At 36.3% G+C, this 121,896-nt stretch overlaps 5 protein-coding genes across 5 annotated transcripts in view; 4 read left to right on the top strand and 1 right to left on the bottom strand.

Annotated features, from left to right (window-relative positions):
• The window catches only part of LOC129277894 (kinesin-associated protein 3), a 38,747-nt gene extending 30,695 nt beyond the window's left edge, over window positions 1–8,052 (top strand). Inside the window, exons 17-19 of the mRNA XM_054914075.2 lie at window positions 1–109; window positions 431–548; window positions 1,412–8,052. The exon at window positions 1–109 is cut by the window's left edge and continues 84 nt beyond it. Coding sequence (XP_054770050.2) covers window positions 1–109; window positions 431–548; window positions 1,412–1,604 — 420 coding nt within the window. The 3' untranslated portion in view covers window positions 1,605–8,052. The remainder of the gene's footprint in view (window positions 110–430; window positions 549–1,411) is intronic.
• A 39,966-nt stretch (window positions 8,053–48,018) lies between these two features.
• On the top strand, window positions 48,019–52,564 carry LOC129277895 (actin, cytoskeletal 1A). The gene is made up of 4 exons (XM_054914076.2): window positions 48,019–48,578; window positions 50,200–50,591; window positions 50,810–51,056; window positions 51,321–52,564. The coding sequence occupies exons 2-4, from the start codon at window positions 50,226–50,228 to the stop codon at window positions 51,836–51,838; spliced, it is 1,131 nt and encodes a 376-aa protein (XP_054770051.2). The 5' UTR covers window positions 48,019–48,578; window positions 50,200–50,225; the 3' UTR covers window positions 51,839–52,564.
• Window positions 52,565–60,904: 8,340 nt separating this feature from the next.
• LOC129277896 (actin, cytoskeletal 1A) lies at window positions 60,905–64,375 on the top strand. The gene is made up of 4 exons (XM_054914077.2): window positions 60,905–61,268; window positions 61,800–62,197; window positions 62,415–62,661; window positions 63,301–64,375. The coding sequence occupies exons 2-4, from the start codon at window positions 61,832–61,834 to the stop codon at window positions 63,816–63,818; spliced, it is 1,131 nt and encodes a 376-aa protein (XP_054770052.1). The 5' UTR covers window positions 60,905–61,268; window positions 61,800–61,831; the 3' UTR covers window positions 63,819–64,375.
• A 12,520-nt stretch (window positions 64,376–76,895) lies between these two features.
• LOC129277897 (actin CyI, cytoplasmic) lies at window positions 76,896–82,922 on the top strand. The gene is made up of 4 exons (XM_054914078.2): window positions 76,896–77,326; window positions 80,614–80,999; window positions 81,170–81,416; window positions 81,875–82,922. Exons 2-4 carry the CDS (start codon window positions 80,634–80,636, stop codon window positions 82,390–82,392), a joined length of 1,131 nt encoding a protein of 376 aa, XP_054770053.1. The 5' UTR covers window positions 76,896–77,326; window positions 80,614–80,633; the 3' UTR covers window positions 82,393–82,922.
• A 9,384-nt stretch (window positions 82,923–92,306) lies between these two features.
• Window positions 92,307–99,221, bottom strand: LOC129277429 (zinc finger protein 354B-like). Its single transcript, XM_054913608.2, has 2 exons — window positions 98,979–99,221; window positions 92,307–97,029 (listed from the first exon to the last, which is right to left on the bottom strand). Exons 1-2 carry the CDS (start codon window positions 99,048–99,050, stop codon window positions 94,804–94,806), a joined length of 2,298 nt encoding a protein of 765 aa, XP_054769583.2. The 5' UTR covers window positions 99,051–99,221; the 3' UTR covers window positions 92,307–94,803.
• Window positions 99,222–121,896: the final 22,675 nt, after the last annotated feature.

The following is a 121,896-nucleotide window of genomic DNA, read 5'->3' on the forward strand; positions in this document are numbered from 1 at the left end:
CAGCAGATAGATGATGGTGAAGGGCTCATGTATGGAGATGAGAGTTACAGTCCTTATATCCAGGAATCAGACATCTTGGATAGACCGGATCTCTTCTACGGACAGCCAGGTGAGGGACTCCATATGCTCTTGTTCTTTGACATTTAAGGTTGCTAGTGACTGGCACATATTCCTATATCCTCTGAGAGAGGGCGCTATCAGATTATGACATCATGTGCGTAAGGTCTATTGGACTGGATAGCCGTAGACCAAGTCATGGTGGGACAAACAGTAATTGGAATTTGTATTAAATCATTACAAGAAGTAGGTATTGCCATGATGGTGTTAGATGATCTGAGAATTAGACCAAGCGGATACAAACCTTTGCATTGTATATCTATATATTATTACCTCATGTTTCAATTTTTTGTTTGTTCCGCGCTTCTTACAGGATATGAAGATGGAGAGATGTATGATGGTGTGGTAACTCCGGAGTATGTAGATGAATATGGCAATGTACAGAATGGAGAGTACATGGGTAGACCTCCTAGTGCCATGTATGGTAACAGGTAAGCTTTGATAAGATCCTTAGGGCCCTGTTTCATGAAACTTGTTATAATAACAAATTTGCAATAACAGTTTAAAGCTACTGAAATCCTTCAATGTGATTGGCTGATAGTAAACATGTTCAATTGTGCATATGTTATTGTAAGTCTTTATGAAGTGGGACCCCGATTTTTTTTTTTTTTCATTTCACAAGTTTCATGGAGTAACGGTTCTGACTCTCGCCTTGTAATCAGATGGTCCTGTGTTCAAGTCCAATAGTGGCATAGTATCCTTTGGCAAGGCATTAGTCCACACTTTGTCACTCTCCACCCAGGGGCTATATTGGTACCTGGTAGGATGCATAACCAGATGTAGTATTCCCTGCAATTGAGTTTGAAAACTCTTGTTAGAATGCTCCCCAGGGAGTGGAGAACATGACTTGTGTGTGGGCAAGCCAGGAGCTGATAACCAGGGTAATGATACATGTGTAAAGTGCTTACAGACGTTTTGATGCATTTACATAAAAGCGGAATAAAATGTCAAATGTATAATAGAGGATTATTTAATAGTTAGTTGCATACAACCAATGTTTGCTTGTTGAAATGAAAGTCCGGTGGACATGTTTCATCAATCTTTATATTTTAGAATTAGATAACTGATGAAGCCCCCCCCCTGAAAATGTGATACCATCACTATTATTGTAAAAAAAAAAAAAGTATTCAATTCCTCTTGGGGAGTGTTTCATCAATCTGCAATTGATTTTAAAATGATTTTAGGTTGATAAAACACTCCCTGGTTAAATTTGTGGTCAAATCATTGGTCATAGGTCACAGTGTGAAATAATGTTTGCAATAACAAATTCCTTTCTCTCTCTCTCTCTTTGCAGATATCAATCCGAGTACGAGTCCTTCAGGCCTGGTTCAAGGGTAGCATACCTTACAGAAGATGGCCAACCCTTAGATGAATATGGCAATCCCATCGATGTCTACGCAGAATCGGTAGATCAGTATGGACGGCCTGTAACACCCACATACCAATATGGCTCGCAGGCCCAGCAAGCGCCTGGATACCCGTACTGATGATGTTCGATTTCTACTCTCACCATTGATGCATAACAAATGGACATGTCTTTTGCTTTCAATGGGCCAATATGGCTGCAGATAGTACACTGTCGGTAGTATGCTTATGTTGTCATGACTGATTTTGATGTTTGATATTGGTCAGACTGCTCTGACGACCAAAGAGCTTTTCCCATCAGGTTTAGAAATAAAGCTGCATGTGAGTATACCAACATGGCTGCACAAAAGATATGGTCCAGAAAAACTCTATGAAGAGCAGCTGTCGTGATACACATTCTTGGATTTGGCAAAATTTTCTGCTGTAGGTGTAAAAACATGGCCACCTATTCTGCCGTACTTGGGGAAAAAGGAAGCAAGTTACAAAAGTATAATATGCTGTAAACGAGCAATGTGTGTTTGTCATTTACATAGGCGTCAATGCAGTTTAACAGCATATTTTCTTCAATATCTTTCCATAGAATGATAATTTCTTCCCTAAATTTTGCCTGAACGGGCAAGATACAAAGGGTGTTTCAGAAACGACAATATCTCAAATTTGACTGATGTGTCACTTGCTTCCTTTTGCCAAAGTTGGGCAGTATTGGTGTACCAAGTTAGATGGACATCTCCAATTTTAAGAAGTGGTATGGCAATGGACACCTGTGATTCCCATAATTGGATGGACTTCCTATTATCACCAGGGAACCTTGATAAAAGTCTAAGCCAAGTTTAGCTGAAGTGTTTTAGGGATAATCCTGCTTGGTATGTTCACCATCCTATCGTCTTAATTTCTGCATGGAGCAAGCAGAAGGAGATCAGGGCGACCGCTGTTAAATCCTGCTTGATATGAAGCGGTAGTTTTGATAAGTTTCCTGATATTCTTACCAACATGGCTGCTCCTGGGTAATGAGTGTGCCAACTGGAATGGACAGCTGCAATTATCATTAATGTCATATAATTTTGTGATTAACACAGGTCTGTTTATCTTAGCAACTTGACACACTTCCCGCTCCAAGAGCAATTATGATTGGCCTTGCTAACATGGATGCCAGTAAGTATACCAATATGGCTGCTAATGGATGTACCAAAATGGCTGCCAATGGGTGTATGGCCTCACAAATTCTGTAGGCAATTAACATATATCCTGTAGTAATCTACCTCTGGTGATAACAAAAACTGACAAGGATCTGGGCAGCAGCAATAAAGTGCATGTCCAGTGCCTTGTATTCTGATTTCCAGTTTAATTTCAACTCCGGTGTAAAGTTTATAGTTGACCTACACTACAGATAGCAAATTGTGACACAAATCTCTAACAGTACAGATTCAGTTTTATCAGGTCATTTCAGGTCACTTGAATCATTCATAACTGTCTGGGAATGATAATTTGAAAATAGTTTTCTTCACCATTAAAGCAAGGGCAAAGAACACTGGAAACATACAAGGTAAACAAAATTTTGACATTTTCAGGTTCTCAATTTTCGCCCACACAATTAGGACATGGTCTAAATTCAACTGGAGTTCAGAATTAAGACCAGTGAGTTAGACCCTGTTCTCATTACCTTCCTAAAACTAGTTTACTGGAAACTAGTTTAGTGGAAACTAGTTTAACGTGTAATGAGAATGGTTGAAGCGGTCTTGGAAGCAATCTTCTAAACCAGTTCGGAAAACCACCTTGCGATGTGGTTTTCAAGATCGCTTTGCCTCGTTAAACTGCTTTCAGCGTAAGTGAGGACACAACCGTTCTTGGGGAAGCAATCTTCGCACATTTGGAGCGCGCTATTCCACACATTGTGTGTAGAATGTCTGCGCTGTGGTTTCGAATTTCGCGCAAAACATGTCACCCTCACTGAGAGTGTTCCCATAGCAACAAGGCCACCTTATGTGAAGTGGTTTTGAAAACCAGCTGATCAAATGGGAACGCTAGCAAAGTGATCTTCCAAACTGGTTTCCTGAACCGATGTCCAGTAAACTAGTTTTAGAAAGTATGAGAACACTGTCATTAACACTTGCATAATTGGTTTGCAAAATTCCTTGATATCTGTAGACCATATTAATAATATTACTGCTGAATTTTGTAATTCCTATAGGCTTTGTACAGGGACTACTGGTTTTCCAGTAACCAACAGGTTAATGAGATAAATCCCTAGATATCCCCTTTGGATCCCCGCAGATATAGTTGAGAATATACTCTGATTGAGGCGCTGTTGGGAAGCAATTATTTTACCTTGGAATGCACACTCCCCTACATTTCATATGTGCTTATGTCTCTTTCCCTGTATAATCGCTATGATTCATATCGTTGTGAACTTGACAGGTTACACGCTTGTTACTTAAGGGGACAGTTCAGACCTCACGGTTATAGAAGTAGGTGTCATAAGACACTTATTTGGAATCAATTGCAATTGATAATCACAAATTTTCATTTGATGGATCAATTTGAACTAATGTAACGGAAAATAATTTTTTTTATATATAGTTTCAAGGCATTTATTTTCATTTGCCACTCTCTACCCAGTTGTAAATGGATTAGGAAAGGAAGCATTGAAAGTTAGCTGAGCTATGTCAGGAAAGGCCTTTTTGCCAAAAGCCAGAGCATTTTCTTTCACCTCGGAATCCTGCAAGCGCCTTTTTATTTCTAATCCTTGCTCAGACTCTTGGTAAGATATCGAGTGTCCAAAGCAACGCATTTGGTGAATATACAATACAAATATCCAATATGATTATTGTTATTTAGTAGCCGACCAGCAAACATTTTAAAATCTACAATTAATTGCAAAACTTGTGATCAATCTGGGGACCTAAAATTGACATGTCATTGATTGTAAGTCTGTGACAACACCGACATTGTCTTTGTCATTGGCTATAAAGAGCCCTTTGAGCTCCGTAGGACAGGCTGCATGTCGGTCAAAGATGGGATTATAATGGTGCACAACAGCTGCCAACTGTTCTGAGATTATCTGATTGTACAGATTTTTCCTGACAAGACTTAAAGACTCAAATTCACAAAAGTGGTGTAAACTAGGATGGGGTACAAACTATCAACTATGTGAATTTTGCTCATATATTGCTTTTACTTCAGCTTCTACACTGAGACATGTCCAATGATAAATGCCTGCTTTTGGCAAAGGATGCTGAATTGATGCTTGAAAGAAGTATGATTAGACAAGAAATATCCATAGTCCATGGTTTTGTACCCCCTCCTATGTTAAACTCCCTTTGTGGATTCAGGCCAAAGAGCAATATGATTGATATTTTGAGAACATGCAGTTTCGTTTATATAGGTTTCCCTATTATTCTGATGGTTATTACCATTTATTTGGTGTTCAATGTACTTTGTATTCAACCTGATTCAATAGGAGTTATAAAAAATTCTGAAAATATAGAATGTGACTATTTCCCCTATTCATTAGCAATGGACATCTTATTACTGCCAAAAATGACAAGTATTCTTGCGTCCTAAATTATTTTAATGTTGTTTGACCCCCTTGCAAATCCTTCAAATTGGCAATGCAATGAAGGGCTCAAAAACTGGTTATACATGTATGTTAGGTTCAGATTAAATATTGTTTTTTTTTATTTTGTACAAGCAACTTCACCTTGACATATTTAAAATCTTCATCACTGCATGTGATACAAGAACCTGCAAGTAAAATGACAAAATAAAATTAAAAAGTAAAAAAGGGGCCTAAGCTTTCGATCCTAGCAGAATCTTCGTCGGAGGCAAAATGACAAACATATAAAGTGGAACAACCATAATATAGACCACAAACAAGCTACAGCAACACTAGAAACAAGGAGACAAAAGGGGCATTAGTGAGTAGAGAAGACCAATCAGGTTAGTGAAGGGGATGAAAGAAAAGGAGTAGGCAGACACAAAGGGAAGTTAGTGTAAGTAAGGCCAAGAGGGATTAAGATAATGAGGCAGGCAACATCAAACAGGATCTAAAATTAAGATGAAAAATTAAGATGAAAAACATATTTCAGCTATATGTTTACAGAATGTTATTTGTCAGGTGCAATAAAATGAGACACACGGTACAATTATGTGTCATTTCCTTTTGCGAGAATAATCTCCCTTGTATTTCAGCCTTGGAAGAGGTGTCATTTATCAGTTAATGTGTTAATTGGTTGTAATAGTTTCTATACCATGTATTAATGGGGCATAATAGTTACCTATACTCTGTGTTAATGGGGAGTAACAGTGGGAGATGAACTTGAAGAAGTTAATTGGTTATCCCGCGATGGATCAAATCGATTAACTTCTTCAACTTCGTCCTTCTCCACATCATCGATAGTGTGAGATATTACATTGTAAGGCACACTGCTCAGCGAAGAGTCGTCACATAACGAGTTTATTCCCTTGACAGTTCTATCAGATTGACGCAGTGCAGTTCAGTCCACCTGTGGTAGGAAATGGGTATTAACCCCTGAAATGACTTAAAGCAAAAGTAGAATTATGAATATATGGATGTGGAATTACTGATGTTTCTTCTTCAGGTTTCTTCTTCGAGGTTACCGATTTAAAATTCGGAATCCAGATGCTAGCCACTCCATTTTTGTCCCATATTGTAATTCAAAGTTGGCCACTACAGTTCTTTCGTAGTGCTTATCAGTGGTAAGTCACCTGCTACTGTAATTATGAATCTCTGCTGAAATTCTGCAATATGATTGGCTATAAGAGCATTTTTCACTATTTCAGCATATTTTATTGATAACATATTTTATGAAACTTGCTCCAAATGACATATGTAATCGTGAGTTTTGTGTCTAAAAGGATCTGGCGCATTTATTCACGAATTATCCCGACAAATAAAAAAGAATGATTAATTTCTTAACTATTCTATGCCTGTTTCAAAGAGTATCAAAGTATAAATCAACAAAAATAATCTAAAAGTATCATTTCTGCAATATTATTTGACCATTGCTATGCAGTTAAGCAGGTACACATCTTTTATTCTTCATTAAAGGAGAATGAAACCCTTGAAACCAGCTGAATCCATATCAAAGAGAAAAATCAAAGAAACATATTGTTGAAAGTTTGAGGAAGATTGAATGAATAATAAGAAAGTTATGAGCATTTGAATATTGAGATCACTAATGCCATGTAGTTCCTACCATTGGCAATGCGACCAAGATCTGTGATGTCACACACGTACAACTCCCTCATTACTTTAGTACTTATTTCACTTACATTCTCACTTTTATAGAGTCTATCACAAGGTGAGGTGTTCTCTTTATGAGAGGACAAGTACAGAGGTTTCACAACATTATATCATTGATGAATCGTTTGTCATATGATTAGAATGAGCAAAAAGATATGTTTTGGGTTATATTTTCAGTGTCCAAAAGGGGAGAGTTGTTCATCTGTGATATAGATCTTGGTTGCATTGCCAATGGGAGGATCTCCATAGCATTAGTGATCTCGACATTCAAATGCTCATAACTCTTCTATTGCTAGTCCTATTTTACTCAAACTTTTGTTGATCTTATTTTTTGATTTTTACTGCTTTCACAAAAGCTAACTTGCTCCAAGAGTTTCATTCTCCTTTAATATATTCTTCATTAATTTTAAGAAAAAATAGTAAGAAATCATGAAATATCTCTAGCTGATATAGTCTAACACTTGCCTTCATAAAAGGATAAATCTGGCAAGAAAACTTGAAATTAGAAGACAAAATACCTGCACCTTGTCATGGAGAAAATGTGATATACCTACTTGATCTTATATTTCATTGGTACTCATACTGATTTTCTTCTTTTAAATTAGATCTCTTTCATCTCAAAATGCAATCATTATCATCAAGTACCAGGTATGTTTTACTTACAGATTTGTGGTCATGGTCGTTCATTCCGGTCTTTATTTTTTACTCTTTAACCCCTACCTTGCATTGGATTGCAAATCCCACCCAAATATAGTGATGAACATTTGTTTTGGCTCACAGTGATCTGAAATTTCTTCTACAGTCATAGAATCCTGCGTGTTGAATTTCATGTTTACTCCTTATTAGTATGTCTGCCCATTTCTTTGTTCTTCATGTCAATCTGTACAAGAATGGGAGACCTATCCAAATCTCCCTATGAAACTACTACTTTAAAAAAGAATTGAAGAAATGTATTTTTTATGTTTTGTAGGAATTGTGGACGTAAGCGGTTATTCAATCAATTCAAATTTACTCTACTAAATGGACGGTATGTCGTCTTTTCTTTATATCAGACCAATACGCGTCATTCTGATTCTGTCAAGTAAGAATAACTTTTTTTTCAGAACAGGTTAACATCCAGTACTAGAAAGATTTGTGGGGAAAGATACTGATAATTTCAGCTGATTGCAAATCATAATTATTATTATGTACTTAGTATTTTATATTCTATTTATGAGATTGAGTATGTACATATCTATCTGTGTATATTTGTATATTTATATCAAGTGGAATGTTGTGTGTTGCAATAAATGTACAGCATATGATAACATTGCTTTCGAATTTCTTGCTGAATAAGCTTGCTTACGGAGATGTAAAATTGTGAGTTAGATGCTTAATAAGCTTGGAGCTTGTTGGTAGATCATAGGAACTGCACTTGATTGTTTTGAATGAAGTGATTGTTTTGTTAATTTGTCATATTGACATTCTTGTGATGATCATGGTGGTGAAGATAACGATGGTGATAATGATAGTTATGCTGCTGATGCTGATGGCGATGATGGTGATAATGATGATGATGATGGTGGTGATGATGATGGTGAAGATGATGGTGAAGATGATGATGATGATGGTGAAGATGATGGTGAAGATGATGGTGATGATGATGATGAAGATGATGGTAAAGATGATGGTGATGGTGATGATGATGGCAATGATGGCGATGATGATGATGGTGGTGATGATGATAATGATGATGGTGATGATGATGATGATAATGATGATGGTGATGATGATGATGAAGATGATGGTGATGATGGAGGGGTGGTAGTGGTGACGATGGTGGTGGTGACGATGATGGTGGTGATGGTGATGATGATAATGATGGTGATGAGGATGATGATGGTGATGAGGATGGTGATGATGATGATGATGATGATGACGGTGGTGATAATAATATCGATGACGACAACAACAACCATGATGACAATAATAATAATGATATTTTACGTACATGTAGAACTACCGAAGGTTAATTTGACTGAACATTCACTGTCAGAGTCAGATGAACATTTCTCAATTTTCTCCCGCATTGAACACTCCCCTTATTCCCCACATTAAGGAACTCGAAGAAAAATCAAAATGACGTTAGAGATCGAGCAGCTAGACGGGCAATTTTGACATTTCATTTTGTCTCGCCGCGGCAGGAATGGTTCATTTGGATGTCTTATTAGCTTACGCACTTCCGTTTAGCATGGGTTAGGTTTTACCCATTTTTTGTATTTTCTTTTCCGTTTCACAGTTTGCAGCTAGTCTTATTGATTTTATTTTTATTTTTTTCCTAGCGAATATTTCCGTACAATTTGTATTTCCTGTGCCTTGATATTTTTATGGAAATTGCCCATTTATTTAGCAGTTTATTGTAGGCCTAGAGAAGGTGATTTTTATGCAGGTCGAAGAGTTTGACGAAGGTAATGGGAGACAGTCTCCTACCATGGATCTACTACTCAGAGTTGTAGGTCCATGCTCCTACCAACGAACGAACTCAACGAAGCGAGCAACAAAATCGTTACAACTGTATATCTTGGCCCATTTCATAAAGCAGTTCGCAAGTTAAGAGCTACTTTAAGAACGACTGGTGAACCTTTCATATGCGCTAAACCATCGCCAGTGAACATTTTCGTGCATACCATTTACCACAAGAAAGGATCACCAGTCGTTTTAAAAGTCCTTACGAACAGCTTTATGAAACGCCCACCTGGACATTATGCAAGAATAAGCGTTAGCGTTGAAGCCTGAAACAACATTTTTGTCAACCCATACCTCTCTCGCGACGCCCCTACCCCCTCCCGTCTCTCCATCTCCTCTCTCCACCACAATCCCATCTTTATTAATTTTCTCTTCGCCTATTTTTTTTTTCAAAAGGTATCGGTAGCTTTGATTCCTATTTGAAATTTGACCCCCCCCAAAAAAAAAAAAATCAGCAAAAGGGAAATGAAGTGGCTTTTTAAAAACGAACGACTGCATAATATCGAGGGGAACACAAGAAAGGGAAGGATGAAACTATAATTGAAGAGAAATAGATCACAGAAAAGAATAGAAAGAGAGAGATCGAGAGGGGGAGAGCATTAGAGAGGATGGGGGGGGGGGACAGAGAGTTGGAATACAAACACACCGTTTACTTTGCACGGTTTATTCACTCTTTATTATTAGAGAGGAGAGGGGTGAAGTTCACGGGCGGAAAATCCGAGCGGAAAATACAATATCCCGAGATTATAATCATTGGTTTGCTCTTAATTCCCTTATCTAGAGTACACAGAGCAATGAAAAGAGACGTGAAAGTCTATAGGGGATGGGGGTCGATTGATTAAGGTGCATGGTGGGTATACATCCCTTGTATAAGACAGTATAATCTTACTGATAGGAGAATGAATTAATCTAATTAAACATTAACTTTTTGTGTAATTACGTGTGTCATTTCATTACTATCGTATTGTATGGTATTGCATTCATTTTCCGTCAATCAAAAACAATAACAATGATATATACCGTAGGCCCTATTTCTATATTACTATTGGTTAATAAGTTTATGCATGGTTTTAATCAACTTGTTCATTGACTGATTTAATCACTTATCTTTTTTGTTACTCATTGTTCATTTATTTTTTATTTATTTACTTACCGCTTTCGAACAATACGAACAATTATGATTTCATACAATTATATCAAAGCAATTCCACGCATGAAAATAATGTGCGGCCCATGATTACCCCCTCCTTCACCTCCTCCTTATTTCTCACATCCTCCTCCCCTACCCCCCCCCTCCAAGAAAGAACCACTGGATAAAATTTATACACTAATGGTATTACCAATCAAGTCAGGAAAATAATTATACACCCACACCCTCAAGTTGTTCAAAGTCATCACACTGTAGTTAATCTATTGAGAATCATTGCATCCTCTTTAGAAGCAAAAATCGGTTCATGTTTAAGTAAAACTGATATATTACCCCACTGTGGCAAAATTCCATCATAAAATGGAAGGACTCTCAACCGGTTATATCAAATAACCCAGAGGCAAGTGGCTTATGATGAGTATAATTTTAGGGCAATATATGGTTTCTATAGATATTCGCAAGCAAAATAATAAATATGAATATAGAGAGAAAAAAAGGGTCGATTTATTTTAATTTATTTATTTATTCATTTTTTTTTTTTTTTTTTTTTTTGGGGGGGGGGGGGGGTTGGTAACTTCCCAAGCCCCCTCCCTATCTGTACCCCAATGTCACAACTAAAGGTAAACGTAGGCCTATATTTAAGCATATTAACACAGTAAATTAAATTTTATGACATAACTCACAGCTTTTTCTTTGCCTATGTTTAGCAAAATAATGATCAACAGGTGTAACAGAGGAAAGCATATCGGATACAGAGGGAGACGGATTGCGAATATAGAAACCAGTTAGCAATATTCCACAGGGGGAAAGGAGGGGTGGAAGTTAACTTTGATTTTGATATAGAGGAGAAGTGCCAGACAGAGATCGAGGCCAAATATAACCTTTTGATATTCCGTCGATGTAGGTTTAGAGATAACACATGAAACAATTAAAAAAAATAAGTGCGATTTATGATATACATGCACATACGTTTGGGATAAACTTATTTTCATCTTAGTGATCGGCATTCCTATAACTTTATAATCATTCATTTCATCGATAAAAGACATGATATATGTTCTATCTAAGATTTGAGTTGAGAGCGAATCAAACTTGAACAACTATACGATCTAGTCTAGTCGAAATATTCAATCACCCGATGATAGACAATCGTACATATAGCATATAGTTTTTCGTGAAACATGAGTTGTCATTTTCAAGGGATTACTTCAGGTCGTTCTGATCTGACTGATAAACATTCTTAAGTCTTTCGTCAAAACAATACCCAACACTTTCATCGATGATGAAGACGATAACCCAGTTAGTAAAGACAATCAATTGCTCAAATTTTGTCCCTGTAATCTCGGAAGATGATCTGAAGGGATTGTCGTCTCTTTCCTCCATATATCCCTTTTTTGTTGCTCACAAAACTATTAAAAAGCAGATTGAAAATTATGATCAAAGATGGTTTGATATCACACATGTCTTTCGTTATATGTCTTGAGAAGCTTATAGGAGAAAATTGTTCTGTTAAAAAATCTATTCAACTGTATCTTTAAAGATGTAAAATTGATGAAGGCTCTCAGCCTTCCCACAAAACTTTCAGTCCTCCATTTATATTGCAAAATCTGCACAAAAATCAATCCACATTGGGCACTTTTGAATTTTGATTTAAAATATAAAAAGGAAAAGCGAATTGAAATAAATGCACATTGCAAACAAGTTTGGCATTTATCTCATAAATAAATTTGTAATGGCTTGGCAAACTGGTAAAGTCCAGCCAAATAATAAATAAAACTTAATTTTTATCAACTATTGGTATGAATTTTGACCATCAATTGGTGTTTTGACCAACCACTGTTCGTCAAAATTTAGATCCGCAATTGGTCACGATGTTTTTGCCCGACTCTTTTTGGTAAATTTTCGACCAATTACTATTTCAAAAGTCTATGAATCAGCAACATTCGTAAAAAAAAAAAAGTTTGTCATTTTCGACCAACAATTTTTTGCAGTGTAATGAACAAAAACTCAATCGATTTAAACTTGGTCCTCTCTTACATATTTCTTGAACATTATTTTGTTTATATTCTTACACCCCTCCCCTTGAAAAAACAGTCTTGCATTTGCGGTCGTGGTAAAAACTTTTAAATAAATTAAGAATTTCTTCCCGATTTTTAACAGTATAATTGCAATTCTCTATCATCTGTCATATTTTAATCGGTTAATTTAAGATCTCTTTTCAGCATGTTCAGTTTAAAAAATCAATATCTTCTAAACTTATCTAACAGATTCGATTTTGACAAAATTCTCAGTCGGTCAACGGACATGATAGGCCTAAGCTAGAGGCCGGCCCATTATATGAAATGTAAATTTACAACAATGAGTGGCCCCTGCGATATTCAGAAATGGTATAAATAAATACTGTGTGGATTATACACAGCATATGGATGAATCTAGATATGAAAAAACAGTGTTGTAGATTAAATCATATATACCAACTGCAAGACTAAAATACATGAAAAGAAATTGTGGGGGCTATTCTGTAATACCGTTCTTCCTGCATGCGTGCAGTTGCGTCTGAGCTGGACAAATTGAATAACGAAATCATAAATGAATTCATTACGAACCCCTCACCCATCGGGATTAAATTTAGCCCATGGGCAGTCATTTTCAAGTCAATCATTCCAATTCCATATTTTCCATTTTTAGGAGATCATGACTTCGCGCTTTGAACGTTATTAGGCTATTCAGTTAAATCCTTATCAATTACCGTTTGACGATCTCCATCAAACCCAGTCGATTAGACCTTTTACCGGTTTTCACAGGGTTTATATACGAAATATGGAAAATTTGATATGTGGATGCGTTGATTGAGTTAGAAACCTGCATGCTTTGCTTTGAGAGAGAGAGAGAGAGAGAGATGGGGAGATCGAGGGGGGGGGGGGGGGGAGAGGGAACAGAAAGGAGATCTCGGAAGAGAAGTTTGGGATTCATGATTTGATCCTCACTTTGAACTGAGCCTTACCACGAAATCTTAGAACTTACATTTTTACATTGCAGTTTCTTCATAAAAATATACTAGAAGTAAAACAAAACTACCACTCAAAACAACTAAACGTATACTGAAAATAAATTAGCTATATATAGTTGGGCAAAATCTTTTCCAAACTTATGGGCAAGTTCAGCTCAATAATTGGGCAAGATCTCAATTTCGACCTACAGTGGTCGGAAAATTGATTACTATATGAGTGCCATCTTAATTACTGTGAACATGGTGAAGCCCTCCCTATATTTGACAAGATAAAGTAAATAAAACAAAAGTATAAAATTCAAGATTTTATTTATTAAAAAAATCGGATAGAAAATATTACGGCATATTTAGGTTAAACTAACCTTTCTGATTCTCTCTTTTTCAAATACCCACCGCCATCTCCATATCTCCCTTGCTATAAACATTTCTCTTTCTAATAAACACTCTTTCTTTTCGCTATTTTACTAAATTTTCTGAAAAGAAATAATGATTTTTATCAGAATGCCCTTAAAAAATGACAATAATCCCAATTACGCTGGCTGATATGTGGCAACATATTTATTCAACTTTTATTTATTATTATTTTTTTTTTACAAACTTTCCTTTGTATAGCTTTATCAGGTAACTGGCCAAAGATCTGAACTATATACACCCATTAAAAACGAAGAACATCCATACTAGTATACAAAATATACAAAACACGATGTTTCAATGTCACTTGATAAAATATTACTATAATCTTCACAGTCACTTGATAGAAATTTCATAACCATTTCAGTTTTATCATTTCATCTACTTAATTATTGCACCCAATATAGTGAAAAAATAGTGAATACCGCGCTTAGTGGATCAAAAGAAACCATCATCACATTTAATTTTGAAAGAATGTGAAATCTTTCAAAATAACATGTCTATTTTTACTCCTAAAAGAAAGTGAGGTGAATCGGAGGGGTTTCTTTTACAGTAAAATAAAACGAAAATGAAATAAATAAACTTGAACCATTGTGGTTATGATATAATATGGAAAACATAGCTGGTGAAATGAACACAGACCGCTACATATAAAATATATATCACTTTGTTACAAAATGCAGTTAAAGCAAATTTTTTTTAAAGAAATAAAAAAGAAGAAGTTTGTCATCAGAATTCACACCACCTGTCCAACTCTAGGCAATTAGGTCCCTATATCCTGATAACTATACTTGTCTTGCGTCACTTGTAGGCCTACTTGTTTTTCTTCTCAACACCCGCTAAAAGATGCTTGATTCAACGCTCAAGTCACGGCTGTCTAATCAATGAGGCCACAATGGCATTCAAAAATGGTGCATGTGAATATAGAAATGAAATATCAGCGGTACCTTACAAAAATATGCATGTATACAGAGACATATAAAATTAACTCGATCAGGGATCGGAACAAGACAACAACAAATTCAAGATGAAAGATATTAGATTTAAACATACTTAAAGGAAAAGTCCACCCCCAAAAAGTTGCTATGAATAAAAAGAGAAAAATCCAACAAGCATAGCACTGAAAATTTCATCAAAATCGGATGAAAAATAAGAAAGTTATGACATTTTTAAGTTTCGCTTAATTTCACAAAATAATTATATGCACATCCCGGTCGGGGTGCAAATGAGGGAACTGATGACATCACTCACTCACTATTTATTTTGTATTTTATTTTAAGGAATATGGAAAATTTTAATTTTTTCCTCATTGTCCTGTGAAACAAAGTTTTATTTCTCCCTAAACATATGGAATTACCATTGCTTAACATTTTATGGTGGCAGTCAAGTTGGTCCTTATTGTCAAAACTGTAAAAATTGAAATAATGTATAATTCAAACAATAAAAACAAAACAAAATAAATAGTGATTGAGGGACATCATCGATTCTTTCATTTGCATATACACATAACTATTTTGTGAAAAATAAGCAAAACTTTAAAATGTCATAACTTTCTTATCTTACATCCGATTTTGATGATTTTTTTAGCATTATGCTTAATGTCTGATTTTTCTCTATCGATTCAAATCACAATTTTTCTGAGATGGACTTGACCTTTAAGGGACAATGTCAAAGGATTATTTAACACCACAAAGTAAAACAAGGAAAGCAGAACTTCATTAGAAAAAAAGGTTGGAATAATACGACCACTCTCTTTCATTTCCATTTCCATTATTGACAAGGCCATCAGATGACTATTTTTTAAAATATATAATTGCATCATCCGAACAGTAAAAATAGAATCATACCATGAGCAATATTTACAAAGTCACGTCACAAAGTTTATAAAAACGTTTTGAATTATGTTATGGTTCCAACACTCATAATGGCTTGGTCTGCATTGATGAAAGCAAATGAAAATGTGTCAAAATAATGCTCAATTATCAGATATATACAGATATGTACTGTTGTTCTCGTGAATTTCGCGGTTTTCAAACTATCGAACAGAGTCAAGACTCCTTAATTTCCATCGGATGATCACAGAATATAGATGAAAAGGGACCACATCAACCTATAAGTCACATCGTAAAACGTCAAGACCTCACGCTACCGCTTACTATTCCGACCACAAAATGTGACTTGAGTTAACATGAATCTTAAAAGTTTTTTTTTAATTGAATCATGAAGAAAAAAAAACTAAACCGAAGCTTGCAAAACAACATCAAATTCTCTTAAAATTCTTAAAAGTTGGTTTATTGCACTGTATGATTCATAGAGTATCATTATTGCACCAGTTTCTTTTGCAAGAACACTTTAAAAAGTTCGATTGATCCATCAATTTCAAGGTGGTTCAAGGAAATCCAATTCCTGTCATGATACCTAAATCAACCGCTTTCTTCTTTGCCTTGCTCTTCTTGATGACAGCCGGGGGCTCATGGCACCACGCCAGGACAAGCCCAAGGATCATAAGGATGTTCTTGGTGATGAACACCGACGCAGAGACACCATGGACCAGCCATAGGTGGAAGCGAATAGCAAGGTAGGGAACATCCATCAGCGCCACCAAGGTCGAGTTCCTGAAGAGGATGGTATTGAAGAGGAGGCTTTTCGAATGCCTCATTGCTTCATGTACGACGTGGTCGATCTTGCCCTCGTTGTGGTGGCTCACATGGTTTTCGACCTTGGTGTGGACGAAGCTATTACTCTTTTCTTTCTTGTCTTCACCCTGTCGATGTTGCTTGTCCAAAGTCAGAGGCTCGACCTTGCAGTTCTGGTTGTAATTCCAGTAGCTGAAGTTCAAGCTCTGGCTCAACTTCGACTGAGAAATAGGTGTCACCGTCGCCGTATCCGAGCATAAATTATCATAGCTCTTGCAACGTTGGCCTTTATCCTTACAGCTTTTGCTCAATTCACTTACGAACATGTCGTTTCTGAGTTGTATCACCTTCCTCTCAAAGTGTGGATGATTCAGTTGGTCCACGGATTTTGCAGTCTTTATTTCTGGACGCTGGATGTCCGATTTCTGTATCTTGACCCTGACATCCGGTTGTTTACTTGATGAAGGTTTCTCCTCGGCACTGCGTCGCTTCTTGTTGGGTTTGGGATCTTTCGGAGGTGGTTGTTTGTGGCCTTTCCCTGAAGCCATGATTCGCAGGCTGATCATAGGAAGCAACGGAAGCACAAACCAAGCACAGCCAAAGATCAGAATGACATTCCTCAAGATAGGTGGGTAATCATCACTCGCTCCTCGGACGTGAAGCATCCCAAGAATATCACACCCATCAAGGATAGAGAACCCAACAACCTTACCAATCATGGGAAGACGCAGTTTATACTTCAAGTTGTTGACGTCGTTGTCGTGACAATGTGTAAGAAGCACGAAGGTGATGCCAGTCAATGAGATGGATATTTGAAGCATGTTTGGTGTGAAGATCCAGTGCTTCTCGCTCGGACGTTGCACCGTGTTGTAAAGCCGGACGACCTTGGCTATCAACAGAGGTACATAGACCATCCACGACATGTAAGCGTATAGGAACTCTCTGAGGATGTTCCCTCGTGTTTGCTGCGGAAGGTCCGAGCTCGGGCCAACCCCAAGATGGGGAAGAACGAGACCGACGAGCCAGAAGATGACGACGAGGGCATCGACGACGACCCAAATGTAACCACGAGCGAACCCCGTGCCTTCGGTGTGGTGGATGAGGAAGAGATCGAGGAAAGCATTCTGAGAACATAGCATCAGGATACAGAAGATCCCAAGAATTATCCGATTGATCCGCTGACATCGGGTCAATCTCTTAACAAAAGCCATCGGGAAAAAAGTTCTTAATCGTTCTTTCAGAATACAATCCAGGTAAAATGTAACATTCAAACAGTATATTGTTACCTAGTCATATTCACCAGGGGTATGTCCATGCTCGTCTCAAGAAAAGTGAATTTGAAGTTATATTAAACATTCAAACATTCCAGATGTAAACAGTCTTCAGTTGTATCTAAAAACAGCTCCGCTGAAAAATAATCCTCAGGTATAAGGGTTAAAAATGTGAGAAAAAAACCCACACCTTTATGATCCGACCAACGCTAAGCGGTCCTCAAACCCAAAGAAGTTAGTCAAATACATAAAATATATTAAACTTTTTATAAAGAATTTATGAAGTTTAATTCCGTCAGTTATTCCATGGCCAAGATGAAAGCTTTAAATACAAAATCATCAATCCACAAGTGACATTCCGCCTAATACAAGTACCTCCATAATCAATTAGAATGATAAGCCTCTACTAGCTTTAGCTATATGTCCAGTCTTAATGGTCATCAGCATGTTACTGTAAAATATGACGGTCAAGTTCCCATCAAGGCTGAGTCACTTAATGACCACTTCGACTTGACTTGCGCTACTCAAGGTTCTCAACTTTGGAAAGAGCTTTTATTGGAGCGGTTTATTGAAGAGAAGACGCGGTGCGTCACAACTCACTCCACTCTGTGGAACGTATGTCCTGCCAACTTTGTCGTAGAAAGGCACAGTGTGCTTAAAGTGAGGAAGGGGGTTGCAACAGGCAATGGGGCGAGCACTGGGCAATAGGTCTGCCTGATTGAGATTATGACTAGTTATTTCCACAAACTTACCTACATTTACTTATCTCAGCCAAACCCATGACCAAGCCCAACCATTTGTTGGTTTAAACATTCGGATCTAATCTTAACCGATATCTTATCTCAGCATGCTCAATGGAATAATCAATGCTAATATTTAATGTTCGTGAAGCATCTTTTTATCATTATGTTAATTTATTACTGAATGAATTGATTAACGAATCTATATACATGTATGTAATAAATTCCACCATTTTGTGAGCCATGGCCTTAATGAGCAAAGGGGATGGAATGTCTGTCAAAGATCGTTCCCCAAGAATCTGATATATCAATTAATCATTTTATCCATCCGATTGATAGGTATATCTTAATCCCGAATTTAATCAACGTAACATTAAAGTCGGTGAAATAGAGATAGCGGGACACTGAAAGTGTATTCAAATGTCATTTATGCATTTTATTCTTGCTGCAGTGCATGCCGATTTTCATAATGTTGTTAAGTCATATCCTACTTATTGCATGTATTGGGGAAAGAAAAGCAAATCAAAACAAGAACTGTCATCCTCTTTGAAAACCCGTTTTCAATTTACCTATCTCCTAAGAATTAAGTGTTATAATGCAAAATGGCAGGGGGCGGATAGGAGGGACTCGATATGATAATTAAAGGATTTCTGGTACGATGCACGGGTATATACCCCTAAGATTCTAAGTTTAATGAAATAATTCTAAAGCTTGGCCAAAGATTACGTCTTAAATGAACACAGGTAGGGTACTTTCATAAACGGTGAAGGTGTTTTACTTTGATAATATGGACTTTTCAATTAACCGGCTAAATGCCCCTAACACACTGATTAGGGTCCGAGTGAATTTCATTTGGGGGCGGGGGTCAGGGGTTACGCCCCTGTGCATGTGGCGTAAACCATTCAAAAATAGCTCTGAAACTCCTCGGTATTCTTCAATTGACACTTTATTATGTTGAAAACATACATCGAACTAATATAAAGCAAGTAATGAAAATTAACCGTGGAGGGGTGACGAATAGATTAGAGATTCTTGATGATCCAATAAGTCAGTGTCGAGTCCGATTTACCCTCTTTTCCGGTTACCATGGTTACGTAATTCACTATTATGCTCGTCATAACGACTGCAAACGCTACTGAAATTAAACACAGCTGACGTTTTTTTTAAAGTCTGTGTAGACAATTATTTTGGTCGATCTTGTATTACGAAGGATAAAACAAAAGCGATATTAATCGAAGCCATTTTAGAACCCACAAACAAACATTTGCAAAATTCAGTTAGCACTTGAATTATTGAAAAAATGAAAAAAAGAAAAGAAACAATTTTCTCTGAAATTAAAAGGGCCTAGGCAAGAAAATGGCATCCTACCATAAAATACAAATTTTTATTCCATCGCCATTGCTCACTCACATAAAATTCCTCTATAAAACTGATGCTGCACCGTTGGGTATACCCCCCCACCACCACCACCACTGCAACCTCTAGGGGGAAATAACATAGTCAAAGGGCAATGTATTTAGGGCATGAGACAAGAATGCAATGCTCAATGGCTTTGTGATAATGAGTAAGAGATCCGGACCAAATTTCCCTTTTAATTAGCAGTGCCAGACTCCATTCGAGATAATACAATTTAGCTCAGACAAGTTTTATTTTTGTCAAGGGCCATTGTGATAGAAATATTTCTAATGACCAATGTCAGTGCATATAAACATCACAGGTTGTTTTTTGTAGTGGCATTGCGACGATATAAATATATTTGGGAGCAAAATTGGAAAAGGGAAACTTGTGTTGACGATATTATGTATGACAGGTTGGTTAAACCTACCCCCGCCTCCCCCAACTATACGGGGCTAGATCATAATTTTTTTTCTTTCAAAGGGGGTACCCCAAAATAAATATTATCTATGATACTAGAAAAAAATCTGATTACCGTGTTTCATGTGGGAAATTATCCTTATCCCGAAAGTCAATAATTCATAATGGTCCTGTATTCTGGAACAGTCTCCCTGAAGATGTAAAAAGTTCACTATCCCTTAATGTATTTAAATATATAAACTTAAAACGTTTCTTCTACAAAAACTTTAATTTCCTAGACTAAGTTACCTCAATAACATTTTTTTTTCTAGTCTCTCTCTGCAAAACTCAAACTTTTTTTGACAAAATTGGGATTATGTTATAAGTTTTTAACTTTTGAAATGATCCCCCATATTACATATACTGTTTCTCTTCTTGTCTGATTTAAGTATTGTTCAGATTTTGGTTTATTGTTTTGTGTAGTGTATGTTTTCTTTATGCATTGGAATATATTGTACTGTATTCTGTAATAATCATCTTTACACTGTATTGTTCTTTTTATGAAGTGTGGAAATAAATGAATCAATCAAAATCAATCATTCATCACAAACACCACCAAAAATCGTAGTTACATTATGGGGGCATCAGCAATGTACAGGTTAAAATTATCTGCTTTTAACTATTTATTTATTCAGCCATTCATCTAGTCGTTTTCTTATTTCTACATAAATCTCCAAGTATTTCATTAAATTCCATTTGTCCCCCAGGGTACTCAAAATGTCTAAGAATTCAAGCAAATGAATGAGCAAAGCAACCGAATTAAAAATGAAGGCAATTTTACATAGTCAAGCTGATAATATTTATTTATCTTTTAATGTATTCATTTAATTATTTATTTATTTATTGTTAATTCATTAATGTATTCATTTATTTATTCATTCTTTCATTCATTCATTCATTCATTCATTCATTTATTCATTCATTCATTCATTAGTACTTAGTATATTTTTTTAAGGGAGTTGACTTCCTTTGCTGCGTACGGCCATCATGGCCATGGTCAACTAGAGCTGAAAAGTTGGAATGATAACAAAAAACGGTATATCTTGAGATGTACCAGTATAATCTCGAGCTGTACCAGTATACCATAACATAGATGGATTATAAGTTCTAAAAAAGATGATTAAAGATCATAAACGTGAAAAGTTAAGGGTCTAACCCTACTCGTGTATGCATTCATCACCTTACTCTATGACTAGCAATGAACTTAAAGGACAAGTCCACCCCAACAAAAAGCCGATTTGAATAGAAAGAGAAAAATCAAACAAGCATAACACTGAAAATTTCATCAACATCGGATGTTAAATAAGAAAGTTATGACATTTTAAAGTTTTGCTTAATTTCACAAAACAGTTATATGCACATCCTGTTCGGTATGCAAATGAGGGAACTGATGACATCACTCGCTCACTATTTCTTTTGTATTTTATTATATGAAATATTAAATATTTTGATTTTCTCGTCATTGTCATGTGAAACTAAGTTTCATTCCTCCCTGAACACATGGAATTCCATTATTTTAACTTTTTGTGGTTCAAGCAAGGGGATCCTAATTGTCAAATTCGTAAAAATTTAAATATTGTATGATTCGAACAATAAAATACAAAGGAAATAGTGAGTGAGTGACATCATCGACTCTCTCATTTGCATATCACTGAGTTGAGCATAGAACTATTTTGTGAAAAATAAGCAAAACTTTAAAATGTCATAACTTTAATATTTTACATCCGATTTTGATGAAGTTTTCAGCGTTATTCATGTTTAATTTTTCTCTATTTATTCAAATCAACTATTTTCTTGGGTGGACTTGACCTTTAATGGTCTGTTAATCATCACTTGTGGTAACAACCGCAGCAATCATAAAATTAATTAACCTTTTGTCTTAAGTTGACAGGTTAATATTACACACGATCTGTTTTCAAACTATTTCATGCAAAAATTACGAATGTAAAGCAAATTTATACACAAATGTTATTGAATTATGATATTACAGTTTTGATTTAAATATTCGTAATGCTTGCAGCACCCTCCCTTCAATGTCCACATTAATATAGTAGTGACTGTATACAGACCTTCGTTTCCATAAGTGATGACTACTCAAGTAAAAAAAAAAAAAGGGGGGGGTGCTCTTCATTACATGTATATTAAATCAAAGTTGATAAATAGTAGATAAAAAGTGATAATTTAAGAAAGCAAAATGGTGAAATTAAAGTTGTAGAGACATTCGACAGGGGGCGCGGAATTAAACGAGGGGGGGGGTGAGTGGGCTTCAAACCTCACTTTTTTTCCGAAACAATGTACAATTACGTAAAAATCACCATCTGATTGTGATTTTTTGCTTGGTCAGCCCCCCCCCCCCCCACTTTCAAAACCGTTCCGCGGTCCCTGTTAAAAAGAGAATAAACAGTTCTATGGCACATCGAAATTTGTACTATGTATTAAACAAAGAAGAAGGAAAAGATAAATGAGGTTGAATCCACCTGAGAGAGGTGATGATATCACGAACCAATTTCTTTGGCATTTTCATTAGAAAAAATGAACAACTAATTATTTTGATTTTCTGTACCATTATACAACATGAATTTGTTTATCATGCAAAATTAGCATTACTTCTTATTTTGTATAAAAAAGAAGATATTCTTTATGTATTAATTCTTAGTAAGCATAAACAAATTATATATCGCAGATTAGTTAGGAAAGATTGCATTTGCAATATGGTCACCAATTCGTCAACGATATACAAATTTTTTACCAATCTGATGATTTTTTTTTTTTTTTCATGTTTAATATTCGAATAGCTCTTAGATGTTATATTTACACCAATGATAGTCTCATGCCAAGGGGCGGATCCAGGATGTTCCAAGGGTTGGAAAATTTGACAACCAATGAAAGAAAAAAAAAATCACCAGTAATTTGACAAGCAGGAAAAAGGGTTTTCACCAAAAATTGAAGGTCATTTCGTCCACCAAAAATTTGACAAGCAAAAAAAAAAAAAAAAGGGGGGGGGGGATCACTTATGTCTGAACGACATATTGCCATTAAAAATAAATGCTGTAACTTTCAAAAGGGGGCACACTTGTGTAAGAACGGCATATTTACATTAAAAATATTGACTATGACTTTCAGGGGGGGGGGAACAGGTCGGATGTATCCCCCCGGATCCGCCACTGCTTATGACTATTTCGAAGGCATATCATCATGTTCATCGGTACGTTTGGCGTGTGTCGATTAGATTAATGAGGTGGTGCCACGGACAGTTTTCTTTATCATTAATGAGTTCCTCCCCTCCCTTCTCCCATGTTGATCATCTTGTTTTAGGGGGAAAGGGACACATTGAGGGGTGCTCACTATGACGTTGTAGGGAGAGATTAGGGGCGTCGTTGGAGGGGCGACACCCTCACTCATTTTTGTCCCTAGCGAATTAGCAAATGCTGTCGGAAAAGAGGGAGAATCAAAGCCCGGGAATCAAAGAAAGGAAGGAAAGAAAAGAAAATGAAAGGAAAATAAGAAAGGCGAAAGCAAGAGGAAAACAAAAGAATAAAAGATTGGTGACACCTTTCCTCTTCTTTCCTGTCTCCATCTTTTGGTTCTTACTTTCTTTCCTGTATACTTCTTCCTTCCACGTTCATATCCTCTCCTTTCATGTTCACTCTCCCTTCTTACAAATTTGCCGACAACAATTTACATTTAAGGAACAGCCCTTGCCAGCGCTTGTTCTCTTCACTATATTCTGACCAATGGAGGTTATAGTAATTTTCGAGTATTGAAATTGCGTTTTCATTAAATGATGATCCCCCCTCCGGACTACATTGTTCACTTAGGTCACTTAGGGGGTGTTGCAAGAAAATGTTTGCAAATATTCTGTTGCAATTTTACAATTGATAGATCAATGTTAGCTGTAGCATATCAGATTGAACTTCTTGTTTCAAGGAGCAAATTAGTAATCAATCACTAATTTGAAACAAATTGCAAGACTTATGATTGATTTAGGGACTGAAAATAGACGTGGAATTGATCGCAAGTTTCTTGCAACACCCCATTAGCCTGAACAATTGCTCGTACTATCTTCGCCAATTAAACGCACACGTACAAGGTACTTAGTACATAATAACTGCGAGAGAGAAAGATGAGATGGCGCTGTTGATGTTGGCTGATCATTGTCATATTGGGTGAACAGCAAAATTAATATGCACCATCTCCATAATCTCCTGATGTTTGCAAATTCGTTAATTCAATATGCCATGATATGTGATTGTCTTTTCTTGAAGCAGGGAAGTGGGAGTTATCGGTTTAATGATAGGATACATTGATCGGTAGGATTTTTGTTACACCACAATCGAAATAAAGTGATGGAAAATTAAATGAAAACAACCCTGAGTTGAGGATGAAAAGAAGATGATGAAGAAGAAATGATGCAACAGAAAAGTGCCTGAAAGAGAACGTAGGCCTATAAAAATGAATTATTCACGTTTTCCCCTACAAATCAAGTTAAGAGAAATGGCCTGGTGAAGTGAAAACACGAAAAAAATATAGAGTTGAGAAGGGAAAAACCAATAAAAAATAACAAAGTAGTAGAAATAATAGAAAGAAATATAAAGAAGACCGAGTGTGTGGGTAGGCCTATATTATTTGGAATTTCTTAAGTATTTTGCAGGTTGGACTACACATATTTAATATATATCCTGATTAAAAAAATGATCTTGGAAATTGTCTACTTAAAATTCTAGTTATGTACAAGTATTTTTGTTTGACTATGATAGTTGCATCCTTAAATAAAATAGGCGTTGCTGTAATCCTGCTATGAATATCTATATTTGAAAGTGTTTTTACCCCTTTCTTCTGAAAATAAATAATTTATCTCCTTTATTCTCTTGTCTTTCGAAGTATGATTGATCTGGGGAGCTGACGAAAAAACGGGGAAAAGAAAACAATGGAAAATAAAAGAAACATAAAAATTACACCAAAATAGCATCCATCAGTCATTCTTAGTTGCTTGTAATAATTTGAACACGTTGCCAAAGACCGTATGAAGAAAATGTATGAAATTGGGATGATAAAATATGATGATTAACGATGAATAACCACCGTCGTCTGGGCGAGCGAGGGCTATTCCCAACATTCCTCAGACGATGACTCACTTTTTCTCATTACATGTATTTGTCTTTTATGAATACAGAGCTCGCGCTGTCCTTGCGTTGATGACGTATAGAATGGACCGTCACCGATAGTCTTGACATTGCAGTCCCGGGAGGTATTCATGATGACGGAAAGAGCAAAGTTGTGGTTCTTTCTTGCTTTCTTTCTTCATTTCTTTCTTTCCTTTCTTTCTATCTTTCATTTTGTTCCTTTTCTTTTTAATGCTCTTCTTTCTCTTCTTTGCCGTCTCCTTACTTTCCTCTTTTTCTTCGTCTTCTCTTATCTTTTTTTGATTCTTCTTTCTTCCTTAGCTCTTCTTCTCTGATGAAGAACTCTCTCTCGAAGAAGAAGTCTTGATGATCTTCTTTTCTGTAGATTTAAGCATATCATCCATATTAATATTTTGTTCAATCACCCAAACTTTTTTTCAGAAGAGGTACATTGTTATACATATAGCAAATCTGAAGATATTTTTCATCACTGAGTGCAAGCATGGAGCTACTACTCAGAGCAGTAGGTCCATGGTCCAAGTAACTTCCTTCCGTTCTAGTACTATCACAGACCAAAAATCGTCAGATGGTGATAACAATATCATGACTCGTGCTCATTTTGTCAGAGGAAAGGGGGAAAATGAAATATAAATATTTTATGTAAATACTTTCAGAGCAGAGAAGAACAAAATAAAAATAGGCGTAATTGACAAATTATATATTGATTTCTGGATTTTCTTGTTGTGTTTCTTTGGTTGATTTTGAGGCCGGATGCTTGGCTAACTCATGGCTACATTGAATCTCTTTCGATTTTTTTTCTTTGTTCGGATTAACTGAATTAGTTTGCCAATTTATGTTCATTACTAGACGTACGTTCGACGGAAGCATTAAGTTGTCTCTCCAAGATGTTGTTAAGATTATGACAACCAAATTTCCTGTCATTATCAAATCTAATTAGGACAGGACATGAGGATATTATGCGAGTGCCCATAATTTCAAATATTGTCTGATTTATCAGACTAGCATAATTCACTCGGTCATTCAGATGGAATGCATGAATGGTTGTTTTCAATGGACACGTCTGTGTTTTAGCGAGAATGACGAGTTCCATAAAACAATAATACATTTCATTCGAATATGAATAGATAAATACTGCAATTGTTTAGATGTTAGCCTAAGTCTGTGTAATATTTGCATTAGGAAGAGTGTGGGAGGGTTATTACAAAAGAGTCAACATTTGTTATACTTGGCATTATACACAGGATTATACATGGCGGCCCAAGTGACTGAATAGGCCGTATATGCCTAATTTTTGAGGTATTAAAAGAAAACTCCAAAAATTCATAGACCTGCAGGTAGTTGGAAAAAATGTTATTGATTATAACTCACGGATAGAGTATTTGACGTGTATACGAACCTGGATACCAACGACTCGTGAAACAAAATTCATTTTCACTGCTGTGCATATTTATATTTCAATGAAATAGGATGAAATTATTATGCGGGCATTAATATAAGCGAGAATGTTGTTTCTTCCAATAAAAAGAGTAAACCATGGCTTTTCTAAAAGATATCTCCATTACTTTGGAATGGCTGCTATATAGCTGAGACGTTTATATGGATCTATTTTCTCTTTCAAATGAAAATATTGAAAAAATATATACTTCCCTGTTAAGTTGTACAGGAAAACTTCCCTGTAGATCAGTATGGCATTGTTTATACAAAATGAAGTCTTTCCGAGGAAATTCCGTTAAAAAATAAAAAAAACACGAATATCGACCTCGAATCAGTCCTGCTTTGAATATTATCATTTCGACTTCACATATGAAAACAAAGTAATTCAGTGCTGATATTATTATGATAGTCCTAATGAGTGCAATGCCATATTTTATAGATTTAACAAATGTTATATTCACAGCCTTAATTGTAATAAAATTTATCATTCCTAAGTCTCATTTTCATTTCAATTCAATTTCAAATCAAATTTTTATTTTGATAATTTTTTTAAAAATTGTATTTATATGTTACTCTGTATAATTTTACTCTGTTTAAATAACTCTATCATTACTTTTTAGGAATGTATTCATTACCTTACCATAAATTCATCCAGGTAGCAGTCATGTATGTTGCCCATGGATGACCTTTGTACATTTTTATCGTGAATATGTTAAATTTCAATAAAACATATAGTGATAACTTGAAAAAATACAGTGTATATGCCTATCAATTATAATATATGTATTCATACTATATACGGATTGAAACTATCAACAGTTCTCGGTCTCCCTTCTTCCTTCTTTCTCTTTTCCTTTCCTTCTCCCAGTGACTTCCTTATATGAATTTTACACCATACTCGCTTGTAACGCGAAGCAGGAAGCAGGGTAAAAATATAGACCACAAAAGACCATCTTCATAAGACAGAATAGCGGATTGGGTGGGTGCGCCGCGAATCGAATCCCGGAAGTTCTGAAACGCAAACCATTTCCGCATAGTGAAGTCAGAATCGGCCGACCAAACAAGGTCTCTGCTTCATGCACAACTACCTGATCGTTCTTCATCCCATAATGCATCAGAATTGCTGGGCCTACTGTCTTGTTGCATTTAGAAAGGAGTGATAACATCTTGAATTTTCTTATTCTTTTCTTGTTTCTTGTCCGAATTCTTTCAAATTCCTCAGTTTTCTGGGGAGAGTTTCATGAAAGACTGTGCTTCTCAGCCAATCATAATCTAGGAAAGACGTCAGTGTCCCCTTTTCATAAAGGCTTGTTATAATAACAAATGCACAATTTCTATAACAAATTTACTATCAGCCAATCGGTTTGCAGAATTTCAGTATCTTTTAACTGTTATTGTAGAGTTGTTATTAAAACAAGTTTTATGAAACGGGGCCCAGATCTGACAACTTGTCAGACGACAAATGTTGATAAAACGCTATCCTGATATTTTTCCTATTTTTTCAATGTCACAAATCATTTTGCAACAAAAAATTGATTTGGCCTACCCTTTAAATTGCACACTGTCTTCGCATTCTACAGTTTTAAATAACTACACGTCTATCTCTTACGATGTAGGGATGGTCAAACTATATCAATCACGATAATGATTAACGTCAATTGTGTTTGCACAAAAGTTAAATGGTGTACATCGTAGTGAACTTTGGTTTAACGAGCCAATCCCTCTTTTAATTGAACTATCATTTATAGAGTAAAGTATATGGTAAGCTATGCAACCGTATTTTGTTAACTGGTTGGCAGCAAATTTCGGGAAGTAGCTATGTGTAAATGTTAGTCTTTTTTTCGAAATTGATATTTTTGTAAGAAGCTATTCCTTTTGGTGTTATTTGTAATATTTAGTTCAGTCAACAAATATGCCATCCAAGGCTTGTTTTCTAATGTGTGTGATTTACGGTACAGTGAAGCGGGATAAAGTATGACAGTATACATTTCTAGGGTTTCCCCTTTTAGTATCTTAAGAGCAAATTTATGATTTCATCACATCTTTACCTTCTTTTTTTTTGGCATTTTGCGATCAAAGTCATCTGCTTGTGACTTTCATTGATCTTCTGTTAGTTCGATAAGAAGGTAAATCAATTCTTGGAATAGATCAGATAAAAAAAATATATCTTGAATATATATCAGGAATAGATATCTAGTCCACTCGAAGGTCGAAACTAGCCAGAAAAGTAAACCACGAAGAAATATATATGTAATCTGAAACATGTGAAAGGTTTGTGTATCGAATGTAATCTTTCGAACCGATATGGATTATGGAATTATATTTTTAAAAATGAATTTATTTTGACTGGTAGTATTATGATATCATGTAGCACGTGTGTGTCCGTCACATGTCGACGTGTCCTTTCAATTCAAGGACAAGACCAGAATATACGGGTATACCCAACCATGGAATATATATATTTGAAGGATTATGATATATTTTTAGTCCTTTCTCGTTTCATTTTTGTAAGATATCAATCCATTAAACATGTTAAAGTTTGTTGATCGTGAAAGGGAATATGATTATGTAATGGCATGATCGTCATAATAAAAAAGTAGAGTAGAGGTTCTATGCATCATAATATTTTGAAATTATTTTTTACGGGCTTGGCTTAAATTTGGCCTAATGGGATGATTTGGACTGGTCAAAGATGGCTACACTGTGTGTATAGAGAAATATAGACGGGGAAATTGATTAATTTTCGTAATTTTTCGTTTCAAAATTGGCCAACCCTCCCCATTGACTTTTCTTCAGTTTTCTTTTAAAATCATGGACCATGTGCTTATATCCAAATTAAGATTCCGGTTTATAAAATTTCCAAAGGAAAAAAAAGGGAAATACAAATGGATTGTATGATGATTACCATCCATAGTATCAAATGAGAATAAGATATAACATTGTATTTTTTTTCTTCATTAGTATAAACTTATAAACCGTGTTTGTAGTCATGGTAGTGAGGTATACTCTGTATGTACTATCCGGTTATCATTCCTCCTGTATTGTGGTTGTCAATTAATTTTCCGTTCATTTAGAATACAAACAATTAAATAAAAACAAAACAATAAGAAGAACACCTACTAAAGACAATTTTCATAGAGTGTTACATGTTGTCATATAAAACATAAATTATTATAGGCAATTATCAAACATTTTACATCCATGGAATTACAGAACAGAGTAACTCCATGCTTTATCAATGACATTGAAGCCTTCCATTTGTTATCATTTATACATCCCGAAAGGGAAAACATAAAGTTAATTAAACCGCAAGTTTCTAAATATTAAAAGAACGTAACGTGAAAGAGAAACAAGTATTCAGTCATAAGATATGTGTACAGGGTCATTATCGTTCGAGTTTTCTTTCCTTGTTCCTCTTTTCTAATTTCCTTATTGATATTGAAATAAGTGACATATAATACCATCTGCATTGGAATAGCTACTGGAAGAATATGAATATTACTTCTAGGAATAGGTGATTATGTGTATAGTATAAAACAGCACAGAGAAACAGCGTAAGAATAGTATTTCCAAGACAACCAAACAAGAAAGACATTTTACTAGAATTTGATACAAAATTAAAGAATAAGGGGGGGGGGGAACACAATTCACAATTTGATTTGATTCATTAGTTTAGGTAATTTATTTCAAAATTTTCATCAACCAAATCAAAAATACAAATGAATGGGTGGATTGGGGAAACGACGCACACTGATACTACTTTTGTAAATGGGTATTATAAATGAAAACGAAACACAATAAATTGATTATCATCATTACTCAAATAAGTCATGTAAGTGATAGGTATCTCTTGAGCACGAAAACTTGCGGACCCCACCTCTCTCTTGTAACAGCAGTGGCGTATCCCCAAAGAAGGAAGGGGCGGGGGCAGAAGGTCTCTAAATCATAAACAGGCTTGAATAAAATTGCCATATAGGCCTATAATCTGATAGACTACACTGTCCAACCTTCAAATGTCTTAAAATGGCAATAGATAATTTTTTAATGATAATAGCGTGTTCTCTATAACTACTTTGGTCGAGTTTTTGAAGTTGGAATATCGTCACCGCAGCATCTTCCCAGCAAGGATCAACACTCTTATAAATCCAAAGTGCCACTACCACTTTGGAAAGCATCTGCTCCGGTATACCAAACTACTTAAATCATGTAAATAGTTCCCTGTTTCTAACTTTAAAATTCACGGTCTTGGTCATAGTCTTTTAATATAGACCTCCATGCATTTTATAGGAGGAACACAAACTTCCGCTACTCTTTATAACATTCACAACTTAATATTCTGGACCAAAATAATGAAAGACAGCTATATTCATGTTTTCAAATAAAGAACAAAATGGTCATCGTAATTTTCTCATCAGAAGAAACAATATATGTCTTATTATTATATATACTAAGACTATCCAAAAGTACAAAGATCTATGGCCGAAGTCTCACCGTGTGATTGGATGACATTTCGTCTTTAAAATTTTGAAAAATTAATTTTGGGAAGATCGTACTGGTTAACGATTTAACAACTGGGTCATTGCAAGCCAACTTGAGCAAATAATGAACAACTAGGCTAATTTTCTAACTGCTAGCTGTGTGGGTTGTTTATCGCGTTTCTTACAGGTTGGGTATATAACTTTTGCCCAATTGTTTTAAAAGTATATATTGCTTAAATCATAACCAGGGGTCGCGGAACGGTTTTCAAAGTGGGGGGGGGGGGCTGAGCCAAAAGTGGGGGGCTGACCATGCAAAAAATCACAATCATATGGTAATTTTCACGTTTTTGTACACTGTTTTGGAAAAAGTGGGGGGGGGGGGGTGTTGAAGCCCCCTCCCCAGCCCCCCCCCCCGCTTCCGCGGCCCCTGATAACTGTAACAATAACAGTTTTCTGTAGTAAAAAAAATTACTCAGCATGCGAAGGAAGTCATGGTTTAACTTCTGCAACTGACCAAGCATCCGCTGGCGAATTTATCTTACATCGTGTGATCTTGGTTCGTCAAGTAAAAATTATAGGACCTTGGCTTGCGAAGATGGCAAGGATGATATATATCTTGTTATCTACCATGCACATTCATGTTTTCCTACAGGAAGATACCGGCGAGGTTGGCGGAAACACGCAGAAGACATTAACGACTCCTCGTCACACACTCCGGAGTTGGCATCAATTACTTTCGGTGTGCTGCAGGAGACGCCAGCAGAGTTAAAGGAAACGCACAGCATCTCCGAACGACTCCCAGGACCACGCCCTTTCGGTGGTATCATGTTCTAATGCCAACATTATAGTGCAGCTGCACAGTGTTGAGGGATGGAAAGGAAGACGGCCGCATAGTTATAACGGAAATGGACAGCAGCTAAAACGAGATTGTAAAAAAAATGTCTTTCAGCCACACGTTCTCACACACAGCACCAAGTTTTCATGCTGTCTTCATTTGCGCGCCAATTTCTGTTCTGTCACGTGATGAGTATGCCTTATGAGGGAGGGGGGTCAATGAGAAGGCACCTGCAGGGTTAATATAAGTAATTATTCATGTTCAAATTCAAATTCAAATTTTCAAATTCAAATTTATTTATTTCACTTCCATTAAACAAAAACAAATTGTATACCATATATAAACATAAATATTTGTATCCGTTGCAAAAAAAAATTAATAATACATATGTTGTGAAAAAAAAAACACTTAGACAATATGGGCAACACATTGCAGGTTTTAAATATGTATACTATTTTTTAATAGAAATTAAATTAAGATGGAAATGGAGGGACCCACTAAAAAGCAATGCTTGTACAATGTGGGCCTCTCAAAAAATAGATAACACAACAAATAACAAAATAACAAAGTACAAATACAGATATATGTAATCAAATGAGAAAAAAATAAATAAATGAGAAATGTTGGGAGATACAACTCAAAATCGTCACCCCCTATGCCACGCCCATCCCCTACCTGGCATCATATTCTACTCGTTTTGGTATGCTAATCAGCGTTGCTGCTTTACGAATACAGACCCCCCCCCCAAAAAAAAAAAAGTAAGAAAGAAAGAAAGAAAAAAACAAACAAAAACAAAACCGCAAGATGAATGAACGAAAACACTTCTACTATTTTATCATTCTAACTATGAAACGATCCATGGCAACGCCCTCCCCGTACAGAACCTCATTCAATATTTGGGCACGCACCCCCCCCCCCCTCCAGTTGGTCCATGCCTCAACTAAACCTACCAGTTCAGCTGGTTAATATGCCCTGCCTTTTGTAACATTTCTTTGTCGATTTTCATTCGTTTCCGACCTTTTGACAATTCTTCTCTAACTCCAAGTTTCAACAGATTTAATTATATTTTAGGGTGTAAACTATTGGTATACATGTCATACATGTCATAAGGGACTCCCAACAAATCCTGATCCGCCTTTCTGATTTTTTAAAAATCAATCGGGGGTAATTATGTCGTTTATCACATCGATGCTTTGCATGGGTTTTGGTTTGATATTATGTTGACACCGTTTCTCATTGAAAGAACATGATGAAATGAAAAAAAAAAAATAAATAAATAAATAAAAATCAAACGAACCCATTCGGGGAACCCATTTATGTTAATTTCTTTCTTTTTCATAACGAGATGTGATCCTGAACATGATTATGATATCACGTTAACACCATACGTAACACCTTCACAAGCAGATGTGTAAAATTGTGAAGATATTCACACGACCGTATGACAGTGTCGGAAAAATTGCAGAAATATGGGCTGATAGTAGGAATCAGTTTTAATAAATGTTTGCCCTCTATTTAGAAATGCAATTTGTTTTCTTATTCATATTAATCTAACAAGTCAAAACAAAATCATCTTGGATAAATCGAAGTGTAGGTTTGACATGTTTGACTGTTTTGGTTTACACATATTTACAACTTTCATTAATATTGTTCTATTATTTATTCTCAAGTTTTCACTATTGTGATAATACTGAATGAAAGATGGCCAGAAAAATTAGAGTTTTATATATCGTTTTTAATGGAATTTTTGTGTCTTACTTTCATCATGTTTCCATTCGTGTTAAAAATTTTCGCCCATTTTATTTCATTCATTTATTATTCATTTAATTTATTCATTTATTTAATTTTATTATCATTATTATTATTATTATTTTTTTTTTTTTTTTGGGGGGGGGGGCTGATGTACATATTTGAGGACGACAATGGCTGAGAAAGAAATGTTTTACCTCCCCCTTCCTTGTCACCCCCTTAATTTTTTCCACCCATCCTTTCTGCCTTTCTCCTCAATTTCCTGAAATCCCCTTTCCCACTCTGTCTCTCCTTCCATCTCAGCATGTCCCCTAAAGCGACGCCATGCATTCGATGCATTACTCATTAAGATCTACTTCGTCTGTGAATGCCTTAGGGTATGACTGTCAGACGCTAGCAATTAATTTAAATTCCTCTATACATTCATGTTGTACGATGGTTGACTTGCACACAGCCTGGATTCATCATATTAATTATATTAAACCTAATTAATGGATGAATCACGTTGTATTTTCCAACTAAGCTCATTATTCTCCTTATAAAGTGTTTCTTCCTTAACCATTGCTTGTGATGCAATAATTCCAGAAAGTACACAAAATAAGTTTGCGATATCAGACATATAAGGAAAAAAGGCATAGGAAGAAACCATAGCATTAAGTAAACGACTTTTAATTCTCGCATCTTAAGTGTCTAGAATCTGGAAAAAGAAGAAAGGGATTCGGGTGTAACAGGGAGTGGGTAAAGAGGCATGGGATTGGAATGGGAACGATTTTTGCAGAGGAGGTGCTGGTTTGGGTAAAAAAAGGGGAAAACAAGATTTTTCGCTCCAAAATGAAGGCAATTTTGGTCAGAAAAAAATAACAAGCAAAAAAAAGGAAAATATGTTCCACCCAAAATGAATCTGAATGTGGTCAAAATTCAAATTATAGCACACCAGCCTGATATCCAGGGGTTGTTGTCTTTGGTGTATAACATGCGCAGCACCCCCAAAGGTTAAGGGGGCATTAAAAAAAAGCTTCGGTGATCTTTGAAGTAGTGTCTTTCTGAAATTGAAGTCCTGTAAATAATATGGTTGCTAGGAATCTACTATTAAAATTAGCTCAACGAGTCTGACAAATCAGGTGACAGTTGAGTAGTGATTGATCTGATTTTTATTGCTGTTTGCTTTTTGAAACCAGGGGCGTAAAATCAGTGGCAGACCATGACCCAGAGGAGACAATGATTGGAGGGGCACTGTATTGTTTGTGAACAATGCTGTGCCCCTCCAATGCTTTGTCTTCTCCGGGTCATGGTCCGCCACTGCGTAAAATATTGCAAATGAGCGAAGTGAGCGAGCCATAAATTGCAAAACAAAAGCAACAATTAAAAAGAAACCACAGTAATATACAGTCGGCGAACTTGGAGTGCTAACAAGTGATTGCGGTCATACATTTAAAGATATTTCATGAATGTTTTCATAATTGAAAACACAATTCAATTTTATGTAATTCAATAAATGTTTGTGACTAGAGTCTGCTGCTCCTATCCCATTCATATCTGATCCCCCCTAGTATTACCCAGTGTTCTTGCCATAAATTCTTACTTGTTTGTGTTATCATTTAAAGAAACATACACTTACACATAGCTAAGCATTGGAAGACAATCGAAACAATAAAAAAAGTGGGAGCCCCCACCACTTTCATGAAAGATTAAAAGAAAGAATTAAACAAACCAACCAACACAGTTATTGATAGGTCTGATTTTACTAGACTAATGATCGATAGACAGAGTTGTTTTTTTTATATTGAGGGTTCAAACTTTCCGTATCGATGTAACATTTGATAGGGACTTCCTTCTTGCCCTCGATACTTGAAACTTCATTATCATAATCAACTGGTTAAAAAAAGTTACATGAGGAAGTATTAGTCCTACTGTAACATAGCTTCTTTACAGGCCAAGTTATTTCTTATATTTTAACTATACCTGTTCTAAAATGTATATAGCCGAGATTAAACACACATACCACACACACCGGTACGCCCACGCCCACCCTCTCACGCACACACGTGATGTTGATGATGATGGTGATGACGATGAACAGTTACTTATCATCATAAACTGGTTTCTGAAAAAAAAAAGACAAATGTTATGAATTAACTCGAATCATATGCTTTAATTTCAAAATGAATATGACGTCTTGAACGAGACTATCGCAAGAGGGTCACAGATATAGGGCGGAACTCTGGTCAAATAGTAGGATGATAAAAAATACAAACACAGACATAAGGCAAGCCTATATTACCTTATAAGGGGTTTGATGCAAATTAGGAAGTGTTTGAATAATTCCGCTGGCCTGGTTCTTCTTTTTTCCTTTTCTCTGAGCGTAAGTGATCTACTTATTTGTTTGTCACAGGACGATAATCTCCCAAGGTCTGACGGTGCCTTTTCAAAATATTTTTTCGTTTAGTTATGAACACACGTTGTATGAGAAAAATAGAAGACTATGAAAACATAACTTGTTATGATGTCTCGTATGGCTACTTATGTATGCATCTAAATTCATTATTGTTATTATTATCGACTTAAGAGATTAAAACTTCTACTTTGATATACAGCACGACATAATCGATAAACTTCCACTTAGAGTAAGTGATTGAACTTATGTTAACAATCATTTTCTAAAATAAAAGACAATCAAAGTTATTTATAGTAATCACTAACTGTTTTCCCGGGCAGATATATACCCAGGTCAAGATCTCAAAAACAGAACCTTTATTTTTAAACTGAAGTTTCTGAAGTGATGGAAGTCCATTTAATGGTGTATTCGATACCGGGATTCGATACCACCGGGTGATCTCGAATAAGCAACCCCCCCCCCAAAAAAAAAATACATCCCCCTTTCTTTCATTCTTCCATTGGGATTCGGTCAAAAAACCATTTACCTCACCTGGGTTGAGTGAAGCACAATGTGGATAAATTTCTTGCTGAATGAAATTATACGCCATGGCTGGGATTCGATCCCACGACCCTCTGTTTAAAAGTCAGAAGACTAATCCACTGGGCCACAACGCTCCACAAAATATTGAATACCATGTTGAAACTGCACCGAACCCCTAGTTGATTACTAGTAATTTTAAACATAATGGTCAGGATTACAAAAAATCCTTCTTATCGTTCTAATTGTAAGTCATTATTGATACAGTTATGATGTGCACAGAGTTATTAAAGAGCTTGGTTTAAATGGTTAAAATTACTATAAAAAAAAAGCGATAGAAGTTGTCCCGTATGAAATAACTTAATTGAACATTATGGTAAATTGTATGTTTTGGTGTATAGAAGAGGAAACACGTTTCAAAACTGGTATTAAATTCCCAATATTTAACCAAACATGGATTATGAAAGCAAAGCTTCCTGATCAATTCCGAGTCAGTGATTTTTGTACTCGTCAACAACTTCTGACTGAATCAACACAATACAATACGGGTTGGACTATTGAAGAAGCGGTGTACAAATAATTATGGAAAAAATGAACAACAGATAACAGGGAAATATGCCAATATTAAATGGGTAAAGGAAAGACTCGGGTCAATGAATCCACTATTCAAGCAAAACGTAGGGCCTGGGAATATTTTTAAAGACCATATTTGCAGACTGTTCTTTATATTTTATGGTAATGGTAAACCGAGCTGAACTTTACAAAAATGCCTATGATAGATTGAAGCGTCGCAAGGATTAAACTAGCCAATACTAGCCCCCTTGTTGAAAGAAGCTGATCGACGAACTCGAACATAATGTAATAGTTCGATATATCACGAGATAAAATGTAGTTTATTTTCAGGCTTTAGGTCAGGATAATCAATTTTGTTGCGTTGGGTTTATGATGATAACTTGACTGGGGGTCAAAATGATACTCATCAGCAGAACAGGACATTTTTAGTGAGACAATTCGCTGAACAGAACACATAAGTTTAAAGCTACACCAATTCGAATGTGAAGCAATTTCAACTTCTGTTATGTGATAATACTTAGTCACCACAAGTTGTTATTGATAAAATGTAGTAGGTATTCTGATGCGTATCTATAACGACTTCATTTCTTCGAAACTTATTAACACATTACTCTCTGAACATTCATGCATGGCAGAATTGCATGAGTGTGTGGGGGTGTGTGTGTATTGAAAGTGAAAACAAAAGGGGGATCGGGGGCATAGGCTGAATCCTCCCCATACAGGAAATCTTGAATAATGAATAAGGTAATGAATTTAGACCGTGAGAAAGTTTTAGGAGTCTACCATTTGTCCACCGTTCCACAAACTCTATTTAACTTTATGTATTGAATTGTGTTCCTTAAATGTAAGATTATGTTATATATATTTTATTATGTCTTGCAGTATTTTCGACCTTGTTATGTTATATTTATCATAACTATGTACAATTGTGAAACGGAAATCTATAAATCAAATCAAAATCAAATCAAACTCATTATCCCAGTATGACCAACGTCGCGTTTTAAATGCAGGGTCTTGATGCAAGGTTAGATCGCGTCGACCAAGATGGGCGTGGCAGTTTTGCGATCAGCTGTTCGCTGAAGTACACGTGTGTGTACAGTTCGTCTGTACAGAATACTGTAGTTATTGAGCAATATTTGTCTGCCACATCGTTCATTAATTCTAATGACAATTAAACAGTAATCATACAGATAATGATACATGAAGTAAGGAAAAACATATATATATTTTGAAGAAAGAAATATATATATATATATATAAGGATATATTTTCGTTAAGGTTGTTATAAGCATCACTTCCGCGTTTGTAAGTCTTCGCAACAGACAATACTAACAAGAGAGAAGAACAAATGGGTGGGAAATAAAGCTGGTATGCATACTTATGTGTAACATTTGGAGATAGTCTGGGAGGCCATGAAAGGAGCTACTCTCATACATTAATTAAAATTCAAATATTGTGACCCAATTAAGACCAGACCTACCATTCCTCATAACCAGAACTAAATAACCATTTACATCGTATTTTCGTTTATAATAGTATATGATACAGTGCCGTATGAAACACAAATACGTTGAGCTTTCATCACTTTATGATCCTGAATGTGATATAACCATGACGAATATATCCATAATGACTCTATGTAAACAATATTAAACTGATATAATATACGTGTTGTTTGCAGGCGATAACACAGGGCAAGTCTGTATCATACAGATACATGGCTGGGGTGGTGGTGTTCTGCGACATGTACACACACACACAAAAAAACATATTCCAAGTCGACTGATGATATGTCATTGGAAATAACGTATTATATTAGATCGGTCTGAGATTGGTAACATGGGTGTGACCGACCCCCAATATACATGCACTACAATTATAAATGACTTTGAACAGTAAAACAAATACAGTATATAGGGTTGGTTATTCCAGCTTGATAACTGCCGACCGTCTGGTAAAACAGCTCTGAAGCTTGATATTCTACTATGGGCAGAGGTGGATAATATTTGGTCCTAGTCATGATAAAGTTTATTCGTTTGAAGCCGAGAATGGCATATTCTTTTTATTCGACCATTGATTAAACTTCGCGAAGCTGTGTTGTTCTATAAAAAAAGACGGGTAAAAGGAGACACAATTCAAGAGAATACATGCAGGCCTACCTTAAAATGCTCGCAGTAGTGGAGTAATTAGGAAGCTGTTGATCTCAGATTGTGTGCCAAAAACAGTCCCTTGAAAATGTGTGATACAGGAATAATAAAAAAAGAATGCATATACCTGTATCATTTTATGTGGCTTTGAATTAGCTTTTATTTACGCCTAATCCGTGATAATTGGATCTTGTGTTGAGATATACTCAGTATCTTTAAAAGGTATCTCGAACAAAATATAAAAATGAAAAGATAAACATATTTTTTCGTCATATTTTCAGGTCCGACTGTGGTCTTTATCGGACTTTTTTTTTTTTTTTTTTTTTTTTTTTGGGGGGGGGGGGATATTATATATATTAGTCATGCAATGACAGATCGACACAAAAAATCAATAAAAGCATGACAAGCTCTTTTATTATTGAGATACAAAAATCCAAGGATTAAAGAGGCAGAATAGCCGATGTAAATATCAAACAATTGGAATGCCTCTGATAGTCTCGCCTAAATTACGCGATACAATGTAGCAACAGTGCTTACTTTGAAAATGACTATTAAATAATGATAAAAAACACACATACATGATTATAATAATATAATACCACGTTCATTGACCCTTTATCAAGTGACCTACGACTTATGCAAGATGAGCAGTGATACTGGATTACCGCTATGTCCACATTTCATTAACTATATCCATAAAGTTTCAAAGAGTTATGATATCAGTTCAACAATTAACCACAACATGGCCAAAAATCATTGACCTTACATGACCTTCGACCATGGTCATGTGACCTGAAACTCGCACAGGATGTTCAGTGATACTTGATTTCTCTTATATCCAAGTTTTATATTCTAGATCCATAAAATTGTAAAGTTACGATAGTAATTCAACAAATACCCCCAACATGGGGGCTGTACCAATCGTCAACCTTATTTTCAGTCTAGTTCAAATATTCATACATTTTCGATAATAAACATAAAACTACATCATACATTATGTCCACACATTTGAAAGTAACTTGTAAACTAATTAACAAAATGGTGTAGCCCGTGGGCTCTGCAGGTTAATGATCCGAAACAATAAATCAATGTCATCATGATCATTAAGAGATTGAAGTGCAAACTAGACAATAAATATTTAGCGGCATCAATCAAGAATTAGGCCTATCATGACATGTTTTCCAACTTGTTCTAATATTCATTTAGATGTACTGCTAGCTTCGTTTAAAATAGTGAAGTGAAAGTGCAAATCTCCACAATCAGAATCCTTTCCATTTCATTTGGTATAAATTGATCATTATTGATTCATTAATCAATCGATCAGTTAATTTATTGTGTAATTAATTAAACGATTAATCAATTTTGAATAGAATAGAATTGAAATGAAATTCTGTCTTATGAGGGGTCTTTTTTATTTATCTATTTAGTTATTTCATATATTTTGGGGGCTCTTACAGTGTATATCGAATACAATATGTGTGGAATTCCAAACTAGGAAATATAATTTACGATTTCAGACTAGTATCTCTTCTCATCAGTCGGCAAAGAATAACGGTAATTTGTAGAGGGGTATTATGTAGGGCAAATGATGACACCTTGTCCACAATGGGTCAGTCTGGCGTCTTGCCATGTCCCGCCAGTTAATGAGTAAACAGACTCTTGAATATGGCGGGGTTCGAATCTTCAAACAAAGCTTACAAAGTTGATCAAAGAAACGGGGACAAAATAGCGTGACCGTTATCGGTCCGTTCAATGCACTGTTATTGATCAATGTGCACCCTTTACTGGGCCTGTTTTCCGGTTAGGTATAGACGGATCGATATTATCACGTGATGTACAAACCCTATTATGATGAGCCGCCTCGATCCTCATCCAATGTGCTTGAATTGAGAAATGAGGGCAAGAACAGACGAGGGGCACAGAATTAGGTACGTGCTCCCCATAGCCAAAATGTAAGTGGAAGGACATGGTTTGAAATCATCAACCCTTTTCTTAAAAAAAGAAGAAAAAACCTTTTCCTTCTTGCGAAAGTAGATTTCAAAATCGTGCCCATCCCTAGCTTGTCAAAGAAAAAAAATGTAGCCCTTTTCTTGAAAGAATTTTCATCTCCCAACATCCAAAAGAAATGTGCTTAATGATAACAAACATTATATCATGTGCCAGTGAGAATTAAGATGCTGGGTTTTCAAATACAATCATACAGGCCTACATTTCAATGTATAAAGGCTGTATTGGATATAATAGAGATGACTGCCTTTCTTCGTTCAACGATACAAGACCCAGTTGTTTTTTTTTTCTTGGGGGGGGGGGTGTATTTGACTTATCGATCGCCTCTCCAACGTCTTTAATAAAGATACAAACGTTTCGTTTTACGTGCAGCTGTCTCAGAAAAGGGGCATTGAGGGTGAACATGCAAAGATGATAGACCTGAAAATCTTTCTTTCAACCCGCAGTGCCGTGATACAATTTTAGAACAAGGAAAACAAAACAACAACAACAACAGCACAGGCAAGAAAAAGAACTGCTGACTACCTTCATTTTCCCAGGGCCAATCTGTATTATATTGGCCTATTTTGTGTTTAAAAAGTAATGAATAGCAGGCCTAACCCTGTTTTCGCATTTTATTATTTTTAAAATACAGTATGCTTGTATTATTAATTTATGTTATGGTTATCATTTATGATAAAAGGTTCACTCGCCAGTGATTGGTTGACTGAATACCATAAACATGATAAATGCAGGTCTTTTCATTAGATCTTATTAATCGGTGACATGCAAGGGGTGTGGGGTGGGGCATAATTTCGTTGTCTGTATTGGCAGATGTGAAGTGGATTTTGAAAGAAGTTCTTTTAATATTTTCACAAAAGTATATTCCAAAAAACTGCAAAATCCCTCGCATGTTTTCAGCCACAAAGCTCTTCTAAAGCTCAAATAATACGCGAGATTGTTCAATACAAGTCAATATTTTATAAATTCTCGCATTCTTGTCAATATCAACACAAAATGCCCACAACTTCGTAGAAAGAACACGTCACAATTTATAGTAAAAGTATATGCAAATATATTAGGCCTACTCAGGTGGGTCCGCCCACCAGCCCCCAATATGAACCCTTATCAAACACGATAATGACGTATCAAATTCCTGGTTTGTCAGGATCTTATGATATATTATTACCGAATAAACTTGCATTAAACTTGTTTTTGTATAACATAATGAGGTGGTTGGAGCCGGCTCGCTATGCTAACATACTATATAAAGGTTCGATTTTGCAGTTGAAAATAATATCAGTGCTAATACTGAATCTTGGACCTACGTTAGCAATGGGGTCTTTCAAATTACTTGTCAACTTTTAGGTATACACTTTTCTAGTTTAGAAACAAGCCTGCTTACCCGTCTTGCATCATGCAAACACATTTCCAATTAGTCGAAAGCTAAATTTCTTTCTAAGTTCATCCATGGACCCCGTCCCTCAACCGATGACATTTTCAACTTGAGGGAGGCTGACCGGGAAATTATACATAACTACTCACACCACGAAATAACATATTGCTTTTAGCATCATAATGGAAATTAAAGAGCATATTTCGATGCTATCAATGTTCTCGAACATGAGTGCAGCTATCAGCTGGGACGGCTATCATCCACAACATGATCTAACTACTAATCTATCAGGAACATAGTTTCATTAATGAAATCGTATATTATGTGCTGCTACTTCTACTACTACTACTACTACTACTACTACTACTACTACTACTACTACTACTACTACTACTACTACTACTACTACTACAGTAACTATACTACTACTACATTTAAATGTGTGTAGTATACTAATAATAAAGATTATAACAATAAACAATAAAAGTAATGAATAATAATAACAAAAATAATAGTAGTAATAATGATGATAATGAAAATTATTAATATATTGAATTTACTCCAGTGACGATTATGCCTATTTCGTGTACTTCATATTTAGTGAAAGGCGTCTTGCAAGTTAAAATGGAAATAAAAGATACTGACACTGTCCCTATTAGTACCACTAACATGACTATCCCATGTGGCAATGTGTTATCTTAAACATGAAGTTCATAATGATATTGATGTTATTTCAGCAGGTGGTTTATTTTATCTCAATGTTGATTAGAGAAAATCATTTTGATTAACCACCTGCCAGAAGCCAGCTTAGGCGGGGTGGGATAGGGTTGGGGGTGAGGTGTGGTGCCCAAGGTCCCGTCTGCTTGCCTTCAACATTGCAAACTTTCCTAAGTTCATTTATGGTCAATCCACTGAAAATAATGACATTAGACATAATGATTATTTACAATATCATTTATTGATAAAACAAAATATTCAATTTGACCCCTCTTTCAAAAAATGTGTGCGCGCATGAGGGTGGGCGCGTGTGTGTCTGTTTGTGCGAGGGTGTATGTATGTTTTATAATAACTGATTTCATTGTTTTCTTTTAAGATATATATGATTCATGATTATATTAAGTTAGTGAGAAAAAAAGTGAAAATATGAAATGTAAAGTATTATATGTGATTTGAAATGTTAGATTGAAATGTTATGTAACTATTTGTTCATGAAATCAGAATAAAAACAGTATTAAAAAAAAAGTATGTTGAAAAAAAAAGGTGTGTGATTCCCGGGTGTGAGTGAATGTTTCTCCATGTTTTGTCATGTTGTGTGTGGGGGTGTGTGTGTGTGTGTGGGGGGGGGGGGTCCAGCCAATAGGAGATCGTTATTGGTCTACTAGGAAATAAATCATCCAAATGCAATTTCATAATAACACATTTTTGTTGCTTTGTGTCTCAATACATGCATTCGAATGATGCTTTTACATGAAAATCCTCCTAAATTGGAAAATAACATGTACTGATAGCTTAATTGATGAATCGTGTTTTTTTCAAATGTTTGTTAATGAAGGTCTGTACTTTCTGTACGTGACGATTTAATTAATGTTTTTCTGTATATGCTCATCAATATCTTTGTATGAGACCAGAGACGTGAGAGGGAGATCCTGATGAGACCAACCACTCTGGCGGAAGAGGGTCTATCCAGTCCATAATTTTGATGATATATGAATAAAGTGATATAAAATTTAAATAAAAACACGATGAAAGGAACCTCTTGGGGAAATTTGTAAACAAAATTGAGCATTGGGGAGCCCCATGGTGTTGAAACCCCTCGAAACCTTAAAAAAATCCCATATTCGCTCTGCCATAGTTATTTTTTGTCTAGCTCCTAATTTGGACCACAAACACGACTAGGGGAAATACCTTGTTTTATATAGTATGCATGCATCTGGTGTGAATGAAGGATGACGTCATGATAATTATTATTTCTTCTTATTTTTTATTTTGTATAATGTTCCGCATACCCCCAGCATGGATGACCCCCCTTATTAAACGTTCCCCTGAAAAGTGTTTACCGTCAGAGCGAAGCGGCTTATATTCATCCACTCCTCCACTCCGAAATCTTGCCACGCCGTATTCGTACGATCTGAGTCTTTTAATGCGGAACCTGCGAACAAAGCTTATTATTTCCTCGAACCTAATTAACATACACATGAATATGCATATAAGGGGGCGACCCTGGGGCGTCAATTTCACTTCGATATGCACAATTATGCATATTCATGAGTAAGATTCAGGGATCGTACAGTAAGTGCGGAACGACGCAAACGAGGGCAATTATCATTCTTTATCCGGTCTCTCTCTCCCTCTCTCGCTCACTCTTCCAGAGCGAGGATCGTGTATGAGGGTGGTTTTACAACACCTTGAGGACAACGTGAAAAACAAATTTCCAAATACAGCATGCAAACAAACTGCACTAACAATCCTCCCATCATGTGTGGATGGGCGTTTCCAAAGGCCAAAGACATTACCAATATGAACGTGAACGCCGTGTTATAATATTCAGTCTGATGTGTAATTCATTGACTCTCCGAGATGTTACGCGATACTCATCCACGGTCGATTTTTAGACAAGGTTTATTCAGTTCCGAACATCATTCGTAAAAAAAGGAAAATATATATCTTAATTCTTATCATTAAAAAATGGTTTAAAGGTCAATGGTGGCTACATAGTCTCCATTTTTGTTATAAGCTGTCATTGCATCGGCCTTACATCTAAGCATGGACCTACAGGTCCATGATCTATATACACAGTAAAAACGCTGTTTAAGATTTTATACATTGCTGTTTACTATATGAACCTTACAGTATTTGTTTAACCGTTTAAACAATCATGTATAATTTATTGAAAATTAGATATTGAAAATTAAACTTTGTTGCTTAAGATTTAAACAGTTGTTTAAACTGTTTAAACAATTGCTGTAAGGTTCATATATTAAACAGCGTTGTATATTTTTTTTTACTGTGTAAGCGAGTCTGGGATAGAGAGGGGGGGGGGGGGAGAGGGAGATGGAGGGGGTTGGAGAGAAAGAAGGAGGGAAAGGAGGCAAAGGACTAGAATAATTTCAGCGCGCCAAATATTAAATAATGCAGGTCAAGAGTGAAAAAAATATATATATGGGGATCGAGCCAGATTAATCCACTATCATGATAAGCTAGGAGAGAACAATACTGCCATAGACATGCATTTTCTACAACAGTGACACTGTCATGGAATCATTGTTTTGCCCAAATCATATGAAATACAAGTCCTCTCATCAGATTAATTCTTTCTAACAACGGCACCGAATCTTTTAAATTGAACTATGGTGATCGATGTCACATTATGACCCATTCCATATTCGCAGAATCAAGGAATACCATATACACCATGACACACCACTTCTGATTTTCGAGAGTAGGATGAAAAGTGGGAGGGGTAGTTTTTGCTTTGGTTAGTAGCAATGGGTTCATCGATAGTCCAGCCGGGAAATTGTTAATGAGTAAGAACAAAAAGACATTTAATTTAGGGCCTATATTGTATTGCCAATTGACCAGACATTCCCAATAGCAATCCATGCGTATTTTGTTTTCTAAAAACACAATTCTGCTATTTGTACATAGACATACTAGACGGATCAGTCCCAAATAGACCGAGAGCTGTACGTAGCCTATCTTCTCCAGAAATTCAGAAAAAAACGATGCTTGATTTCCTCATTCCTCTCAATGTCCTCGTAATGGTATCTCATCAAGGAAGGAAAATGGATTTAAAAATAAGTAATCCATCGGTTATAATTCGATGTCACATACAATGACATTCAGACAACAACATCACAATTTTGATATATTTTACAAATACATGTAAATTTGTTTAGAATGTGTCATTATCTTCCAAAGTATTTTACACAATGGCCTATACTAAACATCAGTTGCAATATAACAACAACAACGACTACTACTACTACTACTACTACTACTACTACTACTACTACTACTACTAGTACTACTACTACTAGTACTACTACTACTACTACTACTACTACTTCTACTACTACTACTACTACTTCTTCTTCTACTACCACCACTGTTACCACTACTACTAGTTATGAATACATTCAGGTCTTTAATTGCGAAACCTAGGCCTTTATATTTTTATCCATCACTTCCTCCTCCCTCTTTTTATTCTTTAAATTATCTACTTTTCTCCTTTGTTCTTATGTGTGTTATTTTTCAATTTTTATTTCTGGTTCTGCCATTCTCCTCTTCATCAAATTTCTTTAAATTCTTCATTTTCTTCTACTTTAATATTTCGTTGGTTGGTTCGTTCTTCTTCTTCTTCTCCCTCTTCTTCTCCCTTATACATTTCTTTCAAGTTCAACCTTTTTTCTTCGTTCGTTTCACTATTGACCTACAATAGTAATTGGATTTATCGTCTATGAATATTTTCACCTTTGATTTTCTCGTAATCCCAGTCTTCCCAGAAATAGAGTGTGTGTGTATGTGTGTATGTGTGAGGGAGAGGGGGGGGGGGTAGCAGCACCCCCAACATTTCCTTGGAGGTGCTGCGTGTATCATTCTCTATAGGCAGCACATCCAGGTATTCTGGATGTGTAAAAATGGAGAAAAGTAACCACAATGATCTTCACATTTCTCTGGACCAATTTGATCTCCATTTTTTTTTAATAGTGAAAACCCTTTATTTTTTAGCTTTTCAAATTTCTCGGAGCCAATTTGATTTTCATTTTTTATTGAAAATATATATTTTTTTGCTTTTTAAATTTACACCATCACCCTCAGTATAAAAAAATCGTTCCCAATGCCCTGATAGGTATTATGCATAAATAAATAATTTACTTATTTGAACATTCGAATAAGGAGTAATGATGAGGCGAGCTTCTAAATCGTTTATATGCCTATAGGCATATGTACATGTTCCTTTTTACAGGAACCTTAGGCTTTTGTCTTTAGTCTTTTAATTCCTCCTCAAGAAAAGGATAATGTGAAAAAGATCTTATTGCATGTGCACATAAGGACACTTTGAACATGATATGAAAAAAATACAAGGTTCTTATTATACTATAGTTACAAGTGCGCCTAATTCATGCATCGACATAAGATCACGCTGGAATGATAGAAAGTGAAAATTCTCGAGCCATATTTAAAACCTTTGACGAAAACTGAAAGGAAAATACGATATGATACAAATGAAGAGATCGAAAATGAAGAAATGAGGTGTGCCAACGCTTGATAAATTGCAATTCGTAAACAACTCTACTACGAGGAAGTTGAAAAAAAAACCAAGCTGTGCATGTGTATTGGCGACCTTTAAATCGGCCACTTGTGCGAATGCATTCGAGGAAAAAAAACGCCGGGTATTTTTCTGAGGCGATCCCTGATAAGGATATTAATGAATGCGCCGAGGCATACGATGCGTCTAAATTTCTCCTTATATGGTCAAATATGTTTCACGTACTATAGCGGTCATTATTATAATACTTGCTTGCTTCTTCATCTGAGCATCATTTCAACCTCGAACCAGCAAACTCACAGGTGGTGTAACCTATTCTCTCTCTCTCTTTTCGGTAAGTCTTGTGAGAATTTCCTACAATTTCCTTAGCCCTGTTAGAGGATGTTATTTTACTCACATCGCATTGCATAGGACTTGGGCAATTTGATGTCGGCGCCAGTCAGTGGTTATTCCTTATTTGGATATTGTACTTCGATATTTGGTGTGCTGTGCTTCATAGTGCAGTGTCTGTGACGGTTAACGTTGAAGACTTTTATATACAATGTTATTTATGTATCTGCTCACATGAGCATTTTTTGAAAAAATGTGTTTTATGAGTATGTCTTGTAAGAAATGTTTTACAGTTAAATGACATGTCTAACTTACGTTTCTATAAGTAATTTGAATTGGAGCTAGAATTTTGCCGGGGTTTTCTCCTAAACTCCCCGGCACGACATGTGGGGACACCTGTTCGATGCGAGCAGAAGTGCCACGCCTCCTCAATGCATATCATTGTGCACGCTTCCACGCGCACAGCCATTCGAAGGTTTGCCGCTGCCGGCAAATTCGGAACACTGCATTTTGAGATCTTTTTTTTAAATCTGTTGAATTTTCAATCGTAAACCTGAATAATTGTGAATCTTTTCATTCTTTGTGGGAAGATAAAATTTTGCGGAAATATATGTAAATGTTACTTCCTCGTTGGATAGGGTGTGGCACTTACGTGGCTGTGTTCTCAAGTAGAAATACCATATGAAATCACTTCGTGTACTTGGGAGAAACATTGAAGACCTAATATTTTAAGAATTATTTACGACTGTTGCACATGTAATTTTATAAATTTTTTGAACGAAATATTTTGATATTTATTGAAATTTAAATCATATTGTGTTATATCCATGCAAGTTTATTATATACCCTGGCTTTAGCTGGCACTTTGAATTTGATCGCACTTTATTTCCGTCTTGTACTTTTGTAGCTGAAGTTTGTATTGTGTAGAGATGCATGAATATATATACATTATATATATATATTTTGATTCACTTGTAACGATTAATACTAATAGTTAAAAAATTTGTGGGCCTTAGGTTTGTATTGACTAGACATGCATTTTGACCATAATTAAGACATTCCCAATTTATTCAATGTAGGCTTAGTGCATTATCAAATCAAAAGCTTTCCTAAATATAAATTCTTTCAGGTTTATAACTTGCTAATTTGTTAGAGCTAACAAGTAATAACATTATAAAAAAGTGCATCTACATATACGCATTGCAAAGCCGATTTCAAATTCCCTCGATCCCTTTCTGGGCAGTTGGAAGCTGGGTTAGAAGGCGATCCCCGAACCATTTGCATGCATAAGTAGTTTCGCAAGGAGGTCATTCATAAATTTCATCGTGCACAGACGGACGAGGGGCGTGGCATGAGAATCATTCAAATACGCACGCCCAGTGTAGTAGTGCGCATGCGCGAGCCACCTGTTCGCTGTGCTCAGGTGGTGGACGCGTGGCATGTTATGAGCACGTGGGTCCCTGGGATTGGCGTCTCAGCTCCAATGAATTGGGAATTTATCAAAGTGTCCATTATTTGAAGTTATCAATGTTGATTATAGTTCATGATTTTACCTTTCCTTTACAAGGAGTTACATTACGCTATTCATAAGTTAACCTTTCCTATTTTCTTTTTTTTCTTTCCAGAGAAATAAAAATAAACAAAACCAATCATGTGTGACGACGATATTGCCGCTCTTGTCATCGACAACGGATCCGGTATGGTGAAGGCCGGATTCGCCGGAGACGATGCCCCAAGGGCTGTCTTCCCATCCATCGTTGGAAGGCCCCGTCACCAGGGTGTCATGGTCGGTATGGGACAGAAGGACAGCTACGTCGGAGACGAGGCCCAGAGCAAGAGAGGTATCCTGACCCTGAAGTACCCCATCGAGCACGGTATCGTCACCAACTGGGACGATATGGAGAAGATCTGGCATCATACCTTCTACAATGAACTCCGTGTTGCCCCAGAGGAGCATCCCGTCCTCCTTACCGAGGCTCCCCTCAACCCCAAGGCCAACAGGGAAAAGATGACACAGGTAAGAATAAGATATATTTTAATCTCAAAGACTTGACTTAAAAAAAAACATTTAAAACCAAACAGAAGATTTAATCAGAACAAAACAAATGATGAAGGTAAAAGATAACTCTTAAAACAGTTGATGACTATGATTAAAACTATAATGAAAACATAATGAAAACATAATGAAAACAAATGCATCTATTTAATGGGACCACCAATTATTTTCTTTTGCAGATCATGTTCGAGACCTTCAACTCACCCGCCATGTACGTCGCCATCCAGGCCGTACTTTCACTCTACGCCTCTGGTCGTACCACTGGTATCGTTTTCGACTCTGGTGATGGTGTTTCCCACACCGTGCCCATCTACGAGGGTTACGCCCTTCCCCACGCCATCCTCCGTCTGGACTTGGCTGGACGTGATCTCACCGACTACCTGATGAAGATCCTCACCGAGCGTGGCTACACTTTCACCACCACTGGTAAGATATGAACTATTAATATATTTTTTCTATTTCGCGTAAAAATTACATTGACAGGTCATTACATTGCAAAATAAAATGAGTTATAACATAAACGGAAAATAAACTTGTAAGTTGTATTTGTTTAAAAAAAAGTAAGATTAAGAACATAATGTGCATTAGTGTTAAAATACTATCAAACGAAATGTGATTGAAAGGATAGTACATGTACATTTTTGTTTGCATTTTTTAACGGAATATATTTTCTCTTTTTTTCTATCATAGCTGAGCGTGAAATCGTTCGTGACATCAAGGAGAAGCTCTGCTACGTCGCCCTTGACTTCGAGCAGGAGATGCAGACTGCTGCCTCATCATCCTCCCTTGAGAAGAGCTACGAGCTTCCCGACGGACAGGTCATCACCATCGGCAACGAGCGATTCCGTTGCCCAGAGGCCCTCTTCCAGCCATCCTTCCTTGGAATGGAATCTGCTGGCATCCACGAGACCTGCTACAACAGCATCATGAAGTGCGATGTTGACATCCGTAAGGATCTGTACGCCAACACTGTTCTGTCTGGAGGCTCCACCATGTTCCCAGGAATCGCCGACAGGATGCAGAAGGAGATCACCGCCCTTGCTCCACCAACCATGAAGATCAAGATCATCGCTCCTCCCGAGAGGAAATACTCTGTATGGATCGGAGGCTCCATCCTTGCCTCTCTCTCAACCTTCCAACAGATGTGGATCAGCAAGCAGGAATACGATGAGTCTGGCCCATCCATCGTCCACAGGAAATGCTTCTAAACAACTCATTTTTGTTTTTCTTCTGTTGAGCACAATAACGAACTCCTGGGGTGGGTTAAGTGGGTCACCTTTATCAAATGGGAAAATTCTGGAACAGTTGGGTTGATCAGGAATTATCTAGCTATCCATCCCCGATAATAGTCGCATCATGGCTATCGATTGCTCAAACACTTGACATATTATGGCGATTTCTTTGCCCATACTGGTGACCACTTTACCAATTTGTTAAAATAAAAACAAATAGGTCCTGAACCTGCCTCAACTTAGGCAAAGTAAAGAGAGAGAAATATTGTGAGAAAAGGTTGACATTATCTTCTGGTTCTGAGGTTGGCAATGAGGATAAAAATCAACATCCAAACTTATTCTAACTTGATAAAAAAATAGTTCCCTTTTAGTCCAACAATTTTTTGTTCTACTAAAATTTCTTTGAGCCAATCTGTGATTCTACGGAATAACATTCTTGCAAAAGCACACGATTTTGTATCTTTATATTTATAAGTAAATTGCTTTAGAGAAACTTATGATTGCATTATAATCTTGGAAAGAAATCTTAAAGAGAATAATCTATGATACATAATGATAAAAATGCGCGTTCAACTTGGATCATGCATATTTTTGTTTGATATGTACACTGTATATATTTTGTAACTCTAAAAAAATATGAAAAAAAAAGAAACACAACTGCAGTTCTCAATAGAGAATGCAATAAAAAAGCAGTACTAAGTATGCATTATTACGGATTCAATACTCGTTCTTTTCTCGTGTGTTTTAATTGTATGTATATTAGTTTAGTGAACTGATGTATGTGGTGAATTATTTAGCTTATGCCAGACTCTATCAATGTTTGTGAGTTTACTCTGAATGACGAGGAGTTGGAATAGATCGGCTGTCGATAAGTTACCAGTTCATACTTAGATTAAAGTCTCATATGATTTACTTTTCAAGATCAAATCTAAATCTAGACTGGTAATTGATTATACAGCCGATCTGGGATTTAAAAACGCAACTCGATGTGTTTGGTATATGTAACAGTGCGTGGTGGCAACTTGGTCTTGAAGTTTTGTCAATTTGATGGTGATGCATGACTTGATAGTGTTTGATTATTTCATGATGGGCACTGATATTGACTGATTATGATTATAGTATATGGTGATTGGCACTGATCGATTGAGCACGAAACAAACTGAGATTTTCATACTTTGTAATTTTCTTCAGCAAAATTGGTCCTACGCTCTTATCGTATATAATCTTACACCATATTATATCCCCCTTTTTATTTCTATTACTGATTTTCATGATCACAAATTCTTTTCTGTCAGAACAGTTATTTATTCCCCTTTTGAAATTTGTTGGTTATTTTCAAGTTTATTTCAGGAAAGATGAAGTGTGTTACTGTTTATTTATTTATTTATTAACAATATTTCAACAGGATACCCAATCAACATAAAAATTGCTCTCCCTTGGGGTCCTGCATATTAAAAAAACAATCACAATACATCTTGTTATACATAGTAAAATTAACATGAGAAAATGTACATACATTATGATAGAACATAATAGTTGAAGTCAAATATAAACGAAACTATAAATAACTATTAACTACGCACATCATTAGAAAGAAGGGTCTGTACATAGAACATAATAATCGAAATTGACATCGGAGATATCTACTATTGGAAAAAAGCTGCAACTGGATTTAAAGGTTATCTTTTAAATATTTGTTACAAATTGAGAGGGAATTTATGTTTTGAGATTCAGGTTGAAGACTATTCCATAATGAGACGGCTTGATAATGAAATGAGTGTTTGAATGATTCAATATGACATTTGGGGAAGTGTAACTTATTTTGTGAGGAACTTCTTGTACAGTGTGAGTGAATTTCTTTTCTAAAAGTAAATAGTTTGGACAGACATGTGGGAGCAATACTTTTCATACATTTGAACATTAAAATCAATCTGAAAATACGAACTCTTAACTTCAAATCTTTTCCAATCTAAGAGGGCAAATCAATTTTCCGAAGGGGTCAAGAAATTGGCATTTAAAATAATCCTTGCAGCTCTTTTCTGTAATTTATTTAATCTTTCGGTATCTTCTTTGAATTTATCCCCCCAGACAATACAACAATAATCTAGAATTGGCAAAACCATAGCATTATATAGAGTGAGTAAAGTATTTTCATTGACACAACCTTTTAACCTTCGGAGGATACCCAACTTCCTGCTAACGTTATTGGCTACTTTAGATACATGTTCTTTCCATGATAATTCATTATCAATAAGTATACCTAAACATTCAAAGGATTGGACTTGTATGATCTGGTGACCATTACAAATTATTTTTAACTGAGATTCATTGGAATAAATAGAGTTTGCAAGTCGAACATGTGTACCAATAATCATACATTTAGTTTTTTTCATAATTCATCATCATACGGTTATCTTCTAACCAGCAGGCTATATTTTCTAAATCCAATTGTAATTTATTTTGTATTTCAGCTAAACTATCACCTTCGGCATAAATAGATGTATCGTCTGCGTACATAACTATTTTGGAGTGTTTCAATACATTAGGCATATCATTTATAAATATGGAAAATAATTTTGGGCCCAATATGGACGGTGATCAGTGATGTTGATGGTGAAGGGTGGTGATAGTGTTCTGCACTGGTGAAGATAACATTGAAGAGGGGATAAAAAAGGACATTTAGTTTTTCATATACATTTAACATATTCCAGACAGAAAATAATGTTTAAATGAGTAATCGAGAAAACACTCAAAATATAAAAATGATATAGTAACGGACAGCTATAACCATTGATGTACAGAGGGTGGGGGGGGGGGGGGGGGGGCGCCTCGGGACCATGACCCCCCCCCCCGAAAAAAGCTTTTCAACCAAGAAAAAGCAAACGAAAAGGGGTTGATATATGCTGAATATTCTGTCCAAATATATTACAATTAGATTTTTGTATAAAAAGGTAGATTTGCTCGCTCGCAGATTTTTAAATTGTTCCATACGCCATGTCTATCCCACAACGCTTAAATTTTTGGCTTATTACTCTACTGACTATAATAGCGGAAAATATTTAATATGTTTCAATATTTAGGGAAAGCAGGTATGCATAAATAGGGTGAACAGATGGAATGTCACAATTTCTTTTTTCTAACCATTTCTTATCATTATGCGCCCCCCCCCCCCCTTGGAAAAAAAAACAGGTTGCGGCAATGAAGGTTATCTTAGACATTAAATCAGCAGTCTTTATTCTCGGAGGGCAAAATTTGAATAAACATTAAATAATTTTATAAAGTAAAAACAATAGTTGGCATTAATATTTATGAAAACATGCTTATTATTCGTATCACCGAAATAATTCAAACCTTTAAAATGAAATAACATCTGTTCAGATCACACTATTTTATTTTCAGCCTGGAGTACACACTTTAAGCATAATTTGTTACTAATCATATACATTGTATAGACCTATATCATCATGTAAATTAAATTTGATATAAGCACATATATCTCATTAATCTTATATTTTGTCGGATTGCCGGCTGCCCTCAACAAAATTCCACAAAATATTTATTTTTTCCTCAATTTCATCGCTTTCCCTAATTGTCTGGCCACTTTGTTGCGTATCAAATTTGTAACAAAATAATTATATTGAATTTATTTAGATTTTCCCAAAACAGTTCCCCGAATAATGTTTGTCACACTGTGTAGCGAACTATACACAATTACCTTCCTTAAAAGGAAATAAGTCCATCATAATTATCGAGACCCAAGATGTTTTTTGTTTAAAAGTCTGTCTTTTCATCTCGTAGACTATCTGTGTCTTGGGCTACAGATGGCGCCCGTTTCCAAAAGAGAATGGAAGAGCAGACATCATGGACATGAAGGAGATATATGTTGCGTTACCCCCCCCCCCCCCCCGAGTGCATGCAAATCGATTCCTAGGGATTGTGCAGAAATGATGTTTAGATTTATTTTGATAAATATTGTGATTTTAAAAAGTTCATGGCTGCATAATGGACACTCTAAATGAATTGAGATTGGTGAATAATATTGTTTTGGAAATTGAAAAAAAAAGGAAAAAAATTAAGAAGAAAAGGGCAATAATCTGAATTAAAAGAAAAGTCATCCCGAAGAGTTGCTGTGCAAAATCTCACAGGACACAGGGGAGTGTCATTACGAAAAATAGTTCTCATTTTCAAGATTCTAATAATTTTCGCTTCTTAAAGTGAAACAGCACCAACCACAGCAAACATAAACTACACATCTATAATTTTATAATTTTGCCTGTAAATCGTTCGATTTTCAATCAAGGTAAGCTCGGCAAAAATCTCCGACACTACAATAAGCTATATAATACAGAGATTCCTTCTGAAAATCTTGTGACTCTAGTTGACATCTGTAATAAAATGCAGTAGGATACTGACATACAATTTTAAATATACCTGTGCAACAAACATGACGAAGCGGGTGCTGAAAGAAGTTGCATTTCTCCCAATTTCTGCTATTATCTCTCTCTCAGCCCGGTAAGGATACGGACATAAAATTTTAAATATACGTATGCAAAAAACATGACGAAGCGGATGCTGAAAAAAGTTGTATTTCTCCCAATTCGGCTATTATCTCTCCCTCTCAGCTGGCCACGCGAGGGGAAATAAGTGCATGCGTGTGAGTGCGCGTGTGTGTGCGTAAGTCTTGCCCGTGGTAGTTTGTTAGCGTGTATTCTGGTACCCTAAATTGGAGCAGGGAAGTGTTAATACTTAATTTATTATAAAGCATAAATATTTTTCTTTAAAATGCCACAAAAGCTTTTTCGATATTGTTTCTTATATTCTGAAGAGCAAATAGGTACATGACAGCCTGGTATTTTGAGATGTAGAATTAATGGTGCCCCATGTCTGCACATCCATTTATACACACTTGATACACACTTTTGATGAGAATGGCTACTTTAAGGCCTCGCTGAATGCCAGAAAATTAATATAAAATTTTACCATTTCGACTCGGATTTTGAATGATTTAATGTGTAAAATGATCACTACTGCAACTTGTTTTTTTTCCAAGGAGTACATATAATACACACGTGTATGAAAATATTGAATAATTATGATTTCATCAAGGGAAAGGGAGTGGGGGCATAACATCATCAGGCCACCAACTGCATATCCATGACGAACTGTTTTCATAAAATATTGCTAAACTTAAAATTTCAATAGCTTTATTATTTGTTATCGGAATTAAACTTTTCATAGTTTTGTTTGAGAAATTATTCTGATTATTTAGATATGAATATTTTCAGTCCGGAATATCCCTGCCCTCTAAACTGGTTTCCATTGTGGCATTTTGAATGGCGCAAATTTGAACTTTTTCTTACAGCGCTTATTGTTTTACACTAATTTAGCTCTAACTAAACCCTGACCGTTTAGTATACACTACAGTTAAAAATAGGTCCAGGAGTTGATCTACATTGTAAATGGAAGAGATTTTTTTACTCGATTGCTAAGAATGCATGTAAGCAAGTAACCAAGTGACCGACGGTGGAAGGTCCTTTCTGAGGGACCTGGCAATAAGGATAAGTGCCTAACCAGAGCGCACCAAGGGCATGGAATCGAACCCGGGTCAACAGATTCCGAAACCCTGCTCTCCTTTTGTGAATTCGGTCTCAATTGCACTTTATCTACTTGGAGTTTTACATCATTAGCTACTTGTCTCTTGAACCAGAGTCATCGAAGAGGTGCTTAAACTTTGTTTCTCTCAATTATCATTCATGGTTATCAATCATTCTTTGATTAACCTGTGACGTTGGTTAGCTGTAATGAAGCAACGCCCATTAACGATTCATCCTACACAATATCAAATATATCGTTTAAACCTGGTTGCCTGTACGATTTAAACGAATCAGTGATTTTTCTACACATGATCTACGGGGCAAGGGACTACGTTATAGGAAGCCACTTTTGGTGGGGAGGGGGGCATTTTATTTATTTATTTGTATATTTATTTATTTACTTATTTATCTATTTATGTATCTATTTATTCATTCATTTATTAATTTATTCATCTATTATTCATTATGAAGGAGAATGAAGAGGGAGGCCGCATATTTTCAAGATACAAGTAATCATGCAAATTTAAAGGAATTAATGCGAAATATCTGATCATTGACATGAACATGGACCTCAATTTCTACATTATCCTGCTTCGACACCCCCCCCCCCCATACGGAGAAAAGGAGTATGCGGTGGAAAGCTGTTCTGACGAGTTCATCAGAAACAGAGCATTTTTTCCCCTATAGCCGCACATATTCCAAGAAAATACAACCATGCGATATATCATCATTCAGTTGCATACAAGGGGGGGGGGGGGGCTTGGGGCACTGCCCCTCCCCCAAAAAAAGTCACGGCCAAGAAAAACATGAAAAAAGTGGAAAGAAAGTGAACGAGAGAAGGTTGAAATATTATATTATTTTCTAAAAATTTGATATTTGTAATAAAAATTAAATTTAAAAAAATCATTTTTTTGAATTTTTCTTTCCTAATACGACTTATCTTGCACCTTGAAAATCTTTGGCCCAGTACGCCACTGTGATCATTGACATAGAAATGGACATTATTACCCTCTGTTCTCTGGTTCTAACATCTCAATTTGAGACTGTTCGTTGCCCAGGTATATAATCATGGTATAATAGTGAAAATGAAGCAATTGTGTATTTGTTCAAATTTCTGATATAAAATTTATTTTATATAAAAACTTTACCTACTATATAAAACCTACAAAGTTAATACCAATGAGATAAAATGGAGTAATATGTGAATTTCCCTAAAGTAAAAGTGAAATACGTGAAGCCTGCATCAATTAAAAAAAGGTTCCTTCATAGATTTTTCTTGTATGGGTTTCATATTTGGATTTTTCTTAAAAACGCAAAAAATCGGTTACCTATTCAAATTCAGTTTTAACACTATACATTAAGTGTATTTATTTGACATGATATACTGTGTGCAATTGCATTTAACATGTTTATATTCAAATAATTCTAAATTGTTTCAATTTCGTAAATTTAACCCTTATTAGAATTTAAGTATTCTAAATTATGTTGAATGCGACGATTTTCAATAAATTACATAAAACGGTTCCATGACATTTGCTCCGCTCTAAATTCTTCACACTAATGGAATGGCCAACTTCAAACTGAGTTAAACCATGTACCTACTACCCTGACTTGGTTTAACACTACATGTACTTAACCCCAAACTTAACATCAAACCCTATTGCAACCCTAATATACATCTTAGTTGAAATTTCACCGAGAGCAATTGTCGCAGGAGCAAATGTCGTGTCACCCATAAAACATTAATAGGACCAAGCAAAATTTGAAGAACAAAATTGATCGGTCATTGAATAAAAAATTATATTTGAAAACGAAAATGATGTTTTAGCTAATATTTCACAAGAAGTAATCATATCAAGTATCTTTTCAAGTAGAAATCAGTGACATAGTGTAGTCTATTTAGTTTGGGAATATAAACATGATAAATAGAAGGTTATAAAAAAACACGAGATCGTACACCAAAAAAATTACATAATTATTTTGTAAATTCTTACAACAGGAATTTTGCTGCCATTTTACAGAACAGGTTTTTTAAAGAAAATAGGGGGGAAAGTGTTGTTACTGAAATTGTAAGGTTTCTTATTCCATAATTTACCACATATTTCAGATATTCGGCGACACTCTGCTGCAGAAACATTTCTATGTTTTTAAGGAGAAATTTTCTGAAGGTTTATAGGTTGACATTATGCCAGCCTAATACGGACGAGCAGTGGAGTTGCTTAAAGGGGTATATATTCTAGGCTGAAATGGGATCGGAGGGGGAGGGGCCGGGGCGGGGCTCCGACCCCCTGGTTCCACCATCGGAGAAAACGAGTAAAAAAAACACACGCTATCCTATCACCCTATAAGGCTATACATAAAATGCAGTAAACTAACAGTGGAAAACACAACACAATTTACAACAGCTGAAGTTCATTGACCAATATTCTAAGCAGAAAAACAATGTGAACGTGGTTACTTTTCATGGCATATTTGGAAGATGATGATGATAGGAACTTAGGAAGTGAATTCGGGACCGATTTAAATGGAAGTCGGGAAACCAAAATTCACTTTTACAAGGATAGTAAATACGGAAGTCCAACGTACATGATGTCGCATATCATTTAGCAGAAAATGCCTGTTTTGCAACCCTCGATCCATGCAGGGGCATCGGTAAATGCCCTTCTTTGGAAATAAACTTTATAGAAAATCACACATGGGGAATCATGGAAAGGAGGTGGAGAAAATTATAAGGGATTCACAATCAGGGGCACTGATATGAATAGAATGCTTTGATTTAGAAAAAAAATAAATGGAAATGAAACAGACAAAATAAGATTGATGAGAAAAGAATGTTAATAGATAAATTTCATCGAGCCAGTTAGGGGTGTGATTATATACATTAAAAAACGGAATAAAAACAATAAACTAAAAGTAAAGTTTTCGAAATGTTTGTGAGACTTTTTGCATGAGAGGTGTAATGGTATAAAATAGCACGAGAAAGAAATATGACGCTGTGGCTATACGGTTTATTTGAATTAATTAATTAATCAATCTGCATTTTCGTTAACTAAAACCATCGATAAGTGATATTTCATATTGAAATAATGGAATAGCATGTGCCTCTAATAGACTAATTACATGGGACAAACATAATTTTGGCCTGTCCTCGATGTCGCAGTTATAATGGTTATTCTTTGCGAGTACATGAAAAATTCCTTATCTTGAAAATTAAAGGGGGTTATTTAATTAGATTAATAGAGGAATATGCCTTTGGTTTCTAGGTTAATCATGAAAATATGCATGGAAACACCCATGGATCCTTACATGGTAGCAACTGGTGCATGTGCGGGGGGCATGGCCAACCGGAACCGCTATTACCGAGGTAAGATAGTCTACCTAGATCAACAGGAAATAGGTCTTATCACCCTGGAAATACAGGAGCGTTGTAATACGACGAATAGATTATCCACAGGAATGTACTTTACACAGTGACTCAGGTAAAGAGTCATGAATATTCATAAGTTTACTTTACCGTGCACTTTTATACACACATTACCTTATTAGTGTAATGCAACCACGTTGTTTGTGTGTAAGTACCTCGATGCAGTGAAGGCCCGCCTTTGTCACATGACTTAAAGCAAACAAACGCGATTTGGATTTCGAAAATGACCATAAAAGGGAAAAAGAATGTAAGAGATCTATCAACAGACGAGCATAAATATCGATAATTTCAGCTTGATCTACATCAGTCTCACTATCTATCGGTTGAGGAGTGATTCAATCGAACCTTCGGATTACTAAAAGCCTTTGGTTTCCTTACTTCTTTCAAGGTAAGTCATATACTTTCTGGACTACTTCAAATTACAGGATCGAATTGTAGAGCCTTGTGGACTTGTATGCAACAGGCTAGAATTTAAATACCCGTTTTTAAAATGCCATTTTAGATTCATGTTGAGTTTTCATAGAAAATAATGCACGATCTGGAACAAGCGTTTCTGAGGTTTCATTGTCCGAAAAATGTATAACTTTGTTCGCGATGATTTGGGAAAAGGATCCCTGATCACCACCATTCGAGAGTTAAAGAGTTGTATGATCTGTTAAAATTGTCATGGTAATAATTCGATTTGCACGAACAAATTCAGGTACGATTCGGTGTATGTTTTGTTCTAAATCCCTTTAAAAACATTTTCTCCTGTGCTCTCATTTTTTAAAATGATGTATTTAGCATTGCAGTTATCTGTGATGCCCAAAATATTGGAGAATACGTTAGCGTAATCAGTAAAATTTGTGAATTACAAATTGATACTTAATGAGAAGTCCTGTATTAATTAATGATTAAAAAACCTTATTTTAATCCATAGGTCGAACTTGATTCTATACAAAATAAATCAACATGTGTGACGACGATATTGCCGCTCTTGTCATCGACAACGGATCCGGTATGGTGAAGGCCGGATTCGCCGGAGACGATGCCCCAAGGGCTGTCTTCCCATCCATCGTTGGAAGGCCCCGTCACCAGGGTGTCATGGTCGGTATGGGACAGAAGGACAGCTACGTCGGAGACGAGGCCCAGAGCAAGAGAGGTATCCTCACCCTGAAGTACCCCATCGAGCACGGTATCGTCACCAACTGGGACGATATGGAGAAGATCTGGCATCATACCTTCTACAATGAACTCCGTGTTGCCCCAGAGGAGCATCCCGTCCTCCTTACCGAGGCTCCCCTCAACCCCAAGGCCAACAGGGAAAAGATGACACAGGTAAGAATAAGATAATCTTAATCTCAAAGACTTGACTTTTAAAAAAACATTTAAAACCAAACAGAAGATTTAATCAGAACAAAACAAATGATGAAGGTAAAAGATAACTCTTATAACAGTTGATAACTATGATAAAAACTATAATGAAAACATCATGAAAACATAATGAAAACAAACGCATCTATTTAATGGGACCACCGATTATTTTCTTTTGCAGATCATGTTTGAGACCTTCAACTCACCCGCCATGTACGTCGCCATCCAGGCCGTACTTTCACTCTACGCCTCTGGTCGTACCACTGGTATCGTTTTCGACTCTGGTGATGGTGTTTCTCACACCGTGCCCATCTACGAGGGTTACGCCCTTCCCCACGCCATCCTCCGTCTGGACTTGGCTGGACGTGATCTCACCGACTACCTGATGAAGATCCTCACCGAGCGTGGCTACACATTCACCACCACTGGTAAGATAAAAGTTATCCAATTTGGTTTTACTTGTGTTGGTCGTTTGAAATGCAATATTTATGTACGATAAATCATGCTGCTGTTTTTTTTTAGGGAATTAAATGTGGCTAATAACTTCGCACACACTTCACATTGACGGCGACTTTCGTTAATTGTTGGTTGTTTTCTTTGTATACTTTTCATACATTTTCAAGTTAAGTTTGAAAATCAAGCTATTATTATTGAGGAATTGTCACACCGAATACAATCCGGGAGACGTGTCCAAATTCGTACCTACCATCAAGTAAATGTCATTACGAATACCATTGCGTAATAACTGTTTTACTAATAATATTGCTTACCATGCATATTATGTTTGGCATATTTGGTACAAACACCCCCTTTTGAATAGTGCATTATCCATTTTCACGTTTGTAAACGTTTTACTCGACCAGGGTCTGTCCTAGACTCGGTGTTCAAGAGCCTTTAGTGAAATTTATGTCATCAACATGATGATGAAATAATATCATCATCGTAATTGAAAACCTTAGTGGTGACTTAAGCATTTTTATGTAATCACGTCGTGAAATCTTGAAATTAAGATAAATTTTATGTAAAAAACTTATTCAATTCATACTCAATTAAATTTTATTTTACAGCTGAGCGTGAAATCGTTCGTGACATCAAGGAGAAGCTCTGCTACGTCGCCCTTGACTTCGAGCAGGAGATGCAGACTGCTGCCTCATCCTCCTCCCTCGAGAAGAGCTACGAGCTTCCCGACGGACAGGTCATCACCATCGGCAACGAGCGATTCCGTTGCCCAGAGGCCCTCTTCCAGCCATCCTTCCTTGGAATGGAATCTGCTGGCATCCACGAGACCTGTTACAACAGCATCATGAAGTGCGATGTTGACATCCGTAAGGATCTGTACGCCAACACTGTTCTTTCTGGAGGCTCCACCATGTTCCCAGGAATCGCCGACAGGATGCAGAAGGAGATCACCGCCCTTGCTCCACCAACCATGAAGATCAAGATCATCGCTCCTCCCGAGAGGAAATACTCTGTATGGATCGGAGGCTCCATCCTTGCCTCTCTCTCAACCTTCCAACAGATGTGGATCAGCAAGCAGGAATACGATGAGTCTGGCCCATCCATCGTCCACAGGAAATGCTTCTAAACTTTGAAAAAACTCTCCTATAAAAACTGTGCAATGCGATGTTTTTTATTTTCTCCTCACCAGACATAAGTCGTAGCAAAAATAAAATCATACCCTGAATAAGTGTTAGATCACTTCCTAACTCTGCTTCTCCTAAAATTGGTGGAAATGACTGTTATAACCGTTAAATCAGATATATTTATCATAACAATATAATAGTACTATTATATAATACTTGACTGATTACTGGGGATTGTGTTATAGATTGTTCATCACTAACTTATAAAAAAAAATGCTTTCTTGATAGAAAATTTTATTTTACTGGCGTTACAATATTGCCATAAATTATTCAACTGTTATGACTGATTGTCATGAAATAAGTGTTCCATTGTTACCATGGTTATCATCATGATAATTTTTATCATCATGACCATTTCAATGATGACAAGTCGTAATATCTTTCATCCTTAAAGTTCTATAAGTTTCGGAACATGCAGAAGGTATTGTATATATTATTTCATATGCAAAAAGTACGAGTTCGGACTAATATATTGTAAATAAATTTATACAAAATCAAATATCAATCTGTTAGAGTACTTTGTATATATTATGTAAGAATAATTTGACCAATAGTATGGTATAGAATGTTGATTCTCAGGGTTGAGAGGATTCGAATGAGTTTGAATTTTTACTTCCCGAAGTGAGGGTTGCTATGGGGACTATTCAGCTGTACATACGTGCGACCATAAGTTTTCAAAAAAGAGGTTCATAAAACATGTATTTTGTTTCCTTTGGGAAAGAATACTCTATTTGATAAAACCACCATCTGTGTACATTTCACCCTCCAATTTTTATAAACCCAATAAAACCTTATTTTCCACTATCAATAAACTTGGAATATTTCGAAAATCAAGACCAACAAAGTTAAAGGCTATACAACTAACGAAAGTGAATCGACTAGGCAACAAATATATCCCGCCCCTAGTCTTTTGCCCTTTTTTATGCCCTAATAATCAGAAAAAGCTACCCTTTACGCGAGAGTTTATGTCTTCTCTAACAATGCTTAGCCCGAATTAGGAGGTGTAAGTGGACAAACATTTACATCATTATTGGAAACAGTTTATGAATTTATACGAGGAAGCGGAGATGAGTGGAAGAGTGGAACATTTCGAAAAATATGTTAACATGGACCCTAAGTGGGGTCCATATAGTGCTAGAGAGAGACTGATGGTGACAGTTTGAGATGAAGAACGAGCAATCAGAGTGACTGGTATCATGGCTATAGAACTGAGATTTTGTGAACTAAACTCCTCAAAAAAGTTGTGAAATCTGACTTTGATCGATAATCCCTCCTCAGTTTTAGTAAATATCAATGTGTAATTAATATCAATGAATAGATTATTTAATTCTTTTTAAAATGATACCCTACATGATATGATTATGGTTCACATGGAGGTGCAGTGCCTTGAAATGTGGGGCAAGGTCAAAATTAAAAAAGTTGCAAAATGACACAATATTGAAAGTCACTCAGTGAGTTTCTTAGCGGTTTCTTTTGTTTTCATGCATTAATATGGAATCAAACACATCTCTCCACAAGCAAACACACAACAAACAAACAAACATGCATGGGTATTTCAAACCACGACTCAAACCATGTTATCTCACAGAACCATCACAACGTAAACCACAACAAAACATAAAAAATGAAGAAGCAGGGGCTTGATTTGAATGGATTTTTATCTCTATTGACACAGACAAAAGAATCATGTTCTGTATTGACCCTTCATCACTATTTCTGCTTGTTTTGCAGCTTTTCAATTCAGACCTCACCCAACACTTTTGAATCCAGCTCTTTTCGTGATGGTATGATCATAACAAGCATGGTATCATTTTCAAGAACATTAAATGACCTTTTGAATGATATTAAATATGCATTGTGTAAAATTAGGAGTTGGGAGAAATTAATGGCCAAACACAGATTTCCAAACTTTTTTGAGGGGTTTTATAAAGAAGTGGGTATGATTACAACGCGGGTATGTGCGGGTGTGAGGCTTGTGGGTCACAGGGCACTGCCCCCCCCCCAAAAAAAAAAAAAATCCCGTTAACGAAAGACAAGAAAAAAAGAATGAGAAAAGATAAAGAAATGAAAAGGAAAGGGAATTAAATATAATATAATTTGTTGGCATATTATTATGTCAAAACTGGGCGTTGTGGCGTGCGCCTGTAATCCAAGCTGTGGGGAAGTTACAAATTGATGAAGAGGTTCGAGCCCTGGTCACGTCTTTCGGATGGTGACGTTAAAGGTCGGTCCCAGACGTAAATAATCATATATGATTGATACACGTCTGACAAAACTCAAATACACACATACACACAAAGTCAAAAGTCAACATTTTTTTTTCTCGCTCTCGAATTTTCTTATTAGATGTTTTGACCCACTTGCAATGTTGTACCTCCTCAATACTTGGTGGTCCTGAGGGAAAGGGGGTAGGGGTAGAGTTGATTTTATTTATCTATATATTCATACTTGCCAGTAGATCTGTACACTTTAGTTTGAAATTGTGAAAAAAAAATCAAATCAGATTTGTTAACTTGATATTAGTATAATCACGATAAAAGATAAAATATAGCAATGATGGATTAATAAAGAATAAAAACTATGCTTGATATATGGATTATAAAGAGAGAGGAAGAGGTAGATAATAGACAGAAAGAGAGATAGATAGAAAGAAAGATGGAGAGATGGATATGTAGATAGATAGATAGATAGATATGTAGATATAGATAGATAGATATGTAGATAGATAGATAGATAGATATGTAGATAGATAGATAGATATGTAGATAGATAGATAGATAGATAGAAAGATGGAGAGATAGATATGTAGATAGATAACAGAGAGAGAGAGAGAGAGATGGGGGGGGGGGAGAGGGGGTGGGGTGGAGGGGAGTGGTTGAAATTATTATTTACAAACTAGGATTGTTAGATTGGGATAGCAAGATATAATTTCAGATAACAATTTTGCATTCTGCCGGTGCTCACTGAAGCTTGACATAAAATACGTCCGTAACAATCACCAAGAAGGTAGCTTATAAAATTACCTACACGCTCATGTAAAAATATATTAAAAACTCCCAGTGGTTCGGAAAATATGGATGTTTGATTAAGGGGGACTTACTTTTTTTGTTGTGTATATAAGGATGACGTACCAATTAAGAAGGGGTGAGCAAAAGCATAAAATTTGAGAACTTGGATGCTCATAGGGGTAAGAAAGAAGAAGATATGGGGGTTGTGAGCGCAAAGTACCTTGCTCCAAGGGGCGGATATCACATTCCCCTCCCAAGCGAAGCAAAAACTGATATATGAACCATCTTTCTGTATATTATATTTTTGTGTTTTGCTATACATTGTAACTTTTGTTAAATTTTGGAATGAAAAAGAATAAATGCAATCAATCAATCAATCAATCAATCTTTTATATACGGACAAACCAACCATACATTATGACTCTCAAGAAAAACTTAAACGATCTAAATTGTCACTGGCGCTTGCGATATCCATGAACATGTATTTACCAAACAATTTTGTTTCTAGACGTATAATAAATACTGGCGAACACAGCGAGTGAGGAAAAAATAACCACATTAAAATAGGAATAGTTTAACTTCGTAAGCAAATGGGAACATTTTTGTTGTTTTTCAATCAGTCTAGTCACTTTCAAATATTTGATTTTTTTAAATATAAGTTTTTATCAAACATTGTAATTTGTTTTTTATTCTGTAATAAACAAATTAATAAAAAACCCGGGCAATTAAATAATTCCCTTTGCTTCCCGGAATTTCCCCTCTTTTACTAAGTTGTCCTCACTAACTCTTGTCCTCAACAATTGAAAAAAATATCACTCTTGAGTTTCTGTTCTGATATAAGGACAATTTCATGATGAAAATAAACAATGGTTTTATTAATTTTCACATATTTTCGTACCTCTCTTATGCCACAATGAATCCGAGAGAGCGCAGGGAGCGAAAAAAAATAGTCACCTTCGGTGAAAACATTGATGATCTCGCCCCACCAAAGAGTTGTTTTGAATAAAAATAGAAAAATCCAATAAGCATAACACTGAAAGTTTCATCGAAACCGGAAGTCCACCCCAACAAAGAGTTGATTTGAATAAAAGTAGAAAAATCCAATAAGCATAACAATAAAAATTTCATCAAAACCGGATGTTAATGAAATGACATTCTAAAGTTTTGCTAAATTTCACAAACTAGTTATAATTATGTGCACATTCTGGTCGGTATGCAAATGAGGAGACTGTTGACATCATCCCCTTACTATTTCTTTTGTATTTTATTACATGAAATATGAAATGTTCTCATTGTCAAGTGAAACAACGATTAATTTCTCCCTTAACATGTGGAATAAGCATTGTTTAAAGGACAAGTCTACCCCAACAAAAAGTTGATTTGAATAAAAAAGAAAAATCCAAAAAGTATAACACTGAAAATTTCATAAAAATCGGATGTAAAATAAGAAATTTATGACATCTTAAAGTTTCGCTTAATTAAAAAAAAACAGTTATATGTACATCCTAGTCAGTATGCAAATGAGTAGACTGATGACATCATCACCTCACTATTTCTTTTGTATTTTATTGTATGAAATATTAGAATTTTCTCCTCAAGTGAAACAACAATTAATTCCTCACTGGAATTGGCATTGTTTAATACTGGTTCAGTCAGGTTGGTCCTTAATTGTCAAATCTGTAAAAAAAGAAAAAAAAAAATATTGTGTAATTCGAACAATAGTAAAAAAAATAGTGAGGGACATCATCGTCTGTCTCATTTGCATGATTTGCATGTCACCATGGTCACTGAGTTGTGCATATAACCGTTTTGTTAAAAATAATCGAAACTTTGAAATGTCATAACTTTCTTATTTTACATCCGTTTCTGATGAAATTTTCAGTGCAATGCTTGTTTGATTTTCCTCTATTCATTCAAATCAACATTTTTCTGAGGTGGACTTTACCTTTAAAGAGCGAAACGAGGGAGTAAAATATGCAAATGTAAATTCATTTCTTATCTTCTTCTTCTTTGTTGTTCTTCCCCCGGTATTCGAGGATCAGCGGCTATCCGCAGGTTGGTTGTTGTGTTGAAGTAATTTCTCTAAGCGAATATGATGAATTTTAAGAATGTATCTGAGGCAGTGGGTCATGACATTGGCAGCAAGAGTGACAGATAGATGCGAGGAGGGTAATAAGATATTAGTGGCAAGGATGAGAGGATGAACAGAGGTGAAGGCTTGGCTAACTAAAGCAGGGAGGCTTAGAGATAGGACATGTTGAATGAGAACAGACCGTTGGGGTTTGAGGGTTGGGCAGGAAGCAAGGAAGTGGGTGGAGCTTTCTTCTTCCGTTGAGCAAAGTCTACATGTGGCGATGGGAGACTTGCCTATGGTCTTCAGTCTTTGTTGTGTTAGGTAGGTGCCTGTCAGAAGTTGGGAGCGAAGTCTTGCAGCAATACGGAGGTGTGAAGGTAGTGCAGGGGGGAATAGCTGCTAGGGCTTGGAAACGTTGAACATTGCTTCCAGAAGGCAAGAGTGTGCTTCTCCTGAGTGGCATCAACTAGGCCAGCATTGTGCTTCTTGAAGATGGCCTGGCGGCACAGTCTTTTCCAGGTGAGGTAGTCGAAGCTCAGGGAGCCAGACAGGATGGCAGGCAAGCTGTATTTGGCGATTAGCTGCTTCCAGTAGGAGATGAAAGGTACATCGGCAGCGAGAGCATTTAGAAGTATTCTGTGCTCAAACCTATCGCTTGGTAAAGTAAACAGTTGCCCGAGAGTCATCAAGTTGTTCAGGTCGATCTGCATAGAGAGAGGGATAATTCCGGTAAGGAGAAAGACTGCCTCGTTTGCTGTGCTTCTGGGGAGCCCTAGGAACTTTTTGAAGAGAAGGGCCTGCGCTGAGTCTAGCTTATCCCTGGACCTCTTGGTAACTCTAATGGCAGCAATGCCATATAGCATCATAGGAATGCAGTAGGTGGTCCACAACTTGGCAATAGTTGGAGGCCAGAAGTTGTTTTTTGAAGCCGAACCACCTAGTAGAGCGAATATGGAGTTATATCCCTTGGCAATGATGTTTGGCGCAGGATCTTGAGAAGTTGAAGACTTGGTGACACCAAGATGGGGATGCTGACTGACTTCTTGAACTTCCTCTTCATTCAGGTACCAAGTGTGCTTGAGGTGGTCTTGCCCCTTAAAGACGAGGATTGCACTTTTTGATGGGTTGATCTTGTACTTCCATGTGGTTGCATAGGTATGGATGAGATTCAGCATGCATTGAAGTTCTTTGGCTGAGGAAGCTATGAGGGCCACATCATCAGCTAGAACAATTACCCCAGCATACAGGTTTTGGCAGTGGCATCCAAGATCTTCGTCTTCTAGCAACTTAATTAGGCCATCAATAAAGATGTTGTAGAGAAGAGGGGAGAGGATTCCTCCTTGTCTCACACCCTTCTGAGAGGAAAGGAGCAGCTGGCATCCCCTTTCCATAGCACTCTGCTGGATGCACCATTGTACATTTCCACCAATGTAGACTGAGCTTCCAGTGGTATAGGAGTGTCAGCTAGCTTTTGAAAGAGGCCAGGGTGCCAGACACAATCAAAAGCTTTAGCAGCATCCAAGAGGGCAAGATATGTTGGCTTCTTCCGAGATGTATTCAGCTCAATAAGCATCTCAAGGGTCAGTGAAGCGAGAATACAGGACTTTGAGGCTTGGAATCCAAACTGAAGTTCGTCAGGTGTGTTTACTTCAACCAAGGAGTCCTCAATCTTAGGTTTTAGGGCAATTTCCAAGAGCTTTGATAGAGTTGGGGTCAGGGAGATGCCTCTGTAGCTAGAGGGTTCGCTGATCGGTTTGCTCCCTCCTTTGTGCAGTGGGATGATCACTGCTTCCTTCAATGACGCTGGAAGATGTGCCAGTTTGATGGAGTTGTGGAGGAAAAGGAGAAGAAGGCGACGGAAAATTTGACCTGAATGAACAAGATGCTCAGAAGTTATATTGTCGAGGCCTGGGGCTTTGTGAAGCTTGAGTTTCCTAATGGCTGTGTCAAGATCGTGCGAGGTGAGAGTAAGCAAGACTTCTTCTGCACCTTGTGATTGAATGGAGGGCAGGTTAGGGGAGTGCTCAGTCATGTGTTTGGCTCCTTCGTAGTTGGTTGCAGAAGGATCTGAAGAGAGATCTTGGAAATAAGATTTCCAGCCCTTGATGACATCCTTGCCCTGGAACAGGGTCTCCTTGTATACCATGAATGGAAGGTCCACTGTTGAGGGTTTGCCTGCTTTGTTTGACTTTACCAGGCTGTAGAACAAGGAGCTGTCATGTCATTTGCCGACTCTATCTTTCCTTGCACTTTGAGTCTGTTGGAGGCTTCAGATTGTCTCAGGGCTCTCCTGAAGTCCTTTTTGGCTTCCAAATAGGATTTCCAAGTAGGATGCCCATCTACTGATTTACCTGTCTGTTTCCACTTCTTCCAGTGGGCTAACCCCCATCTCACTAGGAAGGCGATCGTGGCGACCATGGCGATCTGTGTAAATCCCGCAAATCGTAGCAGAATCTTCTTCGAATTCTATTTTTAGCCTGCGAGACGATTGCACTGCAACTTCTATGCGACCGACCTGCGCTGAAGACGGTGGTAATACGCTGAAAGTACGACGATGCCACTTTCTTGCGACGATTCGAGGCAGATGTGATGCGCTGCTTCTGCGATCGTACCTGACGAGGCTCATACGCTAATTAGGACCTCGGTACGGTGGTGCTACGAATGAAGCGATTATGTTACGTTCATGATGGGCTCTTGAAACGATTTCAAGCAATCGGCATACTAATTGCGGCACATGACACATTTTTCAGTCGATTGCCAACCTCCGACCAACATGGATGTCCAGAATTTGGTTGGACTTATACATCTTGGCATTCTAAAAGAACATCAGTTAAAAGTTGAATGCGAGGACAGGAGAAGGAGGAGGCCAAAAAGATACAGGGTCCGATCCTGGCTGTCACCTAAGTCATAATATACAATATTTTTAAAATTTCATTCAAAAGATGTCGATGAGCCTAATTATAGTTAATATGAGGGATGCATCCAGAATTTCATAAAAGAGCATAAAAATCTTTGATATTCTGTTTATTTTTTTCCACAAAGTTTGTCACTCAAAAATATTTGGTAAATTCCTTTCAAATTTGCTGACAAGAAGTAGTCTACTGATGTGAGAGCACTCATAAAAAGGGAGGGGGAGGGGGACACAATGCCAGAATCTCCCTAAAGATTGCCTTACCCAATCAATACATTTGTGATCGAATCATTAACAAAATTTGATGTTGTCTACTGTCACTGTGGTTAGAATTCAATTTATTTTCAAAACATAATAAATTTATTTATTTCTGCAGAGGTAACCCATTTCGTCATCAAGACATGTGAGCGTCTTTTTTCTCTTTCCAGTTGGCTCAGCAGTAAGATTTTCATCCTCCTCCTGTACCCCATCCTCTTCCTACTCTACCTCCTCCTCCTCTACCACCATCATAACCCCTTGATCTTCCTCTTCGACCGCCGGCCTAAGAGGGGTAGCTTGGGCAGCTTTCCCTTTTCTGGTCCTTTTTCTGGGAGGTATGTTTGAAAACGCCGTGGTATCGCCTCGTAATCTGATATGATATATATATGATATGATAATCCGCCACCATCGGCACGGCGTTTTATAGCAGCGCGGACGGTTGTTGCGCAATCGCTGCCCAGTCATCAGCGGCGCAGCAAAAGCGCATGGCGAACGCCTGTAGTGGGCTGAGAACGTGTGCCACATGCCACCCAAAGAAGGAAGCGTCGTGGTGGAAGCTGTGTGAAGCGTGTCGAGCGCAAGGCAGTCGCCTTGTAAACGGAAGCAGCGTAGCAGAATTGTCTTGGGAACGGGCCTGAAAACCACGGGCGATCGGTGCCGCTTTTAATGCGCTTATACTACGCTTTATGCGTTGGGGCTCCGTTACAGCTACGAATATGTCGTTTGTAATACGCTCATGACTCGATTGTGATGCGCTTTAGCACCTCCGCGATCTCGCTACGTAAGTTTTGAACATGTTCAAAATTTTGTGGCGACCATAAAGATGGTGGCGATCCTTGCCGCTTCAGAAAAGATCAAGGTACGACGGAGAAGATTGAAAAGATCAAGGCACGATTAAGCTACGTTATACCACGCTTTGTCGATTTTTGACGATCGCAGTGGAATCGCCATCTAGTGAGATGGGGGTAAGGAGTGTGAGTAGGCAGATTTGACGTCCTGAGTCCACACTGGTTTGCCTTGTTTCTTGTCTTTATGGGCTTTGTGAGGGAGTCTCAAGGAGAGCTCTAGAATCTGATCTTGAAGACGACCAAAGAGCAGATCCACGGTGGCATGGTCCAGAGATAGTGAGTGTAGGTTTCGGAAGATGGTGGCTGCTTCTAGTTCCAGTGGGTTGGTGTAAAGTGAAGCAATTTCATTGCGATCACTGGGCCACAAGATGGAGTATCTCTGGACTGGTGTAAGATGGTTAGCGGTTGCCTCAGGCATGCGCTTTGGTCCAGCTGGAGACTTGGAAGTAGGGAGTTCTGCTGTGATGAGAACAGGACGATGATCGGAGGAGTTGAGGGGATGTTCTGCAATAATTTTATGTTAAGAATAGAGCCCTATATCCTCTGGGGGGGGGGGGGGAAGGGGGATGATAAAGCCATCGATCCTGGATTTCTTAGAGCCATCATCAGACATGAAGGTATAATCACTAGGAGAGCAGCTAAGTGAAGTAAGACTGCACAAATCTTATCGTAATCACTTGCTTTAAAACTCTATTACATGTATAATGTGGCAGAGCGAGTGGAAAAGGGCACTTGCTTCCCGTGGTAACAACATTGTAATCCCGTCCATAGTTAAAGGGGTGGTCCATGCTGGAGATATTTATATCTCAATAAATAGGGGAAAATTCACAGAGCAAATGCTGAAAATTTGTTCAAAATCGGATAACAAATAACGAAGTTATTGAATTTTAAAGTTTCTAAATATTGTGTGAAAACAGTTATATGCACATCGTCATGAATATTCATTAGGTGGGTTGATGATGTCATATCCCCACCTGTTCTTTTGTGTTTCATTATATGAAATTAGGTTTATTTAAAAGGTTTATTAAAAAAATTCTACCAAGAACTAAAGCAATTGGATTGACAACTGATTAACTGCATAGTTATTTATTGCCGCAACTTTTTTCATCATAATGGAGACACATCATATGAAAAAAATGAAACAATTGTTATAATAACATAAGAAAAAGGAAAGTGGGGATATGACATCATCAGCCCACCTAATGAATATTCATGACTGTTTGCATATAACTGTTTCCACAAAATATTGATAAACTTTAAAATCAAATAACTTCGTTATTTGTTTTCCGATTTTGATGAAATTTTCAGCATTTTGCTTTGTGAATTTTACTCTATTTATATAAATATTAAATATATAAATAGTTTCAGCCCGGACAATCTCTTTAAGTAATAAACTCGATTTTGAGCAAGTAGAAATAGGGGAAATGCTTGCCTTTCCACGCCATTTTGTTTCTACCAACGAATATAGCGACCAACAAAGTCCAAATATATTCGTTGGACTTCGAAAGAAAGTGATGGGATCGAGCTTATCTATCAAGTCAGGCAATTTAGGCTTTCGTCTTTCTTTTGTTTGATTTACATAGGTTGTCAGTGAGACGGGGCTTTGTGCGGTGAGGCACTGTCGATTTGCTTTTTTCGATAATCCATCTTTTGTCAGTCTCGAAATTAGCTTTCAATAAGTATGTTTACAGTATACTCTGCCTGATTTCTTGTTTTTTTTTATCCAGCCAATCTCTTGTAAATATTGCAATCTTTTTTGATTTATAATAAAAACATAAATATATATAAAAAAAGAAAATCGTGATATTTCAATTCCTAAAACAGTTTAAAGGTTCTGCACCATCCAAGTCCGAATTGATTCCTATTGAGGCATAGCTCTAAATACAACTCATATGTTAAAATCTAAGAATCCATATGTTTCGTTTTAAACCAACTTGCTATAAGCTCCACTCCTAAAAAGGTGAGCTGACTTCTCATTCCCTCGATCCGTGACATCATCTGTCAATCTGAATCAGCATCACCAATGATATTTTACAGTAGACAATGTTACGTAACTTTCCACATCTCATCACATGAGTCGATCACAATTATTATAATCACATTGGCATTTTCATTCATCTGCTCGTGATGCTGCATATCATGCATGTCTGACATCGTAACTTTATAATGTTGAGACTGTTAACAGGTGGTTAGCTCGGGCAAGTACCTCCCTGAACAATTGTTCAACATTTTATGGATCAGTCAAGTTGGTCCTTATTGTCACATTGAAATATTGTATAATTAAAACAATTTAAAAAAAATAGTGAGTGAGGGACATCATCGACTCTCTGATTTCCATATCACTGAGTTGTGCATAATTGTTTTGTGAAAAATAAGCGAAAGTTTAAAATGCCATAACTTTCTTATTTTACATGCGATTTTGATGAAATTTTCAGTGTTGTGCTTGTTTGAGTTTGCTCTATTTATTAAAATCAAAATTTTTCTGGGGTGGACTTTAACAGGTGGTTAGCCCGGGTAGGCTACTGGCACTTTCCAATCGGCTGAAGTTTGACGAATGATGCCACGGAGGGAATGAGACCTGAGCTCTCCTTTTAGTGCTAGGATTCTTAAATTGTAACTAGGACTATGAATCAATAGGAATCAAATTTCTGGTGAATTTACACTTCGTGTATCATATTTCTTTATTTCTCTCATCGTTCTCTGTTTTTTTTTCTTCTGTTTTCTGCACCCCGCGTCAATTTTTTATTCTTTCAAATTACATGTAATATTTAACATTTAAAAATGCAAACTATGTCCTTAAATCATATCTATAAGGAAGGTATTTCCAGAAGTATGAGAGCGTGAATGCGAGAAAGCTATTAGCGACCGAGCATTACATATTTTGCCCGTTAGGGCTTCTGCTGACTTGTTTATTATTATTATTATTATCATCATTCATCCAGGATGGTGGAGAGGCAACATTTTCAAATATATATATTTTTCTTCCCGCCCCCTTATTTTCTTCTTGTTCACGTTTGTTTTTGTGCCAGGCCCCCTAAGATTCTTAAAGTTCTGTCGTTACAAATGATGGAGGATGTACTTACATGATGTAGATCATTACTATGAAGGCGCAGAATTATGCGATTTGTTTTCGAGAAAGCAAAACGACCGAGCTTTATAAAGGCTGATGCCATCAATTGACGTGGGGCAAAACGACCATGTTATCATCATTCATTCTTTTCTTAATTTTCACTTGCGTTCTTCCAGTTGGGATGTAATATGTCTTTTACATAGTTTTCCTTGTGTTGTGTCTGCAAGTACGTGCTGATTATTATTTAAAGGGGAATCCAACCCAAATAAAATCTTGTTTTTATAAGAAAAAGAAAAATCAGACAAGTTGATAGGTGAAAGTTTGAACAATACTGGACAAACATCAAGAAAGTTATGAATTTTTAAAAGTTGTAAAAATTGGTAATCACTATACCCATGGAGACTTCAAATTGGCCGCATATGGGATGTCATAGTGATGTAAGGCAAGGACTACTCTTCCATGTACTCCAATACATATTATGGCTAAAATGTCATTTTTCTAAAAGTTTCATATCAAATTATATTTTTCTTTCATGAGGACATAAAACAATTTACTACCTGGGTTATATTTAGATTACTGCCCCAGGGGAATGGGTACTTAGGAGAAAACCACAAATCTCTGGTAATAAAGTACATGGCTTATGGGAAAGTTGTCCTTGCCCCTTGTCATAATTTACTTACCCAGTTGCCAATTTGAAATCTACATACTATTAGTGATCTCAATTTTAAAGCAGCTTCTCCGATTTCTTTCAAACTTTCACCATTCTGTTTAATTAATTTTTATCCTTCCCAACACAACATTTTATGGCCAAGGCTGGATTCCCCTTTAACAGTAAATTAGGACAAAGGGAGTTGTACTAGTTATTAGTCATCTCGGACACTTTGGGATTGTACGAGTTCGTAAACAATCCCTTTGGAGGCAAAATATAGCAAGAGGAACATAGCACAGTGGAATTATATTTGGAAAAGAGCAAGTCATCGCGTGTATTTATGACCTTTAAAGCACCTACTTTTGCTAATCAGGACAAAATTTATGCATCAGTGTTGAGTGAGAAAACGCCGGGTGGCTTTCTGAGGCGAACCCCGATAAGGATATTAATAATAAAGTGAGTGTGCGCAGTCCACGTTGAGTCAAATGTTCTCCTTATATGGTCAACGTGTTCCACGTTCGAATGATGCGGTCATCATTATAATACCCGATCGCTTCTTCGTTTCTGCATCATTCCAACCTAGAAGTACCAGCCAGCTCACAGGTGGTGAAAATCTTGTTCTCCTCATTTCGGTAAGTTTCACCTTCAATTATCGTGTAATTAGTTACGAATTCACTGAATTTATCTGGCTATTGTTTTATCATGTAAGCAGGTTGTAGTTCGTAATCAGTCGGAGGAATTCCGCACTTATTTCAGTCAATTGCTTTTGGAGTTGTGAGTTTCTTTTCATTCTCCATCTCGAAATAGGAGCTTAAATTTATTCAATTTCAATATAGAAAAGAAGAATGCATTCGCTGTACTTTACGCTTTATTTTGTTTTCAATGAAAATGTATGTTTTTTTTTTAATTTTAACCCGTTTTTTTTAAATATAGCTACATAGTCTTTTTTTGCGTGAGGACACCTGTTCTTATTCAAGTTTGCCACGCCTACATGCACACGTTTCTCGAGCGAACGCCATCACGGCTAGGCTTGCCGCGCCCACTTTCGGGATAGTATCCCCTGCTTTCAACGCGTAAATCCGGAACCTTGCGTTATTATTCTGCTGCTGAATTTCAGTTGTGAACATTCTGAAAATCTTTTTTTCATTCAAAATTTCACTCGTAAAACCGTGTTTTGTCAATCATTCTGGCATTCGTTAGTATTTAACGGAGAAATATGCGCAGATGATAATTGTCGATTGTGCATTGTGATATTAGTTGTGCATCCACAATCTTGTGACCATAATGTGAACAATGTTAAATTGAACTGAATCGTAAGTGGTTTTCACAGGCCCTTTACAAGCGTAATTGATCATTTCAGTGCAAACAGGTTTAGATTTTTAGATTTAGATTTATTCATTTTCCGTTCACAAAGCACAACAAAATCAAACAATACATAGTCAAATTTGAAGTACAACATCAATCGGAGTAAGGTATAAACAATGAGAACTAATGCGAACTAAAGTAACTTTGACTATAATGACTATATAAAACAGAACGGAGGGGCTTGCCAAGAAAAGCAAAGCTTGCTATCCAACTTCAACCAAATCATGTAACATTGATTATTTATCTCAAATGCCTGCGAGTCTTCCACAACAATGTATATACAGATGAATTATGCAAACTTGTTGGAATACCCTGAAATTATTTTGAAATGGAAATGAATTTCCCCCTTAAGCTTTCCATAATTTAATATTTCTCTTTTGTTAGCTCTTGCTTATAAAACCTTTCCCCAAATCTATCGTTTTGGCAAGACTGATGTCCCCTCACACAATTATTTTTGTCGTACGAGGTCTTCTAGAATTGTCAAATATTTTGCAGAATACAAATAGAAGTGGATGCATAATAGCAAACGAAAAAAAAGCATGACGGTAACGTGGAATAGTTCGCCTCGATCAACCTACATCGACTCAGCTTGGATAATTTTTTCCCCTTTATGGTCGAGTTCGTCATTCTGAATCAGCTGTTCATTGTGTGAGCATGTAGGCGCGAAGCAAGTTCATTTTTTCTGCATAAATGAATATTCAAGTGCGTCGTGCGATTGTTCTGTCTAACAATTGGTGGACAGCTAAGGACGGTCCCGCCTTTTTGCATGCATAATTGATTAACTTCACCCGGAGGTCATTCATAAATTTCGGAGAAAGGCGTGGCATGGCGCGAACAAGCTAGAGCTCCCATATATGGGCATGCAACCTGTGCGTTTTGTGTGAAGGGTGCGGGAGGGCACACAAACCAAGGAGAGTGATATCATCTTGCACAAAACCTTAAGCCGCTAAGAGAAGTATCCGAATTTCTGATAAAAATGAAAAAAAGGGAAGGTAATCAGCCTTACAAGTTGCAAGAAATTCGACGTCTATTGATGGGATAAATTCTGCTAAATAGTAAAATAAACATATCGGGAAAATTTCCAAAATCTTATATAATGAATTGCGGAAAAGCCCTATGAGCTTAAAATTTTAACACAGCTCCTTTTTGCTTTTGACCTCTTTTGTTTACAATCTTACCGATCCACAAAATGATTTCATGTGAATACCAAGAGCAGATATTATTCTGAATAGTGCTTCCGAATATCCTATATCATTATCATCATATTTTCAAAGTTTTAACATGACATCATGAACATAGCTCAATATATAGAGTAAAATTCGCCGAGTTTAACGCTGAAAATTTCATCTAAATCTAATGACAAATAACGAAGTTATCGGAGTTTTAGATTTAACAATATTTTGTGAAAATTCGTGTGCTTATCCTGAATATTTATTAGGTGTGTTGATGATCGCTGTCATGTCCCCACTTTTACGTTGTTACATGAAATCACAAAATTTCATTTGATATTTTCATCAATATGTGTTATGATATTATGTCTCCCCTGTAACAAAATAAGTTGCAACGATGATTGATGCTTTAAATCGATTGTCATTTTTTTTTCATTCTTGATGGTCAATATTGGATTATAAATACAATTTCATAAAATAAAATGAAAAAGATATAGTTGGGATATGAGTATCAGCTTCCTCAATGTAAATTCATGAAAACATGTATAGAACTGTTTAACTAAAGTAATTAATGCAAGAGTTTAAACTTTAAAATATCATAACTTTCTTATTCCTTGTAATATTTTGATTTAATTGTTAGTGTTTTGTTTGTCTGATTTAACTTTATGTGTTCAAATTATAAGAGTTCAGCCCACTCTACCCCTTTATTCCCACTACCCAAAAAGCAGTCATCATGCATGATTTTTATTTTCGAGTCTGATGCAGGAATTTGACGTCCATGCAAGTGCATATGACTTTAAATTGCTGAATACCATCTACAAAGAAAATTAAATGGATGTATTTCTTATGATCGAAATAGACTGACGATTTTCATCGAAAATCCCTAAGTCGAGAAACGCGTCAAAAAAAATAAAAACACACACCAAAAAAGATGTGTACAATTACAAGGGCCTCATCGGAACAAATGTAAAAGTCTGGTGGATTTGTTAATTGTATTTGGGCACACCTCTTTTTATACCTAAAGTAGCATAATTATTAGTTCCAGGAAAAAAATACAGCTTTATATATATATATTTCTATATAACATACAAGGATGAATTGAGGCCCAAACCAGGGGGGGGGGGGGGTTATTGGATTTCATCTACACCCCCTCCGGCCGTGAGATTAGTCTGTAAACCAGACACTTGTATATAGGGTAAACCTTTCAAAAGTATTTGTCACCATCGTCCTGAAAATTTAATCTCATTGTGATGATCAACTTGATCGCATAATTAAAGCCCATGTGCCACTATAGAGCTACCTTTTCAGACGAAAAGGACTCCTTACGATGTGTCTTATGTCATAGTAGACATTGCCTGTAACATCTGATTATTTATCTTCCTCAGTACACGAAAAATAAATCAACATGTGTGACGACGATGTTGCCGCTCTTGTCATCGACAACGGATCCGGTATGGTGAAGGCCGGATTCGCCGGAGACGATGCCCCAAGGGCTGTCTTTCCATCCATCGTTGGTAGGCCCCGTCACCAGGGTGTCATGGTCGGTATGGGACAGAAGGACAGCTACGTCGGAGACGAGGCCCAGAGCAAGAGAGGTATCCTCACCCTGAAGTACCCCATCGAGCACGGTATCGTAACCAACTGGGACGATATGGAGAAGATCTGGCATCATACCTTCTACAATGAACTCCGTGTTGCCCCAGAAGAGCATCCCGTCCTCCTAACCGAGGCTCCCCTCAACCCCAAGGCCAACAGGGAAAAGATGACACAGGTAAGAACAATATGTGCATATTTACACGATGTCTACAAAATTAAAGAAGAAAAGAAAACTTTTCATTCTGCATTGTTTGGTAAAAAAGATTGTACCTGTACAGATTGTCTTAAGCTTAGAAAATAAAGTATAAAGATTGATGAAAACAGTATACATTTTTTCTTTTGCAGATCATGTTCGAGACCTTCAACTCACCCGCCATGTATGTCGCTATCCAGGCCGTACTTTCACTCTACGCCTCTGGTCGTACCACTGGTATCGTTTTCGACTCTGGTGATGGTGTTTCTCACACCGTGCCCATCTACGAGGGTTACGCCCTTCCCCACGCCATCCTCCGTCTGGACTTGGCTGGACGTGATCTCACCGACTACCTGATGAAAATCCTCACCGAGCGTGGCTACTCTTTCACTACTACTGGTAAGATTTTTCCCCCGTTTTTCTCATCTTTAATACAGCATAAATATTTTGCCCTCGGAAATAGCATCCGTAAATCTATAGTTCACACTACTCCTTCATTGTATCCTCAAGTGCGGTTGTATCCTTAGACCTTAGTCATTGAAAGCTAGTTTAAGAATGAAAATAATCCTATTTATTAAAGGGATAATGAACGAGCATCCCCTCACCTGGATTGCTGAACCTATCAAACTTTACAGATTTCTCTCACTTTCTCACCACGTTTTGGCAACTACGGTACTATAATATAATATAATAATATAATATTTTACCTCACGTTTAGAAATACAAATACAGTTAATTACTTTTGTCCTAGTGCTCTTCTAGAACGTAATGTTGTAAATCTTGACATTACTGCACTTGTACCGAAAATCTGATTACGTTTGTAATTAAGAATCTTTTATTTCTTTGTGTCTTTATAGCTGAGCGTGAAATCGTTCGTGACATCAAGGAGAAGCTCTGCTACGTCGCCCTTGACTTCGAGCAGGAGATGCAGACTGCTGCCTCATCCTCCTCCCTCGAGAAGAGCTACGAGCTTCCCGACGGACAGGTCATCACCATCGGCAACGAGCGATTCCGTGCCCCTGAGTCACTCTACCAGCCATCCTTCCTTGGAATGGAATCATCAGGAATCCATGAAACCACCTACAACAGCATCATGAAGTGCGATGTTGACATCCGTAAGGATCTGTACGCCAACACTGTTCTTTCTGGAGGCTCCACCATGTTCCCAGGAATCGCTGACAGGATGCAAAAGGAGATCACCTCCCTTGCTCCACCAACCATGAAGATCAAGATCATCGCTCCTCCAGAGAGGAAATACTCTGTATGGATCGGAGGCTCCATCCTTGCCTCTCTCTCAACATTCCAACAGATGTGGATCAGCAAGCAGGAATACGATGAGTCTGGCCCATCCATCGTCCACAGGAAGTGCTTCTAAACTACTCAACCGTACTTGTTGAACAAACACTCGAACATTACCATTTTCAGTGTGAGAAATCTTGGGAGATAGAAGAGACTTCCATCTCCATGAGATTCATTGTCTTGTTTTTGATGGTTCATCTAGTTGTCACAGTAAATTCAATAGAAGGACAACCAAACCGATGCATTCTTAAAAGTTGGATACTGCCAAGATAAATTGGTTTGTGCCAAGTTAACCAGGAAGATATTCATATAATTTGTTTCCCATTTTCTTGAAAATTGTGCATTTTCCTTTTTTGGGAAGTTTTGCAACATTATTCCTACCAAATTTGCAAACATTAAGGCCTAGTATTTATTTTTGTTCTACCTGAATGCCGAAATCCTGCCAAAGCAACCTTGGATTATTTTTTATCACTTTGAAAGTTACATTTTCGACCCTTGCATTCTGTTCTGTTCAATTTGTTTCACGCCGCCAAATTGATTGTATATATTATTTCACATAATATGAACAAAAAAGTTTGAAAAACATGAATTCTGTAAATAAATTTATACATATGCTGGTAAATGGCCTGATTATTTTCATTCATTCAATCTAATATCAGTGTTTAAACTGGGAGTGTGACTGATAAATTGAATGTTTGGTGTCAACTGAGGAAGGAGTAATAACCTGAATGACATGTTATCTCCAAATAATTGATATTATATGACACCTACATAGATCCATGTCATGTGATTACTAGTAGTTGCTTGGTGTCGATCATTTTACAATGACGTCATCATCCGTGCAATTTTTGATCCACACGATTTTGTCCATTGCACCCTCGCCGGGACAGATTTGCATTAAAAATAATGTCAATTGACAATCAAATATGATCTATTTTTAGGTGTAATATAAAACAAATAATGAATGTTGTTTGCATATATGCAATGGACAGAGTACTTCAGTCGGCATGTTCGGTGAAAGATTAAATGAATGACCCATTTAACTCGGCTACGTCTCAATGTATGTGTCAATTCACCTTTCACCTGATGAAATATGTCCTTTGCACTCATAAACATTCATTATTTGTATATTATTTACAAAATTTGCATTAATTGTGTGTGTGTGTGTGTGTGTGTACGTGCGTCGATAATGGTGGGTGTGTGTGCGCGCAACTGTGTGTGTATAGGTTTGATGGCCATGGCTCACAATATCTAATTTCAAACATTACGAGATAAAACCAAGAAATTATATTTTATACAGGAGCGCAAAAACAACTCAGTATCATGTAGGTCTGACAAAACTTTTCAGAGACTATGGAGTATAGATTTCTAAGGAAGACTAGATTTCTAAAGCAAAATTTCAAAGAATGCTCGAGGGATGAAAAGTTCGTGTTTATTTAATTACCGACATGAATGATGTCTGGAAATAGCTATGCTTGCACACTATGCTAAAAGAATTGATACCGTTTCAAACACACCAATCTGTACAGCGAAATCGATATCAATGTGCTAAATCATATTGGCATATAGGACAAGCGAGCATGGGTGTCGATCGGTATTCTTGGTTGGGGGGGATGATTGACACAAATGTTCTTGTGGATGGGGATCTTTCAACATTACCCCCACTAAAATCACAAATTAGGACATTTGGGAGTGGTTGATATGCATGGTGTTCTTGCAGTGGCGTACCGTGAGTCACGGCATTGGGGGGGGGTACCAGCAAAATTTTTGAGTCACTTAGTGAGCGCGCGAAGCGCGCTCAGTTGCCAGGTATACTGACCTTATAGGGACATTTTAAGGACAGAGCCATTAAACGGATATGTATCTCACTGCTCAAATAATGCGAGCGCGAAGCGCGAGCTCAAAATTTTTGATATGCAGACCAAAAAAGGACATTATAAGCAAATTTTTGTAATTATGATACATACCTGTCTCGCTAAACAAACAATGCGAGCGCGAAGCGCGAGCTGAAATTTTTGTAAATATTTACCCCAAACAAGGACATGTTAAGGACTATATTTTAGGAATCCATTAAGAGTATACATATCTCACCATAGTCATCTAATGCGAGTGCAAAGCGCTTGCTGATTTTGCTACATCTAAACACATGAAGCACTTTTTGTAGTCATTGTAATCATGATAATACGCATCTGACTCATCAAATATTGCGAGCGCGAAGCGCGAGCTGAAAAATTAGGATATTCAGACCTGAAGAGAAGCATTCTAAGGCCTGTTTGTAAGAATTCACTAAGACCATACGATACGTATTTCACTAAACAAATGATGCGATCGAAAAATTTTGATATTCAGATCAGAAAAAGGGACATTTTAAGGACTGATTTTTAGGAATTCATGAAGAGCAGTCATATCTCACCAATCTACTAGTGCGAACGTAAGCATGGACAGGAAATGTTTTATATTAACACCTTAAAATGGGGCAATCACTTTAAGTAGTCATAAAAAAGAACCATATGTCACTACATAAAACAATAATAAGTCGAAGTGCGAGGAAATATATTTGGTGTATATTAACTTAAAAACGTTAAACAGACAATGCGAGTACCGGGAACAATGAAGAAATCTAGGACTGAGCTAAATAAAGTTATGAAAAAATGTTTCTTATGTATTATAACATAACATTATTATAATATAACATTATAATGAACAATAATTTCTTCATTCCCACTACGTTTCTCTTCCTTTCTCCTCTTCCCCGTTTTTTTTTTGGCCAGCCGATTGGGGGGCACGTGCCCCCATGCCCCCCCCCCCGTAGTTACGCCACTGTGTTCTTGGAAATTCTTTCATTGTTGCAGTGTACTGTACTTATAATTTTTTTTGAAAATTCAATTTGTGTTATAAGTAAGCCTATTCTAAACTCATACGAAAGAAAAAATGACAAAAATTGTCTGGACCATGTACAAAGTGATCTGTTTATTGCACATGATGTATACAACTTCTCTCTTAAATCTAACCCAACTGGCGATATATTTTTTCTTCTTAATGCATGATGATAAAATTAAGACTAGCACAAATTACAAACTGTGTGGCTTCTCGTGCGCCATCGGGCTTACCGTCATTCCTTAGACGATTTTAACCCTGGATTTTAACATGTTTTAAATGCTTTATAAGTGCATAAAACAAAAACAAACATAAAAACAATCAAAACTCAACTGTCATGTTATGATATTTCTCCAACATTTTCTTGAACCATCAGTGTGTAATATCAGCTAATATATGTGTTAAAATGAAATTTACGTACCGCATGGGTGTGCTCATATAGAATGCAAAACTGTCATCCCTTTCCAAACTCAAAAGAGATTTCTTTTTGCCAAAATAAGAAAGAGCCAATCAAGTTTAGTTATTCAAGTCCATAACAATAACAAGAATAACATGGAAATAAAAATCCGATGTTCATATCCGAAGATACGCTTTAGAGAGAAATGAATGATTATTCTTTCTGAAACCATTAATTGATTTCACTTATTAAAAATTGTAAAAATATGATCATATTACCACTGGTGGGATGGAACACCCTATCAACAAAAGTTGTTTTTTGTCGGGGTCCTTTTATGTCATGTGTTAAAAAATATCATATACGTAAACATTTCATTCTTTTTCATTTTGAACCTCCACCCATCTGTTTAAAAGTCCTGGAAAAGAATTTTTTTATTCAATAACAATATACACAAATTGCGAGGGAAACAAACTGATTGATGGCATACTATAATCATCACTATAATCATCATGATCAAACCTTTACATTTTTTCATCATCATTATTATAAATTTTCTACCCTAAATTATTGGGGGGGGGGTAATAATACAGGCCATCCCCCCACTTGAAATATTGGGGGGGGGATATATCCCCCCATCCCCCCCGTGATCGACACCCATGCAAGCGAGTATGTTTCCAATTTATGTCGCGATTTTTGTTAAAGGAAGCTCATCCTGATGATAAAATTAGTTTTAATTGAAGCAGAAAAAGAGGAAAATGGTTTTTAAATCCGTTAATAAAATCATACCAACGGGTAATTTTCTCCAAAAATTGAAAGCGATTCTTTTTGTACGTGGGATATAATCACAAGGTACATTACCCCATTTTACAATAATACTTGTATTCTCCGTGTTGCATTAAAAATCAGGAATTTGCGGATTTTATATCACAAGCTATATTGGGGGTTTCCCGCATATGACGTCACAAATAAAAAACTTACAAATGTAATGATTCTCTCATTTGGATTTATATAAAAAATCCACCTATATTTTCTCTAGTAATTTTGCTTTTATTCAATCAGTTAATCGTTAGGGTGAATCCCACTTCATCTATTTTTGTATACATGCAATCTCTCTATACATTTTTTTTTATGGTTCTGATTGTCTTTGAATGTGGAAAGGGTTTTGTGTGAAAGAGGGGGAAATAAGGGAAAGAGAGAGTTGGAGATAGAGATAGTGAAAAGAAGGAAGAGACGGAGAGACAGGAAACAAGGATTTATAATAAGGAAGGACAGGATAAGTTATAGAAATAGTACAAACAAAGTGGTACAGAAAATAGAGAGAGAAAGATAGAAGGGGGGCGGTGGGTCATTTGAATATACATATGGGCAAGCAAGGTAGGTTGGGAAGATTCAAACAACCTCGATATTTAGTAACCGTATACATTTTAGGTATGTACATGAAATTATTGAATTGTCTTTGATTCCAATCAAAGCTATAAGCTATTAATGATAATGATAATAATAGTAATAGTAATGACAATAATGATAATACATGTATAATAATAATCGTGATTTAGGTACCATGATCCATCCCCAAAAGGTCATAATAGACGTCAATCGATGAATTTAAAAGTGACAAGTAATACATAACGTGAAAATATTTCGGTCAGCAGTTATTTCCTTCATTGATTTATCTAAATAAAAAACTAAACTAAAATCTTGATTATCACGAACCTTCCGGAAGAAAAGGAGCTATTTTCCTGTCCTCACACAACCCAACATGCACACACACACACCTATTGCCCGTATGTTCATACACACGGCATCCACCCTGGCACCTCCTACCCAAATGGGAGCCCACACAAACACACACACGCACCCTCTCACATCACACACCCAGGCACACTTTTTATCATTAAACACAACACACAAACGCACCCCTGGCACTCACACCCACATCAGACGTATCATAAATTATCCCTCACAACCCAACACCTACATGTACTAAACTCATACACACGGCATCCACCCCTGGCACCTCCTACCCAAATGGGAGCCCACACAAACACACACACGCACCCTCTCACATCACACACCCAGGCACACTTTTTATCATTAACACAACACACAAACGCACCCCTGGCACTCACACCCACATCAGACGTATCATAAATTATCCCTCACAACCCAACACCTACATTTATTAAACTCACAACACACACCGAGTGACCCTCACACCCCACACCCAAATGTACAGATATATACACCCACCCCCACCATCAAAACATACGCTTATTCCTCGCCCATAGTTATCTTAACTTACGTAATAATTTACATTTGATAGAAAAAAATGTAATTAATTTATGGGTTGTTACAGGTCTGTATACGCTCATTTCGTGAGGATTCGTCTTTTCAAAAGACTGTTTTGAATATTTTGGGGTTATTCACATTCGAAGAGAGAAAGAAGAGCAGAGAGAGAGAGAGGGGGGGGGGAAGGAGAAATGGGGGGGGGGGGGTATGTTCGCTCCTGCACTCCTGGTTTGCCTTGCCCTTTATTATGTCATATCTCTTCTCTTGGAGTTGGACGGTCCGCATTCATATTTTTAAAATGACGTTTTGGCACCCTTTAATGGGATGAGAACAAGGGATAGAATTACAATAAAATGTGAAGTTTTAAACAAAAGAATCATCCATCTATTCCTTCGAATAATTATAAAGAAGAAATTAAATTTTCTTCGATCTCATCTTCTTCGATCTCGCCTTTTAAATAATTTATGGTTTTGTGGGGATTTGGGTTCAATAAATACGCAATAATCAATCATTCTTATGGTCCCAAGATTTAAATTTTTAAACAATTTTTAAACTACTATATACTAATAAAAGCATATAAAACCCCAGAAAGTGGCTTAGGAGAGAGACGAAATCAATTAACCGATGTTCTTCAAATATGTCTAGCGCCATCTATAGGGTAAGCGATGTTTGTTTATGCGATGTAATCGAGAGGGACAAACACATTGTGAAAATGAAATAAAATATAATTTTGAGTCTCGTTTCATGCCGGTTAGTGCCTTGAATAAAAGTAACAAGTGATATTTTGAGTGTTAAAAACAAAATCACTTTCCATGCGTTTTGCATGGTCTCAATTCAATTTGCTGTACTCTTCATCCTGTTATCTTTCATTTACGCCAACCTTACCTGTCTCAGCTCGCATATAATTATGTTCCTTCTCAGTGGCGTATTTCGTCAGGGGGGTAGGGGGGGGGGGCAAGCGACAAGAATGAGCAAGGGGGTAGTAGGCATGGACGTATATAGGCACAATTTTTTTAATGGGGCTGGTATTAATTGCTCAAATCAACTTCACAGTTTTTAATTTTCGAGCGAACATTTTTTCAATTATTATTTAGCCTTTTTACATGATGTGAAACGTGCAGGTCATAAAATTACCAATATACGAGGATATTTGGGCACCTCGCAGTCCTCGTTGTCCTGCATTTTGCAGCCCACCCCCCATACACGTTTGGATGTGTAGGTCAGGCAGTGGCACTGAAGGTGGGATCTTGCTACTACTGATATTTGCTATCGGGCGATTGCACTTTAATTATTTTTCTGTATATCATTCCAGAAATGAAATGTATTGGATCGTGATCGATATATTTCTAATCAAGTGGTAATTGCAATGTTTATGTTAACATACTTCTTTTATTCCTCTTTGAAGGTGTTTACATTATGTTCCCAATTCTGCTGATTTGGAGACGTTATAGGTATTTGACATTGAAATCAGTTTAAAATAATAATATTAAAATAACAATTGCGAGCGCGAAGCGCGAGCTGTTTTTTTCTAAAAAGTTAGACCTGAAACGATACATTTTGTGCACTTAATTATTAATACGATGGGTATCTTCCTTAATAAATTATGCGAGCGCGAACGGATGTGATGTGAGCGCGAAGCGCGAGCTGAAAATTTTTGATATTTCGACCTGAAAACTTTACATTCTGAGCACTTCATTTAATTATGAACAGGATGGAATTTTATATGTGTGCGAAGCTTGAGCTGAAATTTTTGATATTCCGACCTAAGAACTTGATATTCTAAGCAATTTTTGTAACCGTGAACAAATTGGTTTCTAATGATATATATATTTTTTTATATTCCGACCCGAAGCGCGAGCTAAAAATTTTGATATTCCTAACTGGACACTAGACATTCTAAGCAGTTTTACGGGATGGGTATCTAAACAGTCGTGCGGGCGCGAAGCGCGAGCTAAAACTTTTGATATTCCGACTTAAGCACTTGATATTCTAAGCACTTTTAGTAACCATGAAGATATTGGTTTCTGACTGAATAATTAATTGATGCGAGCGCGAAGAGCGAGCTGAAAATTTGAGATATTCCCCCCTGAAAAGTGGACATTCTAAGCACCCTTTTTTATTCAACTATGAACAAGATGGTAGTTAAAAACAATTAATTGGTGTGAGCGCGCAGCGCGAGCTGAAAATTTTTGATATTTCGACCTGAAAACTTTACATTCTGAGCACTTCATTTAATTATGAACAGGATGGAATTTTATACGTGTGCGAAGCTTGAGCTGAAATTTTTTATATTCCGATCTAAGAACTTGATATTCTAAGCAATTTTTGTAACTGTGAACAAATTGGTTTCTAATGATATATATATTTGTTTATATTCCGACCTGAAAACCGGACATTCTAGACACTTCATTTAACTATGAACAGGATGGATATACCTAAACAGTTTTATGTGAGCACGAAGTGCGAGCTGACATTTTTGATATTGCGGCCTAAGAACTGGATATAATAAGCACTTTTTGTAACCGTGAACAAATTGGTTTCTAACTAATCAATTGACGCGAGCGCGAAGTGCGAGCTGATTTATTTTTATATTTTAACCTGAAAACTAGACATTTATTTTAGGTATCCAACCAAAAAATTGATGCTAGCGCTTAGCGCGAGCGAAATTTTTATTGTTTTAATTACAGAGAGCTCTAAAAGTCGCATTGCGTAAAAATCACAATTTACCGATAAAAGTGTACAATTTAAGGACGTTCCACAGTTAAAGTGAAATCCATGTCATTTTCACCAAACTTTGCACATAGATACTTTAGAACCTTAATATTCGAAATATGCAGAAATTAACGTAGGTTCATGTGCTTGATTTTTTGCTATAGAGCTTCAAAGTTCACCCAAATTGATGTTTTTATGGAATTGCGCATTCAAAAGAATTTGGCATTTTTAGACCGCCCAATATTACTACAATGAGTTTAAACCTCTATTACTCAGTCAAAATACATGAAAAAGTCATCAAATTTAGCAAGAGAGTTAATAATTGTATCGTTAGAATGGAGAATCTATTTATAGTGCTATTTGTTTGCAATTTTAAGTTTAACAGCACTGTCAGTTCTTAAAAAAGGCGTAAACGATAACAAAATCCCAATCTAAAAAATGTAAAATTTCAGTGACAAATTACAAACGTACAATAAATGCTGCACTTTATTCAAAATCCATGTCATTTTCACAAAAATTTGCAGAGTTGTAGAGGAAGGTATACCTAAGAGGTGCAACCATTAAAAATTAGGGGTTCATGTGCTTGTTTTTAAACTATCAGCATTTTTATTAGAGCAAATGTGCTTTTTAAAACACCAAAAATGCGCCGAATGCTTTGTCTCTATGTGAAGAAAAAATCAAAACCACTCTACCATTTATTCAAACTCCGGGTAATATTCGTGATTCTTGGCAGCAATGCAGAGTAAAGTATTTTGAAATTGTAGAATTTTTTTTTTGAATGGTCCATGGAATAATTCAATTTTTTAGCTTCATGAAATAACGCATCGGATCTGCAGTTAAAGTGCAGAAGATGAGAAAAATCAGCTCATACCCGCAGCTAATTAATCACCTGTTCATCTATTGTGACGTCAGCGCGCAGAGTGTAAACTATGCGCAGATCATAATGCGCACAAACATAACTGCCCGACAGTTAATATTTTTTTCCGACAGTCTGCAGTCCAGTTTTTTATTTCCCCTTTCTCTTAAACTCTTTCTTCTTTTTCCCCTTCCCCCTTTTTTCTCTCTTTCATTTTTCCTCTTTTCTCCCCCCCCCTTTTTCGCTTCCTTTTTTTTGCTTGTGACTCGTCAGGGGGCAGTCTGCCCCCTGCCCCCCCCCCCTTAGGTACGCTAGTGTTCCCCCTCCTCTTACGCCCATTTTCTCTTTCTTCTCTGTCTTTTTTCCCCTCTTCGACCCTCTCTTCTTCTTTGTCTTTCTGGGATTTTTTATTCTTCTTTTTCTTACTACCCTTTCTTCTTCTCCTTCTTCACATTCAAACTGATGTTTTTAAATGTTATACAGTACAACTGTTACACAACGCTATTTACTATATGAACCTTACAGACAGTAGTTGTTCAAACGGTTTAAACAAGTGTTTATGGTTTAAACTAGTGTTTAAAATCTAAAATAACAAAGTTTGATTCTTGATATTTAATGCTAATTAAATTAAGCATGGTTGTTTAAATTGTTAAAAACCGTATATTGTAAGTTTCATATAATAAACAACATTGTATAATTTTTTTTTTACTGTGATAATTCTTCTCTCCTTTCTCTTCTCCTTCTCCTCCATTCCCTTATTGTCTTTCCTCTTCACCTTCTGCTTTTCCTTTTAATACTTATAATTTTCTATGGTATCGAATTCTCCATTCTCTGATAAAACTAATAACACGTTTCATTTCAACCCACACGACCAAGCTCGATATTTTATTATTATTCATAAAACTCTTTGCCTAATACAGTAATTAAAGTGGAAATCTCGCTATATACATGTAAAGTTATATCGTATAAAATATGAATTAGCTTAAAGACACAATATTGTTTCAGTTGCACCCATAGTATAGGCAAAGTGGTGCCCACAATGTTGTTGAATGCCCTTTTGTAACATAAATATATTGGATTACTTACTTTTTTAAATATACTTTGATATTCTCTGAGTGAAGCTGAGGTACAGTCATTGCAGAAAATTCTTCACACATTACTGAAAATTTATCGATTTTACCTTTAAATTAACATATACATATAAATATCCATCGTCTCCGACTTCTGCAATTATATCTAATCCATCGACATAATTATGTATGTTATTTCGCTGCGAACATCACGATATGTATATGAAATAATTGGTAGCATATAATTTCTAGATCATATTTCAATAAGGATTAACCTCACAATGCCAACCACCAAACAGTAAATGAAATTTATCAAAAATGTGAGAATATCATACACCTATAGGGTCGTTTCATAAAGAGTTACGAATATGGTAATTTTCAGTGCTAATATGACAATTACCATGGTAACAGGACTCAGCAGCCAAACACAATAAACCTTTCAAACTTACAACTACTGTAAGTATTTATGAAACCGGCCCCTCACCCGTTAACATAGGTTTAGATCTCCAACAACCTGTAGTTAGTATTAACATTATTAATGCCCTATAAAATACATCTCAATTAAAGTTTGTCTAAAGTTCTAGAGGTTCAATAATGATAATTTCATATTGAACTTTTGCATTTAGTAACTATCTTATCACTTTCTGAAAGTGTTTTCCTTCTTTTGCAATGACCCTTGCTTTTGTAAAATTTTATTTTTTAGACTTTTGAATAAAATCTATTCAAGCACTTGTCTTAAACATGTTGTGGCTACATAGCAAAAGCTAACATTTATACTAAGATATTATGTTTATTTAGAATTTTTGCTCATTACATGCTATTGAAGTAGTTTTATACATTTTTTTTAAATCTATCATTTAGTTTTTGTTGGGGGTGATTGTATTCTATTGCAATTGTAAATATAGTCCATGTCACATTCTAGCTCACGGGCATATAATAAACTCTTTCTTCTTTAATTGAAAATGAAAAAATAAATAGTGAAATTAGCAAACTTATCAGACTTACCAAACCTTATACAAGCTATAAAGATAAAACATTAGTCGCATAACCTTTACCTAGAACATGTAAAAGTTTTGCTTGTAACACATCACTTCCCGATTCCTACATAGACAAAAGAAGATTTCTTTCAGATTTTATTGTTTAGATCTCAACTAAAATTGGATATCCGTTTTGATTGAACTGGTCACTGGTCACATCTATTGGATTGCCATGTCCAATAGATCCCCTAGATCATAAAAAACAAATATATATATACATTTCTTATATTGACAATGTAACCCTTTCATGTGTAAAAAGGCAATATTATGTCGAAAAAATTATCATTACAAGACCTAACTGGTTCAATCGTCAAACAGCCAAACGTCTAATTATGTTACGAATATTACAAAATAGTATCAAGACCAAAAATTAGTATATTCGGATTTTCATTTAATGCTGTATTTCTTATAATCATTTATGATTTATTTTCTGTAAACATACGCGATGCCAGGTGTAATTCCGAATTAGCAATTTCTTTGAACTTTTTTGTAATTCCAAATTTATCATTGATATGTATGTGAACATTGTATGCTGTGAATTTGTATTTGTATTTAAAGTGAAAATAAATTGCATTAGAAATCGATATGTATTACAAATAGTAATACATATATTTTGTTTCCTTTTCCCGCATTATCAAAGGCGATTAAAATGAATTCTGGAAAATTAGCCTATGTACTCGGTCTGGTTAGAGCCGGGGTCGAGGAACGATTTTTTTTAAAGTGTTGTGGGAGCCTACCATGATAAAACACAATCAGATGGCAGTGGCGTAAAGAGCCCATAACTTTGGGAGGGGGGGGGGGGCTGCTCGAAATGGCGTTTCGCGTAAGATGATGATCCGTAGAGTCAATCATCATCGATATTTTAATATAGCCCAATGACCCCAATATATATATATTTCTTTAATCAATTCCCCTTTTTCAATCAGTACAACGATATTTCTCACCGAATGTACTTTTATATAATTTCATCTTCGAGACCAAAACCCAGAATTTCCGCTGAAAATTAGGATGATTGTGTATAGCAGGGCATGTATTCACCTGATATTGTCCTATCGCAATCGGTATCTGCTTTCTAAACCCAGCTAGGTTCAGCACTTTAGCAGCATTTTTTTAATTTCAATAACTCTGAACACTAACATCATCATTTCATAAACACCGTATCTAAAATCACTAAGCATATAAATTTCTGTAAGTCAACCGCGACAAGGTCTTAAAATTAAACAAGTTATGTTCAAAGAAACTTTGGACACTAAGTTTGCTGTTCATTCCTCAAAGACGTCAGCTTTTTTCGAGTAAACAGATCTAGATGACTAGAATGGCGGAAAGCTAAGTGTCTCTTTAGTTCTGACGTTCGAGGAAACCCTTTGCCACATATTTCGCAGTGGCACGGATAAGCTCCTGTGTGCCTAAGTTCATGGTCCCTTAGCTGCCTCTGCCTGAAGAACCCCATGCCACACATACGACAAACAAACGGACACACCGCAGCGTGGGTCAAACGATGTTCTTTCATATGGAATCCGTACTTGTACGTTTTGCCGCAGACATCGCAAGCGAATCGCTTCTGGCCAGGAAATTGATCATTTTCAATGGACATTTCTTCATCCTCATTCTGTTTATCCTCGTTCCGTGGTGTACCAGGACTGCTGTTTGGAAAGTAAGAAGGCACGACGCTAGGGTCACCTGGTAAAGTTTGATTGGAGTAAGTAAGAGAGTTATTCGTGCTTAAATCTAGTATCTCTTGATTAGGTTCTGTCTTTACTGCTACTGCGGAGTTGGCTGCGTTGCTGCACTGTTGTTTGGATTGGAGAGTGGCTATCTTTGCGGTATCAAGCCGATCCTCTCTGTGACTTTCCATGGTGGGATCGCCTGGAATATGATATTTATTGACATGGTTCTGCAGTAGCTTTCCTCTAGGAAACTGCATTCCGCATTCTTGACATGTGAAGATTTCTTTTCCAATGGATAAAACGTCTTGCGACTTGGACCTTAGCCGCTGCTCCGGAGGTTCAGCATTTCCTGTGAACGAAGGAGGTGCAGAACTTGTCTTCGGACTAACATGCGACTCCTTGATATGCTGTTGGAGGATTTCGGGACTTTCAAACCTCTCATCGCAGTCCGTGCATTGGTACAAGTTTGCAAATGTGCTTTTTTGTTTACCGGCAAATTCGGCTGGGCTTCTTGTGTTAGGTCCTATTGGGGATGCCATAGAAACATCGGCAGTACCAGTGGTGTCTTTGGATAAGGCAGTTGTGTCTATTGACGCAGCAATCCTAGTTCCACCATGAACGCGCTCAATATGACTCTGCATGAAGCCAAACCTGGAGAAGATTTTCCCGCACTCTGGACAAGGGAATCGACGCTGTTGTACAACATTTTGTCGATCTTTACCATGACTTTTTATTAGGCATGCTGCTCCTGCAAAGAACCCAAGATCTCCGTGAGTCATCAGATGATCGTGGAGTGATCTAGCGTCTTCAAAATAAGAAGGACAAGAATTGCAGGAGAAAATCAAGTCTGGTAGTGTCGAATGAAACATTTTAGCGTGAGAAACCAAGTTGTAAATATCACAAAAAGTACGTTCGCATATGCGACAAAGATAGCGTTGCTGTGTTGCAACAGGTGATACGGACAACTTTTTGGGGTCATAATCGGGACAGTTCGGCAAAGTTGCTATTACATTTTGTTCCAAGTTGTTTTGCGGCTGAAATTCTGGGTGTGATTGCGATGGCCGCGGCTCTGATGGCGACATTTGTCGTGTAGCAAGCTGAAATTTTTCTAGTTGAGATACATATACAAATTCATTGCGTTGTTCAGCATGCTCTTGGGGGACTGCAATAACCCGAACGCATTCGTTGTCATTCGCTTGGTGAGTAAATTCAGTTTTGCGAGTCTCCTGTTCTGCCTCACACCTCATTATCCTCTGGAGGTGCAACTGCTTCAGATTTCGTAGAGCCGTATCTCTGCTCTCATGACTCTCCATAGGGACGGGTACATCCGACTGAACCGATGAAGTTGGTGGATATACAGGCGTTAGTTGACCATTGGTGCTTGGTCTCTGGTCCTCTAAGCTAATGGCTGTATGCTGTGCCTTGGATGCCAGATACGACTGTTGAGACCAAAATTTCTCCCTGTACAGTTTTTGCCACTCGTCACTAACATGGGAATCAGGCTCAGGGGGTTGGTGATTCTGTTGTACTCGAACTATTTCAGCCTCTTGCGGATCGCCTGGTTCTGGTGTAAAGGGGATCGGTCCAATCGGTTCACAAGCCACCTGACACGTGAAGTCATGTACGTACTTCTTAGGTAATCCGGATTCACCTGACATTGGTTGGTCACCAGGTCCAGCTCTGACGCCGTAGCTCATGAAGTCGTTCCTCATCTTGTCAGTGACATAGTACTTACAATTTTGGGACTCCCTTCCATCTTGTAACCGAACTAGAACCTCGCATCCGGTCTGCACTGCAAGCTCATGTGCCTGTCAAAATCAACAAACGAAATGAAAATTAGAAATTGATATATATTTATTTTTTTCAACTTGTTATAGTATCAAACAATACGTAGGCACATCATCTATATTATCTCCCATATTGTAAATAAATTGTCCAAGTCCATAATGTACTCCAATCGATTTCCTGATCAGTAAATAATGATTCATATTGTAATAAATTACAAGCAATTCTCTTTTTTCCCGGTCAGACGAAGATGGTTTTAAAACGTCCACTTGTAAACCGTTGGGCACAACCGCATAGCCAGGATTTAATTTTGGAGGGGGCGGTAAGTGCACGCGAAGCGCGCTCCCAAGGGGGGAGGCTGCAGGGAGGGTGGATTTGCCCCCCTCCCGCGCGGAGCGCGAAGTTTTTGATATCTCATCAAATTCAAATCAAAAGAAGGCGTCTCTTGCGTCTCTAGTACCCTATCAACTCGAATTCAATTGACCTGCTGTGATTAAAAAAAAAATTCGAAAGTGAAATTATGAGCGCCCCAAAATGGGAAAAGATTGAATAATTTGAAATAATTCCTCTTACCGCGCGAAGCGCGGAAGCTTAAAACGTTTTATAAAATAGAGAACAGAAATGATACAATTATGCCTACCTTGGTCACATCAGATTTGATTGTGAAAACTTTATCCACATCAAATTTCGTTAACTCAAGTCAAAACAGAAAACGGGTATATGCAGGAAGGAAAAAGGCCCTATTCCTTCCGCGAATGGCGTTGAAGTTCTGAATTATAGAAATTTCTCTGAAACTTTAACCTGTTCTAATTTTGATATTTCTTAGATTATATACAACTCGATTAAGAAAAGAAAACGAGCTCAAAATTTGAAAAGGATGATGCAAGCTAGAAGAGGGACTTTTCCTTTCCCATGCTCGCGAATCACGGAAACCTCTGTGATTTATTTTGGAAGAAAAAAACATTGTGTAATTTCGCTCATATGAAGCGCTTCCTTTTGTTTGATCAAGAAACTTCAGTGATATTCAAAATTTCAAATCAATGGCGCAAAACAAGACAGGAAATGGACGTACAGCGATACAGAATAAAGTTTAATATCGTACATAATTATTTTTGAATTTAATGCCTCCCCCTTTGAGCAGATACTTTGCAAAAAATTACTTGCTGAAAAGCGTAGAACAGAAGAGCCGAAATTTTGTGTCAATGCAAAAATAATTAAAAATACCTTGCATACTCTTTACACCCGCCCATGTATACTTTATAATTTCTGGCAAGAATATACAATTCCCCCAGCCGGGAAGGGGAAAACGGAGTAGGTGTGGGAAACAAAAGGGAATAGCAATTTTGATATTTTTTCCCGCGCGGAGCGCGGAAGAAAAATTTTGTATAAAGAGAAAGAACGTCTCGTTCAGGTTTTTAACAAAAAAAGAGGGGAAAAACAACAAAGCTTTATCTTTCTTCCCTTTTCTCTTTTCGCTTTTTCCTTTTTTTCCTTTTACCCTTCTTTTTTTCTTTTTGGGAGCGTTTTGGGGGGGGGGACGACCGCCCCCACCACCCCCTGGCTACGCGCCTGGTTGGGCAACATACTGTCCACACAAATATTGGTTAAAAATTTATACAAATTTTGGTAGTTTTCAACCAATACTGTGCAGTTTTAACCCAAAGCACACATTATTGGTTTAAAACCCAGAATTGGATAAATTTGTAACCAATTGTTGTGTGGACAGTATGTTGCCCAACATTTTTAAGAGTGTTGAAATGCAATACATCTGCTTGCACGATGTTCTTATCCACAAAATATATCATCTTATTAATCTGGGGTCCGTTGCAGGAAGAGTTGCGTTTAAACGCAAGTCAAAAAATCAATCGCAAGGCCCAAATGCGCGCTGTTGATTGGTTGAAAATCCAGTTGCGCGTGATTTTTAGAGTTGCGATTGATTGCAACTCTTTCTGCAACGGGCCCCTGGACCTACCTGCTGTATCAGCTTCCTTTGCAGGTTTTCCTGGACCCACTGCCGTAGGTCTCCGTCGCTGATGAATCGCATTGTATCAAAATGAAGATTCAGGATGTGTATTGGTCCTCGATTACGGACACCGATCTACAAGCTTCGATGGACCAGGGAAGTGGGCGTTCCTGGATGGACTATTCGGAAGGGTGAATTAAGTGTCATGTGTATGCTTCAAATATATCAGGGTGCCAGCATGACCGAATACCTGAAAAATAAATCAATATTAAAACAAATTATTTTCATGTCGTTGATTGTTATCAAAATCCAATTGAATATTATATTTCAAACACAAATAGACCTACCTTCAGATCAGGTGCACGTTTACAGACCTACAGCATTTCCAAGAAGTAGTGTCAAGGTTTCTTACTCGATAAAGTACGATGAAGTTCTATGGTCTGGGTCCAGTAACACGAAGGTTAGTGATTAATCGCTTATTTGAAAGAACAATTCTGATTGGTTCCCAGTCAGTCTACTGAGCAAAATTCACATGCAACGATGATCGTGATAGGCCATTTCACTTAGCGATTAACCGCTTACCTTTGTGTTACAGGACCTCTAAATCTTTTGGTTCATATCTTTAAGAGTTGAACATTCAAGGATTGGTTTGTGACTTAAGCAATAGATAAGAGTTACAAATCCTGATCAATAAGTATCTGAACCACAGTAGTGGATCGAGGATTGAGCAGAGGGTGCAATTACTTTCTTTGCCAAGAGAGAGGTAGAGATTATGTTTAAGGATAAAACGTCGAAGATGAATAAGTATCAAAAGTGTTCTCTCTATAAATTAAAAATGGTTAGCAAGGAGTTACAGAACAAAACCTATTCTAGGTCTTAATTATGAAAGTTGATTGGTAAGATATGGGACCCATTTTCAGAAAAAAAAACTTTCTACAAGCACTCCTTACCTCAGATCTCAAGATTATTGGGTATTTTTTAATCTGAAAATATAATTATTTGATTAATCAACCTAGTTATTTTTTACCCGCAGGAACGTTGCAGTGTCATTTGTCAGTACGGGAAGGGGAAATTGAGAGGTTTACTTTTGTTTAAGATAGAGTGGCTAGTAAATATAGTAAATAATTCCCGTTATTGAAGGCAAGGGGGCATTTTTACCACATCAAATGCAATTAGAATGGAGCTATATTTCTTAATCTAATCTTATGAATAATGATTCCGGTATTCACATATCTTCTGAGTAGACCTACAGCTGCACATGACATTTCATATAGCAGTACCGCATATGTTAGACCATGGAGCTATTAGCTCTATGGTCAGACGTTCGCAAGTAAATTTAACATTGCAGCGCGGATTCGGTCTACACTGAATGAGCAATTTTTGGTGAAAATCTGTACTAAAAAGGTAGTTTTTTTTAATCGGAGAGCGGGGTAGGGGTAAATTGCCACCATGCCCCTCTCCGTCCTTCTTCATACAGGGCCATGTATAGCACTTGTCAGAAAGAAATTAAAGTCACCTGAAATCATGCATGAGCAGAACGTCAGGCCAGCCTGAGCATAATTTTATATCGATCTTTGTCTAGACAGGTTTTCGCTATAAAGATATGTCGATTAGTTTCAGATAGTTAGATGTGTTTAGGTGTGCGTGGGTGTTTGTGTATACCTTTCCTTGTCTGTATGAATCGTTGATTTGTGCCGTTTTGTACTTTGTGACAGCAGTGGCGGATCCAGGGGGGGGGGGGGGCATTCATTTCCTGCCCGTGAGCCCTTGAGAGTCATTGTCAATATTTTTTTATGGAAGTATATCGGTCACACACAAGCGTACCCCCCCCCCCCTTGAGAGTCACAGCAAATATCTTTATTGGCAAGGCGTTAATCCACACTTTGCCACTCTCCACCCAGGTGTTAAATGGGTACCCGGTAGGATGTGAAAGCCTATACGTAGTATGCCTAGCAATTGAGTCTTGGAACTCTTGTTGGAATGCTCCCCAGGGAGTGGAGAAGGTGCATACATTGTATGCGGGCATGCAAGGATCCGATGACCGGGATAATAGCCTAATATGTCTGTAAAGCGCTTAGCGGAGACGTCGTTCCGATGTATAAAGCGCTATATAAATGCGGAATATTATTATTATTATTATTGTTTTATTGGGAATATGCCGTTCATACACAAGTGAGGACCTTTTTTTTTGGGGGGGGGTAGTCAAATACATTTTTATTGGAAATATGCCGTCCATTTTTTAGAGACAACTTTTTTTTTTTTTTTTTAATACTATTTTTGGGCTCGTCAAATTTTCCGTGGAAAAATGTGCCCCCCCCTTTGGAAAATCCTGGATCCGCCCCTGTCTGGAGGTTATACAAAACTGTATACAGGAAAGACAGGTCCATGATTAGGATTACTGTACTTCTAATGATGATCACAATAATCATATCAAGATAATGGGGATGTGAGTGCATTTTTTTCAAGACACAAAAAATTTCTTAAATAGAGTCTGAATCTGCTCATTAGTATTCGAAATAAAAAGGTCACCTGCCAGCAAGTACCTTCGCGCGTGTTGAAAAAGGTCCAGTCAACCCACTATTCGCCAGTCAATGCGTTCAAATTCCGATGTTAGTAAGGGAAAAATATATACATATTAAAAAAAACCAGAAACCATCATACGAGTAATGGAATATGAGGTGATCTTGCAGTGACTAATAATTTACCTAAGATTTAAACTTTCTAAAGAACGCAAAGGTATCCCATATATCCTACGTACACCTAACCAATGCACTGACGGCTCTCACTGCGTCTCATTTAGATGGCCTGCTGTTACAAATGCGTCCTCTTTGCAGAAAACAGAAAAGTTAAAACAAGAAAAACAATTCCTGGCAATGGTAAAAAAAAGAAGCAAAGAAGGAATATTTGATCATAGGACCTTTCTTTTCTCGGATGCCGACATAGATCTTTAGTATCCGATTTGTGCCTGATTTTTTAGTGTTCGAATATTATATTGTTAGAATTTTTCACACATGACTGTATTGTTAAAATCGCCTTTAAAGTATGGGGTCTTAAGTCTATCCTTCCAACATTTTTTTCCAACATCATTGTAATAATCGATTGCTTTGCTCCCTCGCGATAGAGTCGGTTTCAGCTTATCAATAGTTGAGGTGCCGTGGCCGAGTGGTCTAAGGCGGGGTTCGATCCCCGGCCGCAGCACCTATGCCCGTGAGCAAGGCATTTAATCTACAATGCTCTTTTATCCTGCTTTCAAATAAATGGAAATGCTATATGCATTATTGGAAACTAGATGTGCACTTGTTTTTATAAAAAAAAATAAAAAAAATACTCGCCTTCATCTTGCCTTTTTGTGTCTATTCAGGTTGGTTGTTGGTATATATATATATGTTGGAAGAAGCTGTATCAAGACTAGTTCAATCCAATCAATCAACAATTGCTGCACGTATACACAGTGTGCACATGGCGTGTTATTAATCGTGTCTTTGAATTTGAACTCTGTCTGCGATGCCACCCGCTTCTCTCTCATTGAAACGTAATTCTATATATATACACACGCTCTCCCTCTCTTTTCATGATCCCTTTCTATCTCACCCCTCTTCTCCTCTTCTCTCGCCTCATTTCCTGATGTATCAATCGTACCAGAACTAGGTCAACACACAAATCAAGTTTGCTTCCGGGTGATTCTGGTTGCATAAGCCCCGAAATTGGATTTATATAATTATTATATGCAGTGGCGTACCTAGGATTTTCCAATGATGATTTTACAGTGATGGGCAAATTCGTCCGCCATAAAATTGACAAGCAACAAAAAAAAAAGGTCTTCAACCACAAATAAAGGATCTCGTCCGCCAAAAATTGTGACAAGCAATAAAAAAAAAAAAGGTCTTCGATCACAAATAAAGGATTTCGTACCAGAAAAAAAATTGACAAGCAAAAAAAAAAAAAGTCTTCAAGACTCGTCAGGGGGGCAGGGATATGTCCCTTGCATGTGTTGTGACTCGTCAGGAGGGGGGGGGGCAGTTTGCCCCCTCTGCCCCCCCCCCCCGTAGGTACGCTAGTGATTATATGGCTAAAAATATACCCTAATATCAATGTTTCGAAAAAAAATATGCTCTCCGAAGTAAACCCATTGAATTCCTAAGAACGATTAAACGTGAGGATTCGCTATAGGCATTCTCCGTGACCTCGGCCTAGAAAATAAGCATGAAGATATATAATGCATGGGCAGATCCTCCAAATGGAGGAGGCTACACATGGCGTAAGGGAAAAATTATCTAAAAAGCTGCAAGCGAGCGAAGCGAGAGAGCAAAAATTATATTCTTTATGTAAAAAAAATTTCGAAAATCATATATCACTCTTTCCATGTCTCTGCTCTTCTCTCCTATTCTCTTTTTTTTTTAGTCCCGAAAATTTTTAGAATCCATGGCCACCAAGCCCATTCCATCTCTACGTCAATTGGTCCTATAGTAAGTTATGTGTAGGCCTATTGATTACAATTCAACCTCCCTGGCCGGGCTGAAGCCCCTATATTTTAGATGATACCAAAAATAACGGCCAGCATTAAATGGCCTGAAATAAGTTAACACAGATGTGAACATTTATAATACTATATTCAATTCAGTTTAATTCAATTCAATCTGTTTTATTATCACTTTGTTCATCATCACTTTCCAAAATTGTCTACAATCATCTCTTTATAGCACAAATAAACTTAATATTATAAACTCATTTTTTTTTAATAAGAGAAACTATTCAGGTTGAATTTGACCTTCCTGCTCATTATTTTAATTTTACTCTGATGAGTATAAGTCGGCAAAATTTAGTATGTCCGTTTTCATGTTTTTGTGTATTTGAGTTGGTGTTATGCTGTTATCGGTACATAATTTGTTTGATTCATTAAATTAATACTACAAGTAATCCCGATGCATTTATTCATTATCTGCTTGTGTAAAAACAATGCAAACAGAAAAGATATGATTTGATTTTAATTTACTAGTCTATCAGAACACGAGGTATTAGTGCACCCATCTATAATATTGGAAAGGACGAGCATTCAAGTAATATGAAATAAGGGATCTGTGTTTAATTGTTTGTCATTGTCTATTCCATTATATTTTACATGTTAAATTTTACTTTGATATTTTGGATAAAAAGAATAATACATGAACACTCCTCTCATCGGTGTAGCTCGTTTCGCTTGTGTGAAAATGGCAGTACAAAACTTTGTACTGATAAAAAGAAAAAAATCTAAACAAAATTGTCAAAATGACTGACATATATGCTCTCAATATCCTCGCTGTTTTCTTGAAAGCAAGAGTTGACGCCGAAGGTGCCAACATATCGAAACTTAAGAAATCCAAGGCCAAGAAAACAAACAAACAAATAATTAAATAAAAAGGAGGAACGAAAGAATGGGGGTGAAACATGATACACAGTATGTCGGATTTGTGTCAAAATATGTAATAAAATTATATTTTCATCCTATACAGTGCGTATAAAAAAAACGGGACAGATTTGAAAAATCTATAAAATTTTTGTTTCAAATTATGATGTCTATATTTTGGTGTTAATAGGTGCTCTGAAGTCTTATCTTTCAAAAGCCATTAAAAAAAATAGTTTCGTTCATGCCTGAGCAAACACGGCATGTTTTTGTCTGGGGTTATAAAGGAGGCTTGCGCCAAATTGGCATAAAATGATAAATATGATGATCGAACGTATTGCTAATAAGCAGATTTTTTCATCATCTTTTTCAAATTATGCGGTCAAAAATCATTTTCAAATCTATTAATTTGCTTGAATTGTCCTGTTGTTGTTTCTTTTTAATATGTTCTCTTTTGGCTTTGAATATTCCTTATTCAAGCAAAAAAAAATTTTTATTAACCGAAGTATGGGAGAACGTTTTTTTTTTCTTAAAATCCTTTCATTGCGTGCTACAAAGGTTATGGTGCCTTTCAACAGTGGCATACTGATGGGTGGGGGCTCGCAGTGCTTCCCCCTAAAAAAAAAATCTTGACCAAGAAAAAAAAATGGAAACGAAAATAACAGAAAACATATAAAATGAAATATGATATCATTTTCTGAATATTATGTCAAAATCACAAAATTTGATATTTTAATAAATAAGTGGAAAGTTTTGCTTGCTCGCTTCACAACTTTTTAATACATTTTACCCGATCTGCCATATCTTGCTCCTTCAAAATTGACTCAATACACCATTACCATTGAAAGACATGAATCCTTTCCCGGTCGTCCTGTCAAGCACATAATTAAACTTGGTGAAGGATTCAATAACCCCTTGAAAATATGATTCATGTCTTTTATAGGTACCATAACATAATTTATTTCACATGACAAAAGGATTTGAATAATTACAAATTCTCCCAATTAATAATGCAAATCTTCTTACTTGGGTTGACAAAAAGTCTTCTTTTTTTACTTCTGAAAAAAATCTAAGGTAAAAGAAGTTTAAATGAAAAATAAAATAATTCAGGTAAATAAATGAATTTGTGAATGAAATTTGACAGCATAATTCGAAAATTATGGCAAAGATAATGAAAAGATTAAGAGGAAGTCTGCTGATTAGCCAAAAGTCTAATCATCAAATTTCTAATTTCTGCCATTTTGGCGCAAGCCTCTTTTTGAACCCCCAACAAAAACGTCCCGTGTTCGCTCAAGCATGAACGAAACTAAATAATTTTAATGGCATTTGAAGGATAAGACCTCGGAGCACCTATTGACACCAAAATTTAGAGATCATGATTTGAAACAAATTTTTTTTATAGACTTTTCAAATCTGTCCCGTTTTTTTTTAATATCCAGATGACTTCACTTATTCAAACATAAAAGCAAAAACTCGATGTAATCCACTTTAAAACACTCGTAACGTTTTCACACAACCAATGAAAATCTTTCCAGTTAATCTAAAATTTATAAGATACCTCCAATTAATCCTCATCAACAAAGGATTATTAAGACGTCTTTTGATAAAGCAATGCTCAGCGACAGAACTATTTCCTCTTATAAAAAATATACCGAAAAGATTAAATAATTTCAATAAACTACTTCAAAGGTGTGGGGGTAAAAATATAAAGGCGTGACTTTGCACTTTGTATGTTTTCTGGTGGGTGCTACGTAAGCATGGTAAGCAAAACCCACGAAAAGATTCAATATGCAAACTGTTGGGTTGCAGACCTTTTTCGATCTGTTAGCCATCTGCTTTTTTGAAACCTGCTGATAAAAATGATCGTTAGTTATATCACATTTGGCAAGACCCCAAAATCAATATTTTTTTAATGATTATGCATACTTCAGGTAGCATACAGGAAGCGGAGGATGTTATAAGAGAATGTTTTGAACAACCTTTCGCTGTAGAATAAAACTGAATCATAACAACTAAGTCCTTTCCTGTTAAAATGGTTGAAGACGATGATCAAGAAAACAATTACTCAATTCTAAACACTTACTCAATTCTAAACAAAATGAACGAGTTTTCATTTCATTCAGAAAGAGGAATTTTATATAACAAGAAAGACATATAATATGTGCTGTATATCTGAATGTGTGTATATATATATATATATATATATATATATATATATATATTAATTACAGCTTTTGGACAAGCACAAGGCAAACCTACCAACAATGATAACTATAATGATATGGATTAGGCGCGATAGCTCAGTCGGTAGAGCGGGGTTTCGGATTCCGGTGACCCGGGTTCGATTCCCAAGTGTTGCGCTAGTGCCCTTTGGTAAGGCATTTATCCTCATTACCAGGTCCCTCAGAGAGGACCTTAAGCCGTTGGTCCCCTGGTTGCTTGCTCACAGGCATTCGTGCTTTCTTAGCAGTAAGGTAAAAAACCTCGGTTTGGTATGATGATATCAATAAATAACACATTGGCAGTCGACACAACACTGTTAATTTGTTCATGTCTGGCGCCATGTTATTGAAAGTCACTTTTACCTCCATGCTCTTTAAACATGTTAAAACAACCATTATTAGAAGGCACGCTAGTGGATGCATCGATGAAACATGGAGGAAACCACTCAGATGCATGCGATGGCCTGGTGAGAATGAATGGAATATAAGGGATATCGCTGATAATACTAGGTTTGCCTCATATAATTTACGTGAGTACATAATAACAACAATCCACTGAAAAGACTTTTTATTTCGATATCACTGAATCCACATTGAGAGAGATAAAACTTTTCGAAATAAGGACATTATTTTATTAGGCCAATCTCACCCCGAAAACTGGTTGCTTTAAATAAATTAAGAAAATCAATTAATAGATTAAAAAAGAGTCGGACTTAAATTAGAAAGAAGGTGGAGCTTTTAAGTTTATTTTCACAAAACTTGGTTATTTTAATTCGAAAAGGGCAGTGAAATAATTAATAGATAAATTTAAAAAATGTTTGAATTAAATATGACAAGCATTAACATATCAATTCTTAAAATTAGTATAAAAATGTTCCACACATGACGTCATCATGATCTCATGATAAGGTGGGGACAACTCATGCAAAATGACATTATGTTAAACATTTAACCTCCTGGATAGAACTTCCATCTTCAAAAACAGTATATTTTATCAAGGACCAGTTATTTGGAACTCAATCCCTTCTGATATTCAATCAAGCCCTTCGGTATCTGTTTTAAAAGGAAATACAAAACATTTTTATTGTCTAAGTCTTAGATTTATTCTTGGTTCCCCCCCCCCCCAATTCTCATTCGGTTAAGGTTTAGTAAGGTGTCTGTTTGTTTGTTATGGTTTTTTTTCTCATTGAATTTGTGATTATATGATGTTTTGGCCTCACACAAGGTTTCTTCCTTTTTGGTCATTACCTTCCTCACTTTCTTTAAATTTGATGTTCATTGTATTTACATTGTCTATTTTTTATGTATTTTCATCTTGATCTCTTGAGGAGAAATAAATGAAACTTGATAACTTGACTTGTCGCGTTACGTTTACTTAACATGCTTAATGAGGACCTTTTTCACCGTTCAGTTAAATGTGAAATGTGCGAATTCATGTATAACATCACAATTTTTGGCTATCAGACACTTATGTTTGCTTATTCGAATGGCCTCTAGGCCTATACTTGTCTAGATACCATTTGTGTAGTATTTAAAACAAAGTTTCTTATAAAATGCGCCTTCACAATGTATTCATAATGTATTCTATTAAAAAAATCATTGCCGATTGCGGATTTTTCATTTTTGTAATTGTTTTTTTTTTACCAAAATGCTGTCGACGACATTACGACAATCCAAATTCTGAAAATTTGTTGATTTCATCAGCAGGAATAAAATAAAAGATAATTATACGTTTGTTAATTTCAGCTTGAAATTAAATGTATCTGTGTTTTACGTTTTGTGCAATTCGAAGTCTGCACACATGGATAAAACTATCTGAAACTTCGAACTACATACTCTGTAAAAAAATTGGGCAACATTTTAACCAGTACGAGGGTAATCATGTGTCCAACCATTTTGGGGCAGTATTTTACCCAATGTGGGAAGCATATTGCCCAGTATAGGTTAAAAAAATAAGCAGCAATTACTTTAGAATGGGCAAATTTTCCTCACACTGCATGGATAAATCAAAATGCCCGAAACAAATGCCCAATGTTGGTTGGAAACATAATTACCCTCACGGAGCATTTTTACCCAATATTTATTTGAGTGTACTCAGGACTTAAGGGTGTTATCAATCAATTGTATATTTGAAATATAATGAATGACCTTCAATTGATCTTGGGGATAAAGATTGACTTGCGATCAATTGCAAGTTTCTTGCAGCACCCTATTAGACTAAAATCTCACAAATGGGGACGTCGCCTAGCTGCATGTCCTAATTACATTTTACATATAAAATATCTTTAAAAGAAATAGACCAGTTTCAATTTCATAACGTAATTCGTAACAAGATTCCATTTAATAGGCCAATCTCCCTCTCAGGTACGTCCCAGGACCAATTTAACTGTAGTTGTATGTGCGGAAGATTAGAAGCGTCCCCATCTAAAGTATCACATTCACTTCATGTGTTTATATATCAAAATGCTTGAAAATGAGCCCGTTTGGTGACTTGAACCCGGTGTATGCAATTTCCTAGTGTATATTCTCGTTTACACACACACACCCTCACCCTCACACACACGCACCCTCACACACACACACACACACACCCCCACACACACGTTCCCAGCTCATTGCCCGTATTCAGTGGGTCCTTGCTTCCCCTTCGCAACAATGAGGGTGTGTGTGTGTGTGTGTGGGTGTGTGTGCAGGGATGTATAATGATAGAGAGAGAAGTAGGATTTTTATGCAATATTTTTACGTTTGTATCAATCAAAAGAAGGCATCAAATTAAGACGAATTTCAAGAGTTTGAAAAAAAAATACATAAGGTCATCCTTACTAATCATGCCCACTCACGAACATAGCACGATGAAGATCACATTCACATATTCAGCACTTCAAAATACTCCTCTTATTTTTCTCTCACTTTCCCCTTTCTTAAGGGGGGACGGTAAATACAATATACTGTATTTCAAAAGAAAAATAACACGAAGCGATGTAACCCTGAGCAACTTGAGCAGACGGAACAGCTCCACAAAGACCATGACACTGACCATGTCCACACACATACGTGATACATGCGAAGACCATGCGATATCCACGTGTATTTTTTACTCTATTTTGTTGCATCTTCATGCTTTATTCTCTCCTTCAAAAAATAGATAAGAATACTTAGTACTTAATAAGCAGTACAGATCGATAAGAAGTACATTTGCTTTAGCTCCTTGGTCTATTGGTTGGTTTCTATATAACATGCATTTCCGTTTTGAATCTCCGTATTCATTATTACACTCATAACCCACTCTCATATTAGATATCTTTCTTTCTATATACCCCTCGCTCTCTTTTACAATATTTAAAATATTTTCCCTGGTGATATAATGTTAACGACATTACACCAAATATTATTGAAATCCTATATCATAAATACATGAAATAACAAATCTCTATACCATTATGCTCTAGAACATGCATGTCATGTGTGCGGTCATGGTTAAGATCATTCGAAATATAAAACTTGACAAAAAAATGCTAGTCACATAGAAAAATACATCAGATACAAAAATAACTATGCTCATAACCTTGGAAAGATAAGTCGGTTTGCACAATTTCATAGATAACCCAGGGAAGTGGGAGTCTAAACTCCCCCTTCCCTGGACAAACATATAGCAACTGGTTAACACGATGGCGATTCGGGAAGAATTTCTAACTGTCGAGTCTCGATCGAGTCAACATTTCGTATTTCAAGTCAGATATTCGAGATCCGAGTCAACATTTCGAGTTTCAAGTCAGAAATTCGAACTAAGATTTCCAGTTTCGAATCAACAATAATAGTCCAGAGAACTTTTGAAAATAAAATGTAGGCCTATCAGGCTCGGTTGCCATATCAATGATTTTTAAACGTATTTTCCACATCTATTTACAATGAAGCTTCTTCTATAGCACGTAAAGACAAATACAGAGAAATGGGAAGTTTTCCGAGTAGCAAAATTAATTAGGCCGAAAGTCATTTTGAGAGTCAATATCAAGAGGTAGAATTTAGAGAGGGCAGACCCCCACAGAGGAAGAAATGAAGTCATAAAGATAAGAATATTAATCGAGACACAACTTATATTAAAAGGTTTGTTGGGAAAAGAAGGAATGATTAAACATGTTAAAGAGAGATAGGAGTAGTCTGGAAACAAAGAGATGAAAATGAAGGGGTATAAAACAAAAAGAATATGGGAATTTATATAAGATATTTTAATTTCCAAATTAGATTGATCAACGAAGAGCTTGTGAAACAGGTGCATGTAGGGAATATACAAACTAGTATCTATGACAGGGAATCACCGTCTTTTCAAATGGGTCGTTCTGTTAGTGGTACCAGTATTATTCGTGAAAAGCGTCCTTGCCGGGACTTAAGGCCCCGATTTCACAAAGGTTTTTTTTTAAACCATTGGTTGAACCACGTAATAGGTTCATGGTTGAACTCATTCTTTTGCAGATTTCCTGTATGAATTACGCTTATTCACCGCGTTTATTACAAAATGTTCAATGCTGATGTGCGCTTTTGTCACAGTGCGACAAATTGACACCTGTTGTCGTAGTTATCCACGCTATTTTTATATTCCTGAGCCCACTGTTTGAAGAGTGGACTCATTAATTCCAAACGGTGTTAAACTTTCAAATTTATGATGGGAATTCAACAAATATATTTCCAACACGGCTAAAGTTCTTTGACCTTGGTCATGTGACCTGAAACTCATGCGGGATGTTCACCGATGCTTGATTACTCTTATGTCTATACGTTTCATGAACTAGATCCATTATTATACTTTCTAAGTCATGACATTTCAAAACTTAACCTTCGGTTAAAAATTATAAGCAGAAAATGACAACTTGAATATTGGAACTGCTGTTTATCATGTTTATGTACAAAGCTCTTTGCAAGCAATGCATGGATGAGACTCGGGTATAATAAAGCAGTGGAAATGGTAAAGGACTCTATTCAAATTTTGACCAAAAATAACTTTGCTTTGAAAACCTAGTTACAAATACAAATACCAGAACGGAACATAAAAGTCTCAGACGTCGTAAAGTCATGCATAACTTTACAAATAAATAATATCTTTATGAAATACCCATCTGGAATGGGAAATGAAGAACAAACGAGCGTTTCATTAAGCATTTTGTCATTGATTTTCGCTGACAAATTTTCTCTCAGTCAATCAGATGCACATATTTAAGTAGCTTATAACAGCTGTCAGCATGGTCAGTGAAAATTGCTGACTATTTTTCATTAATTGCTCCCCCGATTTCCTGAAGTATGAACACGAAATATTTCGAAACATACATGTGTATTAAGCAAGTATACCCCGCTGAAAGGATCAACTGCGCAATAGGGTGGTGGATATCGTTAAAATAAATTATAAAACACTAACATAAAATCTTTTAAAGTTGGAATATTATAGAAAAAAAGAGTGTTTTTTTCTTACTCAGTTTATCAGAAATGGTATAGAGTACATGAACTTCAACAGATTTGTTGTAAATGATCTTATAAAGTTTGTATTTCTCCCCTTTTGACTGCCATGACTTTTTGTTCCCTCATTTGTTTTCCAAATTTTAAAATCACTTTTCATTCGTTTTCAATTTTGTTGGCCTACCAGGATTTGACTAAACAAGACGGCGACAAGTTTCTATTTGTAATCAGTGTAAAATGCTAAGTATTCGTTGGGTTAATAAACTAAGTTAGTATATTAATAGTAAAGTTCAGAAACAAAGAAGCAATTAAGGCGAGAATGAATCGTTCCCCCGTTTGCATGATTAATGGGTGTAAAGAAAAATTTCTTTCTAGAATTTCCCTGCTATTTGATCGGTTATTGTCATTTGTACATTATCCAGACAGAATATCATTAAAAAAAACCTGATTGCAGAATATTTTAAAAGGATTATCAATAGGTGGTAATGTTTGGTTTTCTCTGATTATCTTCATTTCTTTATTTGCAAGGTCATCATTCTCCAAGTATTTCCCGCCTAAAAATAAAACCCACTCCAAAATGTGTTAACAACATTGGAGAAAGTACCGAATTTCGCCCACTTATATGATTGGTATTCTGAGTTTTGGAACAAAAATGATGCTTTGGGTAAAGTAAAATCACAATAAAATACGTCCTGTAAGCATGGTAAGGGACTTTCGTTAAAAATAAAAACAATATAGGCCTACATCTTTTGTTTTGTATTTCTTAATTTTAGTTAATACCAGCAATTATTTCAGCCTTGATCCAAATTATCTACCTATGCCAGGTAGTAATGTTATTTTAATTATTATTACTTATTTTAGCAGATAAAATGCATACGTATGCCAGTATATGTTCAAATAATATCAACTTTATCTGGATATAATTTACCCCAAATATAAAATCCTCAAAATGGTTTTAGAATATCCATGCAATAATGGTCCCCAAGAAACTACATTTCCGGCCAATTACCCTATTTTTATGCCGAACTATGAAAGCAGACAATATGAAACCCCTTGCAAAGTTACTCTTTCTGGTCTTTCAAAGAACATTCTATAAGCTCCAAAGAAGCTTTACTGTTTTTGATATACACTGACGATATATTGCAAATTCGTTCTCAATTATTTTGTTTATTTCATATGCTGCCGATACAAACCTTTTGTGATCCCACAGAATTTTAGATGAATTAATCAATATAATGAATTTGGAATTAAAAAAAAAGAAATGTTTCCTCTTGGTTTAAATTTAACAAGTTATCTCTAAACAAAAGAAAAAACATATCTGATTTTATTCATTTTCAAACTGCTTAGGGATGAATATTTTCCGCAAAACATTTCAATTGAAATCATAATTCTGCACTCTTACATTATTTAAGACAGTATTATTAATTATAATTTACAATTGCTTTCCGGGGTTGCCACATATAGCTAAGCGAAGCCCCTGCAACATTCTTAAATCGTTGTGTTTTAACAAACACAACTTTGACATATTTTTATTGATAGATATTTTGTCATGTACTATGTATTTTCTTTGTTATTTTGTATTTGAAAAGTTTCAGAAATAAACAGATAAATGAAATGAAAATGAAATGAGAGAACAAGATATGCTAATATCCAACTTTAGTTTTGGTATCCCCCCCCAAAAAAAAAAAGTGATAAGCGCATTCATTATGCGACTATAAGCTTTTAAAATAGCAACTAGCATGACTACACCAAAAGTATGGAAAGGGACTTCCCGGCAAGAAGTAGCGAAATACCACCACGGTAGGGCGTACCAAATCGAGTGGCTGCTCTCCCCCAGAATAACCGGCGGAGAAATCATTGGTACCATCGCTCTTCACCGGGCATGGGTGATGTAGTTTAGTAGGTATGTTTTCATGTTTAAACAAATATTATAAATCAAGTTTATAGCAGATAAAACCTTAAATGGTTTGTTCAAGATCATTTATATTTACTCATCTTTATCAAACAAGATATCTGTTAAAAAAAAAGGAACAGATGATAAAACTGATTTACTTGCACATGTCACGTATCACATGGGAAAATGTACTGTGTTTTGCGTGTTAAAATCGAACTGGCAAAAATACATGTTTATAATTCATTATTAATTTATCAATTTATTATGAAAGGCTCTGTTTCATAATGTTTGTTCATTATTCGTGGCAATCATAAAGGATCAATTATTTCATGAAAATTCATATTTTTGTATTTTCCTATTCTTTCCATTTTACGTCTCTATTTGAGAACAGCATGCAGGATTTAATTGGTGAATGAGTTGACAACTGACATTCGATAAAACTGCGATCTAAGTTAACCCACGTTCAGCTAAACCATGGCTATATCAATATCACAATGTAGTTTGAATAATTGCAATAATCCAAAGATCAATTAAATACAATTTGATATACATGCATGTTTTGCAGAATCGCGATAGTCATCTTTAACAAGGCAAAAGCGATTTTGTGTCTCGCCCACTTATGAAAATAACCAGAAATATCGTGATTTGCGAGGGCACGCAACAGAATTGTATTGTTTGTTTGTTTGTATTTATTTCCATATAAAACAAATTATATACATAATCAAATTACAAGAAGAAAAAAAAAAATCGTCAAATGAAATATGGAGGATTGCCCATTTCAGCGGTATTAACATAATGCCGCTGTTCTTCCATGGGGTCCTTTATGCCGCTGTTCTTCCATATCAAAACTTCATTGTGAAATGACTGGGATGGAATAACATTTGTCATAAGAGCCTTGCACGTAAACTTTAATGTTGACCTGAAAATGTCCTTTGACCTTACCATGTGACCCCTGACTGCAGCATAACATGCAGGTCGCCTAAGTACATCTACCATCCAAGTTTGGTTGAAAAGCGACTTACGGTTGTGGAGTTAGGTGTCATAAAAGAGTCTTGCATGTAAACTTTAACGTTGACCTGAAAATGACCTTTGACCTTACCATGCGACCTCCGACTGCAGCATAACATGCACGTCCCCCCAAGTCCATCTACCATCCAAGTTTGGTTGAAAAGTGACTTACGGTTGCGGAGTTAGGTGTCATAAGAGAGTCTTGCATGTAAACTGTAACGTTGACCTGAAAATGACCTTTGACCTTATCATGTGACCTCCGACTGCAGCATAACATGCAAGTTCCCCAAGTCCATCTACTATCCAAGTTTGGTTGAAAAGTGACTTACGGTTGCGGAGTTAGTTGTCATAAGAGAGTCTTGCATGTAAACTTTAACGTTGACCTGCATGTAAACTTTAACGTTGACCTGAAAATGACCTTTGACCTTACCATGTGACCTCCAACTGCAGCATAACATGCAGGTCCCCCAAGTCCATCTACCATCCAAATTTGGTTTTAAAGCGACTTACGGTTGTGGAGTTATGTGTCATTAGGTTTGTGACGGACGGACGACGGACGACATTTGGATCCCTAAGTCTCGCCTTCACCTCTGGTGGGCGAGACAAAAATGTTATGTCACAAAGGGTTTTTTTCCTATCCAGGAAGTGAATTAATCGTAAAAGAAGAATTTAGAACGCTTACAATAATTTTATAGATAAAAAAGAAAATTTTTATCTCAGTTGGAATGACAGCCCAATTACATGCATGGCGAAAATATTAATGGTAAATTTGAAAAACTTTTAGGGGCATTTTTTGCAGTTTTGATCCGCTGATAGAGTATCACGTTAATCCAACTGTTGCCAGATTACAGGGAATGTAAAAGTATAAAGTTCCCGGAAATGGTCCAAGAATTAAATGTTTTCTGTTAAAATAACTGTTCTTTCCATTTTATGATATAATAGACCCATAGCCTAAACAGTAAGTAACAACTGTATATAAAGAAATAGAATCTACAGTTAGATCAGAGTTTTACTTGGAAAAAGAGGAACAGTTGCAGACGGCCAATGAGATATAATTGAAGGAAATGTGATCTAACTTGGTAATGCCATGAATGCAGTGCGTATGATGGTCCATACCGCGTGTCCCCAAGCATTGATTTTGATTGATTTTAAAATCATGAAAAAAAAAATAATTCAAAAAATGTCAAAAAACGCCATTAAAAATGTCTAAATTCTACCTTCTGCAAAAATCAGGATTTCGAAATCTTCATATATTTTTGTTATACAATTGATATCGCTTGCTTTCTGACTTTACATTAAAATAATATTGAAAAGACACATTGTAAGAATACTCAATACTAACACAGCCAGAAATATACAGGCCCAAGTTAACGCTGCCGAAAACCACCTGTACTCGCAACAGAGCAACCCCGGAACGTTCGGGGTAATGTTTACAGAAATTGCGGTATATGAACAAAATAACAACCATGAACGATGTACAAGGCGGTTTGTAATGGTTGATTCCTAATTATTCGAGAAATTTACAGTCGTGTGCAAAAATAACTGTCACCAATTTCCATTTTAGTTATTCAAGAATAAAAGTTCGTAGGTCTGAATGAAAATAATCCATGAGCAGCAAAATAAGTAAATGAGAACATACGCATTAGCGAAAAATAGAACGCAAAATAGTGATTTTGATTTTGATTTAAAATTTGATTTAAGAGCTTGACGAATTAGTTGACCTGTCCCTTGATTTTCACTATAATGATCACGATCACCATGATGTAGATCAATAATGATCATCATGATGAAAACTGAACTTTAATTACAGATATAGTACTCGTATAAGGCGGGAAGAACTGTGGACACGATTATGATAATGCATAACCTGTCTTATTAATAACAATAAAAACATTTTATTGTTACTTACCTTTGCTTGCCATACCAGAAACACACATCACCATACCCAAAGCGGAGTTCATTGGAAAAATTATAATCCTCAACAACACAATATTCCAGACAAAATAATTCGTTTTTTTTTAAGGTGAAGGTCTATCCAGGGTTCACGAGATATGACCAGTCAAATACCATAATATCATGTCAAAAGTTGGGCAAACTTTTTGGTACTCTATAGAAATACAATACTCGAACCACGATCGTGCCTCGTTTCGGCTATTTTTGCAGTGGTATTGTTTGTGGCCTGACACAGATCTGTCGGGGGGGTTATTTCCTATTCTACGGGCGTAAATCCCGGGGATGGTGATATACCCCCCCCCCTCCCCACTTTTCGGAGAGGAGGGGATTGCATTTAAAATCATTCCCCTAGCCCCCACTTTTCAAGACAGAAACTATATTTTTTTAATCTTCAAAATAATGATCAACACTACTGTAAATGCGTGGATTCATCTTTAAACGTGTTAAATTTTGGTATGTTATTTTTATATTGTGTAAAAATTAGATTTGTGTAATTTTCTTTTATGCTATATGAGGACCCCTCGGTAGACAAGCAGCACCATGATTGATGCTGCTGAGTAGGGCCATCCTCCCTTTTTTATTTATGAATTCACATGTATCATTTTATATGTATTGTTATTTGTTTTTTAACGGAAATAAATTCAATTCAATTACATTCAAATTGCCTAAATTGGCACAATTTTACGTTCTAAAACTGCAGAATTTCTCGCGCTGTCGCTCCGCTCCCGTACTCAATCTATTCTTAAAAGATTATGGCCATTACAAATCCATACGGTTAGCTTAATATGACAAAGGTAATATCCTCTGCCATGTTTATAATACGTCCATTTATGAATATTGTATAATACTAAGACTGCATATGGATTAAACTTATGATAAAATAATTAAAACATCATTACACGTTCACTCGCTGCATTTCTCCAATTATAACACACCCCTAGAGAGACGTTTTTTATCATCATTCTGTCTTCCGACTATTGAAAAAATTCGTTCGCTTCGCTCGCATATTGATATATAATTACTTTATTACCAACAATCCTTTACAATACAGCCACCGAAAAAATATCTTGATAAGCCTTAACTGACATGACTGAGAGATCACATTTACAGAAAACATTTACTGCGTATACATTGCCAGTAATGTGATAATTACTCACCACTTGAAACAGATTTTAGGACAACTTCCTGTCTTCCAACTACTGAAGATTTGCTCGCTCGCATATTGATATTAATGTAATTTATTATCTTACATCACAACAAATCTATTGCAATAAAGCCATCGAAAAAAAATTGTTTAAAACTTTAGCTGAAAGATGGTAGTATATGTTCAATGTTATATACCCCCGAATACATGGTATACATAGCCCTTAGTGTGGGGGTGTCCCCCAAATTTTGAATTTTCAGGTCAATACATAGCTATTACCCCCCCCCCCCTTCCACTGCTCGGACCGGATTTACGCCAGTGTCCTATACAAGGCGTTTCTCTATGTTCTTCTCGACCATATACAACTTTCTCACAGTTCTGCTGTCTTCATATCGTAATCCTTTCTATGTCAGGCTCAAAACTTTTCAGTCGCTCCTCGTAATTGTGCTCTTATCCTTCTCCATTCTCAAAAGTCGAGCGCCTGACAAGGAGGCAGAATTGGTATGACTCGGTCGGGGATTGAACCGACGACCTTCCGTTCATGAGGCGATCGCTCTCGTCCGGATCTGGACGTTAACTATCTCAGTGTTTGGAAAACCCTACACTAACTCACACACCAATACATTAGTCCTCTCTCTCTCACTTTCTCCAATAACTAACGAGTGAAAAGAGAGAGGGTTGATGTATTGGTGTGTGAGTGAATTTCCATTTCTATTTATGCTCAGATTTTATACTGTTTTATTTATGAGGTAAGAATGTTCATATGTGAAATTGTACCCGATTTACATTACTTTGTATTATGTTTGAATGGAAATGAAATAATAAATAATTGAAATCGAATTGAATGCAGGGTGTTCCAAACAAAAAACTACCAACGTCCAGATCTAGACTATCCACCACCCTGTTCAAATATTGAAGAGCCATAGGCCCGTATTCTGAAGTCGGGTTTAACTTAGACCGTGGTCTAACTCTGTGCTAAAATTATGGGAAGCCAAAAGTGTCAACATTTTTATTAAGTTGTATGTTTCTTATGTTTACTGTGCTCTTTCCTGATTCATCGATGGTGAAGACGATCATCTATTTATAATTCCTAGACAATTATGGATGATTTGAGAGCAAAATGAGCTGAAATATGATATCTCTACTGTTAGTGATTTATGTAACAATCGGCTACCCATACTTAAACCACAACTTTAAACCTGAGTTTAAGTTAAACCTGACTTCATAATACGGGCCATAGGGTTAACATGGTTAACATTGACACTAAAATATAACTGGAACATTTTCATATGCTATGGTGATCATGCACAAACCTATTATAATGTTTTTCATTTTCTTTTGGAATCATGCGTGAATACCTTTTGTCATTCGAATTTTTGTCATACTTCAAACATTAAAGTTTCCAAATCATAAATAACTACTTTTTTAATGAGATGAGCACACCAATAAGTTCGTCTATATGCATTAGTAGGCATATATGAGAAGGTCATGCACAAGGAATACGACATAGCGGTGGTATACATGCATATCACACAGGCTACCATGTGTCAGAGTTTCCACCTATATCTATTTATACTGAGGCCCGTTGCATTAAACTTTTGCCATAAAAACTCTGGCAAATAAAAAAAAACTTTGGCAAACAAAATTATATCATTGAAAAATATACATTAATAAAACTCTGGCAAAAAAAAATGCCAGAGTTTTTTTTTTATGGCAAAATTTTTATGCAACGGGCCCCATGAGTATCATTTTGTTCCAGTGATTTCTGTGTGTGTGTGGGGGGGGGGTGTGTGCGTGATATTCAAACACTTTATTGCCGAAAATAGGCATGAAATACCAAGTCTAATATAAGTCCCCCCCCAAAAAAAAAAAAAATAATAATAATAATAATAATAAATAAGCATGTTTTATTAGCATTTATACCTAAAATTTCCATGTTTATGTTTAAGATTTGTATTCTATATACATATGCTGGTATTTTGTTTTGTTTTATGTTATACAGGGCCCCCAAGTACAACAGCATTTGACTACTGATGGGGTTACCCTGTTTAAATAATACGTAATGAATACATAATTAATGAAATACATTAACTGACGAAAAATAGAATCATGCACACGGCTTCCCCTATACATGTAACTGTAGTCATAATAAGTTGTCATTATTGTACTACTTTGTGTGACCATGGTTGGATAACATAATGGAAAACATACAAATGAGGTTATATAAGGCGAAAGGGCTTGATGCTTGATATTACTGTTATTAATAATTTTAATAGACCCACTAAATTAATCCGTATATTCCCTGAACAGCTGAACAACTTTCTTAAAACACAACAACAAACAATGGAAAATGTGACTGTTATGCAACGGGCCCCAATAATATATCTGTAAAGAGCTTAGAGGCGTCGTTCCGATGTGTTAAGCGCTATATAAATGCGGAATATTATTATTATTATTATGCTAGATCAAAGACAATTACAGACATCCGACTCACATACTTTGCCAACAACAACAACAATCATCAAATTACCGTCACTCCCCTTCTGTTTTTTTTTCAATAACATTTTTAGAAATGCATTGTGCTTGGTGTAGGTTAGACACATTTTAATCGATAACATGACACAAAAATGATGAATTAAACAGCAGGCACGATCTATAGTCCTTCCCATAACCTACATTTAAAACACCGGCCATATTCGGCAAATAATAATAGTCATGATTCACACAAATCATCACCATCTGGAGAAAAAAAATGAAGTTCAATGTAAGTCTACAGCAAAAATCAAATATATGACATTGCAATTATATCATGACAAATTTGTTGTGTTTCGACGATTAATATAAACTGATGCCCATAACTCGATGGTAAATATATATATATATATTATGGTTTTATTTATACGTAAGGGTTGTCCTGTTAAGTTTTGAAAACTGCTTTACCTAGTCGCCATGCAGTTAATTATGAAGAAACAGACTAAAGTAACATCACAAATGTTAATAAATGATATGATTTTCATAATGGAAAAGTTGCATATCAAAAATAATATTTGGTATGTGACAAAGATAATACACCACTTTTAAAATGTTAAAGAAATCCGCCTGTAAATACCAACATGTGAGACTTTGGGATAAAGACTGTTGTTTCTTATTAGTTCTAGTTTTTTTGTGCTTGGTCACCCAAAAACTTGGTTGGTATCATCATTTCTGTAGAAGAAATTAAATATAAAACCATCATGTCCGAGAAGTCCCCTTTCATCTGTATGAAGATTAAAGGACTTATAACAAAGTGGATTGGTTATCTCATTTTATAAATCCAGAATTATCATTTTCTTAATAATGTGAGCTAAGATTATGAAGATTGATTCTCGAATAGTTTAAACAACCGCTTTTAATTTATTGAAGATTAAATATAAAAAATCTAAGAAAGCATTATTATGCCTTTTTTTAATTTTATTATTTATGAACAATTCCTACCTTAAACATTGTTAAATAAAAATACGCAAACGTTTGGTGAAGCATGAGCAAAAAAATATATATTTTCGTGTCATCTGATAGAGAAGACCTTAGAGCTGCTATCGACATTAAAAATATAAAATCATATTTAAAATCGTAGTTTTGACAGCGTTACCAAAATGTATTTTTTATATAAACTTCGCATATAGATAAGATACATACAATAGGTTTGCAACTCAACTGCTCTAATACATTTGCAAAATCATAATTCACAAATTATGCCGTATTTAAACAAATAGTCTTGCTTTCTTATAATTCGAAACTATTACTGATGGGAGATTTGTTATTAATATTGTCATTGATGTTGTGTTTTACTGTATTTTGGTGATCCAGCCTAACAGGTTTTTTTTTATAACCTTCATGGAAAG

This window comes from Lytechinus pictus, chromosome 15 (assembly GCF_037042905.1).
Source record: "Lytechinus pictus isolate F3 Inbred chromosome 15, Lp3.0, whole genome shotgun sequence".
NCBI lineage: Eukaryota > Metazoa > Echinodermata > Echinoidea > Temnopleuroida > Toxopneustidae > Lytechinus > Lytechinus pictus.

Coding starts and splice junctions, on each gene's coding strand:
- LOC129277895 (XM_054914076.2), top strand. CDS start 50,226: ATGTGTGACGACGATATTGCCGCTCTTGTCATCGACAACGGATCCGGT. Junction 50,592..50,809: donor ACAGGGAAAAGATGACACAG/GTAAGAATAAGA, acceptor TTTCTTTTGCAG/ATCATGTTCGAGACCTTCAA. Junction 51,057..51,320: donor CTACACTTTCACCACCACTG/GTAAGATATGAA, acceptor TTTCTATCATAG/CTGAGCGTGAAATCGTTCGT.
- LOC129277896 (XM_054914077.2), top strand. CDS start 61,832: ATGTGTGACGACGATATTGCCGCTCTTGTCATCGACAACGGATCCGGT. Junction 62,198..62,414: donor ACAGGGAAAAGATGACACAG/GTAAGAATAAGA, acceptor TTTCTTTTGCAG/ATCATGTTTGAGACCTTCAA. Junction 62,662..63,300: donor CTACACATTCACCACCACTG/GTAAGATAAAAG, acceptor TTTATTTTACAG/CTGAGCGTGAAATCGTTCGT.
- LOC129277897 (XM_054914078.2), top strand. CDS start 80,634: ATGTGTGACGACGATGTTGCCGCTCTTGTCATCGACAACGGATCCGGT. Junction 81,000..81,169: donor ACAGGGAAAAGATGACACAG/GTAAGAACAATA, acceptor TTTCTTTTGCAG/ATCATGTTCGAGACCTTCAA. Junction 81,417..81,874: donor CTACTCTTTCACTACTACTG/GTAAGATTTTTC, acceptor GTGTCTTTATAG/CTGAGCGTGAAATCGTTCGT.
- LOC129277429 (XM_054913608.2), bottom strand. CDS start 99,050: ATGCGATTCATCAGCGACGGAGACCTACGGCAGTGGGTCCAGGAAAAC. Junction 97,030..98,978: donor AAAGGAAGCTGATACAGCAG/GTAGGTCCAGGG, acceptor TGATTTTGACAG/GCACATGAGCTTGCAGTGCA.